The following is a 135,372-nucleotide window of genomic DNA, read 5'->3' as shown; positions in this document are numbered from 1 at the left end:
ATTGAATTTGTAGGAGAATATATGTCAAATATGAAGAGCTTATTGACCCTTAACATTTCTCAAATTTACTGGTATCATTTTTATCATTCTCTTCCTGGAATTGTATACACGTGGCATTTATTGGTATTTATTTTAGTGATGTATTGTCTGGAGTGGTATACATCATCCATGTTTTTTTTTTTTTTTTTTTTTTAAATCAAAGTGGGAGAGAGGGGGAAAAGGGGAAGTGGTATACATGTTATCAATTCTTGCTTCTCCTCACTCATTCTTGATTGATCCGCGCCTACCAAAGTCCATGAGGCCCAGAGTTTTTGTGGGCTTGAGCAGAATCAAGGGCCCTCAATTATGGACCTCAAAGGCCCAGAACGCCTGGACAAAATCAAGCAACATCTCACTGTCTATTGTCTATGGATATAATTCAAAAAAATTTGAGACAAAACAATAATCTCTCTATTCTTGATCCGAAAATAGTGTAATTATGACAACTGTTATAATTGAGGAAAAGTTGAGACAAAACAGTGTCCACCAGTTATCTTTCGTGGTGATGGTTCAGTGGTCTTAAGAAAATCTTCAAAGTAATTAGACATGTATTAAGGTGAGCCTTCAATTCTCAAAGTGAGAATCCTTAATCTTATTAGTATTAGTTTCCTTGAGTCTCATTGATCATTTAATAGGATTGAGTCAAGCTATATCTCAGTTAGACTTGATGGAGGCTCTTCTTGTACAACTCTCAGCAGGAAAATGCAATTATAGTCACACCCAATTAAAATTGCTACAGGTAATCTCTCCCATCTGCACATGAACTCGTGTGAATGGCCTTATCCTTATGAACCAAACCATAATAATGCTAACATTTGTCCATTCGTAGCAGTTGGGAATTTTTTTTTTTGGATTTAGAGCACTCACAACAGTTTTGTAAAAATCTTAAATAACATAATATACTTAGTTTAGGCATGAAATTAAGATATGATTCAATTTAGTAATTTACAATTAGTTTCATGGGGTATAAAAAAGAATTGAGCGGTCTTTGAGGTATACTAAAAATACAATTTAGTCCATATAATTAAATTCCGTTAATTGATTTAACAGATTTCGATAGCGTGAAATGTTACAACTAATAAAATTGTGACATGTATTCTGTTGAAAATAAATTTACACTACAGATCCATCAAATTTTGGGACCAATGGCCAAGGATAGGCCCATGAAGATATTAATTAAGTAAGCAAGCTCTATTTAATTAATAGAAAATATTCCAATTGAGACAATAGTGGAGTAAAGAAGCCATATTCAAAGTCTACAGGAGAATAGGAGCTCAATTCCAACTCAAAATCACAAGAATCCCAGCTTATCTCTACATGATAGCTATCCAGCTCTATCTCCCGCTATTGAATTATATTTGAAATCTGGACTTCTAAACCAACTCAAATAAGGAAAACTAGTGCAAATCTATTTCAACCCTCAACTCTATAAATAGGCCCTACACAATATACATAAACATATTCTCTCATCTATAGACTCTCTCTATTACATCAGAAATTACATATTAGAGCTCACAGATCTTGAAGGCCCCGAAAAAAGTACATTTAACATATTCTATTAAGAAAGTACCATAATTTATCTTGTTTTGCTTCAACTTTTTCTCAATTATAACAAAGATATTTGCCAAGTTTTTGTTCTCTCAGTACAATCTGTAAGCAGGTGGGATCCACATCCTTGTATCTTTTTCTTTTTTTAATTCTGCCTTTTGCTTTAGAAAAAGAAAGTATAACGAGAGAACCATTATTGCAGGTGACAGGCGTCGTCTGCTCATCATCTCTATTGCGTGGTTTCCAATGACGGACGACTCCTCTGCAGTGCGCTACAACGGTCTTCAGGGAAAAGTAGCCATAGTAACCGGCGGTGCAAGTGGCATCGGCGAGGCCACGGCGCGCCTTTTTGCCCAACACGGCACACGCATGGTCGTGATCGCCGATATCCAAGACCAACTGGGTCAACAAGTAGCAACATCCATCGGCATAGACAAGTGCAACTACATCCACTGTGATGTTGCTGACGAACACCAAGTCAAATCCATGGTGGAATCAACCGTCCAGAAACACGGCCAGCTCGACATCATGTTCAGCAACGCTGGGATTCTAAGTCCCTCCGATCAGATTGTCCACGAGCTTGACTTTTCGCAGTTTGACCGGCTGTTTGCAATCAACGTGCGTGGCATGGCCCTGTGCGTGAAACACGCGGCGCGTGCGATGGTCGAAGGGCGCGTGAGGGGGAGCATCGTGTGCACGGGGAGCGTGGCCGCTAGCCACGGCGGGAAGATGCGAACCGATTACTGCATGTCGAAGCACGCAGTGCTGGGCCTGGTTCGATCGGCTAGCGTGCAGCTTGGGGTGCACGGGATTAGAGTGAACTGCGTGTCACCGAATGCCCTGGCGACGCCGTTGACGACCCACAAGCTAGGGAAGAGCGTGGAGGAGATTGAGAAGGTGTATGAGACATTCGCGAGGCTGAAAGGGTCTGTGCTGAACGTTAAGGATGTGGCGGATGCTGTGCTCTTCCTTGCTTGTAATGAGTTTGTGTCTGGACATGATCTGTTGGTGGATGGTAGCTTCGCGGGGTAGCACTTGATTGCAGCAAATTGTAAATTTTTCAAAAAAGTATTGAATACAATTCTACCCGTATAATAACACAAACAAGGATAGGCTACTTTCCGTCCAAATGAACCGAAGAGAAGCCCGGGCCAAAAAATAAATGAGTATAAGAAAGTGAAAATACTTATAATTGTTGAACATCATTGTTACATTTGAAATTGAAAAATGATCCGTATCAATATTTCTTTTATATCATCTTGTAAATTTAATAGGTTAACCATAAAATTTGGAATTTATCATTGACTTATGTGGAGCTCACATAAATTCACAAATCTTAAAGAATCAATTGTTTGAGTTTGAGTTTGCAATTTAAAAATAGGTATTTAAAAACGTGATTTTTAAAAATGTACTTAAGCGTTTGGAAAAATTACACTTTAACTTTTAAAATCATAATTTAGTCTTTAAAATTGTGTTTTTTCACGTCCCAATTTTTTTTAAAATGCAATCTTAAAGAATCAATTGTTAACAATTTGGTTTAAATCACACTTTTTGTTTACAAAATCGCAATCTCAAACGTACCATTAGTCACCACATGTACAGCCGAGTGGTAAAAAAAGAAGTCTCTCTCATCTCTCGTCTTTTTGCCTTTTATTGAAAACTTTGTTAGGAATATGTAAAAAAGGTAAAGGTAAGTAGAGAACTTGTATTTGTAAAAAAATAATATTTTAATGGTATAAGAAAAAAATAAGGGAAGCTATTATATAATATATTTGGATAGGAAAGCAAAAATAATAATAATAAAAGAAACAAAATGTAAAATCAGTTCTTATGATTTACCCGATTTGCAATTACCTCCATGTGGTATTACAATGAACTTAAAAGTTTCTGAAGTATGCTAAAAATAAAATTTAGTCCCTACGACCAAATTCCGTCCACTGATTCCGATTGCGTAAAACGTTAAAACCAATAAAATTGTGATATGTATTCTATTAAGTAATTAGTAGATGAAATTTGACTGTAAGGAGTAAATTTTTTTTTTTTTTTTTTTTTTGGCAAACCTTAAGAATGTCTAAGTTCATTTTAATATCACATGAACCTAATTATAAATAAGGTAAATCGCGTAACTAATTTTTCCTTTTTCTCTTGAAAAAAAAAAAAGGTGTTTGAGTGATGGATTTGTGAGCATTCTATGTCTTTGGATATACACGTTGAGCAATAAATTGAAGGCATGAAGCCATGAACACAACTCAAACTCACTTTATCCAATTCTCCTACTAGAAATTTTCAAAGCGTCTTTAATGAATAGTTTAATCGGCTTTAAATCACGCCTTATGAAGTAGAGGTCAATAATTCCAAAAAACAAAAGCAAAGTAGATGCTAGCTATCTTTTAGGTTAACCAATCCCCCTTCTCTTTAGGCCACGAAGAAATCACTTCCTTTAATTTTAGCAAGATAAACTTAAAAAGGGGACAAATATACTTCATTTGAATTACTACTATATTTTTATTATATTTCTAAACTTTAAAAATCAACATTATAGCCTTTAGGGTCGGAATCACCCTTTGGCTTAGGGGATCCCTAGTACCCCAAAATCTTAAAAAAGCCTCCAAATTTGTTATGAGATGAACCCTCAAAATTAATTTATAACTCCCACTTTTTCCTTTTTGTTTTACCCCTCACTTATTATAGTTCCGCTACTATCAAGTCTATCCTTGCGTGTTAGATTAGACATTTTTTAGTTTTGTTCAAACGGTTAATTTTACTTACTCTAAAGATATTTTGAGAAGAAAAAATATTTAACATGCTGCAGTGATAGTATGACCTCAATGTCGCTTCTTAAAATTTGCAGGCGTAACGGTAATCATAAAATTTGAAGGCGTAGCGGTAATCATAACCTTTAAGTTTTCCCTTGTCAGTTGTTGAGGCATCAATTTACTCGACACTAATTCGTTTGCTGTATAAAGCTATTGCGATTCTCCCTAAATCCACTCAAGTTCCCTCCATCCAATTCTTCAGTACCTCAGCTCACCTGTTTGTAAAAATGTCGCAAAAACTGAAACTTTTGTTAGTTGTTACTCTGTTCCACAGCCATGTCGCCTATGCTTCTGACCCAGATCCAGTCCAAGACTTCTGCATAGCATTGAAAGACTCTGCAAGCGGAAACCCGTCATGCAAGAACCCATCAACTGTCACGGTGGAAGATTTCACTTTCAAGGGCATAAAATTTCCCGGAAACTACAACCGAACAGGCATTTCAATTATGCTGGTGAACTCAAATGTCTTTCCAGGTTTAAACACGCTTGGCATGTCATTTGTGCGAGCAGACTTGGCTGTTGGCGGCGTCAACGTGCCGCATTGCCATCCGCGAGCGACCGAGACTTTATTTGTGATGGAGGGAAGAATTTATGCGGGATTTGTCGATACGAATAACAAGGTTTATGCAAAAGTGATGGAGAAAGGAGAGGTTATAGTTTTCCCAAGAGGTCTTGCACACTTCCAAATGAATGTTGGAAATACACCGGCGAGTTTTGTGGGGAGTTTCAACAGCCAAAACCCGGGATCGCAGAGAATCCCAGCTGCAATTTTTGGATCTGGAATCGAAGAAGCGCTTTTGGAGAAGGCTTTTGGATTGGATGCTAACGAGATCGCTAAGTTGAGGAAGAGATTTCTAATTCCCCTCTGATCGTGTCCCAAGTGTTTGATAAACACTTCAAAAGTGCACCGTGTTTTATAGGCTATTTAAGTTAGATTGCATAAAGTTATGCTTAAAAGTAATAAAGGCATCTATTGATGACTCATGAAAATAAAATTCCAATAAAACTTGGGTTGATCAAAAAAACCTCTGAGCTGCATAAAATGGTTTTTCATTTATTTTTTTTTAGATTTTGAATTTCTCATTCTTGGTGATGGTTCAGTGGTGATGGTTCAGTGTCCACCAGTTATCATTAGTGGTGGTTAAGTGGTGTCAAGAAAATCTCCAAAGTAATTAGGCATGTATTAAGGTGAGACTTCAATTCTCAAAATGAGAATCCTTAATCTTATTAATATTAGTCTCCTTGAGTCTTACTGATTATTTGATAGGGCTGAGTCATGCTATATCTCAGTCGGACTTGAGAGAGACTCTTCCTGTGTAGCTCCCAGCAGGCAAATACTATTATAATCACACCCAATTAAAATTGTTACAATTAATCTATCGCATCTGCACATGAACTCGTGTGAATGGCCTTGTCCTTATGAACCAAACCATAATAATGCTAAAATTTGTCCATTTGTAGCAGTTGGGAGTTTTTTTTTTTTGGATTTAGAGCACTCACAACAGTTTTGTAAAAATCTTGAAAAACATAATATATTTAGTTTAGGCATGAAATTAAGATATGATTCAGTTCAGTAATTTGCAATTAGTTTCATGCGGTATTAAAAAGAATTGAGTGGTCTCTGAGGTATACTAAAAATACAATTTAGTCCATACAACTAAATTCCGTTAATTGATTTAACAGATTTCGATAGCGTGAAACGTTACAACTAATAAAATTGTAACATATATTCGGTTGGGAATAAATTTACACCACGTGCTCACCAAATTTTGGGCCCAATGGCTAAGGATAGGCCCACGAAAATATTAATGAAATAAGCAAGTTCTATTTAATTAATAGAAGATATTCCAATTGGTACAATATTAGAGTAAAAAAGCCCTATTCAAAGTCTACAGGAGAATATGAGCTCAATTCCAACTCAAGCTCTCAAGAATCCCAACTTATCTTTACACGATAATTATTTAAAATTATCTGTAGAGGATAGCTATTCAGCTCTATCTCCACATGATAGTTATTGAATTATATTTGGAATTTGGACTCTCAAATCAACTCAAATAAAAAGAACTAGTTCAAATCTATTTCAACCTTCAAGTCTATAAATAGGCTCTTACACAAAATAAGAAACATATTCTCTCAACTATAGACTCTCTCTACTACATCAAAAATTTCAAATTAAACGAAATATGTTAAATTAGTAGACATAATTTATCTATAAGGAGCAAAAAGATTTTGCACACAGTTTTGTCACTACTTTTTCTCAATTATAACGCCAAGTCTTTGCTCTCTCAGTACCATCTGTCAGCAGGTGGGATCCACATCCAAGTATCTTTTTCTTTTTTTAATTCTGCTATTTGCTTTAGAAAAAGAAGGAAAAACGAGAGAAACATTATTGCAGGTGACAGGCGTCGTCTGCTCATCATCTCTTTTGTGTGGTTTCCATTTTCCAATGACGGACTCCGCCTCTGCAGTGCGCTACAACGGTCTTCAGGGAAAAGTAGCCATAGTAACCGGCGGTGCAAGCGGCATCGGCGAGGCCACGGCGCGCCTTTTTGCCCAACACGGCACACGCATGGTCGTGATCGCCGATATCCAAGACCAACTGGGTCAACAAGTAGCAACATCCATCGGCATAGACAAGTGCAACTACATCCACTGTGATGTTGCTGACGAACACCAAGTCAAATCCATGGTGGAATCAACCGTCCAGAAACACGGCCAGCTCGACATCATGTTCAGCAACGCTGGGATTCTAAGTCCCTCCGATCAGATCGTCCACGAGCTTGACTTTTCGCAGTTTGACCGGCTGTTTGCAATCAACGTGCGTGGCATGGCCTTGTGCGTGAAACACGCGGCGCGTGCGATGGTCGAAGGGCGCGTGAGGGGGAGCATCGTGTGCACGGGGAGTGTGGCCGCTAGCCACGGCGGGAAGAAACGAACCGATTACTGCATGTCGAAGCACGCAGTGCTGGGCCTGGTTCGATCGGCGAGCGTGCAGCTTGGGGAGCACGGGATTAGAGTGAACTGCGTGTCACCGAATGCGCTGGCGACGCCGTTGACGATCCACTCCCTAGGGAAGAGCGTGGAGGAGATTGAGAAGGCGTATGAGACATACGCGAGGCTGAAAGGGTCTGTGCTGAACGTTAAGGATGTGGCGGATGCTGTGCTCTTCCTTGCTTGTAATGAGTTTGTGTCTGGACATGATCTGTTGGTGGATGGTAGCTTCGCGGGGTAGTACTTGATTGCAGCAAATTGTAAATTTTTCAAAAAAGTATTGAATACAATTCTACCCTTATAATAACACGTATAATTGTTGAACTTCATTGTTGAAAATTTGAAATTGAAAAATGATTAGTATCAATAATTTGTTTATATTTTTTTTATATCATCTTGTAAATTTAATATGTTAATCATAAAATTTGTGAAATTTATCATTAACTTACGTGGAGTTCACATAAGTCCACAAATCTTAAAAAATCAATTGTTTGAGTTTGAGTTTGCAATTTATATTTGTTTGAGTTTGCAATTTAAAAATAGCAATTTAAAAATGTGATTTTAAAAATGCACTTAAGGGTAGTTTAACCTTTAAAATTATAATTTAGTCTTTAAAATTGTGTTTTTTCAGGTCGCAATTTTTTAAAAACGCAATCTTAAAGAATCAATTGTTTACGATTTGGTTTAAATCACGCTTTTTGTTTTACAAAATCGCAATCTCAAACGTACTCTTAGTCACCACAGCCGAGTGGTAAAAAAAAAAGTTCTCTTTGTCTTTATTTTAACACAATATTTTCCTCATCTCTCTCATCTCTTGTCTTTTTGCCTTCTATTGAAAACTTTGAGTATTCTCAGCAGACTCCCTTATAGGGAGTTTGTTTTCTAAGTTTAGGGAGTATGTATAAAAAATCACAAAAAATCCCACAGCAGACTTCCTAAATGAACCCTAAATATTAAGATTGCTACAGTGAAACCCAATGTTTTGGGTTCCACTATTGCAATCCTTATGATTATTAAAATAAAATAAAAAATGATTCTCTCTCTTTTCTCCTCTCATGTCTCATAATTCTCTCTCATCTCTCTCCTCTCATATATAATATAATTAAAAAAACAAATATTTTAATGATATATGGAATGCTTAAGGAAATCTATTGTGGTGTATTTTGACATAAGGAAGCAAAAAGTAGTTTGAATCCTTAAATGTAGGAAAAATGACAAGGAAGCTAATATGAATGCTCTTAGGAATATGTAAAAAAGGTAAAGGTAGGTAGAGAACTTGTATTTTCTAAATAAATAATATTTTAATGGCATAAGAAAAAATAAGGGAAGCTATTGTATAATATATTTGGATAGGAAAGCAATAATAATAATAATAAAAAGAAACAAAATGTAAAATCAATTCTTATGATTTACTTGATTTGCAATTACCTCCGTGTGGTATCACAATGAACTTAAAAGTTCCTGAGGTATGCTAAAAATACAATTTAGTCCTTACGACCAAATTCCGTCCACTGATTCTGATAGCGCGAAACGTTAGAACCAATAAAATTGTGACATGCGTTCTATTAAGTAACTGTCACACTAACAAAAATTGTTAAATTAGTAGATGCAATTTACTGTAAGGAGTAATTTTTTTTGGGGGGGAAAACCTTAAGAATCTCTAAGTTCATTTTAATATCACGTGAACCTAATTGTAAATAAGGTAAATCACGTAACTATTTTTTTCCTTTTTCTCTTGAAAAAAGAGAAGGTGTTTGAGTGATGGATTTGTTAGCATTCTATGTCTTTGGATATACACGTTGAGCAATAAATTGAAGGCATGAAGCCATGAACACAACTCAAACTCACTCTATCCAATTCTCCTACTTGAAATTTTCAAAGCGTCTTTAATGGGTAGTTTAATAGCTTTAAATCACGCCTTATTATGAAGTAGAGGCTAATAGTTCCAAAAAACAAAAGCAAAGTAGATGCTATCTTTTAGGTTAACCAATTCTCTCTCTTTAGGCCACGAAGAAATCACTTCCTTTAATTATAGCAAGATAAACTTAAAAAAGGGACAAATATACTTCATTTGAATTACTACTATATTTTTATTATATTTCTAAACTTTAAAAATTAACATTATAGCCTTTAGGGTCGGTCGGAATCACCCTTTGGGTTAGGGGATCCCTAGTACCCCAAAATCTTAAAAAAGCCTCTAAATTTGTTATGAGATGAACCCTCAAAATTAATTTATCACTCCCACTTTTTCCTTTTTGTTTTACCCCTCACTTATTATAGTTCCGCTACTATCAAGTCTATCATTGCATGTTAAATTAGACACTTTTTAGTTTTGTTCAAATGGTTAATTTTAGTAACTCTAAAGATATTTTGAGAAGAAAAATATTTAACATGCTGCAGTGATGAGTAATACTAGGTACCATCTTTTTATCCTCCTAAAATTTTCATAAAAATGATGTGCCTTTTAAAATTACCTTTGTATTTTATATAAATTATAATTGAATTTTGGTCCAATAATGATTTTGAAAGCTACATCTAACTTTAGGAGGATTTTAGGAGAATAAAAAGATAGTACTTACCATTACTCTACAGTGATAATATGACCTCAATGTCGTTTCTTAAAATTTGAAGGCGTAGCGGTAATCATAAAATTGGAAGGCGTGGCGGTAATCATAACCTTTAAGTTTTCCTTTGTCAGTTGTTGAGGCATCAATTTGCTCGACACTAATTCGTTTGCTGTATAAAGCTATTGCAATTCTCCCTAAATCCACTCAAGTTCCCTGCATCCAATTCTTCAGTACCTCATCTCACCTGTTTGTAAAAATGTCGCAGAAACTGAAACTTTTGTTAGTTGTTACTCTGTTCCACAGCCATGTCGCCTATACTTCTGACCCAGATCCAGTCCAAGACTTCTGCATAGCCTTGAAAGGCTCTGCAAGCGGAAACCCGTCATGCAAGAACCCATCAACTGTCACGGTGGAAGATTTCACTTTCAAGGGCATAAAATTTCCCGGAAACTACAACCGAACAGGCATTTCAATTATGCTGGTGAACTCAAATGTCTTTCCAGGTTTAAACACGCTTGGCATGTCATTTGTGCGAGCAGACTTGGCTGTTGGCGGCGTCAACGTGCCGCATTGCCATCCGAGAGCGACCGAGACTTTATTTGTGATGGAGGGAAGGATTTATGCGGGATTTGTCGATACGAATAACAAGGTTTATGCAAAAGTGATGGAGAAAGGAGAGGTTATAGTTTTCCCAAGAGGTCTTGCACACTTCCAAATGAATGTTGGAAATACACCGGCGAGTTTTGTGGGGAGTTTCAACAGCCAAAACCCGGGATCGCAGAGAATCCCAGCTGCAATTTTTGGATCTGGAATCGAAGAAGCGCTTTTGGAGAAGGCTTTTGGATTGGATGCTAACGAGATCGCTAAGTTGAGGAAGAGATTTCAAATTCCCCTCTGATCGTGTCCCAAGTGTTTGATAAACACTTCAAAAGTGCACCGTGTTTTATAGGCTATTTAAGTTAGATTGCATAAAGTTATGCTTAAAAGTAATAAAGGCATCTATTGATGACTCATGAAAATAAAATTCCAATAAAACTTGGGTTGATCAAAATAACCTCTGAGCTGCATAAAATGGTTTTTCATTTATTTATTTTTTTAGATTTTGAATTTCTCATTCTTGCACATGTCTTTTTTCATAGTGCATTTTCCGTCACCCATATTCAGAGGTCGTCAGAATTCACCATTGAATGCTGCCAGCGACCGGATTTCGTCAGAATATGCTACAGGAGTTTGCCAGAAGCCTACCGGGCCCCGGAATTCACTAGTTGTTGCCCATCATCGTTGATTTTCTATACGAGTCAAATGCCCTAAACCATTTTTAATTAAAATTAATTTTTTGAAAACTAGTTTAGATGAACTACTTTCCAACCAAAAAAAATATTTTACGTTGAAACAAACTCGTTTGTCTAAGTCAACAATACTTAATTTCAAAATGATTCCCCAGGCTCCCCTCCCCCTCATCAATTTTGGTTTCACCTCAAAATTCAACGCATGTATATGGAATTAGGATTTTTTCTAGTTTATTTATCCAATTAATTATATTGAAGGGATATTTTTGTCCTCTTAAAAAGTGAAAAGACAAAAATACTATTCTAATATAACTAACGGGATACGCTTTAGCAGGGACGGAAACAGAAGTTTGAGAGAGGGGGAACGAAAATAAAAAATAAAAAAAAATTAAGGAGAAGGAAACTAATTTTTAAGGGTCTACATCCTAAGAAATTTTTTTTAGATAGATGTTTAAATTTTTGGGGGACTTAAACCCTCAATCTTGTGCTAGGTTTGCCTCGGAAAGAAATTTGGTTCATGCGGAATAGGAGAGAGAAGAAATAGAAGGTTTTTTATTTTATTTTTTGTTTTTAACTATAAAACTTGTACGGTATAAAAAATAAGCTTTTCCTCTTGACTAGACATAGCCTTTAAGTTGCACATTTCTTACAAGACGTGCAGCTTGTGCAGTGTGAAAAATGTGCAGTTACTTTTCATATTTGAGTTTTCAATATATTTTTATTTTCGAAAACTTTACGTTGAACTTCTAAACTTTTACTTATTTTGACAAATTTTTTTAAACTTTTTAAACTTTTAAAACTCTTATTTTAGACCTTTGAATTCTGATTTGCTCTCACTTAGAACCCCTCTGTTAGTTTTCAACATTAAACTCAAACGGTTTATATTTTTATACCCATTATACCCTCACCTAGCCCACTTGAAATTTCAAAAACACCCAAAACTACAGCACCCACCCCCAACTCAAAACAACACCATTTTGGGCATCTATTCTTTTCTTTTCTTTTCTTTTTTTTTTAAAAGAAAAAAGAAAAGGCAAAATATATATATAAAAAAAAATCAGGGTGGTTGGAGCCAACCCCATGGCCGGTCTAGGGGTGGTTCAACAACCCCCATGGCCAAGCCACTCCTAAAAGGCCAAAAAAGGAAAGAAGAAGAAGAAAAAAAATAACGAACGGAATGGGTTTTGGGCTTTTGGGGGTGGCCGGACCACCCCCAAGGGCTTGGAATGGTTTTGGCCACCCCCATACCGGCCGTAGGGGGTGGCCGAAGCCACCCCCATGCCCTTGGGGGTGGTTTGGCCACCCCCAAAAGCCCAAAAGCCCATTCCGTATTTTGTTTTTGTTTTGGCCTTTTGGGGGTGGCCGGACCACCCCCTTGGCCATGGGGGTGGCTCCAGCCACCTCTTGGCCAAAAGTGCGGTGGTCGGACCACAATATTTTTGGCCAAGAGGGTGGTTGGAGCCACCCTGATTTTTATTTTATTTTATTTTTTAAAAAAACAATTTTAAATTTTTTTTTTTAAAAAATATTTTTCCATTTTTTTAAAGATAATTTTAATGCCAAAAATGGTGTCGTTTTGGGCTGGAGTGCTGTAGTTTTGGGGCCCAAAATGGTGTAATTTTTGGGTGAGGGTATAATGGGCATAAAAATTCATTCCGTTTCAGTTGACGTTGAAAAGTAACAGAGGCGTCCAAAGTGATAGAAATTGAAAGTTCAGGGTCCAAAATGAGAGTTTGAGGATAGGAAAGATTTATCGAAATGGGTGTTAAAGTCGGGGATCCAATTTGAAGTTTATTTTTTTTTTTTTGAACTTTTTTTGTACATGTAAATGCAACATTCATTTCCTTTGAGGGGGCGAAAAAGTAATTTAGAGAGACAAAAAGTGAACTATGAGGAGGTAATAAAGGACTTAATAATATTTTTGAAAGAGTTTTAAAAAATTTTGGGAGAACACTCGTCCTGCCAACCTTATACGTGAATCCGTCCCTGCTCTCTCGTTCATTTGAATTGGAGAGGATCTTCATGTATATGGCTATGACACAGAAAACATAATTATAACTTATACATGGTCTCCAGAACATCGATGATCAGAAATTTTTGTCCCTGGTTGGAAAGAAAATAAAGGAAAAGCTACAGTACTAACTAATCACACCTTGAGACACTATGATTTTAGAGTGAGTCATGGCTCTCAAAAAGCTATGCTCAAAATCATTTCTCCTGCGGTAGTTGTAAATTGTAAAGGACCATTTGGAACATGCGCATGCAGGTTCTAAGCCATAATGACTGGCCATCATTCTCGTATGCACTATGATTGGTGAAGCAAAACCTATCTAACATGTATGGAACTGGGGATATGGTAATTTGTTATTTAAATCGCTAGTAATTTAGACCATAAAAGTGAGAGAATCTTTATAAGGTTTATTTATCTAAATAAGTGAGCGGACAACCCAAAATTTGTTTGGGCAAGTAGGCTCCATATTGATTCTTACGTCTCTGTCTGAGTCTCTTTTGGGGATTTGGTTAGGGTTGAAGGGTCTCGAGACGGTTAAGTCTCTATGTGCTTATTTTGTTTTGGTGCTTAAACTGCTTTTAGTTGTCTTCATTGAGAGCACCGGGTCATTTTATAACCAATTTTCTACTTCTTACTTGTATTTCTCGCATTATAATTATTATTTTTTGGTTTGTTGTTGGAGAGTCCACCCTATTTTTAGTATTCTAATTTTTGTAACCTTTTCGTTATTTGCTATAGAAGAAAACAAAAATAAAAAATCATATGAATTGCTAGCAATCGGGGAGCAAAATTGCTGAGAATCCTTTTATATATATAGCAACCATTGAAAAAGTAATCACAAACAACATGACTAATTCTATATATATATATATATATATATATATATATTCCCCTATTACTACTTTTTGTGTCCTGTTAGCCTGTTAGGTATCCTATGCTTCAAAATATCCTCCTTCAGTCCTCAATTACCTTTAAGAAAAACACTTCATACTGTCTTCTTTTTTCTTTCTTACCTCCTTCTTTTTTCCTTTTTATTTATTATTTTTTTTACATAGAAGTGCATAAAAGTTGGCAATAAGCAAGGACGAAACTACATAGAGCAAAGAGGCCCTCCTAAGTTTTCAATTTTTCTTTTATTTAACTTAAATATATATGAAAATTTAGGCTGAATTAAGTTTGATCCTTATCAAAATGAAGTTTAACCCCATATTCTTACTTTTAACCCTTCAAATAAAAGATCCTGGTTCCATCTCCGGCAATAAGGTTCCAACCTTTAGTTGAGGTCACATGTAGGGTGTGTATACATATTTAGAGTCTGTTTGGGTGTGTGTTTGAGAGACTTAAAAGTGCGTTTAACACTCAAAAAGTTTGTTTAAAGAAAAAAGTAATTGTTTGGTAAAAAAATTGAAAGCGCTTTTAAATGTCTAAAAAACACAAAAATGAGCAAAACACACTTATGGGAAAAACTTAAAAATGAAGCTTTTGCAATTTTTTTTTTTTTTTCTTTACTTCAAAATTATATTTCTCAAACATAATCTCAAACGCTCTTATAGATTGGCTATAGACTAACTTTTGGTATTTTAATATGGGAGTTAGAGTCACATTAATGGAGACAAATATAGCATTATCCATCTCACAACACCATCACACAACATCACATAGAGTAGAATGATTAAAACTTGACCTAATTTCTCACACAAAAGTATATCATTCTTTGAGCAAGGCACTCAGCATCTCATTCCAGAGATCAGGGACCCCAGGGAGGCACCAATGGCTGCAGTCAGAGGAAAAGTCCTTTGGATGCTGCTTCTCTTTTTGGTCCATTGCCCTTCTGTACACAGAAGGATGCCCATCTCTTCGAAGAGCAGTCATGGTGGTAATATCTTGCAGATACACTGGAAATCTCATCCTTCTCAACACCCCTTGCAACACAAGCAATTGTTCTGGAACATGTTGGTGGCTAAAGAAAGCCAGAGGCTGGTGTTGGTTATAGCATTTCCATCCATTTTCTCTGCCAAAAAAATAATAATAATAAAAAAATTAATTAATATCTAATTTAAAGGATATAATTCTAGAAAAAAGAAAAAAAAAAAAAAGAAAAAAGATAAGAAATTGTACCTGTTATGTCGAGGTGACATGCTGCGGAAAATGACTTGGGTTTTGCGAGGGTCTACATTTAAATCAACCCATTTAGCCCATGTTGTGAGTCCTTTCTCGTATGCAACCATTGGATTCATGCTTTTATATATACTATTTCCCTCCATTAGATAGTCCCACCTAAAATTATTTACAGCCCTGAGTTAGAATTAATCATGAATTCTTATGGCTACAAAAATTATATATATATGAAGTGCTGGACAATAACTATTGCAAAGATGAAATACCGTTGAATTTAATCAACATTCAGAAGGCCTCTCATAAAAGGAATTAAGCCACATTCTCAATAATTTATATGATTAATTACTGAGGCTCAGAAAAACAAAAGGAAAGAAAAAGAAACAATTAATTTTGTTAAACATATTCGCCTATCCATTTAGGAACCATATAGTCGACAAAAAGATTAAACTTTTTATATATGCTACAAAGTGAAATATAGAAAATGCAAAAAAAATTTCTTTCCATATTTCCTCTAGATTGAGATTCACAGCAATTAGCTAGCGACATTGTTAGGTAATTGAGAGAGTTCATACGGGATCTAGTTGCCCTGGTGATCGGACAACCTAAAATTTGGGCAACTATCGTGAGAGACCCACGTAAAACTTAGCTGCTCAAATAAATTTAGAATTGTTTGTCCACCTATCCGAACAACTGATTAGTTCCACATGAGGCTGTCAGCAATTTAGACAACTAATTACTGTGAATCTTAATTCATTTCAACTTGTAGCCTACTAAACAAATTTTGGATTGCCGGACCGGAAAAGAATTAAATGAAGAGATAGAGAAAAGGAAAGAATATAATTAATGCAAAAAAAAGACTTACGAACTCCATTGATCAGAATGAGTCCACCAGTGGGCAGAATCAAACACAAGGATGTCAACACCTCTCCAATACTTTGCATTCTCTTCGATCTGATCCAAATGCAGGATTCTCTTGTTGTCATCTCCTTTCTTCAACTCCACAAGAAGTGGTGCCCAAGAAAACTCTATTGATGTCTCGAAATCCTGCATGTACATGCACAATTAACTATTTAAATTAATTCATTTGAGGCTTCTACTAAAAAAAATTAAGTAAAATATATTTTAATTAATTAAATTACCATAGCATGGAAGGCCATGGAAACACCATTATAGGTCACCCTCTTTCGAGCTGTTGGAATGACTCCTTGCACTAAGCAGACAAGAGACTCCCATTGATTCCTCATTATAGAATCGCCTACAAGCATTATTCTTTTCCTTCTCATCCTTCCAAGAAAACCCAATGCATCAAACCTGTACAACGGAGGGAGAAGCACGATAATTATCACTTATCTCAAAAATTTGAGTTTATAAAAAATTGTTAATTTAATTATTCAATCAATTTTAATTAATATTTTAACACTTCTTCTCACTTAACGTGTGAACTCAAAATCCTCATTAATAAGTGATGTCAAATACGTGGAATGTTTAATTAAAATAGGATGTGAATGACAAAAACAAAGTTTGAGCTTAGGACTTTTGTTCCGATACAATGTTAAATTAGCAATTGTCTATCCCCATTTTTTTTTTTTTTTTTTTATAAAGGAAATCTTGATAAATTTCATTAAAACATCAAGGAGAAATATCTTGATTAACAAGTACAATATTGTTAATAAAAATAGGAAAATCCTCCGTCCAAACTTTTTCTAAAGACCGATGAATAGCCGCCTTTGCTAATCTGTACCGGCCAACATCCTAGCTACGTAATTAGAAAATAATAATAATAATAATAAAAACTTATAAGTTTCAACTAATTAAGCAACATTAATTCCAAAAGAAATTGCAAATTGTAGTGGAAAAAGTATAGAGAAAATGCATGCCTTGGAGAAGAAACACATGATATTATTTTGCATTTACCTTGGAATAGAACAACCTTGAGGCTTCCACTTCCACTTCTCGTAATCAGAATCCGGTCGCCCATTTTTCTGGCAAGTGACGGCTGTGCTAAGATATGGGCAGTTTGAGTCGTAGAGAGGATAAGTTTGATCATAAACCCATTTGCCAACGGAAAAGTCACATCTTGTTCGTGAGTCATGGCGGCTTTCCACCACGATCACTTCGTCGTCTTCCTCGTTCAGCCATGGCTCGGACGATGATCCGCCATGAAAGAAGCATAGTAAGATGGTGAGGAAGAAGATAAAGGAGGCAGCCATTAAAGCCGGCAGTGGGAGAAGCTTCAAAGCTTCAAGTGAGGAAATTAAAGGCATTATATGTTGACTAGATGGGTTCAATTAAGGCATGACTTACGGTGGGGGTGGGCCATACGTCATGTTCTTTACTCATTGCCATTGTTTCTTCTCATTGATGTCTATGATTTCTTTTCATCATGGGAACGAAAAATATATAGTTATAAAAATTACATGCCAACATTTTTTCAGTAACTTTAGTGTTGATGTTTGACAATATTGGTGTAAAATCTATATATTAATATTACTTTGCAGAGTGCTATACCACTACTATACAACTGAATGATGTGCTAGTAAAGGCTTCGTAAAAAGAAACTGCCACGCCATCTGGTTGTATAATAGGCGTACAAAGAGTTTGTTAAATAATATTTTTAAATTATTATTATCATTTTGGTTAATTGTTTGTGTTGAAAGAATATGGTTTTTGAACTTTTTTGAGTAAAACCAATATACAAATAGTTGGAAAATATTTGAAGTACTATAACTTTTACTATAAAATTTTTTACAAACAGACATGTAATTTGTAAAATAATTACGAGTATATAATTAACCAATTAGCCACAATAATTATTTCACTAATTATGAATTGTTATATTAGTTTGTAAAGAATTTTATAATAAAAGTTGTAATACCTCGGAGGTAGAAATCTTCTAAAGTCTAGAACATGAATTTTTATTAGTACATGTGATTTGATCAAAATTCATAAATGAGCTTGATTTCCCACTTCTTTATGTTATTCATGGTGAGGTTTGTCAATTAATGTGATGATTCAAAGTAATTAGGTACAACCACCAGTGTCGGTGGTTCAGTAGTCTTAAGAAAATTTTTGTGAGGATTGGCATGTGTTAGGGTGTAGGTTCGACTGTCCACAATGGAGAATCACTCACACAAGCAGTTCCTGCCGTCTATGCCCATTCGAAGTAGTTCTAGCGGACAAATACTACTATGATCACACCCAAATAGATTAGCCACAGTTGGTTGCCCCTTTGTGCTCTTTTTAATTAGAAAAAAAAAGTAATTAGATACATCATTCATCATTAAATATTGTTGTGTTTTTCTTTCGCATGTTCAGTAAATTCAGCCCACAAACCAACCCATTGTGGTTTGATTCATTGACTTTTGCATCAATTTTTTAGCTTAACTTTGCAACTCAGACCAATTAATTTTTATTAACATCCAGTAATTAAATTTCTCCATATAAGAGGGCCAACACATAGAAATCTTATAATTATTTTAATAATTAGGACTCATGCATCTTGTGCGTAAGAATGGACTGTGAGTGCAAGAAAAATCAAAAGACTTCAAGGTTTCTCCAATTGGTTTTTTGAAAAAAGAAAAGTTTATCAGATCAATATATAATTAATGTTAAAAAAAAATCGGAACCAATATATTGCCATTGTTTCTGCTCATTGATATCTATGATTTCTTTTCATCATTGGAACGACAAATAGTTATACAAATTACATGGCAACATTTTTTTTTTCAGTAATTGAGTGTTGATGTTTTGACAATATTAATTAGTGTAAAGTATATTAGAGTAACCTTATTTAATAAACTACTATACGACGTACTTCTATATAACTGAGATGATTTTACAGTGAACAATTAGTCTTTGAATCAATAAGGGTTTTGTCAAAAAAAAAAAATTAAAAGCTAATTTTTACTGTCACATCATCTTGGTTATATGATAGTCATATAACAGTCTACTAAATTGAGATAATATAATCATGTGATATATTATCCTTTCGATGAAGAGTAATTCTATATGATTCTCATACAATTGGGATGACGTAGCAGTAAAAATTAATATTAATTATATTTTATTTTTTACATTATGATTTAATGGCTAATTTTCATTACCACTTCATTAAATTGAATGACAGTCGTATAATAGTCTACTAAATAGCATTACTCTTTAATGAGTTGTTTGCTTTGAAAGGATATGGTTTTTAAACTTTTTATGATGAAACCAATATTTCGAGTAATTTTAGAAGGCCTACTTGTGTCCTACTTACGTCCTACTAAGATTGATGTGATTATTAAAATCATCATTTAATCAAAATTCAATAATGATCAATTACAAGCTTAATGGTGATTTTAATAGTCACATCATTCTTAGTAGGATACAAGAAAGACACAAGTAAGCCACTTAGAATTCCTCCAATATTTCATATAGTTGGAAAATGTTTGATTTACTACACTTTTATAATAAATAATATTGAATAGTGTGTAATTGACAAATTAGCCACAGTAATTGTGTCCAACTGCAAAAACTAAGTTGGCTAAATAAGTAATTTTATCTTTTCTTTATTAATGTGTCTAGTTGATTTGAAAGAGAAAGAAAAAAAGAGAGAAAGAGGTTGGTTAGTTAGGTGGATAAGATAGAAGCAATGATAACAAAAGAAGCTTTTGAGCCCGAGAGTTACGGCCTTGTATGCCATGAAATGATTTGTGTTTCTTCTTTCAACGGATCAAAAGATTAAAGGGTGATGTTCCAATGGAAGACCCACCATGAGTTATTCTATCTTTCGCTCTTTTAGGTCAAAAAGTTTTACCTAACCGAGGTTTATGATAGTGGAAATTTATTCTAATGAATGATAGCGTAACGGAAATGGTAATTTTTTTTTTTTTTCTTTGGCAATGGTAAAACCTAGGGGTGCTCGTGCGATTTTTATTAACCACTTTGTAACCGCTAATCACCAATCGTATTAACCGCTTTTTAATATATATATATATATATATATAAGTGCAAAACGACATAGTTTTGCACATTTATTATTCATCTCATCCTGATGAGTGATGATTTCATATAACTATGTTTTTTTTTTTTTTTTTTTGTATGATAGTATTTGGGTTTTTTTAGGTACCCTTTACATTTTTTATTTATTTTTTTATAATTTTTTATTTTTTATTTTTTATTTTTTTTATATGAGCTCATTTTAGAATCACAAACTATATGCTTGTTAAATAGTGCATACTTTGATGCCAAAAAGGCACATAAAAGGCCGAAAAGGGCAAAATAAGCCCAAAACTAAAAATTGGACCAAAAGGCAAAGAAAAAGAAAAAAAAAAAACATTTAAAGTGAGCCCAAAAAAAGCCTAATTCTCAAATTCGACCAGACAAGAAAGTCCAAACAAAGCCCAAAAAAGCGGTTAGTAAACAAAGCGGTTAGCCGGATGCAGTTAGCGAAAGTGGTTAGTAAAATGTACTAACTACTTACGCAATTGTTGTTAGCGGTTTTAGCCACTAAACGCTAACTGCAAGTGCATGATCACCCCTAGTAAAACTTTGCTTGTCTATAAAAGCTCAAATATTTTAAAAAATTGGAAAATAGTTTTGGAATGGGCCCAATTCACCCTTTGATAAGTGCATGCGAAGTTTACCGAGCCTTACCAAAAGAGGGTTCTAATTATGGCTCGTTTGGGTATGCGATTTTTTTTGTATTTTTCTAAACTTTTTTCAAAATTCTAAATATGACGGGGAAAAAAAATTGAGATTATGTTTGGGTGGTTTAAATAATATAAATATAATTAAAAAAAGAAGAAAATTTTTTGGGGTAGTTTTGAACCACTCCTAGGGGTGGTTGGCCACCTCGAAACTTATGGGGTGGCTGAGCCACTCATAGCAGCAATTTTGAGGGTGGTTCGACCACCCTCAAAAGAGGTGAGGGTGGCTGAACCACCCCTGAAAAACCACTCGGGGGTGGCGCGGCCACCCCTAAAAGGTGGATCGGCCAGTCTTGAAATTGATGAACCACCCTCGAAAACCAGTCGAGAGTGGCTCAAGGGGTGGATCTGTAGTGACCTAAACAACTAGGCTAAGATAGCTTTGTTAGAGGATTAATTGGACTTCTTTTATTAGAATTTTGGACCCTCTAACCGAACATTTCGTAGTGGGGACCACCCGAACTTTCGCTTGCAGTAGTACACAAATGTTCGTGTGGGGACCAGCCCGAACGTTTGTTGACTTTTTGTTGACCACTAGTTAATGCTCGAGTGTACAACTAGAACCCTAAAATCATTAGGTAAATAGTACACGAACGTTCGGCACAATCCCTACACTGCTGATCTACTCCTGCATAGCTCACAACTTTTCCTACTCTATAAATACCTCATCCCGCGCCTTTCACCAACCCATTCTAGCTCTGAACCCTAGAGAAACCCTGCTTGAATGTTTGGTGAGGATTGTGAGAGGATGAGAGCTTTCTTGAAGGCTTTACTCAAAGAGAGGTAACTTCCTTGCCTTACTTCTTGTTTTATTTAGTTGTTACTCTACTTAGATTTTATGCAATGGTTTAGTTAGAGTTTTGAGGTTATAATGTTCATCTTAAGTTTTTACCTTGATTTATCATGATTTAGTGTTTCCTTATTGTTTAACGTACTTCTTGTTGCATGGTGATGTTGTTTTAGGCTAGGATATGTTAGAAATCATTTTTGTAGCCTTAGAACCAGTTTCGGACTGCTTAAGAGATCGTTGGACCAAATGAAGTTCTACCTAAAACTCTATAGCCGAACGCTCGGCGTCGAGCCCAAACGTTCGCCCATAAGTGTTTTAAGGGATGCATGCCATTTTGCCCTAATGTTCGGACAGTAGCCTCTGTTTTCAAAGTTCTAGGATTTAGGATCGTTTTAGCTTGGACTTAGAACTAATGTTAGGTTTTTCACATATTTGAAAAACTTAGAACCACCGGTGGGATCTTGGGAGGATTTATACGAACAGGGTAAGAACAAACTCACATGATACTAGCCATTATTTTTCCCGCATTACACAATTATTTTGTGTACCAAAGATGCATTTTTACAACTCTCATGAAATACATTTTTCTATGCTATGAACTCTACATTTTGTGAAAATGTGCTACTTAACAAGATAACGAATATGATGAGATTATAGAGCATGCATGCATTTTGTAAAAATTTTTCTTAAGGTCGGGAACATATCTAACATTAGTGAGTATCTTAACAATCCCATCAAACATCCTGACTTTTATGATACCTAGTCCAAGGCCTTACACCCAGCATCATTTCCCATTAGCACTGTACCCGCATTATAGGATTTAAATGTGTCGAACCACTACCTATTTGGACACATATGATATGAACAATCAAAATCCAAAATCCAAGAGTCTATGGCAGAATTTGTACCTGAGGAAATTGAAAGAACATTTGCATTGACCTCACTGTCATCGAACTCGCCATCAGCCACACTGACTGTATGTGTGGAAACTTGTTTCTTTTTATCTTCAAGGTCTTGTTTCATCAGCCTACAAAATTTTTTGTAGTGTCATTTCTTGTGACAATAATAGCACTCCACATGATCTTTTGCATCAGACCGAGATTCTCCTCCCTGTGCCGATTGTGACATAGACTGAGATTGCTTACCTCTATCATTCTTCCTCTTAAACTTATCTCTTTTGCGCTTTGACTCAAACCATGCCACAAGCCCATCAGCCTAATCATTGATAGGTTTCCTTTGAGTCTCATGTGACAAGAGAGATCCTGTCACCTCTTCAAACGCTAGAGTCTCTTTCACATACAATAATGTCGCAACCAGGTGATCATAAGAATGGGGAAGCGATGCCTACAGAAGTATCACTTTATCTTCTCCTCCAATTTTTACTACAAAATTCAACAACTGTGTATTCAACATGTTGAACTTGTTGAAGTGCTTTAACAGATGTGTATTTTCTTCCATCTATAAACCATATAACTGCTTCTTCACGTACAACTTATTTGTCAAATTCTTCACCATATATAAACTCTCCAATTTCTGCCAAATTGATTCTGCCTTTTCTTCATCAATCACATTGTGAATGACTTCATGTGACAAATTAAGACAGATCGCACTGGCAGCCTTTACATCTATCTCTTCCCAAACATCATTGCCAATCTTCTCGGGTTTCTTTGCCTTTTCCCAATCGCCATGTGGATTCTTTGCTGAATCAGCAAATCCTTCATCCTTCTCTACCAAAGAGAGAAATTGTTCTTCTCATTGAACTTCTCCACTTCAAACTTGGTACTCGCCATATTTGTCATCAATTTGATTCTCGAACCCAAGCTCTAATACCTCTTGTTGTGCAAAAACACACGATCACAATTACGGTTAAATAAGGTGAGAATGATCACACACAAAATAACACCAAGATTTAAGTGGTTCTCTCAATGTGAGGTACGCCCATTGGCGGAGGTGACAAAGAAATTTACTATGAATGATGGAATACAAAAATATAGTAGAGAGAAAATTATTCAGACCCAAAACCCCAATAAACGCAAAATCTCACTATCACACAATAGAGATTATTCCCCAAAGAGAGTACAAAGGACAGGAATACAAACTCTTTATCTTTTGCTGGGATAGGATGGCAACTAGTCTCTTTCTCTCTCTCACTATATGGCTGGTCTTTCTTTTTCTCTCTCATTATGCGGCTATTTCACTCTTATTTTCTTTGCTGCCCATACTTCGTATGGCACGACTAAAAACCAAGAAGAACGACTCTCTTTGATTTTCCACGTTGCTCGAAAAACCACAAGAAGTTGCGCTGCGTGCACCAACTTCTAGCAACCCACTCTTTGAAGTGCGGCTCTCAGCTTTGTTGCTTAATTGCTATCTCACTGCTCCATGTTTTGTGCACCCACCAAAAGGCCTAATGCTACAAGCCTTTTATAAGGGTGTAAGTCGGTCAAAATAGTCCAAGAAGACAAGACCGAGTCCAACGCAACTGAGTCATTAGTGGGTGACCTTTAAGATTCCATTGGTAAATTGAATATGGCCAAATGTGGTTGAGATTGAATCAAAGTAATCATAGAAATTAACACTTTTATTAGATATAGCATTACTAATAAAGAAAACTTTGTCCTTTAGTTTCTGCTCGTCTTGTATTATTTATAAAGAAAAAAATAATTAAAGAAAAATTGATGTTTGGGTTTTGAATATATATGATTGAAGATTTTGTTGGTTGGTTGTGATTTCTCCAAATTGGTTGTTTTATTATGAATAATAAAGTCCTAAATTACAAAATGAAGGATCTCCTAACCAAGTTGGAAATTTTGTTCCACCATACCACTTAATCCTAAGCTCTTTTAGCTTTCACGAAAAAAAAAAAAAATAATAAAAATTATGGAATAAACTTTTTTTAAAATTATGTTTTTACCCCTCCTTCCCCCCAAAAAGGTTTTTGTTTTAGTTTTCCTCCCTGGCTGATATTCTGGTTTAGCCCCTGAAGTAGGGTAAAATGATAAAATCTATGTAAATGTTTAGGAGCATAATTCATGTTATGCATGGGTTTTGTACTTAGCTCACCTCACAATAAGTTAAGATTCTGTTCGGATGAGGGCATGTGGCCCTTTAAACCCAACTACAGTGGGGGCCCTTCTGGCCTGAAAAGCCTATTTGGCAATCAAGAACCTGCATTAGGCTTTAGGCCCCGATCCAAGGTGGCGATCGAGTATGTTTTTAGCCAACAATTTGCAGATAGATTGCGAAACACAACACAAAAATGGTCACCAACTTTCCTTTTTATTCCAACCAATTGGTTTTTTTTCGTTGGCAAATATCGACGACCAAAACGGATGTTTCGTCTGCAAAGTTTCATCTCCATGCAAGGCCATCTGGAAGGGAAGCAAGGTCATCTGGACGCTCGAAGAAAGTAATTTTTTCCGAGAGCCTCATTTGCATCTTTGTCTGCAAGCTGTTTGGACGAGATAGAAAAACAAGAAAACCCGAGAGCTTCATCTGCAATCTCTTTTGATCCTCGTCCGGATGCGCCGCATCAAAAGATCAAAGTATGCGATGAAGACTCAAGCTTTACCCTTGCACCGTCCGGATGGCCAATGTCTCTGTCCGGACGGCCATGTGAAAAACTGAGATTAACTCGTGTTTTGCGTGCTCCGTCTGGATGTTGCGTACCTGTTACTTTTTTAAATGAATGTAAACTATGTCCTAGGTTTAGGGATTAAGGGGCTATTATAAATATATCTCTATAGAAAGAGAGAGGTACAATTTTTCACTCTAGAGAGTTCGTGAGAGGCTGTGCTTAGAAATAAAAATTGTTGTGAGCCTGGTTGTTCCTCTTAGAGGATCTTGTTAGTTTGATTGTGTGCTTCAATTGAGAAGTCTATTGGAAGGATTCGGTAAAGGAGAATCACGTTGAAGAAGATTGTGAGCGAGGAGACGAGTTGGAGGCTTGTCGATCTTTCGGAGTCAAGGTCTTGCATCGGGTTTTAAGTGTTCCTAGTGTCTGTAATCTTTGAACATCTTTTGATAGTGATTTTCTGGATTTGGCTGCCCCAGAGAGTTTTTACTTTTAGATCGATTTCTAAAAGGTTTTCTCTTCATCACCCAAATCCTTGTGTTTGATTTTACATATTTTGGTGATTGAATTGTTTATTGTTTCATAAGATTATTTTCGCATAAACTGTGATAAACAAGTTTTTGGAGTCGTTATACGTTTTTCAATTGTATCAGAGCAGGTTCACTTTGTGAAGGACTAAATTTCTGAGTGTGATCCTTGTTTCTTGCTTAAGATGTCTCAAACCCTTAACACTGTGCCTAATTTTGATGGATCAAAATATGGTTATTGGAAGTCTCGTACGAGATTTTTCTTAAAATCTATAGACATTTGGTCTGTCATTGAATTTATATTTAATGCTCCAGCTAAGCCGACAACTGAATGGTCTAATGTTGAAAAATAAACTTGTATGGCGAATGACAAAGCTATGAATGCCTATGCTTCGTAATTTCAAAAAACTAAGTTCTCTAAAATTTCAAATTGTGACAGTGCCAAAGATGCATGAGAGATCTTAGAAACTAATTATGAGGAACTAATCTTGTTAAAGTTTCAAAACTTCAAATATTAGTTTTTGAGTTTGAGGATATTAGAATGTTAGAGGATGAGACATTCAATGAGTTTTTTGGTAAATTTAGTGAAATTAGAAATTCCATGATAAATCTAGGAAAGAAAGTTTCTGACACTAAGCTGATTAGAAAGGTTATGAGATTTGTAACGACTCAGGAAAAATGCTAGCCACATCTATGCTATCACCCCGATTCCAGATTCCCACACCTACATATATAGATGTCACAAAGGTTTGGGAATAAGTCCAATGTGAAGGACCTCAGAGAATCATAAGTATTTACTAAGTGGCATCAGAGTTTGGGTACCAGGTGTGATTAGACTGTGCTTGAGGTGATGCAAAATAAATGAAGGCTGGCAGTAGGAGGGTAGGATTTGCTAGCTGGTAGGAATTGTCAAAGCGGTAGTAGCATGTGAGAGCAATATGACCCGGTTTGTTGCAAATTTGGCACACCGTGCGAGAAGGGTTGGGTGATGAAGTCGAATTTCGACCACGCCCTCTGCCTCTATAATTTTTGGAACTACTGTTGGTTGAAAAATTGTCTCTACCTGATTGATTGAAAGAAAGCGACCACCATGACCTGACTGATTGAAAGAAGAGCGACCACCACTTTAACCATATAGGCTAGACCCTTTCAGAATAGGAGGAATGGCTGTTTTCCACAAGAGATAATTGTCTTGTGTGAGCTTGTGAGGAAACGATTGATTGAGAGGACTCAGTGAAGCAGCTACGTTTTGATTGGAGTTTGGATTAAAGGAATTTGAGTTGGTATTGGTTGAGGAAGAAGCCATGGGTAACCAAAAAAAACTGACGTTAGTCACCAAAGGCTCTAATACCAAATTAGAGAAACTTAGATGATTGGGCTGTGTTGCCTTATCTCAATAGAGTAAAGGCTATATATATATATATATAAGAGTTTGTTTGCAACTAAATCTTATATGTACAATATATTACATTAATACATTTGAAACGCCTGTCATTAATTCTTAATTTTTGGACTTGAGTAACGTGCCTCATTTATCTCTTTGCATTGACACATGACTTTTGGACTTGCTATTTGAGTAACTCACGTCTGTTGAATGAGTAACGCAAGTCATTATGGTAGACCTGACGTTTAATGGGAATGAGTTATAGTTGGAATCTGATGCTTAGAGATTATCCTTAACAAATTGAAAAATAAAAAAATTGACTTTGTTTAATTAACTGTTTGGTGATGTTGCTATTGAATTTTGGATTTGGTTTTAACTGTTTGGTTTCCAACATTTTGAGCGTTGGTCATAAACCAATTTTCAAGGCTTCTAGCTTTTCTTCAGATATGGAAATAATGTCACCTAACATCACATCTATATAATAGAAGTTCATCAAAGTGCACTAAGATGAGAGGAGAAGATATATTTTTTTATATACACTTTTCTATTAAAAAACCAGCCTCATATACTAAGTGCAAGGTCTACCTATTGTCCTCTCCAAGCCATTCGGGCCTTTTTGGCAATTTAATCAAACAATTGTGTTTTCTCTTTGCGGTTTTTCATCAATTAGGTCAAAGGTTGTTCATTTAATTTTCATATTTAAAAGTACGTCTTTAACAAAAATTGACGCTATAATCTAATTTTCGGAGATTGCGTATCAAAGAATCCAATCGCACCGAATTAAATACTATATGAGGCACAAATCAACTATTAAGGACAACACTTTTACGTGATTTTATAGCATTGTGAGATATTTTATTTCTCTATCTTTTAATTGTATTCTGTTTATCTTAATTTCTTTTTTCTTTTTGGATTAATATTATTTAGTATTGACAAGAATTTTTGTACAATCCAAATAATTTTACAACATGTTGCAGATGATAAACTGTTAATTTTGATGGTGAAATGATAAATGACTTGTTTTAAACTTGGGCAAAACCTAAGGACTTTATTCTTGAAATTGAAAACCAAAGACTAAATACAATTAAGATGAAAACCTAAGGACTAAATATGATTTTCCCATTTTTTTTTCTTTTTCTTTTTCTCTAAAAAAAAAAAAAAAAAAAAAAAACCAATCTCCTTTCCACATTACCAAACAACTTTCTTCACTTTTTTCTCATAAAAAATTCGAAACTTCTTTCACATTTATATCACATCAATTAATTCTTACTTTTCTCTCAAAACAAGTCAATTTTTTTATTTTTTTTAAATTTTTTTATTACCAAACAACTTTCTTTACTTTTCTCTTACAAAAAATTCAAAACTTCTTTGACATTTATATCATAAGAATCAATTCTTAATTTTCTCTTAAAAAAAAAAGTCAATTATTTTTATTTTTTTATTACTAAAGAACTTTCTTCACTTTTTTTTTTTTTTTTTTTAACACAAAAAATTTATATCTTTTTTACACTTATATCACATCAATCAATTCTTTTTACTATTCCCAAAATAAAAAATGAAAATGATTTGCCAAACACACTAAATTCAATTTATTACTTATTTTAGTTTTCTTAACTTAGAAACTAAAATCCCATTTGGCAAATATATTTGAAGTAAAAAAATGCTCCCTTTTGGTAAAGAGTTTTTGTTGTGGGTTTTTTTATGAATAGTTAAACTTAAAAAATTTTCAATTTAGTGTATCAAACTTTAAAAAGTTTGCAATGTCACCTATACCGTTAGGGTTTTAGGTTAGATCATTCGAAGTGTGTGTGAAATGTCCCTTCTACCCCTGTTTTTTTTTTTTTTTTTTAAATATATTTATTTTTTAAATAATTTAATTTGAATACACTAAATTGAGAGTTTTTTAAGTTAAGAAAAATAATTGCAAAAACGCTGAAAGTCCAACGAGTTTAAGTGGTTTTTCTTTTTCTTTTTTTATTTTTTTTATTTTTTTTAATTTTTTTAATTTTTTTATTTTTTTATAGATAAAACAGAGGAGATTAAAAATAAAGAATTACTGTATAGATTTGGTAAGAAGAAGAAAAATTCTTGTATGCCCAAGACAAGAAAAAGAGAACCTCATCACAAGTTCCTCGATCTTTTTCTTTCATTTTGGCGAATTACATGCTAATATAGTTAAAGTGGTACCAAAAAAAAAAAAAAAAAAACAAAGACTTAAACCCAAAGGGGCCGGGTTGGCTCAAGTGGTAAGGATTTTGGTCTTGATGGCATTCTATTGGGCAAAGTTGTAGTAATACCCGATTCGTGTAGAGGGAACGCTTTACACAGATCCGAGGTTTACCCAACAGGAATTAATATACGACATGGCCTATCTTAAAAGAGTTCATTTGTTATAAAATAAAATAAAATAAAAGTGGTACCAAAAACAACACCTTTAGCATTTCCAGCCTTAAAAGAGCAACAATATAGGATGAGGCATATGATATATAATTATGAAAAGCAACTATTTGGTCTTCCCCATCTGATAGCGTCTATTATTTATAATTTCAGCATCAATTCAAGAGCTTTGTAACAATATTCTGGGTTTTTATGATTTTTAATGGGATGCCATAATATATCTAATGTCCCAGCTGGGTCTCGGTGGTGACCTGGCCAGGTCCCGGTGGTTTTTAGAGTAATCATATATTTCATTACGTACAGAACAGCTAGATATGATTCATTAAATTGGTAATCACTTATTCTTTGTAGTAAGTTGTATAAACAACTCAAATTCTTAATCCATGAACTCAAGGACTTTCTCACCGATTTATGTTCTTCAGTGTCTGGGCTTCACAAGAAGGGAAGTCAATAATCCTTTATGATTAAAATGGTTATTATAATTCGAAAAAGCATAAAGATGACAATAATTGCCATTTTTTTTTTCTTGTACAAGCAAAAAAGAGTATAATGAGATGAATACACAACATATTAGCTTCAAATATTTTAATGTGAACCTATGCTTCACAAGCTATCCTCGAAACTAGGTAGCTCTATTTAAGTTTTAACACGAAAAACTATCATAAATAATAAAACAAAATAAAGGACATGTAATGCAAGAACAAAGAGTTAATTAGTTTTTTAGATTTATTTAAGTTTCAGTGATATTTAGGTTTTATATTTTAAGAGTTAAGTGTATTTTGTAATTCAATAATGAGCTTGGCCCAGAGTCAGTCAAAATAAGATTACAGTTAATTTATAATTTAATAATGGGCTTAGCCCAAAAGTCATTCAAAATAGGGTTAGGGTTTTGTTAGTTGATTTAAGTAAATTCTTGTACTCCTATGGAGGCAAATGATGATTAATGAAAAATATGTTTTTCTTGGAGGCATTATTATTCTCTTCTTCTTGGTGGTGAGATTCTACAAAAACTACTTTATTGACCGGTGGGACTTTGATCAATATGGTTTTATTTTATTTTTTTGTTATTTTTTTATCTATATTATGTTGTGATGGAATTTTTTTCATCCTCTAGCTTTGTGGTGGGGCCCACATGGTAGAATTTGAAAAAGAATTCGTGTATTAGTAGAATATAAAAGAGAGAAGGAGACTCAAATCAATAGGATTTTCTTCCTTCACTATAAAAGAGAGCCAACGCGCAACACAAAAGAGACAATTATATTATGGGGGAAGTCTTGACGCCGCACAGAGCACAGGGAGCTGTGGGGGAGTTTTTCAGAAGCGCCGTCTTGGGAGCAGCTCGGCAGACTGGTTTGGTTTTTCAGTTTCTTTTCTTTCGGTTGTTTAGGTTTAATGTTTAGCACTTTGAAATTTATTTCTATAATTATGATTGAAAAAGATTTTAGCTAGGGTTAGGGGTGAAGACTAGTATTTTTATTATGTGTTCTTGAAACTATTTGTTGTTATTTGTAGATAAATGATGGAATTTTTGGGATGCTTTTTAATTTGAGAAAAATTGAATGTCACAAGTTTATTTTGATTCATTATGATTTTTGTTTATTTCAAATGCATGTAAGAAATTCTATTTATGGCCCTATGTCACATTTATTATAATTATAATTATTTATGATAAATAATTATAATAAATACATTTATTATAATTATAAGTATTGTAATTATTTATAATTATGGTGTTCAAATTATTTATTCTATATAAATGATTCATGCGAAAAACATTATAATATTTAATATTATTATGATTTTATTCCTTGATGGGAGGAGAAAAATTAGCTAATCAATAAAGATTGAGAGTCCCTAACCTACCTATAACTTATAGGCATAGGTGAGACTAACTTCTCTCTAAATTTCTGGTTTTCAGACTCTCTGATTGTTGCAGAAATGTTTTCTTCACTTTACTTGAGCAAAGCAATGGTCGGAAGTATTTATATAATCAATTCATTCCGCTGCTATTTAATTAGTGTTAATTAGCATTTGATTATTTTCTTACTTTCTTGTGGTATTAGAGCCATCTCTAGGCTGTATTTGCTCAATCTTGCATTGATTATATGTTGACTATTGATATATTTGTTTATGTGATTATTTAAACAAAATGAAAGATATGGGTAAAACAAGGCATGCAATTCTAACATTGTCTGAGAGTTTTATTTTTGAATAGTTTTGCAAATACTGTCTTGTTTTAGATTCAAACAACACTTTTGTCTCACTGAGAATCCATTTGGACCAAACCACCATGAGATCCATATTAGGTGCCGCCTGAGAGACAGTCCTCCGTGGATGGCCGAGTTATGGCTGCCGGTTGTGCACCGGTCTTCCCCCCACTTGCAGCGGCATTGGCTGCATAAAGTGAGCAACGGCCCGCATGTGACTCAAGGGCCACGGCTTCCTGTCGGTCGGCGTTGTCTGGGGCCGCTGTGCGGTGGCCTTGCATGGCTGCCGCATAAAGCAAGCGGTGGCCCATCACCGCAGCCTGTGGAGGATAGCAGTGGTAGCCCAAATAGGGCTGCCTGTGGGCTGGACGGAATGCCGCCCTCTGGCCGATCACCACGACCGTTTGCCCATTGGGCGGTGGCCTGGCGTGGTAAGGTGAGAGGCGACGGTGGCAGCGCATGGGGAAGGGGAAGGGGTGGCGGCTAGGGTTTAGGATTTTTCTGGGTTGGGAGTTAAGGTTTTCAGGTACAATTTTCAAACCCAGATAGGAACCAGGTCTAATGTTTTGGGCCTTTGGGTACGGGTTTATTTTTTAACCCAAGCCTGATCCAGTTTAAAAAAATGTTGGGTCATTAAGTGGGCTGACCCAGAAGCCCAACCCGTTTCAAGTAGCCCATCCGGATTAAAAATAAAATAAAAAAATTTTGGGCTCATGTGGCTTTAGAACCTGGGTTTTCCAAGTATAAAGGGCCTAAGGCCTCTTTATACGACCATTAGGCCATGCAATTTAATATGTTCTCGTATCACAATTTTAAGTCTCTTGTGATTTAAATTGTTAAGTATTAAAATTATTGTTTCTTTAATGCATGAACTTAGGAATATATTTATTCTTTTAATTTATATTGATTTAAATATAAATTGGTTGATGCCTAGACCTGAGAATAATTAACTAAGTCACATATGTTGGTGAATGTGGCATAGTTAATTATTCTCAGGAAACAGAAAAACGAAGAATTTATAGTATGCAATGATAATGTAAGCAATATAATAATCAAATGCTAATTTAACACTAATTCAATAGCAGCAGAATAATTGATTATATAAATACTTATGGCCATTGCTTTGCTCAAGCGAAGTGAAGAAAACTTTTTTGCAACAATGAAAGAGCTTGAAAACCAGAAATTTAGAGAGAAGTTCTTCTTACCTATGCCTACCAGTGCTAATAGATGATTACACATAGCTCTATTTATAGTTAGGTCAGGGATTCTCAATCTTTATTAGTTAGCTGATTTTTCTCCTCCCATCAAGGAATAAAATCAGAATAAATTAAATACAATTTCAGTTTCACATGAATAATTTATATGGATAAATAATTTGAACACCATAATTATAAATAGTTACAGTTATGGTGAAATCGTAATTGCATTTATTTATAATTAGAATACACCATAATTACAATTATTAAATAATTACCGTTACAGTGAAACTATAACTGTATTTATTTGTAATTATAATAAATGTGACATAGGGTCATAAATAGAATTTCTTATATTCTCTCACTTGGCCCTTATGACACATATAATTCCTTATGATATTCGGTTCTACAATATGTCCATTACTTTACTTATTCCAATCATTCATGGAATCTTCCCAGTCACACAAGGAATATTACACATGAATCCTAGCGGTAAAACCTTTATGTAATAAGCAACCCCTTTCATGCATTACATATATAATATTCCCTAAATGAGTACTATATGGGCAATCAAACTTTATGAATAAACTTCCCATAAGTTATTCGGGTCCTACTTTAATATTATTCCCATGGATAAGGTAATAAACGTGCACAAAACTTTATAACAATAATTTGATGCCTATAGACTTATTAGAAAGAACTAAGTACAAAATGAATCAATGATCCCCATATGCTCCACATGACTTTTAAACAACTTTACCAGTAAACCTTTAGTCATAGGATCCGCAATTATCAATTCGATACTGATATGCTCAATGAACACTTCATTCATTTTGATGTTCTCTCTCACACAAAGGTACTTGATGTCGATATGCTTACTTCTGCTTCCACTTTTATTATTCTTAGAGAAGAAAATGGTAGCACGATTATCGCAGAAGATCTTGATTGGTCTTGCTATAGAATCGACAATTTTGTGACCACCAACAAAATTTCTCAACCATAGTGCCTATGTAGTGGCTTCATAACATGAAATAAATTCTGCCTCCATTGTAGATGTAGCAATTATAGTTTGCTTGTTGCTTCTTCAAGCTATAGCACCTCCAGCAAGAAGAAAGATATACCCTGAAGTAGACTTCCTGCTATCTACACATCCAACAAAATTTGAATATGAATATCCAATCACCTCCAAATGGTCAGTGTGTCTGTATGTCAAACTGTAGTCCTTGGTTCCTTACAAATACCTTATAACTTTCTTTATAGCTTTTCAGTGTTCCAATCTTGGGGTGATTTGATATCGACCTAGCATTCCAACTGCCATTGCAATGCTAGGTCTAGTGTAGACCCTTGCATACAATAGGCTGCCGACTGCTGACGCATATAGAATATTTTTCATCTACTCTTGTTCTAATGCATTTCGGGGGCATTGATCATTACTGAATTTATCCCCCTCAATGATAGGTGCTACAAAAACCGAACAGTTCTTCAGTTTGAATCTCTTTAAAACTTTTTCAATGTAGGCCTTCCTTTTGAGACAGTTTTAATATTCTTTGTTTTCCTTTATCTGTGAATCTCTATGCCAATGACATAAGAGGCTTCACCCAAATCCTTCATTTTAAAATTTTGAGAGAGGAACTATTTAGTCTCGTGTAGCAAACCTAAATCATTACTTGCAAGCAAAATATCATCTATATACAAGACTAGAAAGATTGCTTTACTCCCACTGACCTTAAAGTATATATATTGATCAACAAAGTTTTCAATAAAACCATATGAGGTAATAACCTTGTGAAATTTGATATTCCATTGACGGAAGGCTTGTTTCAGCCCATAAATAGATTTATTTAGTTTGCAAACTTTCTGAGTGTTATCATCAAAACCTTCAGGTTGTTTCATGTAAACCTCCTCTTAAAGATTGACATTTAGAAATGCTGTTTTTACATCCATTTGATGTAACTCTAGATCAAAATGAGCGGCTAATGCCATGATTATCTTAAATGAATCATTCTTTGATACTGGAGAGAAGGTTTCATGATAATCAATGCCTTCTTTTTGCGTAAAACCCTTGGCCACCAGTCTAACATTATATCTTTTAACATTACTGAAAGCATCCTTCTTAGTTTTGTAAACCTATTTCTAGCCTACGGCTATAGCTCCCTTCAATAAGTCAACAAGATCCTAGACTTGATTTTTAGCTGTGGATTTTAGGGGCGAAAAGACAGTTACGGTTAGCGGTTAGTGGCTAAAATCATTAACCGTAACTGCAACCGCAAGGCGGTTAACCGCTGGTTAGTGGTTATTAAATAAATAACCCCCTTCGTTAACCGCTTTTACAAGTTAGGCCTTTTGGGCAAATTTTGAGGTTTGGGCTTTTTTTGGGCTCACTTTAATCGTTTTTTTTTTGTTTCTTTTTTTTTTGGCATTTTCAGGGCCATTTTAGCATCAAAATTTGCTATACACCTTAACTTGGGCAAAATTAGTATAAAAGGAGCCCATATTCAAAAATCTAAAATATTTGACCACAAATTTACATTAGTTTACATTTACTTGTATTAAATAAAGGTTCTTAAATGCATTTCATAACTTGCTGAGAATCAACATTTACTAATGTTTTAAACAAGGAATTAAAAACAACATATAAATAACATTTCCAAAATCCTTGTAGGTCACCTTCTACACAACATATAATACAAATAAAATTACAACAATTCTTGTAAATCATCATTTTACTTGTACACAACATTCAAATAAAGCACATCAAAAAATTCACAATCAAAGATAATAACCATAATCCACAAACACACATTTAGTATATAAATCAATAAACTCACATTCAGCTTATAAATGAAAATTCAATCAACCAAAGAAACCCAACACAAATATAATCATATTCATTTCTACTTCTATCTCCATTTGGTCTCATTTCCACTCTAAGTGGATTAAAGCCATGAAAATTCATGTCAGTGCCCACCTATGTGCAGAAATGGGAAAACATTAGTAGCTAGCATAAATAAGATAACCTTAATTACCATGACAATTCAAAAAATGATAACCTTCATTACTAACAAACCTCTAGGTAAAAGATGAATCAACACTTGAACTTAAATGTTGAATTACATCTATGAATAAATAACTAGAATAAATTAATAAATAATGAAAACTAAGTGAAGTTGCAAATAAGTAATTTATAAACATTTACCTAGCTCATCAAAGCCTGCCAAAAACTCCTCCAACTCCTCATTGCTTAGGCGGTCCTTTATCTAGTTTTGCTTGCAAATCAAGGTCCTAACGGTAAGTTGAGACAATGAATTCCTAAAGGAATCCAATACACGCCCATCGATGCTAAATGCGGACTCAGAAGTAACAGTGGAAAGAGGGATGACTAATACATCATGAGCTATCTCTAGAAGGATAGGGTATTTGGGCGCATTAACCTTCGAGTAACCTAAAATATTAAAATTTTTTGTTGTTGCTTCATACCCATCCAATGAATATCATCCAACTCCGACCTACACGCTAAATCATTCTCTTCGTCAAAGTGTTGGAAAAACATCTTCCTATATTGGTCCTCTCTATCTTCCGAGACATCACAACCAATATTCAAATTACCACTTGAACTTCCTATATTCACATCAATGGTAAACAACTCTCCCACATTAAACTTATTGTATTGGTTCATCAAACAATTTATGAGGGATTTCACTATGTTCGCTATGTTTTTCACCCATGTAGGCCCATTGCATCTTGTCAACCAAAACATTAACGCCTTCATCTTGGAACACGGGTCAAGCACAAAAGCAACATACATCAAAAAGTTGATGTTATCCATATTCCCCCAATACTGTTCATACTTTTGTTTCATACTAAGACTCATACTCCTCAGGATAGGTTCATAACTAAGACACCCATTACTCAATGTATGTTGAATAATACAAAGTTGCATGAAATATGAATTGGAAGTGAAACAATTGGAACCTGAAAAGTAATAAATAACTAAAATTAATTAATAAATTATGAAAAGTAAAGTGAATTTGAAAATAACTAATAACATTTACTTGATAATGGAAGGAGGAACAAACTGATTATCTTCTTCACCCAGTAGGTCAAAAGCTTTTTCTTATTTTTCAGTGGTACTCAACAATAAGTATGTAGAGTTCCATTTAGTTTGAGCATCTAGACACACCATCTTCGCACAATTAATATTTTTTTTCCTCTATACAACCTTTAAACTTTGCCATCCTCGTTGGCGAAGACCTCACATATTTTACCGCATTCCTTATATTATCTATACCATCCCCCAATTCTTCCAAGCCATCATGTACAACAAGATTTAAAATGTGAGCAGCACATTGCATGTGAATAAATTGAGCTCCCAAAAAAATATAATTTTTATCTTTCAACCTTCTCTTTAAATAATCAATCCCCACACTATTGGCCGATGCATTATCAATTGTAATAGTGTAAACACCACCAATCCCTTACTCTATCAATGACCTCTCCAACATTTTTCCAATAGTGTCACCCTTGTGGTTGGAAATTAGGCAAAACTTGATTATTTTCTTCTACAGTATCTAATCACTATCTATGGAGTGAGCGGTAACATACATGTAGTTCAAATTTTGAAGGGATGTCCATGTATCAGTAGCGATGCAAACCTTTTTGTCCTGCAAAAGGTTCTTCAACGCAAGCTTTTCTTTCTCATACACTTTCATGTAATCTTTTTGTAAAGTAATACGACTTGGTAATTTGAACCTAGGTTCAAGTAAATTTGTCCATTTTTGAAATGAAGGACTCTTCACATGCCTAAAAGGCATCTCACTCTCAATGACATACTCAGCCAACCCATTTCTTAAAATTTCCGGATCATACTTCGTGAATCCCAATTGGTTGCCAGTAGTGCCTTCCACTAATTTCTTAAGTGACACTTGCAATAGAGTTTGGCCTTTGGGTAGTTTTGATTTCAAAAGTGGAGATGTTCGGCAACCACAGGTAAGGTGGGTCATCATGGCTGAATTGCAATTTCTCCTACAGTGACACCCTATCAACCTAGTGCAATAATTACACATAGCTTTAGGGTTGTCTTTGTCAATTGGCTCCACTTTCTTGAAGTGCTCCCACACAATAGATTGATTTGTAGGTGATTTTTTGGTTTGTTGGGAAGATGGGGAGCTTCTAACATTTTTAGAGGTTCCAAGATCTTGCACTTCCATAACAGGGGGAGGGTTACTTGTTGGTGAGATACTTGTATCACTCAAAGTGTCCTTTATCTATTAAAGTGTTATTAGATAGGTAAATTGATATGTCAAAAAAGTGATAAATCGATTGAAGATCTCATAGTATAGTAAGAAATTTGTGCAATAATTACACATAGCTTTAGGGTTGCCTTTCTCAATTGGTTTCACTTTCTTGAAGTGCTCGCACACAATAGATTGATTTGGAGGTGATTTTTTGGTTTGTTGGGAAGATGATGAGCCTCTAACATTTTTGGAGGTTCTAAGAACTTGCACTTCCATAACAGGGGGAGGGCTACTTGTTGGTGAGATACTTGTATCACTCAAAGTGTCCTCCATCTATTAAAGTGTTATTAGATAGGTAAATTGATATGCCAAAAAAGTGATAAATCGATTGAAGATCTCATAGTATGGTAAGAAATTTGTGGATAATTCTTAATGAAGATCTTATATCAATTTCCTTCAAAAGATTTAAGTTGAATCTTTTGAAACAATCAATATATTTCGAATAATGCTTATAAGGATTTCTTGACAAAACATGGCATTTGATATGAGATCTTAATTAAGAATTATCCACAAATTGCTTACTATACTATGAGATCTTCAATCGATTTATCACTTTTTTGACATATCAATTTACCTATCTAATAACACTTTAATAGATGGAGGACACTTTGAGTGATACAAGTATCTCACCAACGAGTAACCCTCCCATGTTATGGAAGTGCAAGAACTTGGAACCTCTGAAAATGTTAGAGGCTCCTCATCTTCCCAAAAAACTAAAAAATCACCTACAAATCAATCTATTGTGTGGGAGCATCTTAAGAAAGTGGAACCAATTGACAAAGACAACCCTAAAAGCTATGTGTAATTATTGCACTAGGTTGATAGGGTGTCACTATAGGAGAAATGGCAATTCAGCCATGATGACCCACCTTACCTATAGTTGTCGAACATCTCTACTTTTGAAATTGAAACTACCCAAAGGCCAAACTCTGTTGCAAGTGTCACTTAAGAAATTGGTGAAAGGCACTATTGGCAACATATTGGGATCCACGAAGTATGATCCAAAAATTTTAAGGAATCGGTTGGCTGATTATGTCATTGAGAGTGAGATGGCTATTGGGCATGTGGAGAGTCCTTCTTTTCGAAAATGGACGAATTTACTTGAACCTATGTTCAGATTACCAACTCGTATTACCTTACAAAAAGATTGCATGAAAGTGTATGAGAAAGAAAAGCTTGCATTGAAGAACCTTTTGCACGGCAAAAGGGTTTGCATCACTACTGATACATGGACATCCCTTCAAAATTTGAACTACATGTGTGTTACCGCTCACTTCATAGATAGTGATTGGATACTGCATAAGAAAATAATCAAGTCTTGCCTAGTTTCCAACCATAAGAGTGACACTATTGGAAAAATGTTAGAGAGTTCATTGATAGAGTGGGGGATTGGTTGTGTTTACACTATTATAGTTGATAATGCCTTGGTCAATGGTGTGGGGATTAATTATTTAAAGAGGAGGTTGAAAGATAAGAATTATATTGTTTTGGGAGCTGAATTTATTCACATGCGGTGTGCTGGTCACATTTTAAATCTTGTTGTACGTGATGGCTTGGAAGAATTGGGGGATCGTATAGATAATATAAGGAATGCGGTAAAATATGTGAGGTCTTCACCGACGATGATGGTAAAGTTTAAAGGTTGTATAGAGCAGGAAATTATTAATTGTGCAAAGATGGTGTGTCTGAATGTTCAAACTAGATGGAACTCTACATGCTTAACATTGAGTACCACTAAGAAATACGAAAAAGCTTTTGACCTACTAGGTGAAGAAGATAATCAGTTTGTTGTTCCTTCCATTATTGATTTGGAAAATGCTAGACTTGTGAGGTTTTTGAAAAATTTTTATGATGCTACATTGAAGTTTTCAGGTAAATGTTTATAAATTAGTTATTTTCAAATTTACTTTACTTTTCATTATTTATTTATTAATTTTAGTTATTTATAACTTTTTAGATCCAAATTGTGTCACTTCCAATTCATATTTCATTCAACATACATTGAGTGATGGGTGTCTTAGTTGTGATCCTATCCTAGGGAGTGTGAGTCTCAGTATGAAACAAAAGTATGAACAGTGTTGAGGGAATATGGATAACATCAACTTTTTTATGTATGTTGCTTTTGTGCTTGACCCGCGCTCCAAGATGAGGGTGTTTTGGTTGACAAGATGCGATGGGCCTACATGAGCGAAAAACATAATGAAATCCCTCCTAAAATGTTTTATGTACCATTGCAATAAGTTTAATGTGGGGAAGTTGTCTACCGTTGATGTGAATATAGGAAGTTCAAATGGTAATTTGAATGTTGGTTGTGAAGTCTCGAAAGATAGCGAGGACCAATATAGGAAGATGTTTTTCCAACACCTTGAGGAAGAGAATGATTTGGCGTGTAAGTCGGAGTTGGATCGGTATTCATTGTATGGGTGTGTAGCAGCAACAAAATATTTTAATATTTTAGGTTGGCGGAAGGTTAATGCGTCCAAATACCCTATCCTCGCAAATATAGCTCGTGATGTATTGGCCATCCCTATTTTCACCGTTGCTTTGAGTCCTCAGTTAGCACTAGTGGTCGTGTGTTCGATTCCTTTACGAGTTCATTATCTCCACTAATCGTTGAGGCCTTGATTTACACACAAAACTGGATAAAGAACTGCCTAAGCAATGAGGAGTTGGAGATGTTTTTGGCAGGCTTTGATGAGCCAGGTAAATGTTTATAAATTACTTATTTGCAACTTCATTTAGTTTTCATTATTTATTAATTTATTCTAGTTATTTGTTCATAGATATGACTCAACATTTAAGTTCAAGTACTGATTCATCTTTTACCTAGAGGTTTGTTAGTAATGAAGGTTATCATTTTTTTGAATTGTCATGGTAATTAAGGTTATCTTATTTATATTAGTTGCTAATGTTTTCCCATTTCAACACACAGGTAGGGACTTATATGAATTTTCTTGGCTTGAATCCGCTTACAGTGGAAATGAGACCACATGGTGATAGAAGTAGAAGTGAATATGTTTATATTTGTGTTGGGTTTCTTTGGTTGATTGAATTTTCATTTATAAGCTGAATGTGAGTTTATAGATTTATAAGATGAATATGTGTTTATGGATTATGGTTATTATCTTCGATTGTGAACTTTTTTATATGCTTTATTTGAATGTTGTGTAGAATTGTTGTAATTTTATTTGTATTATATATTGTATAGAAGGTGAACCTAAAAGGATTTTGGAAATTTTATTTATATGTTGTGTTTAATTCCTTGTTTAAAACATTGGTCAGTGTTGAATCTTAACAAGTTATGAAATGCATTTAAGGAATTTTTTTTTTTTTTCAAAAAAAAAAAAAAATTCAAGTAAATGTAAGCTAATGTAAATTTGTGGTGAAATATTTTATATTTTTCAATACGGGGCTCATTTTATACTAATTCGGCACAATTTAAGGTATATAGCAAATTTTGATGCTAAAACGGCCCTGAAAAGGCAAAAAAAAAAAAAAAAAGAAAGGAAAAAACGATTTAAGTGAGCCCAAAAAAAGCCCAACTCTCAAAATTGGTCCAAAAGGCCCAACTTGTAGAAGCAGTTAGTAGAGGCGGTTATTTATTTAATTACCGCTAACCGGCGGTTAATCACCTAGGTGGTTAGCGGTTGCGGTTAGTACCCCTAGATCTAATATATTTATATTTTTTGGTATGGATATATGTATAATTATAATTTATAACGTATATGGAATTTCATATGATTTAATGATCAATTTATATTATTATTATTATAAAAATATAAAAATATATATTATATAAAAATGGCGGTTAGAGGTTTTTTACTAACTGCTTTTAAGGTGGTTCGCGGTTATGGTTGTTAGTGAGCGCTTAATAACAGCCCGCCTTTTTAGCCCTAATGCATTTCATCTCTTCCTTCATGGCATTTAACCATAATGTGGAGTGATCTCTACTTATGGCTTGTGAAAACGGTTTTGGATCATCCTTAGGCCTAACGTCAAAATCGAAATCATGGAGGTATACAACATAATCATTAGGGATTGCCAGTTTACTTATTCTAGAGGAACTTCTTAATCCTACTTCCTCCACATTTGGAGGGGGTTAAGTACATTCTGAACTTGTTCCTCATGAGTTGGTTATTCTGAAATTGATTGTGGTTCAAGGTAATCAGTTTGGATTTCCTTGAGCATAATCAAACATCTTTTAGATGAAGGAGCTTCAGTCAACTCCTGTGCTTCCTCTAATTCAATCTTTTGAGGATAAGCACTCCCTCTATTTTAGAATCCTCTAGAAGTTTTCCATTTATAGACTCAAAAATTCTAGTACTATGAGAAGGATAGTAAGACCTAAATCCTTTGGAGTTTACTGCATAGCCAATAAAATGACCATTGGTTGTCCTTGGGTCTAATTTCTTCAAATTTGGATGGTAAATCCTCACTTCAACAGGATAACCCCATATGTGTAAGTGATTTAAACTTGGTTTCCATCCATTTCATAATTCAAAAAGGTATCTTAGGGATAGCCTTGGATGGGACTCGGTTTAATACATACACCGCTGATTTTAAGGCTTCACTCCATAAAAATAAAGGTAGCTGAGAATTACTAAGCATGCTATTGACCATGTCCATAAGTGTGCGATTCTTTCTTTCTACTACACAATTTTGTTAAGGTGTGTCAGGCATTGTTGATTGAGCAACAATGCTTTCCTCATCAAGAAATTGCGCAAATAGACCTATCATTTGTCCCTTTTCTGTGTACCTTCCACTTCACCTCTATAAGATCTTACGATCTTGATTTTTTTTTTTTTTTTTCCTTTTGTTTATCTACTTCTACCTTATAGTCTTGAAAACATTTAGTGATTCAGCCTTATCATTTAGAAGATAGAGATACATAACCCGTTTATGGTCATCAATAAAAGATATAAAATATCTTTGACCATTCAGGCAGGGAGTAGGAAAAGGTCCATAGATATCTATGTGTATGATTTCAAGAATCTAATAATTTCTTTTGGCACCTTTAGTGGTCTTCTTGGTTTGCTTTCCCTTAATGCAATCCACACAAGTACCAAAATTAGTAAAGTCAAGAGTTTTTAAAACTCCATCATTTACTAATCTTTTGATTCTCTCTATGGAGATATGTCCCAATCTCCTGTGCCATAACAAATCGTAGTTCTCATCCATTAGGCTCTTCTTTATGCCAACATTAGTATGCAATGATAAAGAGTTGATTTCAAGGTTGGGATCTAGATCAATTTTGAATAAACCATCAACTTTTATTCCACCACCAATAATATTTTCAGATTTATTAATACTAAAGGTAGAATTTATAAATAAAAAACGAAAACTAACAATATCTAATTTAGAAACAGAAACCAAGTTTCTAGAAAAATGTGGAATGAAAAATACGTTATCAAGATCCTAAACATATCCAGATTTTAAAATCAATCTAGAAGTCCCAACTACCTCCATATGCGGAAACAATTTATTTCCTAAGTAGACCCATTGTTCATTGCTTGCTAGTTTCTTTGTGTTGAGAAAACCCTACATCGTGTTAACAAATGGATTGTAGAACCAGAATCAATCCACCATTTATTACTAGGAGCATCAACAAATAAAGATTCATGAAATACTAAAGATATGATATTTCCTTTTTTTCGAAACTTGTTAGATACTTTTGGCACTCTTTCTTCACATGCCCCTTTTTTTTGCAGAAGAAATAAATATCCTTATTGCCATTTTAATTGATTGACAACTTGTTTTCTTTCTTGAAGTGTGGGGCATTATTGCCTTTCTTGGTCTTTCCTTTATCATGAGTAGCCATGTGAACACTTTGTGGCTTCTCATGCTTTAACCTCTCCTGTTCTTGAACACAGATGATTAGAAGTTCATTCACTGATCATTTATCCTTATGTGTGCTATAAGATATTTTAAAAGGAGTATATTCAAAAGGGAGAGAGTTTAATATGAAATGAACCAAAAATGACTCAGAACTATCAACCTCTAGGGACTTCAGTTGAGCAGACATGTCCCTCATTTCCATAATGTGCTCTCGCACACATCTAGAATTGTCGAAGGTTTTACTTGAAAGCTTTTTCATTACGGGGCTGGCTAAGGCCATATTGGAACTCACACATTGTTCCTCAATAGCCTGAATGAATTCTTTTGCCTTATGGCATTCTGAGATAAAACACCTAATGCCCTTAACGACATGAGATTTCATGAACATGAGACTTTAGTGAGTAGATCGCTTCCACCGTTCATGCTTAGCAATCTCTTGTGGCGTACTTATGTCCTTGAGGGCGGGTGGTTCGTCCACACGAAGTGACAAGTCAAGTTCCATACACCCCAAATAGAAAAGCAAATTTTCTTTCCATTCAGAAAAGTTATTTCCATTCAATATTGGAACAATACTTTCAATAACAATGGTAGGAATAGCTGCGATGATCAAGGAAAATAAAAATACTTTAATGCTATGAAATTAACCAATGCTAATTTAATTGTATACCTATGGGCAAAGATTGTATCACACATGAAATTTATTGTTTATTAATAGGACTAATAAATTTAAACAATAATAAATAAAATTTTCCATACCTGTGGGCAGGTATAGGCAATTTTATTTATTAATGTTAAAATTTATTAGTCCTATTAATAAAGAGTAAATTTCATAAATTTATTAGTCCTATTAATAAAGAGTAAATTTCATTCGTGATGCAATCTTTGCCCACAGGTAGGTTAAAATTTATTATTAAATTAGAACTAGTTAATTTAAAATATGGTTAATTTCATAGTATTAAAGTATTTTTATTTTCCTTGATCGTCACAGCTATTCCTACTGCCTTTATTGAAAGTACCGTTCCAATGCTGAATGGAAATAACTTTTCTGAATGGAAAGAAAATTTGCTTTTTTATTTGGAGTGTATGGAACTTGACATGGCGCTTCGTGTGTATGAACCACCCACCCTCATGGACATAAGCACACCACAAGAGATTTCTAAGCATGAACGGTGGGAGCGATCTAATCGCTTAAGTCCCATGTTCATAAAATCTCATGTCGTTAAGGGCATTAGGGGTTCTATCCCAGAATTCCACAAGGCAAAAGAATTCATTTAGGCCGTTGATCAACAATTTGTGAGTTCCAATAAGGCCTTAGCCAGCACCCTAATGAAAAAGCTTTCATGCAAAACCTTCGACAATTCCAGAAGTGTGCGAGAACACATTATGGAAATGAGGGACATGTTTGCTCAACCGAAGTCCCTAGAGGTTGATATATCTGAGTCATTTTTGGTTCATTTCATATTGAACTCTCTCCCTTTTAAATATACTCATTTTAAAATATCTTATAACACATATAAGGATAAATGATCAGTGAATGAACTTCTGACCATGTGTGTTCAAGAAGAGGAGAGGTTAAAGCAAGAGAAGCCACAAAGTGTTCACATGGCTACTCATTATAACGGAAAGACCAAGAGAGGCAAGAATGCCCCACACTTTAAGAAAGAAGACAAGTAGTCAATCAATCAAAATGGAAAAAAGGATAGTTGTTTCTTCTGCAAGAAAAATGGGCCTATGAAGAAAGATTGCCAAAAGTATCTAAGATGGCTCAAAAAGAAAGGTAATATCATATCTTTAGTATGTCGTGAATCTTTTTTTGTTGAGGCTTCTAGTAATACATGGTGGATTGATTCTGGTTCTACAATCCATATTGTTAACACAATGCAGGGTTTTCTCAACACAAGGGAACCAGCTGGCAATGAACAACGGGTCTACCAAGAAAATAAATTGTTTCCACATATGGATGCAGTTGGGACTTTTAGATTGATTTTAAAATATGGATATGTTTTAGATCTTGGTAATGTATTTTTCATTCCGCGTTTTTCTAGAAACTTGATTTCTCTTTCTAAATTGGATATTGTTGGTTTTGGTTTTTTTATTTATAAATTCTACATTTAGTATTTTTAAATGTGAAAATTTTATTGGTGGTGGAATAAAAGTTGATGGTTTATTCAAAATTGATCTAGATCCCAACTTTGAAAACAATTGTTTATCATTGCATACTAATGTTGGCATTAAGAGGAGCCTTATGGATGAGAACTCCACTTTATTATGGCACAGGAGATTGGGACATATCTCCATAGAGAGAATCAAAATATTAGTAAATGATGGAGTTTTAAAAACTATTGACTTGACAAATTTTGGTACTTGTGTGGATTGCATAAAGGGAAAGCAAACTAACAAGACCACTAAAGGTGCCAAAAGGAGTTCTGAGATTCTTGAAATCATACACAGATATGTATGGACCTTTCCATACTCCTTGCTTGAATGGTCAAAGATATTTTATATCTTTAATTGATGACCATACATGGGTTATGTATCTCTATCTTCTAAATGATAAGGCTGAAGCACTAAATGCTTTTAAGACCTACAAGGTAGAGGTAGAGAAACAAAATGAAAAGAAAATCAAGATCGTAAGATCTGATAAAGGTGGAGAGTACTATGAAAGGTACACAAAAAAAGGACAAATGATAGGCCCATTTGCGCAATTTCTTGAAGAGGAAGGCATTTGTTGCTTAATACACAATGCCTGGCACACCACAACAAAACGATGTAGCAAAAAGAAGGAATCGCACACTTATGGACATGGTTAGAAGCATCCTTAAAAAGTGTTGTGTATGAATGGAAACTAAGTTTAAATCACTTACACATATATGGTTGTCCTGCTGAAGTGAGGATTTACAATCCAAATATGAAGAAATTAGACCCAAGGACAACGAGCGGTCATTTTATTGGCAATGTAGTAAACTCGAAAGGATTTAGGTTTTATTGTCGTTGTCGTAGTATAGAATTGTTAAGTCTATAAATGCAAAATTTCTAGAGGATTTTGAACATAGTGGGAGTGCTTATCCTCAAAAGATTGAATTAGAGAAAGCCAAAGAGTTGACTGAAGCTCCTTCATCTAAAGGACGTTTGATTATGCTCAAGGAAATCAAAACTGATTACCTTGAATCACAATCAATTTCAGAACAGCTAACTCATGAGGAACAAGTTCAGAATGAACTTACTCAACCTCCTCCAAATGCGAAGGAAGTTGGATTAAGAAGATCCTCTAGAATAAGTAAACCAGCAATCCCTAGTGATTTTGTTATATACCTCCAAGATTCCGATTTTGATGTTGGGCCTAAGGATGATCCGAAATCGTTTTCACAAGCCATAAGTAGAGATCACTCCACATTCTAGTTAAATGCCATGAAGGAAGAGATGGAATTCATGGCTAAAAATCAAGTCTGGGATCCCGTTGGCTTATCGAAGGGAGCTATAGCCGTAGGCTGCAAATGGGTTTACAAAACTAAGACGGATGCTTCCAGTAATGTTGAACGATATAAATTTAGACTTGTGGCCAAGGGTTTCACATAAAAAGAAGGCATTAATTATCATGCAACTTTCTCTCCAGTATCGAAGAATGATTCATTTAGGATAATCATGCCATTAGTAGCTCATTTTGATCTAGAGCTACATCAAATGGATGTGAAAATAGCATTTCTAAATGGTGATCTTAAAGGGGAGGTTTACATGAAACAACATGAAGGTTTTGATGATAACACTAAAAAAGCTTGCAAACTAAAGAAATCTATTTATGGGCTAAAACAAGCCTCCCACAAATGGTATATCAAATTTCACAAGGTTATTACCTCATATGGTTTTATTGAGAACTTTGTTGACTAATGTATATACCTTAAGATTAGTGGAAGTAAAGTAATCTTTATAGTCTTGTATGTAGATGATATTTTGCTTGCAAATAATGATTTAGGTTTGCCACATAAGGCCAAATCGTTCCTCTCTCAAAATTTTGAAATGAAGGATTTGTGTCATTGTCATAGAGATTCACAAAGACAGAAAGCAAAGAATATTAAAACTTTCTCAAAAGGCCTACATTGAAAACGTTTTAGAGAGATTTAGACTGAAGAACTATTTGGCTTCTGCTGCACCTATCATTAAAGGGGATAAATTCAATAATGATCAATGCCTCCGAAATGCATTGGAATAAGAGTAGTTGAAAAATATTACATACGCATCTGCAGTCGGCAGCCTATTGTGTGGCAGTTGGAATGCTGGGTCAGTATTAAAGCAACCTAGGATTGGAAGATTGGAAAGCTGCAAAGAAAGTCATGCGGTATTTGCAAGGAACCAAGGATTACAGTTTGACATACAGACACACCGACCATTTGGAGGTGGTTGGATATTCAGATTCAAATTTTGTTGGATGTGGAGATAGTAGAAAGTCTACTTTAAGGTATATCTTTTTTCTTGCTGGAAGGGCTATATTCTGGAGAAGCAACAAGCAAACTATAGTTGCTACATTTACAATGGAGGTAGAATTTATTGCGTGCTTTGAAACCACTACACGACACTATGGTTGAGAAACTTTGTTGGTGGTCTCAAAATTGTCGATTATATCGCAAGACCAATAAAAATCTTTTGCGATAATCATGCTGCCTTATTATTCTCTAAGAATAATAAAGTGGAAGCTGAAGTAAGCATATCGACATCAATTGCCTTCATGTGAGAGAGAACATCAAAAGAAATGAAGTGTTCATTGAGCATATCAGTATTGAATTGATTGTTGCAAATCCTATGACTAAAGGTTTACCGATAAAGCTGTTTAAAAGTTATGTGGAGCGTATAGGGCTCATTGATTCATTTTGTACTTCGTTCTTTCTAATAAGTCTATAGACATCAAGTTATTGTTATAAAGTTTTGTGTATATTTATTACCTTATCTGTGAGGATAAAATTAAAGTAGGATCCGAATAATTTATGGTAAGTTTATTCATAAAGTTTGATTGCCCATATAGTACTCATTTAGGGAATATTATATATGTAATGCATGGAATGAACGGCTTATTACATAAAGGTTTTACCTTCATGATTCATGTGTAATATTTCTTGTGTGAGTTGGAGGATTCCATGAATGGTTGGAATAAATAAAGTAATGGTCATATTGTAGAACCGAACATCAGAATGAGTTATGTGTCATAAGGGCCAAGTGAGAGAATGTAAGAAATTTCATTTATGGCCCTATGTCACATTTATTATAATTATAAATAAATACAGTTACAGTTTCACCGTAGCGATACTTATTTAATAATTGTAATTATGGTGTATTATAATTATAAATAAATACATACAATTATGGTTTCACTAATATTAGTTTGATTTTATTCCTTGATGGGATAAGAAAAATCAGTTAACCAAAAAAGATTGAGGGTCCCTGACCTATAGATAGAACCCCGTGTAACCATCTATTGGCACTGGTGGGCATAGGTCAGAAGAACTTCTCTCTAAATTTTTGATTTTCAGACTCTCTGATTGTTGCAAAAAAGTTTTCTTCACTTCACTTGAGCAAAGCAATGGCCGGAGGTATTTATATAATCAATTCATTCCGCTGCTATTTAATTAGTGTTAATTAGCATTTGATTATTTTATTGCCTGCAATGCTTACTTTGTTTGATTTGTTATGATTTGAAAATATATTGAATGCTTAATTTATTCTAACATTATATATTAAAATCAAATTCTCGACAAATCCATATTAAGTCTATTTTATATTTGATGGGTGTTTAATTCTTTTATCTTCTAATTAGGAGAATTGATTTTCTACCTAATTGAATTAATAATATATGTCTCACGAATTCGTAATACACTGCTAGGTGGATCATTGAACCGTACTACTTTTCTCATTACTTTTTACATAGCTCTATTTTACTAGTTTTGTTAATTTAATCACTTCATTGCTTCACTTTTTAAGTGGAAAACAAAAACCAAATATTTTTACTTTTCTGCACAATAATAGGAATTTTACTTTAGTGTTTTACCATTTCGTGATTATCAACTTTGTACTTATCAAAAATTTATTACTTGCTATAGCTTGTACTTGGGTTTGCAATCTTTTTGACGTAGCAAACCCAAGTGGAGGTTATCGCAAGTAATAAATTCTCGGTAAGTATGAAGTCAATCCTCAAGAAGTAGGCACACACTATAAAGTAAAATTCTTATTTCGCCAAAAAAAACAAAAAAAGAAAAAGAAAAATAAAAATAAAAAAGAGTTGATTTTGGTTTTCCACAAAAAAGTTTTTTATTGGAGCAATTGAGTAAAAGGTAAACTAGAATTAAATTAACTAAACTAAATTAATAGAAGTAACACTAGGTAAAAATTAATGAGAAAAGTATTAGGGTTTTAATGATCCACGCAACATTATATTACGTACTCATGAGACATATAATTGTTATGAGTAATTACCTTTTCTTCTCATCAACTATAACGCATTGTCACTTTGCCCTCATGAACTAACAACTCTACTACCTGACCCTATGAGACTATCATTTCTTCCAAAACCCCCATTCTGTCAATTAATCACGTTAAATTAGACGAAATATTTTCTTTTAGATGTTAAATCTCCTTAAAAGACAGAAATACCCTCAAATAAAAAATCAAAACAAAAAAATATAAATATATAAATTAATTTTTTTTAAAAAAAAAACAAAAAAGGGAGGGGGTGGCCAGGTGGCTCGCATGCCACCCCTGAGGTGGGGTGACCGTCGGGCCACCCCCAGATCTAGCTGGGGGTGGCCGTCAGGTGGCCGCGCACTACCACCACCCACCTCTTGGGTGGCTGGGGGTGGTGCATGGCCATCCCCCAGCCAGCTTTGGGGGTGGCCCACGAGCCACCCCAGAGGCGGCTAGGGTGGCTGCGCGCCACCCCATACGCCGACACCCCTAGCAACCTCTGGGGGTGGTTTGCTGGCCACCCCCTCACCCAAATTATTTTTTTAAAAGTTATATTCAAGGTTTTTAACATAGCTGATTGACGGAATGAGAGTTTTTGGAAGAAAATTGTAGTCTTATAGGGTCGGGCAGTAGGATTGTCAGTTCATGGGAGCAAAGTGACAATGCGTTGTAGTTAATGAGGGGGAAAGGTAATTATCCTTAATTATTAACTTAACTAGATAAAAAATCAATTCTCCTAATCGGAAGATAAAAGAATTAAGGACCAATCAAATATAAAATAGATTGAACATAGATTTGTTGAGAATTTGATTTTAATAACAATGTTACAATAAATTAAACATTCAATGTATTTTCGAATCATAATAAATCAAACAAAGTAATCATTTGATATAAACAAAAATCATAATGAATCAAAATAAACTTGTGACATGAAATTATTCTCAAATTACAAAGCATCCCCAAAATTCAATCATTCATCTACAAAGAACAACAAATAGTCTCAAGAACACATAATAAAAATACTAAGCTTTACCCCTAACCCTAACCAAAGATTTAATCACTCATAGTTATGAAAAGAAATTCCATAAATAAAATGCTGAACATTAAACTGCGCTCCAGAAATTCACAAATCGATGCGGCACTGTTGCTTCTCCAGAAAATCCCAATCGGAGCTTTCCTCCTTTGTGTTTGGCAAGCAGGAAAACAACTTCTTTTGCTTTTCATGTGCAATTTTTCTCAATCTTTTCACATGTTAGCACCTTTTCCTCTTCCAATTTTTGTTTGGTTTTTCTTTTATTTATTGGCTTGGCTTGGCTTTTGTCTTATTCTTTTTCAACTCCTACAAAGATGCAATTACTTGCATTATTAGATCTTATTAAACTCAATGTTAGTGATTAAATACTATTGCACAATTAAAAATCAAATGTAAGAATTATAATAAAATAAAGTATGATGATGCTCACTTTAATAGAGAAATTAAGCACTTTTAAGCTATTATGACTACATAATTACTTACACAGAAAAAATAAACAAATTTGAGAAGTTGATCACAATACCTGAAATTAAAAGGAACAAAATTTAAAGACAATTGCCACTCAACTGGATTGACATTTGATTAAAAGAAAACAAAGAAATCATATGTATTGGGATGTCAATAAAATTAATTATGTAAGACGATATTTAAATGGTGCAGTTAGCTGTTTAGAGAAGGCAGCTTTATCTTTTACCGTGGAATATAGTCTTATTGAGGAAGTTTTCCATTGTATCTCTAATATCACTCTATAGAGCATTATGCTTAAGTTGATTTTAATAGTATATCCGCTCTATTTCTTTTTTTTCTTTTTTTCTTTTTTTTTTTTGAAATATGGAACGTTGAGTACACCTTTTCAAACCAATTCTAGTATTGGGATTTCAATAATCCTATGCCAGTCTCCACACCTACCTGTCCTGTTTTTAATAAGTTAGAAAAGAAAAATACAAACTTCCAATCTTATGCTTCTTGTTGTTTTGATTTATAGAAAATATACTCATTTCAAGAAAGAGAATATGGATTTCTACTTTGTCCAACATCAAGTTTTAAAATATCAAAAATTTGAAATTTCAATTATTTTTAAATTTTCCCTGCACCAAGTGGAGCTTAAAGTGAATGCCGAATAGTATCTCTGACATGATGTGCATGTCTACACTAAATCTCCAAGCTATGATTTTTCATCCAAACTTCTCTACCAAACAACACTTAACTAATTTTTTGTAAATCTTTTTATCCTCCAAAAATAGGCAAATCTCTTTTTAAACAGCAATAACTACAAAGTTACAAGTCTATAACTCATGAGTTATACAAAACTAAATATTTTAAGGCTGACAAAACGGGTTCACGTGTCAAGTTCATATCAATTCGATTAACCCGCCAATCTGTTTAGGTCAACCCGAACACGACATGTTTATATAAATGGGTCGAACATGACACGTGTTACCTGTTTAGTAAACATGTTGTGTCAGATTGACACGACCCAACCTAATGCCATGACATGTTTAGTTAATGTGTTGTGTCGGATTGACACGACCCGACCTGGCACAACTGACCCAATAATATAATAAAAGGGAATATATCTTACACTAGATACACTTTGTTTCTCAAAAAGTCCAAGAAAAATCACTAATATAATAAAAGGATTGTAATGAGATGACCAGTATTGCTGAAGCAAAAAAGATATATGTGGTGGGAGCCAAAATCCTGAAAAGTAAAAAAATTTCGTCATCAAGACTTGTGATAAAACTAACCAATATAAGAAGCATAAGTCAGCTTTGCAAATTGAACAAACTAAGAGAGTATGTGAGATTTACCTGAAGCCTGCTCTAAAGCCACCAGTCCAATCTTGTTTGTAACACATTAATCTTCCTCTAAGGTCATTCTTGATTGCCTGAAAGGATACAAATGTCTCCTCCATGGTCCTATCTTTGAAGAATTCAGGCAGTGTGTATTCTTCCTTCTCTAATAGTTTTTAAGAAAAAGAATTGACCAAATCACTCTAAGGGGTCCAGAATAGATAGCCAGCTCTAAATGACCAAATCATTACATGATGTAGATTTTCCTTTACTTCTAGTTAAGATGGTGTGAAGACTCAAAACAAGTGGGATTGATTGAAGAAGAAACTCAAAAATGTCAAGCACTCAGAAGGATTAAACCACATGTGAGCTTTGGGAAAATGCATTCAAGGTTTAGCGAACACGCCAAAGTTCATGATCCAATGCCTTTCAAAGAGCCAAAAAAAAGGCAATAAAGCAGTGTCAACTATGAAACTTCAAACACAAGAAAGCACTTGATAGGTTTTGAAGTGTTTCCTGGTAATCAATGTGTGGGCACAGAGAAGAGCAGAGAAGATCAGCTGCATGTTCCAAGGCAAAGTTCATTTTCTTTGTACCTATCCACTGCTCCAATGGGTGTCTTTCTGTCTCATCTATACCTTCAACTAATGAAACCTAAAATAAGAAAAAATTCAAAGCATCTTTTTTTTGGGGACCTTGTTCTGCCTTGAAAATAGGCTTTCTGAAAATGGTGTCCTTGAGACTTGGCATAGGAGCTTACGCAAATGACAACAAAACAAGTTGACCAACAAATCAATAAAGGTGAAACTAATTTAATGCAGTTTGTGTCTTTGTGATGATCAACAAATCTTATCATGTAGTAACTCTTCATCGTGAGTATATATTGATGAACCGATATAAGTGAGTGTCTCGCTATGCTTTTATTTCAAGCTAAGTAATTAAACGACATTAAGAATTTCTATTTAGAATGTAATTATTCAAGTTTCAGATATTTTGATTGATTATTTGAAAAATAAAGTGAAAGAATTGAACAAAAATGAATACCTGTGCGTCATCCATGTTCCCTATTTCTTCTGTGCTTCATCAAATAGTTTTGTTACCGATGAAGCTCTGAAATTTAATATCCAAGAAGTACTGAGAGAGAAAAATGAAAAAGGTGAAAGTGAGGAAAGTGAATACATTCTAAATTACTATGAAGGGTTAAGACGAAAGTGTGAATTAAATACCCTGAACATGTATGACTCTCTGCTGAAGCAGACCCCGTCAGTATAACCCTGGGATGTGAGCAATTTTGGGACACCCCCGAATTTCCAACCTCCGAGAAGATGTTTGCCTACGCATTCCGTTAGGCAAAGATGACAAATTGGAGCATTCACCAATTTCAAGAAATTGAAGTGACGTGCAATTGTGGATCCACTCTGGTATAGCCGTCAAGCTATCACAATAAGAAATCCTGAGCATTTGTAGAGTGGTAACATGTTGAAGCCCTGACGGGAGAGACACCAATTTAGGAAGATCCGTGAATCTCAGAGAGAGAAGGCTCTTAAGGCCTTGCCATTGCGTCCCACTCTCATCATTAGCTACATCAAGCTCATTGCAAAAAGCAAGTTGCAAGTCTTGAAGAGCAGTGAGATGTCGTATACCTTGGGAGAGAGACTCTAATCTATGGCAGTGCCATATCAATAAGGACTCGAGAGAAGTGAGGCACAGAAGCCACTCCTCGGGCAGGGTTTTTAGTTCCGTAATGGAAATTAGTTTTAGATGCTTCAATTTTGAGAGAGGAGTGGATGACATATTCATCTTCATTGTCTGTTGCAGTGGCTTCAAGCTAGCATTGCATAGGATCAACTTTTCTTCAAGATGTGGAAACATTGGCATGGAAGTCAACATAGGACAACTCCAGATGCGTAATGTTGAAAGACGAAGAAATGAAGAGCATAAATGAGCATTGTCACCTTTGACCTCCACAGAACAATCTCTTCTCTTCCACCACCCTTTAAGATTAGGGCAAGCTTCAAGGTCGATTAGGTTGAGGGATGGAAAAAATGCTACTGGTACCGATGAAGAAGAAGGAAACTCATTGCTATCGCCACTATCTGATATGTATTGCATAGCATCCAACTTTCTGAAAATAAGACACTTAAGAGAAGGTAGTTGACTCAATGGTGGCAAATATTGGCATTTCTTACAATTCAATAATCTAAATTCAACAAGATTTGTGAGCGACAAAAGCCAATTCAATGAAGCTTTTTAAGATTTGTGTGTGGTTGGAAGCCTTCCAATAACATTTCATTGTCAACAACCTCCGAATCATTAACATCTTCTTAAGAACTACTCCAAATTAAATGCAAAGCATGAAGATGTTGTTTACTTCCATGCAAATCCATGCAAATCCCTCTCAGATTGTTTAGTTCATTTAGGTCTTTCAATTCACCAATACCATGTCTGGAGAGATTAGAACCCGAATAGATCTCAAATTTTGATAACGTCAGAAGATTAGTCAGTTTTCCCAATCTACATGGCATAAGTCAAAGCTTTACACTCATCAATCTCAAGATGCCTGAGGTTGACTAATTTGCTAATATCTCTCAGCAATTCTTCAAGACTGAAACAGAAGGATAGCCTTTGCATTTGCAAATTTTGCAACCCGGTTATAGACTCGGGCAACTTCTTGATATCATTTCTAGAAAGATCAAGATATCTTAAATGCTTCAACTTACAGATAGAGCTTGGCACTAAATAAAGCTTTCTTCCATGCAAATCCAACACACGCAAGAAGTTGAAACTTGAAAAAATTGCATCACAATCAAGTTCACCCACAAAAAACTCATCACTAGGGCAAAGAAATGTTCATATCTTACTTGCTTTAGACAATGAAGTTGGAACTTGGAAGAAAAAATTCAGATCATAACCAGTTGATAAATGACGAGCTTTCTCATCAATGTTTTTCTTATTATTTAATTCTAATGTTGTGATCAACAATCCTGCCACTAATTTAGCAAGATCATGCATGAGGTCATGCATTTTGCATTCAATTATGTTACCAAACTCATCTATTTTAGCTTCTTGAAAGAATGATCTCCAAAGTAAATCCACAAAATACTCATGACCAACATCTTCGAAACGTTGGTTTTGATTCAATAACTTGATAAACCCTTGTGCTATCCAGAGATTAATCAATGTTGACTTACAAATTGTGTGATCCTTTGGAAATAAACTACAATAAGCAAAACAATGTTTCAAATGTGATGGAAGCTGATCATAATTCAACTTAAGAGTTGGTAAGATGTCATTTTCCTTTTGAGGTATCCTTGAAAGTTGGTTTTTCTTAAAAGATAGCCACTTTGATTCTGTAGTTTTGAAGTATAGTGAGCATCCCATCCTTCGTAGGGTGAGAGGGACACCTGAACACTTTTCTACAATCTCCTTTCCAATTGTCACAATGCTGGAATTCTCCGGCTCTTGGCCTTTCTCAAATGCCATGTGCTTAAACAATGACCACGACGCGACTTCATCTAAACCCTTTAATTTATCAATGCATCCATTTCAACAGTTTATGGTTTCCTCTTTGTTGCAGATTCTAATATTTTTTCAACAATATTTTTAACATCAAAGATATCAGAGACACAAACCCACATCTTTAGCTGAAAATGCTTTTCAATTTTCTCATCGCCGAATATGAGTTGAGCTAGTGCAGTCTTTCCTAATCCACCAATACCAACAATCGGAAGGATTGAAACATTCTCTCCAGAGTTGGACTCCATTAGACGTTCTATAATTGCCTTCCTAGTTCCTATCACACTCTCTACCAATAACTTTATCCGCAAATACAAAAGAATGAGTGTTATCCCTTTCCCTAGCTATTTCTCCTGCATACTCGTGTAATCTCTGAATCATGGTTTTCCTTTAAGTGAAACTTCCTATCGGCTGCAATGGCATCTAACCTCTCTCAGTCTCTCTAATCGCCTTAATCTTATGGCCCATTTTAAGGTCATAGACAAGCTGGTTTGATTTGGAAAAGAACATGCGTATGCGTAGCTCTTTCTCTCGCAACAGGGCTTCAGTAGACAAATCATCGAACAAGTCATCTGCATCATAAATGGCATCATTTAGTTTGATGAGCCATTCTCCAACAGCGTGGTTTCCAGGCTGCTGCTCCTCCGCATCCAAGAGCACCGCATCCAAGAGCACAGCTTTGATTGTTGAAACCGTGCTCATGAGCTTGCTCAGCTCATCTTTGTCACCCCACAAGAGTTTGATCTCTTGGAAAGCCAAGGAGCCCAAACTCCCAATCATTCCCTCAGCAATCTTGAAGAGAACCCCTTCTGCCATTTCTTAAAAAAAAAAAAAAAAAAAAAAACGGCTCTTGAAGAAGTTCAAAGGGTATAATGAAGATATACACTCTTGTTGTTGTGAGTAGGAAGGACTAGTGGCTGCCTGTATTTCTAACACCGTACTTGCATTTTACAAGTCAAACATATGAAAAGGAAAAGTTCCCTGACTTTTTCTTTGATGTAGCCATGCATGCATGAGCACCCATGTGGCCAAATGAACCTTTTTAATCTTCAATAAATTATGAAAACCAAATTACAATAATCACCCATACATATTTCCTATTTCGGAACGGGATCTCAGGAATTTTGCTTTTTATATTGCTAACAATTTAGATAGTAAATATAAGAAAGTTATTAATATTAGACTTATCTGTCCAAGTAAATGGTAGACGAGACAAATAAACCTCCTAGAAGCTTCAACATATTTACTATCTAAATTGCTAACATTCAAGCAACAAATTACTAAAAATATCTATTTTTCATTCTCATAAACCCTTGCCAAAAAGTAAGGGACACGAATAATAACATAAATCCAAATTATAGGCGATCCCCGCCATGATCCATAATCACCAATGGGAAAGAATATTTTGAAGTCAAATATGTACATGTTGCAATACGTTAATTTCGGCGAAAAGTAAACTGCCATTGCCGTAAAATAACAATTAGATTGCTGTTGCAGTCTCTATTGACTAAAATATAAAAAACCAAATTGCAGAGCTATTTTGTTTTCTATTAAATTTGTAGTAATGATATTCATCGATGCAATATAATATTTCCTAGTCAAATTACTACCACTGGCAAATGCTTTTATTTTTTATTTTTTATTTTTGGCGAAATCTTAGCTGCCCTCAACCTCACACCCACGTTGACCTTGCTAACCTCACCTAGTTTTGATATGGAATAATTAGATTCTTAAGGGTTTTTATTTTATTTTTTATTTTTATTTATTGTTTTATTTTAAATAGAGAAATAATATTTAGTATCTTCTCAGCATTTTCAGTTGAGTTAACATATTGATATATATATATATATATATATTTTTTTCATTTTAATTAAGGGTGGATGAAACAGATTTTTTTTTTTTGACATGTCCACACGCAAGCGAGATGAGATTCAATCCAATGACTGGGCTTCACAAGCCATTCCTCAACCGACTTACCTCGAACAAAACATTTCTCTTTCAAATAAGTCTCTATGTCAACTTATCACCCAATTAATTAATGGTATAACACATCAGACTAATCAATTAATGTTACACAATTCTCGTTTGACATATTATGGGTCAATTGTACGTACCATGTGGCAAAGTTGGCCGACAATTTCTTTTTTTTTTTTTTCTTTTTTTTTTTTAAATTTATTAATATGCCTTTTTTTTTTTAAGTATATTTATAATTTAAAATAATTGTGTCACGTATAGTTGGTACATAATTTGTCAAACGAGTGTCACATGAAATTAATTGATTGGTCTAACGCGACATGTCTTTAATTAATTGAACGATAAAATTACAGAGGAACCTATTTGAAATCATATGAAAACTAAGGTTCTAGTTATCAAAATTAAAAATTGAAGGACTAAATTGAAATCAAATAAAAATTTAGAGACTAAATTTGATTTTTCCAAAAAATATACTTTGCAATATCTCACACTTGACAATAAAATAAAATAATATAAAAAAAAATGCAAGTTAAACTAAAAGTTGTAGGACTCAAGGCCGTTGATCACTTCATTGTCACCTAGTGTGCAATAAATTACGTTATCATCAAACTATCTAGCCATGAGTGCACATTACTACAATTTTTATTCCTATAATTTCACATATAAAAATAAACCAAGCACATGTCCCAAGAGACCTGAATATCTCATTGATAAAAAAAAATTAAAAAATTAAAAAACAAATCTCTGTTTTTAAGATTATTTTGAGCTTATTTATGATTGTGTTGAAAAATAGAGCTTTTAAAGTCAAAAAGAACTTTTTGACTTTAACCAAAAACAAAAAAATAACTAAATAGATACTAAGAAAGACATAAAATTTTCAATTCGCAGGTAAATAAATTATATAGAACTTTTCTGGGTACTTGGTTATGATTCAAAAATTATGCATTCTTACAGTCTGGATTATATATGTAAATAAAAAGAAAAATAAATTAGACTTACAATCTGGATTCCTTTAACTTGTACAGAATGTAAGTACACCTTTTTACTCAAAACTTTCTTTTACTCCTAGGATAAATATCACCAAAACCCTAATCTTCCTCATCATCAGAATCAGGTTCATCATCAAAAATTTCAGGAAATGGATCCTCACCATCCAAATCAAATGCATCGCCCGTAATTTTTGCAGAATTTGACGTTGTAGCCGGAGCAATCATACTGGTGGTATCAAATTCATTGGTTTTAGCCACCAAGACATCCTGCCCAGGTGCAAGTACATTATCTGCATGATCAGATGCATCAATGCCTAAAACAAACCTCCCAGACACAACCTCCTCTGCAGGAACAATGGCACCTTTGGAAGGCACAGGTTCCTGAGCTTGTGCTATGTTTGTTTGGAATTGATCTGCCTCAACCATTATCTCATCATTGTTGCCTCCCCTCCTCATATCTACACGAGCTGCTGCTGGCTCCTGCCCCACTTTCTCTGGAATTCTTGCACTAGATGAACCATCCACATGAAGGTTTTCTCCACTCCTAACTTCTAAAGTTTCAGAAGGCTCTTCATTATACCTCGCATTGTTATGTGGGATGCTGTCTGGAGCCTCAGTTTCTTTGCCATTCTCCAGCCAGCTGTGATACAGGTCATCATCGTCGGAATCATGAATATTGTTTCTTATCCCATGGACGTCACTTGTAAATCGTCCATCGAGCTTCAGAGTACCGGAATACACGTTTTCAGAAAATTTATGGTCAACTCCTTCAGAGGAGTTACCACTAGCAGAGGGGAAATCCGTAAGTGGAAGGGCTCTGGGATGTATAAGGACCTCCAAGGCTAAAAGTGCATGGGCACAGAATTCAGCAAGTTTTGTTCCAGTTTCTTGCCTGCCTGCAGGGCATTTTCATGTGATTATAGCAATGGAGAAAAATCAAATAATTGACGACATATTGTAGCACACCTATAGTATTGTCAAGCTAAAGATGTTTTACTCTTAATAGTGTCGCATCAAATAATGCTTGTGCTCAGCCACTAAGAGGAAAGGACCGGGGAGATGATGGGTAGGAATTGATCTAGCCATTGTGTCTGGGATACGATTATAAAGAGGTGGACAACAAAGAAAAGCAAAAAAGAAAGAAGAGCACCACCAGCTGGTTCTATGTCACTTTTTCTCCATGGCTGCCATGCCGAGAGACAGATTACCAGAGGTAACAGAAAAGAGAGATTGAGAGGGGTAACTGGAGGTCATTGTAGCACGTCTCTGAATGTTTTGTATTTCTTTTTATTTATAGCTATACCAACCCTTTTGAGACGGAATGGTTATTCCTTAAAAGTGAGGAATAGCTCTTACAGGGGAATAGCTGTTCTTTGTAACTAAAACGTCAACAAACAATTGACCCACTACACCAACTAGAATAGCTATTCTATTATGAGATTTATTCTGAGTACAAAACATGCTAAATCTTAATTTGACCATGATAGTTATAAGTTTTAAGCAGACTCACCATGGGATGATTCCTGTAAAATGCTATAGGATAAGCATTTGAACTAGATGAGCGAAAGATATAAAGGCCAATAAACTTGATCACTTTTTTTTTTATTTTTTATAAGTAATGTGGTATAGAAAACGTGCTAAGGGCGCAACCCAAGTACACAAGGAGTATACAAGAGAACGCCTAATGGGGACAAGAGAAGAGAATAAGAAAATCAGCGAAACTAATCACTAAGGGGGTAAGCCAAGCTGCCATTCAAGTGAAAAGAGTAGTAAGAAAAGAGTGCAAGAGATCTTCCAAGCTCCTTTCGGAATTCTCGAAAAATCTCCCATTTTGTTCAGACCATAAGCACCGCAAGATCCAAAGAGGGGCCATTTTTCAAACGACGGCACTTCGAGGACGACCACCCGTCCACCAGCACTGAAACAGATTAACCACCCCACAAGGCATAGCCCAAGCCAAACCGAAACGACTAAAAAAAGCGTTCCATAAAAATTGGGCACACTCGCAGTGGAGTAACAGATGATCAATCGACTCCTCATCCACTTTGCACATCCCACACCTATTGATCACCACCATATTCCTCTTTCTAAGATTGTCCAGCATGAGAATCTTGCCAAAAGCAGCCGACCAAGCGAAAAAAAAAAGCCACCCTCGGAGGGGCTTTAGTACACCAAATGCTCTTCCAAGGAAAGGGGGTGCTGTCTTTAGAAATGAGAATGTTGTAGAATGAACACACGTCAAACTTCCCCTTCCTAGCCGGAATCCACCAGATCTTATCTTCCCCACCTCCCGACTCATGAGCATAAAGAATAAAAGGATTTAAATTGAAGCAGAAGAAAAGGAGGCACAGTAGTACGATGTAACTACCACAGTAGAATTTAGAACTTTATAGTATTATAAACATATGCAAGTGTCTAGACATGAATATCTGTCAATTGCTTGCCCCGACCTCCCTCTTTAAAATTGTTGTGAAGGGTGTTCGCATCTTGATGGAAGTGTAGGCATAATAACAGATATTGTGCCCGGGATTTGGGCTCTTGCTAGAGTGCTCATCCTGTAATTGTGCCATTCCACAAGACCAAGAACATAATTTCTAAATGTCATTCCCCAACCCTTCAATTTGGTATCTTCTCTACAAATACATGTATTTTAATGGTTGAGCTAATTGTTATCTCAACATATTTCTCTTAATTGTCAGTAAACAAAATGTGCGAGCATTATTGTCGTCTGACAGATATCATTATCACGATACCTGTTGGTGAAGATAATTACCTCTCCGGAAAAGTTCAAGGCCCTGGGCTAAATATGGGGGGCGGACACGAACTGAGGAAAGAAGGGATGCCAAAAGTGCTCGTAATGCTGCAAGCTGAAAATCTACCCAAATAGCAGTAGGTTCATTGAACTGGAAAATGCTTTTCTCCTCGCTGACCCATCCCCCTTCTAGAGAATTTGTTGCTGTCATGATCAAAAGAAGATCAACATTTGACTGCCAACGTTCAGATCTCAAAGCACCACCCTGTGAAAAATATAGAACATTTAGCACTCAATAGTATCCATTCAAATCAAGAACACAAAATCCAAGTTGCGTAAGTAAGGAGTTAATATTTCTTCATATTTAGATTAAGAACACAAACAAGCTTGGAAAAAGCACAAAGTTCTTCTGTTAGAATAAATATGAACAATAATTTAGGTCAGGTGCACTAGACATTCTAGCTAAAACAACTAAAAGGTGGACCAGCAATGAATTAATGGAAATTACTGTTCAAATTAATAACTAATAATAGTTTCATTAGAAAGAGTAAACCTAAATATGCAGGCAGTACCCATTGAAGTCCCCAAAAGAATTACAATCTAAGTTTCAATAAAAATCAACAAAGCCTAAAAGGAAGGTCATCAACGTCATCCATTGATGGCCTGAGTGACCAGCCCATCGGGTATCATGGATAGGGGCTACCAAAACCAGTTGAACAAGGAATTTAGCTCAAGAACAAACAACTCAATGCCATTAAACGTGGCATTATTGCTCAGTAATATGTTAAAAGTTCAATGTAAGACCACACTGACAAAGGGAAAATATGGCGTGCTGAGCGCTCCATTCAGTTTGATGGAATAAAATATGAGGACTAAAAAGCATCAACGCCATTGGATGAGACATAAACAGAATATTAATAGACTATACTTCCCAGGAAATACTATTTCATTCTTAAAAAAGATAGCTACATCCAAAAATAAAAAAGGTATCCCGATCTATATTTTGGAATGTGCGTAACTGTTATGAACAAAGTCTCTCCACAAAGTACAAGCTTGATGACTTCCCTTTACCTGTCTTCTAGATCAACAGCAGAAGTCTCCATAATTTTAGAGAAATAAAATCAGATTGGTCAAGTCAGGTTTTAGGACCATTTTTAGCTAGCATAATACCTGCCCTTGGCGCAAAAAAATTTTAGGGCTGAAGTATATTTAATTTTATGCCAAAACGCATGGGACACCCTATATCAATGCATGCCATGAAACATTCGGTTTACTGGTATATCCCTATTAGAAGTCGACTACACATTCAAAAATAGTAAACATGGAGGCATTTTATCATGTCTCATTGACTTAAATCTTTAAATTAGGACGTTCACCTGGATTTCAAAATTTCAATTTCCTAATAACCAAACCCACAATGTCTCCTTATTCTGAGTTTCACTACCAGAAAAATGACACAAAAGAAACTAACAAAGAAGAATGTAATATTTTCAGCATGCAGTGTGGATAGCATCTTGAATGCTCATCCTAAACTGTATAGAAAATCAAAAGACATACAAGAACTTGAATGATGATTTCAACGATGAGACACACTTAATCATGATTATGAAGATAATGATAATCATTAAAAAAAAAAATGATGATGACGACAACCAGTTTTTTGATCTTTTTTAATTTTTTTTTTTTTTTTTTAATAAGTAATAGTCCCTTATTTTCATTAAAAGCGTAAGGCGCCCCTAAGTAGACAGGAAGTATAACAACAATCACCTAACTAGAAAAAGAAAAACGAACAAAAAAATCATCATAGCTAATAATGAACAATTATAACACAATAACAGAGGTCAAGATAATCATTAAGTCACTTCCAACGAGACCCACCAGAGAGGCCATTGTATCTCATTAGAAATTCAATAACTTCTTTTCCTTTAGGTTTATGTGTCACGTGTTTTGTGGAAGGAGGGGGGGAATGCACAAATAGAGAAGTTGAATCCTTTTTTTTTTTTTTAAGATAGGTAATCAAAGAAGCTTTAAAAAAAACGTAAACACCCCCAAGCATACAGGAAGTATAAAAAAAGGACACAAAAAGCAAGAAAAAAAAAAAAAAAACAACAAACAAACAAGAAAAAGCACCCGCGAAAACCCAACGACGCCAAAACACAGGAACTACTAAACAAAGAAACCCGACAAGCCCACAAGGACCTAAAGCCCTCACACCCAAAACCCACAAGAACACTCCGCTACCGCATGTGAGCATTGCCTTTCCCTCGCTGAAAAGACGCTTTTGCATCGCCATAGTTAAGAGAACTTTCTAAATTCAACAGCTCCCTCTTGCTTAGGCCGCACAACCTTTACTTTCCGAATAAAGTTCTCTTTAACGGCATCCAATCGCGCCAAGGTTGGCTCCTCATCTTCATCACAATCGAACACCCAATTGAGGGGGTCGGGGGAAAAAAATCCAAAGGGTAATGGGAATCTTCATACTCCCCGTCCAAAACCTCGTCTCCCTAATCCCACACAACAATCTCCCTAGAGAGCAGCTTTCTTAAGTAAGCCAAGCATTCTCTGGCAGGATTTACATCAAATTTTATCCAGGGAGCAATGGTTGAGAATAGACTTAGGTTCAAATTGTTTTGTCTTTGTGGACCGAGAAGAAAGGGGACTTAGCCAGAAGAGGATTGTAATATGAGAAACGCAAGGAGGTCAACCTCTTTCAAATATACAACATGGATTTTGGCAATGCAATGCAATGCAATGTTGTTGGACTCTCATGTCGATTCAAGATATCAAACTAAAAGAATGATAACATAAAGTATTACAATTATGAAATTTCAATGATTAATTTATTGCCTGTTATAATAAAACATTATTATATGTATTTGGATACACTATGAACTTGTGCACAATAAAATAGACTAGTGTTAGTCCACAATTTTTTTGTTGTAGGCTCAGATTATGGGACTAGCAGGTGGAGATGTCCAACTAATACCTATCCCAGAGACAAGCCTTTCAACAAAATCTTTATACAATAATTTCGTTAAATAAGTCTTTAATTATGAATGAATTAAAACAAGCCTCTTGATTGAATATTTTCGCACAATATTTTCCTCAAATAAATTCCTATTTGAGAATAAATAAAATCTAATTAATATAGTGTCCTGCACGTCTGGTGTTTTCCGGAATGATGGGTCTGCTTAAGCTAGGTCGAAGAAGCTGTTAGATGTCGCCGGTGGTCAGTTCCAGCTATCGCCGAGGCCAGTGTTCTCGCCAGTAGGTTTGGCTTCCCTGAACTCATTGGCAGATCGGGGTCGCCTCCAGAAATCACCTAAGCCCATGATTTTTTTTTTTTTTTTTTTTAATAATCTCAAGTCCAAGGCCAAGGGGGCTTCGAAGAAGGATTCAGCTCTAGGTTTTGTGAGTGATTCGGGTCCTCTTGTCACGAGTATGGGTTTTTCGGCAACAAGGTGGAGCTCCACCTAGCCTAGGTGCAAGCCGGTGGCCTCGCCGAAACCCTATACGGGGTGGCTGTCGCAGTTTTCGACGATGTAGGGGATGGGTTCCTCTCACCCACCTCTGCAGGAGAGATTTTGCTGGATCAGCACTCCGCATAGCAATTAGGCTTTGGTCATCAGCCAGTCGGGAAGCACGCCAGCAGTCCTTCCGCACCTTTCAAGTGATGTCCTGGTTGTTTAGGTCTCCCTTGGGCTAATTTCGGCAATGGAGCCAAATGAGTTGGGGTGTTGGCCTATTAGTATCGTTGGTGACAATACTACAAGGTCTTCTGCAGGGGCTTCTTCCCCTTATGGTGGGGAATAGCAACAAGCGGAGATGGGGATAGAAATTGCTGTGTCTTGCAAATGGACCCTTCTCTAGTTTTGGTGAGGTTGGAGAAGTCCTGTATCGGCCTTTGTGTAGCGATCCCCTATTGTGCTAGGAGATTCAGGTTACTCAAATTGGGCGTTGCATTGTGTGAAGGACTTATGTCCTATTGTGGGGATCTTTTGCGAGGTCGTGAGGAGCAAACTTTGGCTCTTTCGACAACCATTGAAAAAGAAATTCAGCGTGAGGAATTAGCTTCTCTCTCAAATCGTGGTATAAAAGGCTACAAGGCGCTCAACAATTTGGAGAGCTCCATAAACTACAATGCCAAAGGCAATGCAAGCTGTGGAAAAGGCAAGGCACATTAGATTTGTGAGGTGGGGCTTCAACAAGGGTGGGGACATAGGCGAGTGGGTGGGGTTTTACCTTGGCTATAATTATGATAGGGTTAGAAGGTTTCTTAGGGTTGAAGTGAACGGTTGGATCAGCCGGTGGAACCTGCCTTGGGGTTTTGGGGTGTAATGGGGCTGTTTTTTTTTTTTTTTTTTTTGCTTTTTTCAGTTAGGTGTTTCTTTTTATATACTCCTTGTGTACTTAGGGGCGCCTCACCCTTTTAATAAAATTTGTCGATTACTTGTCAAAAAAAAAACTTTTCAGTAATAATGCTCCATACAACAATAGTGAAAAAGGAGAACCTGAAAAGAAAATTATAAGAGAATAGTTGGAGCAATCAAGTGTCATAAGGTCCAAATATACACTAAACACTCCCATTTCAACTTGACAACCTAAAATATGGAAAGAAGTTGTTATCTTGGAAGCAATAAAAAAACTTCATGACCAAAATTGCCTAACCAACATAGCAGGTTCAGGAGTGCAGGCATCAGTCTAAGTCCTAAATTTACTAGTCTTTGTTATAGGTTCATCAGTTAGCATGTAAGCTTAGTAACTAAAAAGAAATATAGTACAAGTTGTTCCAGTACATGTGGGACCAACGTAGCACATTGTCAGTGGTTCCATCGAGAATAAACACAAACCTAGAAGGTGCATCTTGTATAAGTTACAGCAAATTATAAATTTCCTCTCTGTTGTAAGGTATAACAATAAATTACCTCTCTATCTTTTACAAACTGTCATAAACCTCCATATGATTTAAAGTAAAATGGATTCATCATATTTTCCATCCCAATTGAAGAATTCTGCCATGTGATGTGCACATGCCCCATGACATTGAAGTTAGTCCTCAGTTGGCCCTCAAAATGGGGAGGAACAGAGCTATTTTTTTTTTTCAAATCCAAGGACACAGTTATTTTGCTACCTCTTCCTTGAAGCTTTAAGCCCTAATGAGGACCAATTGGTGGCTAAATTTCATGATCAAGTAATGTGGGCATGTCATGTAGGAGAATATAACAATTAGGATAAAGTTTTTCTCTCTTCTCTCTCATCCACCCCCGCCTGAGTGCAGGGGTGTGGGTGGCGCGTGTGACCTGTTTGGGTGTCTAGTTTGTTAGCTGATTGATTAGTGTTATGGCTGATTCGAGGAAGTGGTCTGTGGAGTCCAAGAAGTTTGAGTTATTGATAAAAAGCTCAGGGGTGAGGATTTTTGAAAGAAGCAATAGGATTCAAAAAACCATCTTCTTGAAGAAGGATGAGCTGCTGTGGTTGGGGCGCATTGTGGAGGACTTGGTGGCAGTGGAAACTTCTGAGGTTTTTTGGGACCAATCCAGAGCAGGGTTTCCTCGGATAATTGCGCAAAAATGCTCTAACAGGAACGGACGTTTTCTGACGGTAGAAGAATTTGATGGAAGGCAAAGAAGAGGTTCGATTATTATACCAGAAGGGCGAGCTGGTCAAGGTTGGGAACGTTTCATCTCGGAGGTACGTTTGGCCAAGTCTTCACTGTGCGAGGTCAGGGAGACAACGGTAGACAAGAAGAAGTTTGAGGGGGTGGGAAGGAGGAGTTTCGCGGAAGTGTTGGGGTCGTCGTTGCAACCGGCAGATGACTGTTTTGTTGCTTATTCCGAGCCGATAGCAAGGGTGCCTAGATGGTTGAAGGAGGCTGCTACAGAGAAGGATAATCAACACCATGCCTTCACGGAGCAGGGGGTGGATACGCACAAGGCGAGGATACAGTTGAAGACTGGTGGAGGTTGCGTGGAGGGTCTGATGAAGAACCATTTCTCTGACGCGGAGGGATTGTGCAACCTAAAGGCAGGGGGGTCACGGGGAGTTGTCAATAGGATCCCGGCGAGTAGAAATCAGTCTCCGGTGAGCAGGTTGAACACCTCGACAATGATGGCAGCATCGGAAGTTGGAGTTGATCACGTGAAGGGATGGGAGGGGGTAGGTAGACTCGAAGAGCAGGCCTGTTTTCGTGTGAAGACTGAACTCATTAATGCGAAGGAGTCGTTGAGTAGGTTGAGGGGAGAGGTTGACGTGGGTCTAGAGAGATTTGATTTTTTAATTAAGTTTCTGGAGGAGAGGAGTGGTGGGGCGTGCGTGTGTGGGCTGGCAGGAGGGGTCTCACAAGGGGTGGCCCAGCCCAAGAAGATCAACATGGAGGTTAGGGATTTGGAATGGGAGGATGGGTCTAAGGGGAAAGGCCAATGGCCCAAGAGAAAGTGTAAGGGAAAGAAGAAGGTGGTGGCTGTGTATAGGCGCAGGAGGGTGGGCCTGGGTCTGGGTCAGTCCAGCCCATGTGTGTCTGGTCCAGAAGGGGCAAGACCCAAGGGATCGCCGGAGGGGTTCGATACGACTGGCCTGCAGGAGGGATGCCGAAGGTCTCCGGCAGGCCACCCAGGTGCGTCGACGTCAGCGGCAGCAGGGGCGCTCATAGAAGAGGGATCGCCGGCTACAGTGAGAGCCTCTGGTGACGGTCCCGGTGAGTTTTCTGGCAGTACAGAAGCGTCGATTCTGGCCGGAAATAGCCGCTGCTCGCCGGCGATCGTGATTAAGGACAGGGGGGAGATGTTTCCGTGCCAGACTAAGCCGGAGATGCCGTTGGTGGTTGTCGCTGGTGAGTCAGAGATGGCCGGCGACTTATCCAGTGTTCCGGCAGTCGGGATTTCGGAAGGAGGGGAGCCTCTGTCGAGCCAGACAACGCCGGAGGTGCCAATTTTGGTGGCCGCCGGTGAGGAGCTTGAGTGGGTCGAGTCTGGGGAGTCTTCTGGAGCTGTCGGAGCACTGGAGATGGTGGTTTCGCACCAGAAGATGCCGGTGATGCCAGGTACAGTGTGTGAGGGCAATGAGTTGGTACCTTGGAATGGCGGTGAAGTGTTCCAGGTTGTCGGTCAGGCTAGTGGGGGTTTGGGTCAAGTGCAGCAACTAAGGTATAATGGTGGGCTGCATGTCTGGGACGTTGATCCTTCAAATAATGGACTCCGGTGTGCAGGTTTGGTTGAGTCTCGAGAGGTTGGTCAGGTGGTGGTAGCTAAGAGGTGTGGGGGTGAAATCATGGTCGATGATAGGAGTAAGGAAGATGGGAGGGCAGAGGCGAGTGGAACAGAGGGGCCTTCGCCTTTGAACAGTTATGGCCCTAATTCAGGGGATGCAGCAGGCTATTCCGATTGGGTTATTCAGTGTGCCAATGAGATATATCCGATCGTGGGGATTTCGTTTGCCGGTCATAAGCTGCAGTTGTTAGCATTGTTGACCTCTCTAGAAGAGGAACGTCGAAATAATAGGATGGTAACTACTTCAAACAGCGGCACTAAAGGTAAAAGGGAGATGAGGAATTTGGAGTGTTCGGTGAATTATGATGCCAGAAGTGGGAGCTCGATTCGGGGAAGCAGGAAAGGGAGGGGGAATGTAGGAGTGTTATGAAGATAAGCATAATCTCTTGGAATGTGAGAGGGTTGAATAAGAGGGATAAGCGATTGAGGGTGAGCAATTTGCTTAGGGATTGGAATGCAGATGTTGTTTGCCTTCAAGAAACCAAGATTCAGGCTATGTCTAGAAACATTGTTCGCAGTTTATGGAGGCGAAATCATGTGGATTGGTGCTGTTTGGAGTCTAATGGGGCCTCGGGTGGTATTTTAATCATGTGGGATACTAGGGTGGTGGAGAAGATCGATGTTTGTATAGGGGATTTTACCCTGGCGGTGTCTTTCAGGAACGTGGCAGATCTCTCGGTGTGGGCGTTTGCAGGGGTGTATGGTCCGAATATTGATAGGGATAGAAGGCTCCTTTGGGATGAGTTGGCTGGCGTTCTTAGTTGGTGGAACGTACCTTGGTGTATTGGGGGAGATTTCAATGTCACTCGATTCCCTAGTGAAAGATCTGGTGGAGCTCGTCTGGATTGTGCTATGATGGGTTTCTCAGATTTTATTTCTGAACAAGGGCTTATGGACCTTCCCCTTGTAGGGGGTGTTTGTACTTGGTCGGTCTCTCAAGATCCTCCGCTATGGTCTAGGATTGATCGGTTTCTTGTTTCTCCAGAGTTGGAAGCCGGGTTTCCAGGGGTGAGGCAGAAGAGGCTTCCCCGTCCATGCTCGGATCACTTCCCAATTATGCTTGAGTTGGGGGAGGTTCCTCAGGGGAAAAGGCCATTCAGGTTTGAGAATATGTGGCTTAAGGAGGAAGGGTTTGTTGATTTAGTGAAACAATGGTGGGATTCTTATGAGTTCCAAGGTACGCCGAGCTTTGTTCTCGCTCGCAAACTCAAGGCCTTGAAGCTGAATTTGAAGACTTGGAATGAGGAGGTGTTTGGTAACATTGAGAGGAATAAGCGGACTCTTCTTGAGGATCTTCGGGTGTTTGATGAGCACGAAGAAAGTAGGGCCTTGAACGAGGAGGAGTTAGCGAGGAAGGCCGAGGCTGTTCGAGATTTAGAGAAGTGTACTCTTATGGAGGAGATTAGTTGGAGACAGAAATCTAGGGTGTTTTGGTTAAAGGAAGGGGACAAGTGCACTAAATTCTTTCATTCCATAGCCAACTCTAATAGAAGATATAATTCGATAGAGAATCTTATGATTGGGGATAATCTTTCTTCAAATCAGGATGAGATTAGTGAGCACATTGTTGATTTCTACCAAAAGCTCTTTGCTGAACATCACAATTGGAGGCCTTTGGTAGATGGTATTTCCTTGGATTCCATTTCAGAGGGAGAGGCCAGCTGGTTGGAGAGAGATTTGAAGAGGAAGAGGTTAGAAAGGTCGTGTTTAAGATGAATGGTAACAAGGCATCGGGCCCCGATGGGTTTTCTATGGCGTTCTTCCAAGCTTGTTGGGAGGTGGTGAGGGAGGACATTATGAGGGTTTTCAATGCTTTCCATGCTGGCGGGATGTTTGTTAAGAGCCTCAACGCCTCTTTCATTTCGCTTATTCCGAAGATTCCCGGTGCCATCAACCTTAAAGATTTCCGCCCGATTAGCCTTGTGGGAGGTATGTACAAAATTATTGCCAAGGTTTTAGCAAACAGATTGAAGGTTGTGTTGGACAAGATTATCTCCAAGTCGCAAAATGCTTTCATCAAAGGTCGACAGATTCTAGATCCCATCTTGATTGCTAATGAATGCCTTGGTAGTAGGATGAGATCTGGGGAGCCAGGGGTCATTTGCAAAATGGATTTGGAAAAAGCTTACGATCATGTGAATTGGGGCTTCTTGTTGTACTTGCTAAGGAGGTGCGGTTTTGGAGGGGTTTGGTGTTCTTGGATTCAACATTGCATTTCCTCGGTGCGGTTCTCGATTCTGGTAAATGGGTCTCCTAAAGGTTTTTTCAGTAGCTCCAGGGGTTTGAGACAAGGGGATCCTCTCTCTCCTTTGTTGTTTGTGTTAGTGATGGAGGTCCTGAGTAGGATGATTTCGGCGGCGGTTCATAGGGGGTTGTTAGAAGGTTTCAAAATCGGTACCACAACAGTCTCCCATCTTTTATTTGCCGACGACACCTTGATTTTCTGCAATGCGAGGCCTGCCCAGTTACGGTACTTACGGAGTTTGTTCTTGCTGTTTGAAGCTGCTTCCGGGTTGAAGGTTAATTTGGCTAAATCGATGCTTATTCCGGTGGGGAACGTGGAGCAAGTGGCTTCGTTAGCCGGTATTTTAGGGTGTGAGGCAGCTACTTTGCCAGTGAAGTACCTTGGTCTCCCATTGGGAGGCTCTTGTAAGTCCAAGCATATTTGGGATGGAGTGATCGAGAAGATTGAATATAGGTTGGCCAGCTGGAAAAGGTTGTATTTGTCGAAAGGGGGTAGGGTCACCCTTATTAAAAGCACTCTTGCTAACCTGCCTACTTATTACTTGTCTCTTTTTCCTATTCCGGTGAGTGTTGCTAAGCGCATTGAGAAGCTTCAACGCAATTTCCTTTGGGGAGGGATAGGCGAAGAGTTCAAATACCACTTGGTGAAGTGGTCGCAGGTTTGCACTCCGATCAAGGAGGGAGGGTTGGGGATCAGGAACTTATTGGTCTTCAACCGCGCTCTTTTAGGGAAATGGTTGTGGCGTTATGGGTCGGAAAGAGACGCTTGGTGGAGAGATGTGATAGATGCGAAGTTTGGAAGCTTATGGGGAGGATGGTGTTCGGTTGAGCCTGGGGGCACGTTTGGGGTAGGGTTATGGAAGAATATTAGGAAAGGGTGGGAAACTTTCAAAGGCTTCACAAGATTTGTAGTGGGGGATGGGTCTCGGATTAGCTTTTGGCATGATTGGTGGTGTGGAGATTCTGCTCTCAAGATAGCTTTCCCGATCCTTTATAGTATTGCTTGTGCGAAGGAGGCCTCAGTTGCGGATAACGTGGAGATGCTAGGGGGATCCAACCAGTGGAACGTGAGTTTTTCGAGGGAGGCTCATGATTGGGAGGTGGAGACCTTTGCCTCATTTTTCCAGGTGTTACATTCTACAGGAGTGAGAAGAGGGTCGGAAGATAGATTATGGTGGAACCCTTCCAAAAGAGGTACTTTCAAGGTCAAGTCTCTCTTTCTCTCCTTGGCATGCTCGGAAGGGAGGAGGTTCCCCTGGAAGAGTGTGTGGCGGACTCAGGCTCCTCCAAGGGCAGCTTTTTTTGCATGGTCGGCGGCTTGGGGGAAAATTCTGACCTTAGATAACCTCAGAAAGAGAAAAGTGATTGTGGTAAACAGATGTTGGATGTGTAAGAAGAGTGAGGAGACAGTGGATCATCTTCTTATTCATTGTGAGGTGGCGTCTGCTTTGTGGAGTGCCTTCTTTGGCCGTTTTGGGTTATCATGGGTGATGCCTGGTCGGATTTTCGAGTTGCTAGCCTGTTGGTGGTCTGCAGGAAGGGGGGGGAGTGCTGCAGTCTGGAAGATGGAGCCTACTTGCTTTTTTTGGTGTCTATGGAGAGAGAGAAATAATAGGTGCTTCGAGGATGTGGAGAGGTCTTTCGAGGACTTTTTATCCTATTGTTTCCATACTCTGTATCTTTGGACTGTAGCGTTTGTTTTCCCGGTCTCGATTAGCTATAATGATTTCCTTGTTCGCTTTTCACTTTCTAGTTAGGTGATCCTCCTTGTATACTTCCAGTGTACTTCGGGGCGCCTTACGCTTTTAATAAAGTCTCTTACTTACTTATCAAAAAAAAAAAGACTTTCATCTTACTCCAAACCACAGGGAAATAGTGAATTTCCAAAAGACAATGAGGTAATTTGTAACTACCACTTAACCATAGCAATGTAATTTATAATTTACCCCTTATGTTATATATTTCTACAATGCATTCACAAATTCAGTTGTGATTCAGCTAGTTAACATGTAGTTGAGTTACTTTAAAGTAAAAGCAATCAAATTTTTTTGTGTTCTGATCTTTAGTATAGACCAATAATCTCATTAACATGCTTTACTCAGGCGAGCCTAAAGCTTCCTCCCTGGACCACATGGAGCTTGTTGATTGTTACTAATGGAGATGATCTGTGACTTAGCTTGCGCAGCTCAGCCCATTTGACAGCCCTATGAATTATCATGGCCCTGTACTTAACCTAGGAGGCCCGCTGATCTCCATGAAATTAAGTTTCTTTTGTTAATATTATAGAAGCAAACAGCTAAGAAATATAGGGCTCCTTTGGCAACGCTTTTAAGGGTAGCCTTTTTCTTTTTAGCAAAAAAGCAAAAGTATTAATAAACAACTCAAAACACAAAACATTGAAAAATACTTTCATCTTTGTGTCATATCACAACTAAAAAGTAAAAAGAACTCTCTAAAAAGTTTTTCCAAACAAACCCACACAAGTCTCAAGCTTCTTGCAGCCATATAATATTTAGCAGAATTACAATTAGCATGCATGTAATTGCCAAAAGGATTATGTCAAAGTGAAGACACATGTACTAATTGCAATTTTGTCCAGTGACTAAAAACCTTCCAGCATATACAGAAAAAATGAAACAAAACACCGAACCAACATTGGGGGAATGGCTTCCGTTGGAAGTTCTACATGAAACCCCAATGACTCAATCTGGTATAACACATAGCAAACTTACAAGCAAGACCAAACAGAATTCAAGTATTTGGAGGACTATGAACCATCTGATTAGAAGACTTCTATTTGACACCATCCAAAAATGCATTTTCACCCTCTAAAGCAACAAAGAAAAATCATATGAACCAAGACGCCATCATAATTGTAGGATTTAGCAAGATATACAGGATCCAACTATTGTTGGTCTATTCTCTTTCTCTTGTCAATAACAAAGAAGTTACTGGGACAGTATTTTAAGTGATCAACCTCATGCACTAGATAAAATGTATTCTTCCTCCAAAATTTAACACAAAACATAGTCATCCTTTTACAGTGTCAGTCATCCCTATATTCAGGAATTGACATCTGTTAGTATCTAAATGCATGTTCACAAATATAAGTATACGTAAAGGAAGAAGGGTATGAATCATATAACTCTTCATTTTATATTGTAAACAATGTCGAGTATAACTTACGGAGAACAAAATGCCAAAACAATCTAGTCTTCCCTACCACGTCTATTTCCATCCATCAGGATATGCATAAATATAATTCTGGAAGTCAATGAGAGAATGCATATTTGGTAATTGAGAACTTCATAAAAAAGTAAACAGTTCTCTAAGTCCTAAAAGATCAAGATACAACCAGCTTCTGAAAATAATAAAAGAGAACCCTCCAGGGAAAATTTTGAAAACTGAGAAATAAAAAATTATAACTATTGACTACAATTATGCAGGAGGATAAATTAATTCTAATGCGTAGACAGACACCCTGATACAACATTCTTCATAAATGAAATACACATACCACTGTGAAAAGTGCTTCTAATGCCTCAAGTGCAGCTATCCTCACGGAAATTGGAGATATTGCATGGTTCTTAGGGTCATGCTTCTCCTCAAGATATCCAGTTGTATCAACATGTTTCCTTTTCCTATGTCTTGGCTGCGGCAGCACTTCAGAAGAGGGCTTTGAGTTAGCACTAGAAGATGTGCGACCATTCTCATTACCAATGGTATTCAAATCAACAAATGTATTGTTGATAACTTCCTGAGCAAGACACACAGCCATCCCTGATCATGATATATGACTGTCTGTTAGTTAAACCACAAGATCTAACTTCCAACAAGAATGATAATTTTAGACAAACTATAGCCAGAGAGAGCTTCATGCACAAACAAGAGGTAGCCCAATTTGGTTTTGGTGGAATATAGTGGTGGTGATTAGTGTAGCTTTATTGTCATCCCTGAGCAACAAGAAGGGAAAGGATGGAAAGGTTGTGATCTTGAGCTGTGAAACATGCTAGCTTTCTTCAAGACATCTTTCGGTGCTAGGTGTACATCTAGCAGAGTATTTCACAATGGTGTTCAGATGATCGATATGGGCAGTTCTGTTTCAATGGTAGCGAAGGACTCAGCTGGGGCTGCTGGTGGTAGGTTGGTCGTATGCGGAGGTGCAGGTAGGGCTGGGGACGGTTCCGTCAAGTGCCACCATTGTCCAGGACAATTATGGAATTCTTAGATGGCAAAGTAATGAGGGGTCCGAATGTCAGAGGCAGGAGTACGATAAGGGCATTCTCAAGGAATCCCTTGAATCACGCTGACACCGTTTGTAGCAAAGGTCCTTGAGGGATGATATGGTAGTAAACCCAAATTTTCACACACTATGGACATTGATGATCCTTCTAAAAGAGGAATTGGAATGTTGTATGGCTAAGTTAGAGGAGGGCCAAGGTGTTGTTAGGCCTGAGAGAGCTGCAGGCCATGCGAAGGTAAGTAAGAAAAAAATTTAACTGATTTTTCTTAATGTTTTTGTGCGAAAGAGATTGTCTATAAGAAACAGAAACAATGATTTAGCGATTATATAGAAAGACCTGACCTAGAAGACAAAACCCATACCAAGTTAACATTTATCCAAAGCAATACAAACAAACATACCCAACAGCACGTAAAGACCAAAACAAAAATCTCCCCTCAATAACAGGACCAGACAACCGCTGAAAAAACAGATAAATAAGCCACTTAGCACTCAAATACACTTACACCTCCAAATTTGTACTAACCAACACAGCCAACAAAGTGACCAGGTTATTAACAAAAGCCAATAATTCTTTGTGTGGACAGCAACTCTTGGTAAGATTTTGACTTTGGATAATCTGCGTAAGAGAGGAATTATAGTGGTGAAATGGTATTGTATGTGTAAGCGGAGCGGTGAGTCTTTCAATCATCTCCTCCTTCATTGTGAAGTGGCACGAGCCTTATGAAGTGTGTTATTTATTCTCTTTGATGTCACATGGGTCATGCATAGAAGGGTGGCAGATTTGTTAGCATGCTGGCCGAGTCAGAAAGGTAATCATTCAGTAAAGGGGGTGTAGAGAATAGACCCATTGTGTCTAATGTAGATTGTTTGGAGAGAGTGGAATGCACGATGCTTTGAAGATCAAGACAAGATGCTGGACGAGCTCAAAAAGATATTTTTCAAGACCCTTTTCCATTGGGCGGGGGCATTAATATTTCTCAGTTTTCTACTAGGGTTGCGCCGCTTTGTGCTTTTCAATGAATTACTTATTTATTGAAAAAAATTTAAAAAAAAAAAAAAAAATTAAACCTTGCATCTTTGAGCCACTAATTCCACCCTTCGAAAGATTTTTGATGAATTCAATAGCTAAATGTCAAGAAAAGCCTACTCATGAAACTTATTTAGCTTCCCTCAAATCTACAATGAAACATCTTGTAGTGCTGGATAAGCATAATAATTACATGCATGGGAGAGTTGATTATCTGAGATCTATTGATTAGCTACCGTGAGAATTTTCTGGTTTAAACAGTGTGAAGGTTTTGCTGCTTCGGGAAAGCGAGGTATTAAGCTTGAAGTACTCCACTGTCCTCTTAACAATTTGGGGACAAAGGAAGGTATGCTATTTGTAAGCTAGTCAAAGTCTGTATGAAGTGGTTGATATCAGCTCACATAAATGTTAGGTCTGCTTTTGATCCTAGTTTCCCCAATGAATTGCTTTGTTTTGTTTACAGGCTGTGCAGGTTAGTTCCTTTTGTAGACTTGAGGCTCTATGGTACATACTTGTGGCCTATTTTAATATTGTGTATTTAATCTTAGAATTACCTAGGGCTCTTTTGCAAGGGCATATAAATTATAAAACGGATTACTAAAAGTTCGTGTCAAATCATCTGTATCTATATAATACTGAAATATTTCATCCCATGGGTATAAACCCATTCTATGCTTAAGGATATAAAATATAAGATTAAAAAAAAAAAAAAATTGATAAGTAATCAAAATATCATTAAAAGCCTACGCCCCCAAATACACAGGAAGTATATAAGAGAAGCTACCAAAAAGAAGAAAATTATGATAACTAATCACTAAAGGAGAAACAAAGGCAACTGTCAAAAGATACAATGTGTTGAAAAACTTAATCTCGTCCAAAGTCCTCTCATGTGCTTAAAATTTTTATCATTCATTTCCCTCCATAGACACCACAAAAGGCACGCGCGCATCATCTTCCACACACTAGCACTCCAATTATTGCCAACAATCCACTAACAAGGATATAAAATATAAGATTAACACTATCTAACCACTTTGACAACGACAACGCTCTTTGAAAAAGAGGAAACTTAAAGGATTTATTATGATTTTTATTTTTCTTAGATAAGTAGAAGGTAAATGATTTACTATCACCTACAGACAATATTTCTAAATTTATTGATATGGTACACAATATTAACTTTCAGGTATGGGCACTCCTTTGGCAAAAAGAAAACAGTAATGCTCTGCTGTTGGCAGCTTTGCAGTAACATAAACAATATATATATATATATATATATATATATATATATATATATATTCTTTAAGGAATTACTACATACCAACACCCATGGATATCAGCAATACTCTTGTTATAGAGTAGACCTTTATTCTTAATTCTGGCAATCCACATCTCTTGAAATATGATGTAATCAGACGCACAATAGAAGCAGCATGTGGTAATAGCTGACTGCAAAGGAAAATAATCATGTGCAGAAAGTTAGAAGATATATCAAGAAGAGGTTGAGGAAAAAAAACCCAAAAACCCAAAAACAACCAGGAGAATGTATTAATGTGACAGAATGAGGATTTGAAGCATAACTCTACATTCACTGGTTTAAAAGGATTAGGATTGTTGTGAAGTCTCTATCAAGCCATGGTAAGCCTGACAATATGCAAGTATGAATTTATTTCAAGGACCTCCAGCCCCAAAAAAAAATTTCAGCGGACAAAGAAGTGGATGAAGGTCGCGCGGCCTAGGATTAAGAGCAAAAGGGAGCTGTTAAATTTAGAAAGCTCCATTAACTATGGCATTGCTAGTGTGTCCTCCAGGAGAAGGAAGGGCAAGACTATTGTGTCATAGCCATTTGTGTAGGGCATCGCGTTGGTGTGTTTGTTTGAGGGTTTTTGGGTGGTTTTTTGCGTTTTTCTAGGGGTAGCTTTGATTTATCTGGGGATTGTTTTGAGGGTGTTTGGGTGGGTTTGCTGGGGTTTTTCTTTGGGTTAGCTTTGGCTCCTCTTTGTATACTCCATGTGTAATTAGGGGCGCCACACGCTTTTTTTTCTCTTTAATAAAACTTCTTATTACTTATAAAAAATAAAATTAAAAAATAAAATAAAATAAAAATAAATAAAATAAAAAAGCGGATGAAGAATTGTGACCTTAAAATAGGATAGGCATAAATCTCAAAGAGAAATTATGCCTTCAAGATAAAGGCATTTATAAATTTACAATATTATAGCAATGTCCATCATTAAAAGTGTAAGGTGACCCTATATACACAGAAAGTAAACAAGAGAAGTCACCTAACTAGTAGGGGCAAAATGAACAAGAAAATCATGATAACTAATCACCACAGGAGAAACATAAGCAACTGTCTAAAGATACAAAGTGTTGAAAAGTCAAGACTTCATCTCCTCCAAAGTCCTTTCGCGGTCCTCAAAACTTCTATCATTAATTTCTTTCTATACACACCACAAAAGGCACAAAGGCACCATCTTCCCACCCAAGTTAATAAATGACACATATATGTCCGTATATATATACATGTATATAGTTATATAAAAGACAGGCAAATACTCTAATTTACCTGCGTGCGCCCTTTATAATTGCACTGAGCAGTTCCAAACTATATGAGTGCAAAACTGGAAGTTTTGAACATATGAGCTCTTGCTGCATGGAAGTCATGAAGGGCATTACGGCTTGTGGCAATGATCCATCCACCATCAGCACTCTCTCAATAAGGACTAATACCGCTCGAACAGGGGCGTTTACCTGCTAGCCAAATATCTGAGATATCTTAAAAATTTCGCATCCTCGGTTTTTTAGATTCTCGAAAATAAAGTCAGAACGCATAAACGCTATTAAGAAGTACACTGAATAGATCTGCATTCCTATTTTTCGTTAAAGCATCTCAAAAGAACTAATTATACAATACTACCTGCACAGGGTATGAACTTGTAAGCATCATTGAACAGCACAGCATCAGTGAAGAGACATTGGACATCAGCAATCGCTCAGACCTCCTTGTGGGATAGTCTGAGGCTTCTCCTGACAATGTATGACCTCCTAAGGGAGGTGGGGGATCTTTTCCAGCCGAAACCAATAATCTAACAGCTTCATTCCGTTTACTTTCTGCAACACGTGAAATTTGTCACTTACATGGCTTAAGACCAGAACCAGCACAACCAAGATTTCTTCAACTGTACCTTCTTCTAAACCTTGGAAGGCATCATTCAGGTGACCACTTATTAATAATAAGATCTTCTGCATCATTAAGGACCAGCTTTCTTCATCTCCTCTTGATTTTGGCAGTAATGCCAGGCAATGGGCAAGCCTCTGCTTGTTGAACACCAAAAAGAAATACCTCAGAACAAATTCACATACATCTCATAGTTTGCTTGTTTAGTCAAATACGAGAGACAGATCATACCAAGGAAAAATAACCACTATACCTTCTGCATATCAACACTGCATTTTCCGGACAGAAGTTTTGAAGCAATAGCAGCCTCAGCCTGCAAGAAGTATTTGGTACCCATCATATCATGAATGCATCAACAAGCCAAAACTAATGGCTTTGAAATGAAATAGAAGCCCAGAAAGGAGAAATTTTACGCTTTTTCCACACATAAGCCACAATGAGAGCAGATTACAAGGTTTATCTTCACAATGTCAGTAAATCATCTAAAATTTTGTATTACATGCTTCTAATATGTATTGTTTTAGAATCTATAGCACCAATTCTAACACAGATCAAAAGGGCATTGGTAAATGTGGATGAAGAATCACCATAAAGAGCTGAAACACTACTGAGCACCCGACACATAGCGCTATATTTTCAATGAAGTGAGAGACTTATGTGAAATCACTGGATGCATAGTGTCAAATCTTTTTTTTTTACATTCTCTTGATTAATTATATTCATACAGTGTATCAAATCATATTTTATGAAAATATATTTGAGTATAAAAAATTTGAAAAGAAAAAAAAAGTAATCATATATCATATGTTAAAAATCGCATTCACTTGGAAAAGTAATTTATGACAACTTATATAATCATTTGAATGAAACTCAAGAATCAAATGTTGTCAAAATAAGGTTTTCTTTGGGGTTTATGGTTTACATACTTAAATTTGCAAATTTGACATTTGATTGCAAAATGAAGTGTAAATGAAGCTCAATAACCATATGCAGATATGAGACTTGCATTTCTTTCATTTGAAAGATGATGTAGTTGCACAAGCACTTATAGAACGTGATGTCACTAGTTCAAATATATATTCCACTACCCAACCTACATTTCCTAAGTTCGACTTGAAATGTAAAGTAAAATATTTATAGGAAATATATACAATACTAATACTGATAGAAAGAAGTCTTGGAACAAAAGATGAAAAACTTACACTGTCATAATGACGATGCATGGAAGATGGAAAGTAAGTTATAATAGTGCATAACAATTGAACTGCTCCTTCCTGCACGAACCATGACGGAGATGACAAATGAAACTTGAAGACAGAAAACTAGTCCACATAATGTGTTTTGATAAGACCATCAACGACAAACAATTATAATATATCTTCATGCAATCTGATACAATAAGATTGCCAGAAAATAATTTATTCCCACGCACAGAAATAAGGGGTGGTAAGGTAGAAAATGCATCTCTAACACCAACAGATTTCAAGAAAGAGGTTTATGCTATTAGGATTACACATTTACCTCAGTGTGTGTGTGTGTGTGTGAGTGAATACATGTGTGTGCGTGAATGACAAAGAGAGAGTGAGGAAGAGAGAGTGAGAGAGAGAGCGCATGCGTTAGAATTGTATGTTTATGTTGCAATTTTCTCATGTGAAGCAAGATGCACATGCACAAAATCAAACACAAGTTACTATCAAATTAATGTTATCCATCAAATAATCTTCATCACAAATATAAGTATCATCCAAACAACTCATCAAGATATGGGAATATGGATTTGCAATACTGAGCAAACACAAAAGCTATAAAATGGTTCAATACTACAATAGCCTCTTTAGCCAACTAGTCAATGATTCTATCATATCTATTTTTGCTCACAATCTAGGATGGAACAAAAACAGAAAACTTAAAAAGTATTGTTCAATGACATCCGAAGTGCTTAATGCAATTGTCATATGAAAATTTTTCATTAACTAATTTAAAAGAAGGAAAACTTATAAATGTTCATGGATTTCCTCGAGCAAAGCTTAACGCCTGAAGCAATTTTTATTTTTTTTATAATTAATGAAAAACTTTATTGAAAAAGCATAAGGTGGCCCAAGTACACAGGACATATACACGGGCTCCCACAAGCCCAAAACCCAAAAAGCAGTAACACTCACAACCCAACCAACCTAAAAACACCCACAAACCCAAAATAATTATATCTAAATGTTCTCTAAAATTTATACTTCTTACCCATATAGCCTCTGAACTCTCATCATTTAACAGCTTCAAAACTGGTTGAACAATTTTCCCAGCATGGGAAGTGCCATCCTTCTTTAGATTTGAAAATCCACCCAACCTAATCCAGGAAAGAGAAAAGCTCAACAAGTCATAAAACTCACAATATGACAAATAAATACAAGCTACAAGTATTATACACTGATATCAAATTATAAGTTGTGACTTGGAACAAATGATTCATAAACTAGATGAAGCAAAGTACAACATAGAAGCCATTCATCAGTAACATGCCAGCAGTCTTTGAAAATCATAGGTAGAAGCTACCAGCTGTTTTAATAGAACACTGATAACCACTGTGGGGAACCCCATAGGCCATAAACATTAATTTGAAATTCAAGCGAAATTGAGGAATGTTTTTCAATTACATGCACAATCCAATTTTCCCATCAAAGCAATTAACTCGATTCACTTGACAAGAAATATGACTACTCTGAAATTGGCATCTTATAAGGTAACAATTCTGTGATATATACTTTAAGAAATATTCTTGTTCGTGTGGACATGCTCACAAACACAGAAAATAAATATAACCAGGTCTATGAATTGAAAGGGCCTTTTGGAACAATCCTGGTGCAATATGAAGCTTCATTTCTGGCCAAACGTAAGCCACTAAATCAAATTAAGGCCTATTCCAGAAGATGCAACAAGTTCTTCATGAGCTCCCCAAGTTACCAAGTCTATCATCAAAGAAGGGTAGCTACTCCATAATATCAAGTGAGAGAGACATAGATTATAGTGCTTTTTAGTGTTGAATAAATTTGCAGTTAATCTCTATATTTTCCATTGGATGCATAGGGTTTAATAGCTAATAAATGAGGGTGGGTTTTTGTGTATAAGTTTTTGTATGCACACACATAACTCGCAAAATGTGTGTTTTATCGTCCACCATCATATAAAACTCTTTAAAACGACTGTCACATCACAAGGTGTGTATGTGTGTGTGTGTGTGTGTGTGAGAGAGAGAGAGAGAGAGAGAGAGAGAGGTGCTGGATTATGGATATCAGGATCTGAACTCATACATAATCAATCAATTCCACGCAACTCCAAAATACATATAACACAATTACAATTCAATTTATATATATATATATATATATATATATATATGCAATTTCATTTTATGCCAAAAACAAAGGAAATCTAACCTTGTGAACATATCTGATAGCGAAGCACATGAAGCCACCTTCACAAAATGAGAATCTGCCGGTGACTATTTAAAAAAAAAAAAAAAAAAAACAGCCATGTCAATAGAGGAATTTTAAAAATCTAATTACATTTTAAGCTTTGAAATGCAAACAATATTTTAGGCATATTAACAGACAAGTTACAATCATTAGTTGCACGTTTCTCAGCATATTGTTGCTCTATAAAAGAAATGGTAATTTAAGATTAGCATTGTCTTCATCTTATTTTAAGCTGCAGATATCAGATTATCCATCTCAACAGGTAGGCAGAAAGTTCATTTCCTTATCAGATGTATGATATGTAATACAAATCGTCTTCTTACTCAAAATAGAAACAGGATTGCATTAAGACAATTGTCCCAGATTTTTTTTTTCAAGAAGAGTAGACTGATTTAGTGGTTTGATAAGTGCCAAATATTGCATATTTGGACATTTTATTTACATTAGTTAATCCTTTAGATTTGTCATTATTTAATATTTTGTGTTAGTTTTGTGTTTTTAGTATTTTGTAAGTCGTTGAAGAAAAACTACAGCTTTAAAGGTAAAAATGCAAAGTTTGAAAGAAAACATACTTTAAGAAGACCTAGATGATGTGGTTAAGTTTAACCAAATCCAAGAAAAAGGTTAAATCGGATTAAAGATCATATTGGATTAAATTTCAGATTTGATAAGATTTCGGATTGGATTCAAATTTAGATTCTGTACACGTCTCAGTATTTTGACCATAACTTTCCGCTCAAATATCGGATTGAAGTGATTCAAGCGGCATTGGAAAGCTAACTCAAAATGCTACAATTCGTTATGAAATAGGATTTTCCTAATTCGGACGGTTACTATGCCAAAATCACCTCACAATAAAAGGACACAAATCTGGACAAATCCTATTCCGATTTCAGACTTTTATTTTGACTGGGAGACAGACCTCCGAATTATCTAGGTTTACATGGGCTTCTAGGACTTCCCTAAGCCTATAAATAGACTTCTTTGCATTCAAGAAAAGATAGAGAATTCTATAGACTAGTTTTGGGATACAATTTTGGAGACAGAATGTAATCCACAGCTTTTCTTTTAGTTTAGTTTTTCTTTAGGTTTATGTTTAGGTTTTAGTTTCATAGTCATGTGGAGCTAAATTCTCAACTAAGGTTGAGGATGAAGCCTCACCGATGAAGAACAACATTGCTTTATTGTAAGTTTTTATTATTCCGATTTTATTGATTTATTATTTCAATTGTTTTACTTCTTTTCAATATGTGGCATGATTCTTGGATATCCTGTTGTGATTCAATGATACACTTGATGATTTAGGATAATTTCACATAATTGATTGCTTGGTTTTTAACTCATAAAAATTGGATATCCCTTGTGATTTGTTCTACGAATACATCTGGTGTTTCAATTAAATTTGGATTCCTTTTGTGATTTGGTCAATGAATGGATACATAAGATGGTTTTGATTAATTCTTTGAAGCATAGTAAAACATACATAAGATTTAAATTGTGAGAACTTCGGATTAATATTGATGAATATAAAATATGTTATTATGATTTGGTGAGTGTAGATTCCGCATCTTTAGTACCTTTATCTATTGATTTACTTAGTTTATTTAGTTTATGTTTAGTCTTTTAATTTTCAAAACCAAAATCAAAACCCTTTTGGAACTAGGTTAGGATTTAATTAGTTTAGATATAAATTGCTCTTTCAAGAATACAATTATCTGTGGGATCGACCTCGCACTTGCAATCCATTAACTACAATCGATTCGTACACTTGCGAGTTAAATAAATTTGCACAACATGGTTCATCTAGATATGATATGCAAAATTTACCTAGAACAATGGTTTCCTTTAGAACCCATAAAGAAGAAGGCAAAAGTCATATTCATAATGGCAATTTAATGCAGATCGCATATAATTTACTCTCGAGCATTTCAAGTCCAAGACAAGAACATTATCAATCTCTAGGTTTTGAAATAGTTCATCAACCTTAGGGAAGCCTACTGGCAGGGTAAGACATTATATCGTAGCTAGTTGTCGCATTTAAGCTAATGTAAGTCCCACCCCATACATTGCTTCATAATAAACAAAAATGCAATATGAATAACGAGCTTATGAAAGACAAAGTGCATCCGAATAGAAATGAAAAAGGGCATTTATGCTCTTCATGTCCTTTATATGGAAATAAGAGGCCATGGGGCTTATTCCATTGACTCGTACTCGCCATTTTAGTAAATGATGAGGAGAAGGGTAGTGACATTGTACATTTGTATGGACGCCAGCTTTAGGGAAGATGCTAACTATGGATAACTTAAGAAAGAGACTCATTATAGTGGTGGATTGAAGATCTAGGTGTAAAAAGAGCGGAGAAACCATTGATAATCTTTTGCTCCATTGTGAAGTAACTAGAGACTTAAGGGATTTGATCTTCTGTCTTCTTTTCGGGATAAAGTGGGTCATGCCCCCAACAAGTGGAACAGTTGGCTTGTTGGAAAGATCACTTTGGTATACACTATAATATAGAAGTTTGGAAGATGATTCCTTTATACTTAATGCGGTGTATTTGAAGAGAATGCAATGTCTGAAACTTCAAAGATTGTGTAAGGATAGGAGCAGAACTAAAAGCCACTATGTTCAAATCTCTTTAAGTTTAGATGCCAACCTACAACTATTCTCGTTTTTTAATTGGGTGTTTTTTGTGTATACTTCATGTGTACATGAGTTGTCCACCTCTGCACTTCTTTAAAAGATTAAATTATTCATCAAAAAAAATGGTAGTGACATTGATCCACAAGTAGCTCAGAAAATTTTTAAAATAGCAGTAAGTAGGCTTTTTAATATTTCACAAGTACAATAAACTTGGAGAGCCATAAAACCTTAAGATGAGAATTATAATGCATGACAACTACTAAGCTTTATGTACCTGAATATATGGTAGAAGCTTCTGAAACCAAAGAGTGTATGATGCCAAGAAACGATCTGAGCTGCACTCTTGACAAGTCACCCCCAGTAAGCAGATTCCCGCCCAGCATTTATCTGGCTAGGACAGAATCAAACAATCTAATAAATAAATATTTAAGGAATATTTAGAGTCTTCTAGTAAAACAAAAAACATAGAATTTTTCTTTCTTTTCCCACTCACATGGTACAAACTACTCCTAAAGGTAGAATTTTAAGAAAATAATACTCAAGCCAAAACACATTTTTTGCATTGCTCATTCCAACGACATCGATGTCAAATCCTCCATTCACCACTAAAATCTAACCATATAAGCACTGTTAAAAGGTTGAGAATCCACCAATTAGGTGAATTCTCATATATCCACCAGGTGCAAAGCAAATAATTTGATAAAAACAATTAATTGAATTCACATATTTATTTTCCTTGCTTTCACCTTGAAACTTCTCATAATTTCTCACAGTCCAAACAAGAGATCAATACTAGAAGGTTATCCTCATCAAACATAATTGATTTTCTACATTTTGATCAGATAAATAGTTCCAACTCTATACTTCAAGGAAATACCAGTGACATGGCAAAAACGTTTTAGAGGTTAATTGAGTATATATCGTCAAGGAATGGGTAAAATCCACCCACCCACCTATCCATAACATGAAAAGGAGATCATTTGCCATCCAGTTGGATGCCCACAGAAATCATATCCCTCCAATGCATTCCACATGCCAGCTGAAGTACAAATGTACTCTACAGAAGGAGCCCATCAAAGCAAATTGAAGCCCTAACCACCACCAAGGGCACAGTTTCAGACACATTCAGCTCCAAAACTTAGTGAAATGTCACCACTCAGAGCTACCATTTCTTTTACGCCCCCATTCACAAAAATGTATTCAAATGCAAAATCATTAACCAATTAGTTGACTCTAAATTACTTCTCAAAAAAAAAAAATTTAATTGACTCCAAATTACTTCAAACCGAAAACAAACGTTATGTAACAAACTTAACTTGGATCCTTGTACAATTACAAGACTAATACAATTAATCCTTTACCTCCAACACCACACAAACAGATACTAAATTAACATATTTCCCTCTCTTGTCCACACTTTTCTGAACAAACCCAACAGAACCCATGAATTTAACTTCAATTTCACCACAAGACACTGAAGCAAATAAAAATAAAAAATCTAAACACCCATTTCAACTAATCCTAAAATAAAAGAAAACCAATAAACAAACATATAAACGGAGGTCTATTGATGAGTACCATATTGTGAGAGACGAGCAAGAGCAAGCGCTCGACCCAGGAATCGACCGCGGATTTCCAGTTCTGGATTTTCTTTTGGTCCGTGGATTTTTCGAAGGACCACTCGGCGAGAAGGCCGTGCGTCTTGATCCCCGAAACGACGGTGGAGAGCCCAGCGGGGTCCGGAAACGGGTGCGTATCGTCGGGGACATGCTCTTTGATCAGCGTTCGAAGGAGGCGGGGCTTCAGAGCGACGTCGTACATATTCTTGAAGTGATTGAATGCCGCCATTGGGATGGAATCGGAGCTTGAGCTCTGAGATTGAGATTGAGAGAGAGTAGGGTTTTAAGGTCGTTCTGTTAAACCCCAGATTTGGTAGCCGTTGTTTCTAAAAGCCTAAAAGTATATAGGGTGCAGTAATAAAATAGGGGCGTAAAAAAATACCGAGAGACCGGACCGGAACAAGGAAATATTTTTGAAACCGATTGGAAAAAATGGGTAACCGACGTGCTCGATTTTGGTTGTTTTGGAGTTTTTAAATACCGGATAACTGGGTATATATATAATAATAATAATAATAATAATATATTTTTAATTTTATATGTATATATATATATTTTCGAATTTAGTATATTTATTAATATTTTTTAATTGTTTTTTTTAAATGGGGCACAAAATAGTTAAATTAAGCTCAAAAGTTAGGCCTAAACCCAAAAAAAAAAAAGGCCCAATACCAAAATAAGCTCAAAATGCAAAAAAAAATAATAATAATTAAAAACTGGTTACCCGATTCGGATAACTGGGTACCAACTAGAACCCGCCGATTATTGTATAACCGATTAACCAAGTACCCAATTCCGGTTTCGGTTTTTAAAAATGAAAAACCAGGTACCTCGGTTCCAGTTCCCGGTTTTAGCCCATAACAGGGAAACCGGGACCGGGTTTACACCTCTATAGTAAACTGTAGTACACGTATTCGGTTTACAGACTGACGTGGAAGTGCCACATCACTACCACTAGAGTTTAAATGAAAAAAAAAAAAAAAAAAAAAAACTTTACAAAATCCCCTAGAACTTCTGCATGATTTTTTGAAAGTATTATGAAGTGCAAAAGCTCTCAATTAACGGTATTAAACTTTTAATTTCTTTCAATTATCAACTTTCGTTAAAATTTTTTATTAAATCTTGTCAAAATTTTCAAATGTCTATATGTTTTTATTAAATAAAATAATTGTAAAGATTCAAGCGGTAATTTTTTTATAAAAAACAAAAAAACATCTTTGCAATATTTTTGCAACATCTTTGCAATTTTTTACTTTTTTATAAAAAAAATATTTGTGTTACACAAAAAAATCGCACCAAACTCAATAAGCCCAAGGCCCCATAGTGGGTGATAAAAGCCCAAAATGATATTACAAGCACAGCCCAATACTGAAAGTCTAAGCCCATCGCCATCACTATTCTATGACGGCTCGAGATAACTTACCCCCACCACGTTTGCAGCGGTCATCAAGCCAACAATCTCGGGGTCAAACACACGAATTAATCACATCAATGGTTACCCACACTCTCGGATACTCATTGATTACAGGAACACTTACAAATCACTCTTGGATCGCCATTCATGATAGCCACCGACGTTACGGACCATTCTCTGGGTCGACCTTGATTACAAATATCTTCGGGTCAATTGCTGTGATAGTTATGCGCCATTCTTGGGATTCGCACTAATAACAACAACAGTTTCACAATGACCATAACGGCCAGGGAACAGTAATATTAACTCCTCCGTCCATTACGCCTGGATACCAGATCCTATGCCTGGTCATCATCGTCACATCCAACACTACACCTATAAAAGGGTATGAAAGTCAAAGACATAGGGACATGACTCATTCTCACTAAACATTATACAGAACTCAGAAAATGAGCTAACTTTAGCATCGGAGGAGGATTCGCCGGAACACCCCCAGCGTATTCTCTTAACCCCATTTCTATCTTGCAAATTAAAGGAGTGACATCCAAAGTTGATCTCACCCCTTAGGTCCACCATACCGAAAACTGTACCAACAGTTTGGCGCCATCTATGGGAAACGATATCTTTTTCGTTCTTACAAAATAAAATCTGTGATTATGGTGAACACAAGCTCCAGAAGCCAAGCCCGCCGCAAGGAATCAACAATTCAGGCCAATCAACAACCTCCACCAGCACCACAAACTGGAGGAGATAGGGAGCGCATTGCTGCTCTAGAAACTTAGATGGCGCTCCTCGTTCAACAAAATGAGGAGCTGCGCCTTTGCTTCCCCGCACAATCCCAGTCCGAAGTCAATCGGAATGGACATTCGGAGGAGCAAGGAAACCATAACCACCACTCTGATGGTCGCAGTCATCAGGGTGAAAGTCATCACCGCCATCATGGAAGTGATCAACAAAACAACAACTGGAGGGGAAAACAGCAACCTAGAGTGCAATACTCGGGAAAACGCTTATAGAGGTAAAAACTCCCAAAAAACCACAAAACCTAAAAACGGTCAACCATCGACTGGCCACCAGAATCAGCTGGTAGTTACTTAACAAAGTGAGGTCAACAAAGCCTTGGCGGAGTTGAAAATGCGATGCAAGGCTATGGAATGGAAGGAAAAACATAAGACCGCCATGGTTAGTAAACTTTTTGCAAGGACGGAAATGCCATTCACCAAACAGGTGACTGACCATCCACTCCCCAATAAGTTTAAAGCACCTCAGATCCCGAGCTACAGTGGAATCGGGGACCCAACTGAGCATTTAGAGAATTATCGAATGCACCTGGCGCTCCACGCTACACCTAACGAAATAGCGTGCCGAGCCTTTCCCACGACTCTCTCAAGAAATGCCATAGAATGGTTCCGGAGCTTGATGCCTAACTCCATAAGTACCTTCAAAGATCTCGCACGGATCTTCCTAACTCAACTCTTGGGGTCCCGAGAAAGAAAGTAGCCTTCCGGGTATCTCCTAACACTCCATCAGCGAGAGGGAGAAAGCTTGAAAGAGTTTATGATCCGATTCAATCTGGAAAAATTAAAGGTGGAAGAGCCCACTAATGGTGTTATATTTTCCACCATCTATCAAGGTATCTCTCCCGAAGAGTCGATGATGAGAAAACTTGCACAGAAACAACCCAACAACCTCCAAGAACTGTTAGATAAGGTGGAGGAATTCATCAATGAAGAGGAAACCATGAAAGCAATAAAGTTAGCTCGAAAATTGCCTAAGAAGTTCGAATATAAGAAGAAGAAGGACCACCAAAGGGTTGCCACTCTTCCTCCACATGAGCGTACCAAACTTGAACCCCGCTCTCGCTTGTGTTGTTTCTTTGGTTATGGCGTCACTCAAAAAGGTTATCGCTGCTATGACCCCATTGCCCGACGACTACGGATCTTTCGTCATGTAGAGTTTTGGGAACATAAAATGTTCACTAGTCAAATGTCTTTTCCGCATTCCTCCTCCACATATTCTCCTGTCTTCACTGACCCTTCCATTGTCTTATTTCCTAGATCATCTGCAGATAACTTAAGCTCATTGGACAAACCTTCTACGGCTGCTCCTAATTTGACTACAGATCCTCCTGCTGCATCACACACTCCCGAGCCTTCCCATGAACCTTGTCGCTCCGATAGGATAAGAGCACCACCTACCCATCTCCATGATTATCATTGTTTTTTTGTTCTTGCTACTCTTCACGAACCTCACTCTTATCGTGAGGCTAGTGCTAACCCTTTTTGGTAGAAAGCTATGTGTGATGAACTAGATGCACTTTTTAAAACCCATATACGGAACTTGGTGGATTTGCCTCTTGGGAAGTTTGCAGTGGGATGTAAGTGAGCTTATAAAATTAAGACTCGTGCAGATGGATCTATGGAACGCTATAAGGCTCCTCTTGTTGCGAAAGGCTTTGCTCAAGAGAATGGTATTGACTACAAGGAGACTTTTGCTCCTGTTGCTAGACTAACCTCTATTAGATCCTTACTTGCAGTTGTTGTTGTTCGTCATTGGCAGTTATTTCAGATGGATGTTAAAAACGCATTCCTCAATGGTGATCTTACAGAAGAAGTCTATATGCACCCTCCACCTGGCTATCACCATCTGCCACACAAAGTTTGCAGAATACGTCGAACACTTTATGATCTCAAGCAGGCTCCTCGTGCTTGGTTTGCCAAATTCAGTTCTGTGGTTACTCAACAAGGCTTTGTTTCTAGTTCATATGACTCAGTCCTCTTTCTTCGGACTACTGATATTCATATTATCCTTATTCTTCTCTATGTAGACGATATGATTATTACTAGTGATGACATTTCAGGCATCCGTGCTCTTCAATCCTTCCTTAGCCAAAATTTTGAAATGAAGAACTTGGAGACACTCAGCTACTTCCTTGGTCTTGTGGTTACTTCGAGTAATGATGGTTATTACCTCTCTCAAGCCAAATATGGATATGACCTACTTTCTCCAGTGGGTCTAACAGACAGTAAAATAGTCAGCAGCCCCCTTAAGATCAATGTCAAACTTATAGCCACGGTTGGTGAGCATTTATCAGATGCTACTCTCTATAGGCAGCTAGTAGGCAGTCTCATTTATCTTTCTGTTAAACGGCTTGATATTGCCTATGCTGTTCATTTGGTAAGTCAATTTGTGAGTGCACCTCGATCTACTCATTATGCTGCTGTTCTTCGCATTTTGCGCTATGTCAAGGGTACTATGTTTCTTGGTCTTTACTTCTCTTTTCATTCATCTATTGAGCTCTGGGCCTACTCTGATGCTGATTGGGCTGGTGATCCCATTGATCGTCACTCCACCACTAGATATTGTTTCTTACTTTGAACTTCTATAATTTCATGGCACAGTAAGAAACAATCTGTTGTTGCTTGATCTAGTACTGAAACTGAGTATCGTACTCTTGCTGACACTACATCTGAACTTCTCTAGTTACGATGGCTTCTGTCTGACATGGGTGTTCATCAGTCCACCAGTTCTCCTATCCAATGTGACAATCGAAGTGCTATATAGATTACTCATAATGATGTTTTCCATAAGCGCACAAAACATATCGATATTGATTGTCATTTCATTTGGCATCATCTTCAGCATGGTTTTTGACATCTTCATTCTGTCACCTCTGCAGATCAATTAGCTGACATTTTAACCAAATCTCATCCACCGGGACGACTCAATGATCTTATCTTCAAACTCAAGTTGACTTCACCCCCTAGAGTTTGATGGGGGATGTTAGAATATTATATTTCTGTAATATTTGTGTGACAAAATATGCTCAATATATTACTGAAATATTCTCCACATATATTATTGCAATATTTGATACTGAATTCATTATTGTAAATATGCTGATTTTATGTGATTTTGTAATTATAAATAGGTCATTCTATGTGATATTGTATTCCCTTTCTTTTAGGGCCTTATTTAACTATAAATAGGTCATTCTATTGTACAATTGAACATATATCAGAAACACAAATTTATTCTCTACAATTATCTTGATGTTGTCGTTTTCTACACAGGATATGCGTTTCAATCTTTTTGACTAAGCAATTGAGACTATCGGTTTGTTTGTATAATATAGATGTACGAATAATTATGAATTTAGCTCACAACAGATTTAACTTAGATGGCTTGAAATTCTTCTCATATATGCATGCTTTCCACCATCTGAATGATTAATTGGAACGGTGGAAACTTAATAAAAATTGGCTTATAGACACTGATATACTAAGGTTGGTCCTATAGGGTCTATTGACTTGCACAAACTTATGAAACTTTTATTTGACGAAATTGATAAAACTAACTTCTGCTTTTATAAAACATGGGCATTGCTTCTTACTTTTAACCCCATCCTTTTATCAAAGTAAATTATAATCCAAAGCTTTATTGTTGTTATAAATACAAAGCTTATGGAAAAACTTTCAAAACTCATCTATTTATATATTTGGTTTTCATTTTGCATATTTTTTGCGACTTTGCGATGACTTATTTCCCAAAATTATGATTGACCTCTGTAATAATCAAATTGAAGAAAAACTATTTTCCTAATAATCAATCCCTCTTACAAAATTAACAATTAAATATGTTTCTGATAATTACAAGACTAAACCTTTGATGGAAGACTTAGCTCAACCTTTTTCTTGCTTTATGCTCTTCGAACCTATTTATAGCCGTCTGTAATTCATTTGTACCTCCAACACCTCTCATGGTGTACAAGTACGTACCAAAGACAAATGGCTCCTATATCCTGAAAGCTTAGCCATTCACAATCAAAAACTCAAATCAATTTTTGATTACTCTTCCAAGTCTTATAATCCAAGAGAATATATTGGATTAGTCCTGAAAAACCAAGTAGTATTCAAGATTCAACTTGACCTCCTACAACACTAAGAAATCATTACAAAGTGTAGGTTATTAACTACCAAAATTGCAGAATATTGTTGACATAACTTACCGTCACAAAGGCATCAGAACATAATATATATTATGTTACATATTAAGAGAAACTTGGGTTGTGCTCCCTTGACATTTTTGAAAAACTTAGTTGTTTATCAGAATGGGTTTAGGGTGAAATAACTTGGTCGCGATGGAAAGACGAAGAAATTAATAATCAAATGAGAAAAATAAAATAATAGTGGAATTAAAGTAAAAGAGACACAAATTTTTTTACGTGGTTTAGTCTATGACCTACGTTCACAGATAAAGCACTAAAGACTACATTATGCTTTCATTCAATTGATTTTTTATAATACATGATACTCTTATTTATAGGAGAAACAGGGTAGAATAAGTTTGGTAATCCAATCAAAATAATTTGATTACCATCAAATCTAAAGAGGTTTGATACAGACACAACACAAACCCAACTCATGGCCAACTTCTCTCCTACGTGTAAAAAAATTTGAATTTTAAACCAAACAAATTGTCATTTTTCCCAAATTTTCAGAATCTCAAAATCCTCTCTATCAATTTTTTTTTTTAGGGTAAAATACAGTTTACCCCCCTGAAGTTTCAGGAGTTTTTCAATTTTAACCCCAAAGTTAAAAAATTTGCAATCTACCCCCCTAAAGTTTCAAAAATTGGCAATTTAAACCTTTCGTTAAAAATTTCCGTTAAATTGGACGGAATTTTTTTAAAAAAAGCCTGAGGATAATGATGTAATTTCATAGATTTCCGTCCATTTAGACGGAAAAATTAAACGGAGGGTTTAAATTGCCAATTTTTGAAACTTCAAGGGGGTAGATTGCCAATTTCTGAACTTTGGGGTTAAAATTGAAAAACCCCTAAAATTTCAGGGGGGTAAATTGCATTTTCCCCTTTTTTAAAAAAAAAATGATACGTAGGAGAGAAGTTGGCCATAAATTGAATTTATGTTGTGACCTTAACATTTTCCAAATCTAAATCTAAATACAATCAAATCAATCAGATTTCATTATCATCAAATCTGATTATAGGAGATTACAATTGATTACAATGAAATCAAATCCCCTAATATTCTCTAACAAAAGAAACCAACAAAGCCAAATTTAAAGAAATATGCTAAGCCAAATTTAAAAAATGATAATAATAAAGACTTAGAAACCACATGAGAGATTCTCATTTGAATTCAAGGATACTGTAGCAAAAATGGATTGATGTAAAAAAAAAGTACGAATATATATATATTCAAATGTTTGATATAGAAAATTGAAAAAATTTTGTTTTGTAGTGATTTTTTTTATTTGAATAGTAATAAATAGTGATTGATATGATGTGAAACATAAAAGAATGTTGAAAAAGTGAGATGAATAATAACAAATCAAAATCGTTTGGCAAACAGTACTATCCCAAATATAATTTCCGAAGACTCTGACGATAAATAAAAATAAAAAACCACAAAAGATTTCCTATCTATAAAACACACGAATAGACACCAAAGTGCAAACCCAAAGTAACAACTAGCCAACTAATGATCACAATCATCCAAAGCGCCACATAAACCCATATTGGGTATTCCTAATGAAAAAAAAAACCAAAAAACAGAGAAAAAGTTCCAATAATACTAAAAGAGAGCTCTGGAAAAAGTAAAAAAAAAAAAAAAAAAAACAACAACAATGCTACAAAATAAAGATCACTGAGAGATCATTATTGACATTGTAGACATCTTTTTTGCGTATTTCATGAGCTGAATTGCAAACTAAACGTTTCTTGTTCTTTGAATGATGCTGAAAATGAAAAGAACATGAGTTAGATTACACTGTAAAATGAAGGAGAGATGTACAAGACTGTAACCACAAATACATGCTTAAAGGACATACTCCATCTTCCTCAAGCACCGAACAAAAGCAAATAAAAAGACACGAAAGTGATATACACCTTTAGTAAAGTTATTTTGATAATAAAGTTTGCTAAAAGTTCTTCTGTCATAAGCTTTTGTACAATCAATTTTGCTACAACTTCGTAGTAAGGGATTCATGGCGACAGTTAACTGAAGATCCTGTGACCCTATTTTCAAAAACACTTGTATTAAATACCTAAAGTTACAGACCTGACATTTTCCAAAAAATCAACATCAAAACATTCTCACTTTTATATCACATTATTCACTTTTTTATATCACATCATTTGTTTTTTACTATTATTCAAATAAAAAAATCACTAAAAAACAAAATTTTTCACTTTTCTATACTAATCATTATTTATTTTATTTTATTTATTCAAAATGCATGAATAGTGCCCTGTTGTCTAACAAACAGGGCCTTTGTTCTTTAACAAACGATTTTGATTCCTTCTTGAATTTGGTGTTCCCACAATGTTAGATGTGATCGATGATAGGTCATACCCTTTGATACATCTAAGTAATAAACACTTCACATATGAGTTCACGAACTTCTCAAGACTTAGAATCAAAGTCCAAATAGTCTTTAAGGAGTTATTGTGTAATGCCCCTAAAATTAGCCTTGGCTAACCTAGCAAGGTTGCTGGCAATTACTCTAGTTAAACCAACTTGTGGCTAAATAAAGAATCGCCCCTTTAAGCATTATCAGAGTTAATGCATAGGAAGGTAATATAAATTTGAGAAAACTATTAAATCATGAAATGGACAATTATATTCCTTGAAATCAAGACATGGAGCAACTAACAGTAATACTAAACAAACTGGATAACCTTTAAAGCAAAGTCTGTAGTGGCAACCGTGCCACCCTTGGGATTCTAGCAATAGATTTTCTAGAGAGGTAATAACAGCGTAAGTCTAAAGACTTAGTAAGTAAACCTCACAATTAGGTATAATTGAGCCCATTTAAGCAGAAATAAACCTGAAATTTTAGTAAATATTAAAAGGAGATGTTATCTTCGTTAATACACTATAAAAATATTGTTTGGTTAATAAAAGAGCGGTGTACTTCCAGCGGCAATCACCCAAGTATTTAATTGCAGAAAGACTAGTGCTTTATAGGTCATAACTCTCATGTATGGTCTACCCGAGATATTACCCATTCTCAGCACGGTTAGCGTTGTCCCGATGAACCTGTAATACAATGCCGGTGCCCCAGCCACTGTACTCTACCGTCCATCCATTAATGGCACGACCGAGTCTGATCTCGGGTGGCCCACACCACTAATGATGTCCGTCCTATAGTGATCATCCATTAGGGAATGGCTGCGCCTAGTCACGAAACCATTGGATCCAAAGCCCATATAACAACAAACACATTTGACCATAGAATGAGGTCTATATAGTAAGCCCATGGCCATTATTCCGTACGTATCGGTGCCCATTTCATACAATGCAACTTATCAACTAGTTATTAAAGCAGTTACCAATATCATACTCATGGTCAGTTAACTGACATATCCCACGTTTTTAAGGAAAGAGTTCGTAAGTGTATACCTACCTCGTACGCTCACTTGAATCCTCCGACATTGCTAAATCCTGCTATAACAAAATGCAACATATCGTTATGCACAGTTCTAAAGGACCCTTGCGAATAAGATATCAAGCCTTATCTAACAAAAGGATTGCTAGACTCTAAAATACAAGTGAGTAGGGCTTAAGGGTGGGTGCCTGGCTTTCTAGCCGTACGTCCGAGCTCGATGGCGTACATCCGGTTAGTGAGTTAAGCAATCCGTCAAAAGCTCGAAACGGTGTTTTAAGGTTTCTACAAAATCTTCAAGCTACTATAACTCCTTATAGGCTACTAAATAAACACATGCATCGTAAGAAAACTCAATATAAGAAATCAAAGAAACTTTAAAACTCTTTTGAAAACATTTCTAGGCTTTGTAAGAAAGGGTGCAAGAATGTTAACAGGGTATTTTTTAAACAGATAACAGTAAAGAAGCAACAATAACAACATCAAAACACAGGAATGGGCAAGGGGTTACCTTGGGAAATGGCAAGAACATAAGCTTTCTCCCTTCTCTCTCTCAAATCACAAAACTCACAAAGAACACTCACACAAGAGGTTACACAGAGGGTCTGGGGCGAAGAATGCGTTCAAGGGGCGAGAGAAGTGGGCTATTTATAGGGGAGAAAAGCTGAGGGCGCTGTAGGGTTGTTCTAAAAAGTAGCAAATGTCCAGTACTATTGGGGCGTACATCCGGTACTGTTTATTCAACAATCCAAAAGGTCCATCATACGTACAGTCATTAACCAATGGTCAACCAAAAAATACCGTACGTCCAGTGGTCCCTTGGCGTATGTCCGGTACTAAAGACAAGAGCGTTCGTCCGAAACTACTGGCGTGCGTACGGTCAAGAAGGGTGGGGTCTAGTTTTGCTCTAAGGCTTTAAGTGTGAGGGCTTTGGGTTATGCTGAGATAGCTTAAGGTTTTCTGTTCAGGGCTGATTTAGAAGGCTATTAACTTGTTGAGTAAGGGTTTAAAACTCTTTTTAAAACGATTTAAAAAGTCAGGGTTTTACATATTGTCTTTCCTTAATATACTATATATTTATGAAAAGACAACTCATTGGTCCGTTCAGTGCCTTAGGATCTCAGCACACTACACATCTATCCCAAAGTTATTGCTTCACTTAATCACGGTAGATCACTAAAATTTGATGTGTAATACTCTTACTCAAAATGGAATGCCCAGTTCTATTTACCGACTGCGAACTTTATACATTTAAGGATACAAGGATTATAGATTATGACCTTATGTGATAACCATGTTACTCATACCTATAGCCATATTCAATGTAATCCTAGGACCTTTTACATGCATAACAAATATGATGAACTTGGTAATATGCATGTAAAAGACATTTTATATGCTATATGCTCAAATCATTTTAATTAGTGAATATAACATATATATATTCATTACAAACATTTAAATGTCAATATAGATATAAAATCATTAAGATTCAGGGCACAATCCCAACATATAGCCCTCAAAGTTCAAAGCTATAAAATTATGAATTACAACAACTAATGAATTCAAAGAGTCAATTGAATTACAATATCCAGAGAGTTTAACAAATGAATAGTCCACTTTTAAAATAACAACTTAAAAGAGATTATAAATGCATGGTAAGAAGCTAAATTCAAATACCTATCAGCAGATCATAAGAAAGTGATTCCTATTGTTATTCTGAAAAGAAGAAACCAATCAAAAATAGTATTCTACGGATGAAATAAACATAAAGAAAATAGATTTAAAAATCATAAGAGATAAAATTCTAACGCATAAGAAGCAAAATAAGGTCTAGTTCTCATCCATTTTTCAACCTGATAATCTTGGCTGGACATAGATACATTAAAAAACATGTTTGCTGCCATTGTGTCAAAAGTTTGTTTCCAAAGAACCAATTGCTAGAACCTCCAAGGAAAGCTATCATTCTTCTCTCAAAACTCACCAAATACTCAAGCAGAGTTTTTTTAAGGCTCAGAAGGCACAATGAAGCTTAGAATGGCGTGGGAGAGAGTATTTATAGGTTTAAAAAAACTGAGGACGCTGTTGTGACTATCCTGTAGTGCAGTGAACGTTTGGTGGTCCATGACCTAATGTTTGGTGTATTGTGCACAGTATTTTAGAGTTGCAAGAGTACGTTTGGTCATTACCCAGCGGGTCAAAGGTTGGTCAATGAATGTTCAGTGTGGTCCCCTGCCGAACATTCGGTGTACAGTTTTACCTAGCGGTTTCTTGGTTTAGGTCCGAATGTTTGGTCATAATCGAAAAACTCCAAAAATTTCTCCCATTGGCTTCTAATCAACTGAGAACCCATCTAATCCTCTGACTAAGCTTACCACTGCTTAGTAATTACCCAAGGCAGTACAGCGGGTCACGAAACAATCATTGGATCCAAAGCTCATATAACACACTCGCACACATTTGACCATAGAATAAAGTGTATATAGTAAGCCAATGGCTATTATATCACACGTATCGATATATTATGTCATACGATGCATCTCATTAATCAATTATTACGACAATTATCAAGTTGCGAAAAAGGTACATATGCTCATATCATACGTTGTTCAGTCAACTGACATATAACACGTTTTTCAGGAAAAAAAATTGTAATTATTTACTTACCTTGTACGCTCGCTCGAGTCGTCTGACATTTCGAATTCTTGTTATAATGAAACATGGTTTATCGTTATACACAATCCTAGATGATTTACTAGAGACACATAAGGTCCTAACCAGGAAGAACTAGCTAAAAGATCACAAAAACTCTAATCCTACACACTCTAGGCACTGGCCAAACGCTCTGTCCAAGTAGCGAACGTTTGAGCTTAGGGGTGAACGTTTGGCCAGAAGAGAGAGAACGTTTGGTTAGAGGCCGAAATGCATGCTTCGGCTTCTAACCTCAAGTCATCACGCAACAAACTACATCTTAGACTCCAAATAAGTACATGCAAGCATAGTAAAATATGAAAACTAAGGAAATCAATGAGTGTTTCAAACACCTTTGAAAACCCTTTTCTTTTCGAAGAGAAATGATACACAAACCTAACATGATATCTTTAAAACTTGCAAAAATTATAAAATCAACAGGAATAACTTGAGAGCTAGGTGAATGGACAAGATTTTACATTGAAGATGGCAAACTATCCTAAAACTATCTCTTTCTCTCTCAAGAAAATCTCCTCACTCTGGGTTAGTGTTTATGGTGTAAGGGTAGACATAAGGACAAAGGGGAGGTATATGGGTAGCGAGGCTCAGCAAAGGTGGAGAATAGGTTAAAAATACTTTTCAAACTGTCACTGAACGTTTGGTACTATGGGGTGAGCGTTGTACTATTTCACAGTGGTTTTAGGCTTGGAGATGGAACGTTTGGTTAATACCAGTAGGTCAAAAATTGGTTAACAAACATTCAAGGTGGTCTCCTGCCGAACGTTAGCACTAAGGACATGGTCGAACGTTCGGCGGTCCCTACTAAACATCCAGCCAGAGAGTTATGGTTGGATTTTTAGGGCTAATTTCTAATGAGGGTTTGACGAGGGAATAAGACACTTCTTTGAAGGTTAAAAAAATGGTTTATAAGTTCAAGTGAATTGTCGCTTTTTAATAAATCATTTTTGGTATTTTGGGGCATCATAACTAATCTCATCAAGTTCTCTTGATAATTAATTTTCAGAAACGCATTAAGAATTAATAGTTTTTTGTGTTAACTCACGAAGAACAAAAGTTTAATATTTGAATAGCCAAATAAGAGCTCACACTCTCTTGGTTATTATCAATCATTGGCGATAAGATCTAGATGTCTCATCATCCTAACATCTGTCGTGTTCTTAAAGAAATAAAAACTTGTTCTTTGTGCTCTTGAAGAAAAAAGAATTTGTTCTTCATGTTATTGAGAAACAACATGTTCTTGGAGAAGCAAAAAGAATTTTGCTTAAAGCCACGAGTGACCGTTAATATCCAAGTAAGTGTTAATCGTTATTGCGATTTAATTTAAAATAGCAACTACTCCACACATGTTCTTCATAAAGAGTTCTTGGGCATGAGAATTTGATTATTCTGCGCAAATATTTTGATTTGCAATCCTATTCTCAGCAATATATTAAAGTAAATTTTCATATATACAATTTTTTGAACTGCACATTCTTCGAGGCATTTGTTGATCTCTGATCTGCGTTCTTGCTGCTCTTCGATTGCTGCAAAAGATCTGTCGATATCTATAGTTGGGAAACTCTGATGCCTAAATTAGTTTATTAGAAAAAAACAATGTGATGCACAAAGCACAAGTTTAGAGTCTACTTGAGTCTTGTTTTTTATATATGGTGTAGTGGCGTATTTATATGTACAAGATTTGAGTCAAACTTGAATTAGGTCTCCTCCAATTTATATATATTATTATTGTTTTCTCTAACGTATTTTAGTCTTCGTCTACTCTTGAGACAGTGTAGGTGAAATGTGTGACTACAACGAGTAGACGTGTCGAACTGCAGAGCTTGAGAATGTACGTGGTAGGCGTGCATCTATAATTTAATCATGTGGTATGGATGAGAATTAATATCCAAATCACATTTATTAATTGATTGATGATTGAACCATGCATCTAATATCTATCCTCTAAGTCAAGTTGAGTCAAACATTAATTAGGTCTCCTCCTATTTATATGTATTATTATTGTTTTCTCTAACGTATTTTAGTCTTTGTCTACTCTTGAGACAGGGTAGGTAAAATGTGTGACTACGGTGAGTAGACGTGTAGAACTGTACGTAGAGCTTGAGAATGTACGTGGCAGGCGTGCATCTATAATCCTCTAATTGAAATGGGTAATAGGCTGATTTTTTCTTATTATTCAATCATCAATCAATTAATAAATGTGATATATATATATATATATATATATATATATATACTCTAAGGTGATCAAAAAGGCAAGCTAGCCCAAATACTCCATCCATTTCAACTCCAGGTTCACTCTCATTGGCTTTCTCAATAATATGACAAGTAGTAAAAACTCATTAAATTGCTTCAAAATAGTAGTATCAAGTAACCTGATGATTTTCCTCTCAATATATCACGCAGGGATGTTTATAGTGGCCTTTTTGTTTGTGTTGCTGGCCATGGCGGCTTGGGCATGTCAAGCCATCCGCCCTCCGCCTCCCAAAATCTGTGGCAGCGCTGGCGGCCCGCCTGTGACAGCACCTAGAATAAAGCTCAAGGATGGAAGGCATTTGGCCTACAAGGAGCATGGAGTGTCAAAAGAAGTGGCAACATATAAGATTATCTATATTCATGGCTTCAGAACTTGTAGACACGATGTAGTGATTGCAACAAACCTCCCTACAGTACGTACGCAATTCTTTAACATCTAAATTCTTAATTAATTAATCTTTCAGTTGAATCAATTTAATTATATTATATTATTTCTCAGGAATTTTTCCAAGAGCTAGGACTCTACATTGTGTCCTTTGACAGACCAGGCTACGGAGAAAGCGACCCAAATCCAAAACAAACAGTGAAAAGTTTGGCTTCAGATGTACAAGAGCTTGCTGATCAATTGGACCTCGGAACCAAATTTTACGTAATTGGTAATTCTATTGGTGGCCAGCTGGCTTGGGGCTGCCTCAAGTATATCCCTCATAGGTAAACTCCTAAACTTCAGAATCTATGGGATTTTCCTTTGCAATATATAATAGTTCAATGGACAGAAATTTTTTTTAAATCAGTAAGAGAAAATATCTTTCAACCTGTTTAAAATAGTGACAAATGTTTATAAATATGTAAAATGCACATTAAATTCTTAAGGTCATAAGTAGTAGTTTATTAAGTTAGACTAACGTTTTAAAAGTTTATAAACACTTAACACTATTTTAAATGGGTTGGAAGATATTTCTTTCAGATTGATTTGGAGAAAATTTTTGTCATACTTGAATTCAAGTAAATATGTTTTTGGCTAGAAGTGACGTCCTAGATATGTATATTATTAATTTACTCTTATTACTCCCATAATATTTCTCTCCCCAACAGGTTTATATTGGAAGTAGGCATGATTTAGCAGTGTTTCATTTTTCTTCATGTTTAAAAATAAAATAAAATTGAAAAAAAAAAAAAAATTTCTTTCCTCATAGAACAAGAACCTTTATTTCTTATTTATGTTCTCCAATTAATTGTCTCATATATATATAGGCTTGCTGGAGCAGCACTAGTCTCTCCTATTGTCAACTACTGGTGGCAAGGCTTTCCAACCAACTTGTTAAGAGAGGCATACAAGAGAGAACCGGCTCAGGACCAGTGGGCAATTCGAGTTGCTCACTATATGCCATGGCTAACCTATTGGTGGAACACGCAGAAGTGGTTTCCTGCATCAAGCGCTGTCGCTGGTAACATTAATTCATTATCTCCTCAGGATTTACAAATAATGTCCAAGGTGGTTGGGACAAAAATATCCAAGGTAAATACATATATATATATATATATATATATATAATAAAAATAATGTTAGAAGTCATCTTTTTATCTTTTTAAAGTTGAAGTTGATGTGACTTTTAAATTTTAGATGAGAAAGTTACCCTCATATTAAATTCTGAAATATGACTTATCTTAGATGTTTAGATGAGATAAATAACTAAAATTTTTAAATTTAAAAAGAATTTTAGAAGATATCAATCATATATATTGATTTGCAGTAGTGGTTGTGTGCATGCAGGGTCAGGCAACCCAACAAGGAGTATTTGAGTCGATGCACCGGACATTGATGATTGGACTTGGGAACTGGGAATTCAGTCCAATGGATATTGATAACCCTTTTCGTAATAAGGAAGAAGGCTTCGTCCACGTGTGGCAGGGCGACGAAGATAGGATAACGCCAGTTACGCTACAACGCTATATCACCGACAAACTTCCGTGGATTAAATACCATGAGTTGCCGGGCGCTGGTCATTTCTTTCCATATGCTCCTGGAATGGGTGAACTCATCATAAGGTCACTTTTGTCTAGGGGCAATTAATGGCAACGCACTTTTGATGCTTTTTTTCTTCAGTTTTCTTACTTGGCCTCTTTTTTATTTTTTGGCCTTTTTGATTGTTTATTGCTTTCAAAGTCTTTTGTTTTTTGTTTTTCCTATTTGGTTAAGATATGTTTTTGTAGTGTCGAGTTGCTTCTCGTATTTTTTAGAAATACTTTATTTCAGTTTTTTAAATTAGTAAAGTTAGAAATTACTTTTTTTTTTTTTTTTTAATGAATGAATTTTTTTTTAATAACAATACAGAGAAGACAATGTCTCTTCAGTATAAATCACAAACTCCAAATATCAATCAAGTCCAACCAATGCGTGAACTTGAGAGCTGGAACTAGCTTGGTTAAGAGATTCTTTGGATTTTCCACTGGGGCAATTTTCTTCACGATGATATGACCTTGTGTCACAGCTCCCCAAAGAAAATAATATTTGACATTAATGTGTTTGATCCTCTCATGATATATTTGACTTTTGGTCAAATATATTGGCTTTAGATATCACAAAATACAACAATCACATCCTATTGCAAACCTAAATCACTACCAAACCTCTCAGCCAAATTACTTATTTCATTGCTTCTACAGCTATGATATACTCTACATCTAAGGTGGACAAAGCAATAGTTAACTATAATGTCACTTTCTAGCTAATGCAAGTCCCGAGAGGATGATACATGTAACACCCATGGAAAATAATTAAGAGATTTCAAAATTAAATTAAATTAAATAAGTTGGACAAGTAGGAGTAATAGCCAAAGTGAAAATTTTGGAAAACTTAAGAAAAAGTCATTTTTTAAGTCTTCCGTCTAAATGAGAGTTTCTCCGTGTGATGACCCGCTTAAGAAAAGTCATTTTTTAAGCCGCAACCCCGTCTCTTGGCCAGTCGATTAACTCTAGGTACACTCAGCATGGTAAAAAAAAAAAAAAAAAAAACTAAGATGAAAAGATGGAACCACTTTCTGGAAGAGTTTCTTCAGCGGTTGCGCCTCCATCCTTAGCATCGGTACCGTGCTTCTCTCTTGTTTCTCTTAGGGCCAAAAATACACTCCTCCTTACATGTGCCCTCATTTTACAACACTTTTTTCTCATTTCTTGTACTTCTCTAAGTATATCTTAGGGCAACATGGAGGAGGGTTTGTCATCATTTTCTCAAAATTTCTTATAAACATCATTATTTTCATAATGCTTCTTTTTTTCAAACTTGTAATACATGCAACATAATTTCATAGTATAAACAAAATGATCATTTGTAATTTGAAACAGAATTTCATAAATAGCATGACATGATAATTTTGCTGGAAAGAATAGTAAATTCACTTACCTCTTAACTGCCGCTAAGAATTTCCTCTAACTGCTAACTAATCGCCTGAAGGAAATACAAACACATTACTACCCTCATATATCTCACAGTAAAGCATTTTATTACTACTATGAGTTGGCTTGCTAATCAATTGAGAATGAACTTACTTAGTATGCTTTCCCATAAAATTTTTAAGAATTATTTTATTCCTTAGGATTCATATACATATATTTATATAATATATCTTAATGTATTTTAAATTATTTTGTTTTAAAAAATTACTCTCATTTATTCTATATATATATATATATATATATATATAGCTAAGTATACTTCAAACCTTGTTGTACCTATATATGCACACCGAGGTACTGCATCTGTACATATATGAATACTTCGAATTATCATATATATCTATATATCTTGAAACATTCCGATATACGTGTATTTATAAATACTTCCATCATTATATATATATATACACTTTAAAGTAGTCCTCATGTATATATTTATAAATCCTTCAAAACATTATATATATCTATATATTTTGAAGCAATCCAAATGTACGTATATTAAAAAAAATATTCAGATGTATGTATATTAAAAAAAATACTACAAATCATTTTATATATATATATATATATATATAGATGACAGTAATGATCTACGGCTACCGTGGAAAAGAAGAAAATAACATTAATGGGAGAACCTGTTAAATCGACAACCAAGGGAGCTGGTTTTAAAAATGTAAGTCTGAATACTGATTACTTTATTTTCTCAAAGTACAAGTAGGTGAGATATGTTCTCAAAGTACAAGTGGGTGAGATATGACAATGGCATCACGTGAAGAGTAATAAAAATGTAAGTCTGACACATGCCGATAACTTTATTTTTTCAAAAGTACAAGTAGGTGAGATATAACAATGGCATCACGTGAAGAGTTAAAAACACAATCACCCTTGCTCACTACAAGACAACACGGTAATCAAAGCTACAATACAAACAATAACTTTGACTCTGCTTATTTTTGAATGAGTATATGTAATAATAAAATGACTATTAAGATGGTAGTTGAGTTAGTAAAATTTTTTTTTTTCATTTTAGTGGTCATGTGTTTAAATTCGTTTGCGGTAATAAATACGTGAACTAGATGTTACTATGAAGGAGCTCTACTGGCTCACACTTTGGTAGGGTTATGGTGACGGGCTCGTCTTTCTAGGCAGTAGCTATGGCTCAAACTGGACATTTCATAGCGGATGGGAACCCCGATGATCACTCGCAAGGGAGAAAACTACACTGATCGCCCCTTCTCATCCTATTAATTAAAAAAAAAAAAAAAAAAAAAAAAAAAGTTGTGAGTCCAAGGGTCATTCCTGGCCGACACTCACATTGAGGAGGGGAGAGCACCTAGACATGGTGCAAGTAAAGTACCGAGAGCCGTAGTATGAGAGGATTGGGATCCCGACAATGTTTAAAAATTGTTGGTAACAATTTTGAAATATAGGCCCTTAGATGCATCTAAGGGCTTAATTGCGGGTAACATGTCTTTTGCTTTGACAAAAGATTTCAAAGCAATAGACATGACATTTACTGGTTAGCCGATTGACATTCTGCAGTGTCGTATAGCAGAAGCCATGCCCCTTGTTTCAAGCTGTTCAGCAACAAATGTGAAAAAGAGCGTCTGGCCTTTAAAGCTTGACCTCAATCCTTCTACAAAAAAGGGCTGCTTTTCACGTTTGTTCCTAAACAACCTGAACAAGGAGCATAGAAGGTATTTGGCAAACCCCTTGATTTTATACGGCACTGTACACCTCAAGAAGAGCGCCTCTCCATCATGTACGAATTGTGGCTGAATAGACTGATGCAGTATGTAATTGCCGGTTTGAAAATAAAAAATTTAGATAATTCCTATTTTGCCCCTTCAAAAGGAAGAAATGATGAGACTTTTCTATTTTTCATAAGGGCATAAATATCTTTTAATAAAACCAAAGCTTGTTACATACACGGTTTATCGTGTCTCACTGGAGCATGGTCAGATTTTACTGATAAAAAACAGTACCGTAAAAGTGGGAAAATGTGCTGCAGGTTAACAAACAAGGCCGGTTTCTGTTATACCATACTGCATAATGTCAATCGGATGAGCATAAATACCATGTCTTTTGCCTCTAAGGCTATGTTTGGCAGCCGGTTTTAGGGGTTTAGTTACTGTGCACCTTTGCACTCTTTAAGCCGGCTGTCAGCTTTCTCAATTTTCAAACCGTGAACAGTACCCCCAACTTCCAAATTACGGTTTTATCCTCATCTTTAATTTTTTCTACCTTGCGAATGCCCTTCTCTTCTCCCTCAGACATTCACTCTTCTCCCCTGCTCTCACTTGAACCGAGCTTCGTTCCCAGTTAAGGTTATCTTCAGGAAATTATATTGCATTACAAATCTTCCTTCTCTGTAATCGTATATTCCCGTCAGGAAAAAAGTGGTCATCTCCTTCAACCTTGTTTGGTAACAGGGTTGGAGTTGGCCTAGACACTATTTATCACCATTTTTAAAAAAAAAATTACATCAAAACAATCTAATTTTTTCACTTTTTATTATTATTTAAATAAAAAACTAACTACAAAACAAAATTTTTTTTTCACTTTTTAATATTACTTTGTCATTTTTTTAATACCAAACATTCTTATTTTTTTTCACATCAATCTACATCAACTACAGTATCTAAATCAACATATTTACCAAACACCACCGTAGTTTTACCCTCTCTGCTTTCCATCTCTTCTCCTTCTCCTCTTCCCAAAGTCTAGCTTCTGGTCAGCATATCCATTTCCAGAGGTTTGCTGCCTTTGGCCTCCCCCTCCCTCTCTGGCTCTCTCTATCTCTATCTCATTAGTGTAAACTGTAAAGGATAAAAGAATAATAGTGTGATTTTACTTTTTTTTCTTTCATTTTTTTTTTACTTTTTTTTCTTTCATTTTTTTTTTACATTTTTACCCTTATAATTTTGAACGAAAGAGACTACTGTAGCTCGGATCCAGATCCTCTCTAATTTTAAGTAATTAGAGAATTTTATTTTTCGAGATCATAACTATTCAAAATATCTAAGAGTCTAAATACATTTAAAATTAAAAAATCAAAAACAAACATAACATATTGATTATATCAAATAATAAAAATATTTATTATTTATTTATTAAAAAAAACAAGGGAGTAACCACCCTAGGATGGCAGCTCGCTACCGCCGCGGCCCATCCCATGGCCAAGGTGTTAATATATATATATATATATATATATATATATATATATATCACGTTAGTTTTATTAAGCCAAATGTAAACATTTAACTAAGCATTGATCGAGTCAAGCAAAGTTTGACTAAACATTCTCATTCTTAATTATTTGATACAATAACATTCACTTCATTTTTTTTTTTTTTCAAGAAAAGGAAAACACCACATTTGACAAAAATAAAACCTTTCATGTATGCATAATACCCTCACTTCACCTCAAGTATGAATTACCAATTTTTTCAGTGTTCTGAACTGAAAGACAAAAGAATAATTTCATTTACAAATTTTTTCAAACGCATTGAAGTATCTGATGCAGTTCAGTTTTATTACTAAAACATGATCTTTTGCAATTTATTTTAAACAGAAAAATATTTAGTTTATGATCAAGATTTTTTTAATTATAAATAAGATATTTGTTCATTAATAAAATAATATATATTTTTAAAAATAATTTTAAAAAAAAAAAAATTAAAAGTGGTCAGTCAATTCATTCTCCAATCCAAAATGTGTTGGAGAGATCTGTTCCCTTGTTACCGATGGGGCACCCCATACAAGTCTGATGCGCCACATTTCTCAAAACAATACACAGTGCAGTAGAGACCTCAGCGTCATTTGCCAACATCACTAGAGTGCATGTGTGATGGATTGACCATGTCTTGTCCCGTCACGAAGGTAGTGATGATTATCAAGATTGATTAAAAGCTGACATACTCTTCGAAGATCCCTATCCATCTCTTTTCTCGCGCCATTTCCCATTTTTCTTTCCCACGTACTCTACATATATGATCTCAAGTGGAGGGCACTCTCTCTAGGAGGGAGAGTGGAAGCATAGAGATTTGTTTCTTACGTATTGTCTGTCAAACTGGAAAAATTGCTCTCCTTCGTCCACTTCTGAAGCAACATCTGCAGACTGCAACTACCAGAAGAAGACAGGAGCCCTAGCCGGTAGATCCTAGGAAAATTGAGAGGTTTTCCTTAGAATAGGGGGAGCTTTACTCGCAAAGCTGTTGTATGTTTTTTCTCACCCTCTAAAAAAGCGTCAAAGATCTTGTTTTGCAGTGTATCCAGCATCGGAAATTATGTGTATGTATTCCCAGAGTTACATGTCCATGGGTTGCATTTGATGATAGCCCTTTGGATCGATCCCTCCACTTGAGAGGGAATCCTGATCTTAAAGGAATTTAAGGGTTTAAAATATTTCAATTTACAACTCAAACACAAACTCAACCGCACAGAATTTTATATTAAATTTAAATTAAAAAAATTATTTTAAACAGTTTACCCTGTACATCTATAAGTAAAAGGTAAATTACACGCATACTTTCTCATGTATCACTCTGGCGTAGTTTTTCGACCCAGTGCAATAAGGAGTATTGTTCAATACTCGCAAGCTCTTCATATACGCCGCATAATCCTACACAATTAACATTCTTAATATGTTAATACTAACACAATTACAATTAATAAAACTACACAAAATTATAGTATAACTCATGACCTACCTTGTTCTTCTGGCTATACCATCTATCCAACAAGATCTCCAAGTCGACGGCGTTGTACTCGGAGAGCCTTTCTTGCTCCACTCTCGCTCGTACGGTGACTGGAGTATCGTTTGTCGTAATGGCAAGAACTTTTTTTAACTCGTACCTCAAAGTCCTCAGCTTGGTGCCCATATCTCGGAACGCGTCCTTCTTTACGGCAGCCAAGTTGCACTCGGGCGGGACGAAAAAGTCTACCTGCACAAGTTCAAAATTGATAAATTAAAAAAAATAAAAAATATATATATGTATATGTATATACATATAAACACAAATATATATGTACAACTTAGAGCGTATATATACATACATTAGGAGTGTTTGACATAATAAAATACACATACCATCAAAGCATCCCATATATCCTCCTTGATACGCTCTGGTACCTTCGTCCAGTCGTCTGGCATTCGGACATAATTTTCGCTCCTTATGACCTTACCGGTCATTCGTCTAAACGTCATGGCGCTAAATCCGATAGGCTGCCATGAAGCATTGTACTCAAGTATGATCCTTTTGCCGGTGGGGACCCTCGGCAACTTGTGCGAGTCAAGAATGGTGAATACCTCAATAATTGTGTTTCCATCTGGATCGATACCTAACAGATTAAAAATTACCGATGTAAGTTATTCGAATTGAATATTAACTACAAGTAATTAAGGCTTATATGCATGACATTTGAGCATATACACTTACTTATCGTCTAGACCTATAGAGGGTCTAACCGGCCGGCGGGAGCAGGGTCGCTGGGCTGCGGGTCATCCATGACACCTGTCCCACCAGTCATGTCTTCCGAGGGCTGTGTTTCACTGTCCTTGCCATCTACTTTGTATTTTTTTAGAATGTTTAGAATTTTATGAAGTTGTAGTTGCATTGAAATATAATTGATATCGCATCAATAATAGTAGAAAGTAATGCTTTGATAATCAAAAAACTTTCAAAATACCAAAGAGATAATTTCAAAAACTTTCAAAACATTCAAATTTTCAAAAAAAATTTCGTCTGTACCTGCTATGCTGGTTGTATAGCCACTTTACATGGCCCTGAGAACTCTGCCCTTACTCACTGTACGTCGGCCAGCGAGTTGGATGAAATGATGCATCCGTGTCGTACGGATATGAATCAAGTCGATACCCCGTCTGGGCCATGCCTGCCGGACAGTATGGATTATGGACAGGGATCTCTCCTTCCACATCACTTGGAAGTGCTGGTCGATACCCGTCCTGCTGCCCCATAAGCTGAGCAACTTCTTCTTGCGCGCGATCATCAAGGTGGTATGATGGAGACCCACTACCGCACTGAAGACGAACCCCTTCGTGCTCTTGTCTTTCCCCTACTACTCATGGTAATCTGCGAAAAGCAGCACAGACCCAATTAATTACGTATATAATGTATGAAATATTCACTACCATATGTAAATGACTCACATATTAAAAATAAGATATATACCAAATTTTACCCAATGCACAACTTAATTAATTGTATTGATGTAATGTGTAGTGAACAACTACAAATCAATATATATATAAGCACATTCAACTTTTATTCAGTCACATACGTTTGATTTGGATCTAAGTTGGGTCTGACATATTCGATATAATCCTGCAGATCGTGATCAATATTTTTAGTCAATAGGAGCGGCTCACACTCGTGATAGTTGACACATGCATCCTGAGGCTCTTCACCCTGACCAATGTCGTATACGTTTCTAGGTTTAGTCCTCACATAAAAAATATAAACCTATATATATATATATAGGTTTATATTTTTTATGTGAAAATGTAACTCTCTGATAATTAACTACAGAAAAGAAAATAATTGCAAAAGGGGGTTGAAGTTTTAGCCAATGAAATCTTGTCTTTATGATAATCCAAACAAAAACTTCACCCTGCTCTGCTCGTGAGTGATCCATAGAGAAACACTGAAAGGAGGGTACGTACGTGTATATATGAGCAGGGAAAAAGACACCATCATCAGGTCGAAAAAGAGAAACCTCCCCCCACAGTACACCCTCATTCTTCCACCAACAACGTACATTAAAGAAAAAGACAGGAGAGAAACATGACAAAATCAGACAAAAATTCCCACATAAAAAGAATACCCAAAAAAAAAAAAAATTATTAATTAATGTTTATATATATATTTATATAAACACAAACAAAACATTAATTCAATGATTGCTACAGAAAGTTTCATATATATATATATATATATATATATATGAACAGTACTAACATATTTCTTAGTATTCACTTTCACTCTTTGACGTGACTGTGAACATTATTATTGAATGAAACAACGAAAGAAAAATGCATGTACCATTTCATGGTAATTTTTTTTTACAACATTAAGAAATGAGCACTTAATTAAGAGTATATATATATATATATATACTCTTAATTAAGTGCTCCTTCTTAACTGTTATTAAAACTATATATTCAATTCATCCTAAAAGCTTATTAATCACCTCTTAGTATTTCCAATGAATAAATGGTGAAAGGAGAACAGCAAATAGAGAACGGTGTTCAGATGCCTTTAATTAGGTTATACCCTACATGGCTTGAAAAAACATTGTTGACATCCTAAATTGGGTTGTTCGATGTAAATTTTTTGGTTTCTGTGTTGAATTGTAATTAAGGACATTGTTGACCTGATCTTATTTAGTGGGTTGTTCCACCCCGTCAAAATCTCCATTAATGGCACCTTCTTGTATTGATAGTAGATTTTTATTCCGCGATCGCGTCTGTAATGAAAGTTTAAATGGATTTGAATATTTTATGTGGAAACTATATATATATATATATAACCAGGTCATGCTAGCTAGTTTTGTTCTTCGCTTTTGCTTCCTTCGTTTCTTTCTCTTTCTCTCTCTCTCTCTCTCTCTCTCTCTCTATATATATATATATATATATATATATATATATATATATATATATGGTATGTTTTAATGAAATCTTATTTATAAAACAAAAAACAAAAAAAAATTGTTTTTATCTAAATGTTACTGTAACATTCTTGAAAGTTAGTTTCACATTAGGAAGTTACTCATAAATCGATGCTAGTTAGTCTCACATTAGGAAGTTACTCATAGATTGATGCTAATTAATCTTATATTTGTTATTTACTCTGTGAGATTGAAATTTATACTTAGAAAGCTTCTATTACAACTTTATTAATCATTTTAGTTACTTGAGATCTGTCGAGGAGTGATGTTAACCAAGGCATTAGCAATAAATTCAACCAACTTGAAGAGCTTATAATAATGACATCTCAGTGACTTATAGAGGATAAGTATGAATAATTGGACTTATAACCACCCGACAGTTTTCAATCGAGTTAAATTTCTCATAAACACAGCAGTAAAATGTTCTCTGTCTCACTCAACAATCTATGACTTCTCTTAAACATTCTAAAACATTCTTTCTTCAACTGAGAGCAGCTGCAGACAAAGGAGGTGAATTCTCTCTCTCTTCTCTCTGAAGTCATCCGTTGCAAATTATCATAAATAAAATAAATTTACAAAACATATATTTGCATCCAAATTAATTATGATAAATAAATAAATTTAAAACATATATATATATATATACCCAATCGATGGCAGAGAAGCTGCAGCCGGAGATGGATAAATTGAGGCCGACGAACCGCTGGAGACGAAGACAGCGACAACGAGGATGAACGGCCTCTGGCTGTTAGAGAGAGAGAGAGAGAGCGAGCTGGCCGGAGCGAGTGAGAGAGTGAGTGAGTGAGTGAGTATTGTGAGATGGAGCGGGGGAAATGTGCGGCGACGACAGAGGAATGGGTGGCTGGCGGTGAAAAAATGGTTGAGAAGAGGGAAGAGCTGTGCGAGCTGCGCGCAGGAGGAGGAAGAAAGAAGAGCGAAAAGGAAAGAAAAGGAGCTGGCATGGGGATCCGTGGCCAGATCTAAATTCTTGATGTGTCAACATGTGACACGTCAAGAATTCTTGACGTGCCACAAGTGTCATGTCAAGAATTTCTGACATGTCACATGTAGCACGTCAGAAAAGGGTTGACATCCCACATGTGGCACGTCAGAAAAATGCTGAAGCGCCACATGTGGCACGTCAATAAATTCTGACGTGTCATATGTGGCATGTTGGAAAATGGCTGATTAATTAAACTCGTTACCTAACTTAATTATTACCATTAGCTAGGTTAAAAACACACACACACACACACACACACACACACATATATATATATATATATATATATATATAACCTAGCTAATTAATTATGGTAAGCTATTATAATTACTCTAAGTTAATTATTTAGTTAACTTACCATAATTAGTCCGGTTTTTAATTATAGTAATTACCATAATTAAAACACAGCTAATTCTATATGGTATTATAAGCGTACTTAATTATTTAATTGGTAGTTAAGTTTTATAAAACCTAGCTAGCTAGGTTTGAAGCTCGCTAATTATTTAAACTAACATATATACGTACCCTAGCTATATATATATATATATATATATATATGAAAGGTCTAATTAAACAAGTAGGTTTAATTTCAAAGTAAAAATAATCAATGCATGTGAAGTTTTCGTATACTGTGAAAGGCTTTAATATATATAAATTTGAAGTAGTAAAAAATCAATGCATGTGGAGGAAACAATAAAATTAATTACAATAATCATTATACACATAGCAATTAAATTTTGTTATTAATTATTAATTGTTATGGATAGGAACAATTCAACACACCGGTATGGAGGAAATCTAGATTAAATTTAATGTGCCTTTTAAATGTTTATAAACACTTGACTCTATTTTATATCGGTTGGAAGATATTTAAATATTTGCATGCATGTCCAATTGTTATTAATCGTTAATTTTTGTTATAACTTTTTTCATCAAATTTTTGTTATTAATTGTTACTAATCGTTAATCATTAATTATTTTGTTATTAATTTTTATTAATCGTTAATTTTTAATTTTTATTTTTTAAAAAAACATAATTTTTATTATTATTTTTTAACGTGTGAAAGAATAATTGACGTGTGAAAATGACACGTCAATATTATTGACGTGTTATAGTTTAGCACGTCAGTATATTAAATTATTTAAATATAGTTTTGTAAAAATTTAATTTAATTTAAATTTACCAACATGTCAATATTGACACATTGCTATTTCTTGACGTGTGGAATGTGCCACGTCAGTAAATATTGACGTGGCCCATTCAACACGTCAATAAAATAATTATTGATGTGCCACTTTTACAACGTCAATAACTATTGACGTGGCAAAAGTTGGGTTACTGTTTGCAACGCCAACAACTATCTCTTTTTTTTATAGTGATAGAAGTTGCATATCACAAGTTTTATCAAGATATTAACATAAAATCATTTTAATTAAAGCTTCAATAAATATGCAAAGTATCAAGCTCAACCATATAATAATCAACTAGTATTGGTTCATTTTCATAAATACGCCATTGGTATCATTCTTATGATATGATAAATTTATCATATATCAAATAAGTCTCAATAAGAACATCAATAATCACATATATTTTATTCTGAACCATCATGTCAGAAAAATTTGAAAGCTGAATAATATATATGAAGAATTACAAATACTTTTAAAGTATTTATGCTAATCTAGCATGCCATTGCTAATATAAATGCTAGATGCTATTTCAATTTTGAAATAAAATAATCAGTAGAGGATCATCACTTATCAAATTACAATATTCATGTAATATAAATTTCAATTCAATCAAGGAGCACCTTCATCACTTGATTTTTCTTTTAATAAATGAAATTGTATATCATGTCTTAAAAAAAATTAAGACCTATAAATGAGAGTATAAGAACTCACAATGGAGCCAACAATTTTATTCAAAGATCCTCCAAAATAGATTGTCGCCACCACACACCAACTGGGTGTCGTGAGAACCAATCGACTCAATACGCTCACAAAATCTCTTCATCTTACTATGTGCTTACTTGCAAAAATATTTAGTAAAGTTGTATTCTTGACACACAGTTATCAATTCCTGTGTATTTTTTCTCCATCACAACATGAGTAACCACTCACTTTTTGTTATTATTTCTTGACATAGATATTCTCCAACAAGCTTAGCACAACATAGCGAAAATTGCTAAGTTCTAAAAATTTATAAAAAGCTCAACTTTTTATTGCAAGATTCATGACCCAACAATAAAAAAAATATATTTGAAAAACAAATTAAATAACATAAATTTGACGTCAAATAATCAAAAATTCTTTTAATCAAAATATTTTCACTTTCAATACCTATACATGAAATTAAGCTCTTCTTCTGATAAACAAATCAATTATCATATTTTTTTTTTCACAACAAAATCTTTCTACTCAAGAATTGATTTCATCTTTCTCATATGCGAATTGCATACCGCAAACTCTTATAGTATTTGACTTCTCATAAGTTTAAATACTATTGTCATGATTTTAATTAAAATATTTGTGCAACCAGGGAATCAACATTTAAAATTGTTGGAAATAATTTTGGATAGTGCACAAATTCTCATTAATATAAGATCATTACAATCTAAAAATTAACAATAAAATAAATAAAATACAAGAGATGAAAAGTAGAGTATGGAAAGATCTCACAATGTGTTATAGAATTACGCAAGAACGTTGTCCTTAAAGGTTGATTCGTGCCTCCCGGAGTGTATAACTCGGTGCGATCGGATCCTTTGACATGCAACCTCCTAGGATTAGACTATAGTGTCTACTTTCGTTAAGGACGCACTTCCAAAAACGAAAATTAATAAAACAACCCTTTGATTTGCTTGATAAAAATCCACATAGAGTAAAACATCGAATAAAAGACACTAGGAGGACTTTTATTTTATGAGCAAAACTAGATAAATATGTCACCAAAAATTGGATGTAAATATAAAAGCTGTTTTTTCTCTCTCAAGTAAAACTGACAATAAAACTAACAAAAGTAGTCTTTTATATTGCTACTTTGTTAGAAGGTGTCAACTTAAATTATGGTAAAACTTGAAGAAATGTAATATCAAACGTATTAAACGGTCAAACCATTGAAGACTAAAAACCATTGGATTTGGCTTACATGCTGTTATTTTAATAACATCATATATGTTGTAATTTAATCAACGGTCAATATTGAATTTCTCAAAATCTTTCTTCATTTTCTCTTTCCTATTAAAAAGTTCTAAAAGTAAGTTAACTTTAAGATTCAATCTTTACCGTTGATTAAACTACAATATACATGTTGTTATTAAAATAACAGCATGTAAGCTAGTTCCAAAACCATTAAACTCACCAATGGCCATAAATCTTAGAGAAAACCATTTGGTCAGAAAAGAGAGTTAATGACCAATGGATACAAATGGAAATGTGAAAGTTGATATTTCTTTTCCAGCAATCGAGTCTCCAAGCCACCCAAAGTTATGATAAGTATTTGGGACTTCCAACTCTTGTTGGTAAGTCACGGACGTTGGCTTTTACATGCATTAAGGATAGAGTGTGAAATTGCCTTAACAACTGGAAAACAAAGTTCTTGTCGCAAGCTGGGAAGGAGATCCTAATCAAGGCAGTGGCACAGACAATACCAACATATTGCAGGAGCGTTTTTCAGCTCCCCATTGGTTTGTGCAAGGAAACACAAGGAATGATGCAGCATTTCTGGTGGGGCCATAAGGAGAACACCTCCAGAATACACTGGATGAGTTGGGAAAGAATGGAGGTATCAAAAGCAAATGGCGGTTTGGGTTTTCGTGACTTAGGGGTCTTCAATAAGGCCCTTCTTGCAAAACAAATATGGAGGTTGTTGCAATGTCCGGATTCTTTGGCAAGTAAAATTCTCAGAGCCAAATATTATCCTTCTAGCTCGATTTGGAAGCTAACTTGGGGAATCGTCCATCTTTCGTCTGGAGAAGCCTCATGGCTGCACAACCGATTCTCCAAAATGGCCTGATGTGGAGGATTGGGGAGGGAAACGAAATTCGAGTGTGGGGGGATAGATGGATTCCGAAACCTACTACTTTTATGGTCCAATCACCGCCAACAATTTTGGGGAGGCAAGCTCGGGTATCGGACCTCATTGATTCAGAAACACGACAATGGAAGGCCGAACTTGTGTCATAAATTTTCTTTAAGGAGGAAGCACAGATGATTAAAAGTATTCCAATCAGTACGGTAAAAACCAAAGATAGACTTATTTGGCAATGTACAAAAAATGACACCTTCTTTGTCCGGAGTGCTTACCACCTTGAGATGGAATCAAAGGCAAATAGGCGAAGTGGGGGATCAAAAACAACGAAGAGTTTTGCATGGAACGAATGCTGGAATTTGTCGGTTCCAAATGTGGTCAAGATGTTTCTATGGAGAGCCCTTAATAATCTGCTCCCTACAAAGGTTAATCTATATAAAAAAGGAGTCGTTAAAAGCCCAGTGTGCCCTCTTTGTGAAGCTGAAAATGAGATGGTGGAACATATTTTGTGGAGCTGCCTGTCGACATCAGATGTATGGGGTAGTGGTCCGATAAAATTACAAAAAGCTGATGGAATGAGTGGCAGTTTCTTCGATATTTTTTGGGAATTTGTTGGAGCACTGTGATAGGACTAAAATGGAGTTTTTTGCTGTTACTACCCGACGCATTTGGTTGCAAAGGAATGCTGTGGTACATGGAGATCCTTTCCTCCATCCAAACCAGCTCCTGCGAGAGGCACAATTTGCTTTAGAAGAGCACCATCAGGTGAATGATGGCAACTTAGCGCAAAGGACTCATGACTTGGAACGTGCCATTGCTAAGTGGCAACCCCCACCAACAAACATGGTGAAGATGAACTGGGATGCGGCGGTGAACGTGAAGGAAAAGAGAGTTGGGTTGGGTCTCATTGCAAGGGGCTCGACGGGGAATTTTTTGGCTGCACGCAGTATAACCCATGAAGCTATAACAGATCCCATTACAGCAGAATCCGTGGCTGCTTTGTATGCTGTCCTCTTTAGCAAAGAAATGGGTTTTGGACGTTCTTTTTGAAGGTGATGCCATGCAAGTTATCAAGGCAATTGACTCAAAAGGGCCGTGTTTTAGTAGTTGTGGACAGTTCATAGAAGGTATAAACTTAGAGCTACGTGGTGTAGAGAATGCTAGATTTTTACATGTTTTGAGGGACGCCAATAATGCTACGCATGTGCTTGCAAAATTGGCTACCACCTATGTCATCTTCTCTACTTGGTTGGGGTATACCCCCCCAAGTACTGGTGATATTGTAAGAAGGAAACAATCTCTTCTTCTTGTGTAATCTTCTTGAGATCTTTTTGAATAAATGAATATCTATATATTCCTTCAAAAAAAAAAGAAAAAGAAAAAAAAAACTCATGAAGATGTGATAAATGCAAAAAGGTCATAAAAGATATATATACATTTAAAGCTTATGACCATATGTTGAAGACTCTTCAACGTATGAAATAGTCATTAATAAAATAATTAAAAGCTTGTAAATAAAACTTTAATGATTAAACGGTTAAAACAAAAATAATGGCTTTTGCAAAGTTTTTAATAACAAAACAACTGGAAAAAAAAAAAAAAAAATTGTAACACATATATTACAACAGTAGCGTTACTCAATTTTATGAGATCTAATTTCAGCATTCATTGTGATTAAATAAAATCAGATTTAAATGTTAAATTTGATTTGATTTGATATCCTATACATTTTTTGTATTATCTCCACCTCCATATAAATAAGGACCTATTGTAAATTAATAAATTGAATAAGAGCACAATATAGCCTTTAGAATTTCATCCTAAAACGCAGGTAATAAACCGAATTACATAAAGTTATTGTCTCTTTTATTATTCTACTTTTGATTTTATATTTCCATTGATTATCTTTTCTTTCTAGAATGCATTTCTTTCAAGAATCACTTAATGCATTCTAGAAAGCTTTTGCAAGAGGGCAAGGAGAGCAAGTGAAGGCAAAGGTTATTAGTAAAAGTGTGGAAAGCTCCACCTAGCTATAAACTAGAGTAAATAGGGATACGGCAATAGACGAAGTCAACATGAGAATGGGTATTAGCATTAAAATTAGAGACTATGTAGGCACAATACTAGCAATCTTGAGTTCTTCTTAGCCTCTAATTATGGATCATGTAGTGGCCGAGGCACTAGCAGCACCGACGACAACAGTGTTGACTCAAGAATTGGAGTTGCATATACGGATAGTTCAACCCATAAACGCCAAAGAATGAAAGTGCAGCAAATGGGGTTAGTCGATTGAAGACACAAGAGGTGTTTTCTTTGGATAGTTTTAAAAGTTGGCAAATAAGACACGCTAAAAGAGAAGCAAGCCAGCCAATTCCACAACAATTGAATGAACGATTTTCTTAGTTGTGTACTTGTTTTTGCGATAACATAGTATCAAAACAATCTCTGTTCATCCCTAATTATTTGAATGAAAGTTTTTGGTTGATTTCTTTATTTTTACTACAGAAAATTGGCCCTATACTGACACTTATTTGCTGGCACTTATATTAAAAATATCGAAGCTTGTTTTTGTTACCAACACTACTTTTCCGGCGCATCTTACGCAAGTAGATTAAAAAACAAAAACTATTATTCACGTGATTTATTTTGCAGAGAAGATGGGTTTCTCATGCATATATGTTGTCTCGCTTGATTAGCAAATAAGTTAACTAAGCCAACAATTAATTTTTTTTTTTGACACGTCCATACAAGAGGAGGAGGAGAATTCGAACTAGTGACTTTCACTTTATTAAGGGTGGTCTTAGCCAATTGAACTACCTCTTGGGAATCACTAATTAATAATTGTACAATAAAAGTTGTATCTAAAAAAATATTTAAGGTTCTAACATGGTTTAAGTTAATAAATAGTACCTAACTAAGGCCCCTAATTATGGTAATGGTAATTATGGCTTGAAATTCATTATTCATATTCATGGCAAGTCTCAAAATTCATAAATTTTTTTGAAGTGAAAAGTTTTCAAAGTGCATAAAACTCCAATTATTTGAATTGTGCATAACACATAAAATTACAATATTAATGACTTCTCAACATCCATTTTTTTTTTTTTTTTTCACATCATATTGGATGGGGCTTAGATGCTACCGCATGTATATATGTTGTACAATCAAGCAACATATTCAACATATAATTTCAACATGTACATGGTGCTCAGGAAAAAAACAAAAATTTTTTTACTTGGTAAAATTTGTAAATTTAAAAGAAAAAACAAAATTATCATAAAAAGGTGGAAGTCGAATTGGAACCGAGCCATTACCAGTCACACCCTACCAAGTGGGGTTTAGAGGGCCCTTGCTGGCTTGCATAGGAAGCCTATGCGGTATGGAGAGCATTCCCGCATCCATGACTGGCTTTTACCAAGAGCTGCATGGTTTATGCCAACTCTATACGGGAATGACGATTTCCATACCCGACCCCCAAGCTTCCAAATAGCAAGCCAGGGAGGGTCCTTTAAACCCCACAAGAACCCAATGGTCCAAGCCAATCTCCAAAAACCACCTTTAATGTCCCCACATTGGGTTACAAGCTCGCACTACTGAGCTCGGGAATAAACACTTATTGGTTGTGACTATATGAAGAAAATAATTTTTTCTTAATTATCCGATGTGGGAACATAAAGACTGGTTAAGCTGAAAAAGAAAAGGAAAGAAGAACAAAAAGTTGGGAGTCGACTTGAAGTGGGACAATGGCGGGCATGCCGGATTGCAGTTCGATAGGGCCATCTGATCAAAGCACATAACACTGTGCCATGAGATTGAGAAGTCAACATTTCCATAACACTGCCCTCACGGCTTGGGGGGTTTATTAGGTATAAACACACCCGTGGTAGAACTCCGCTTCCTTTAGTAGGTCTGAAAACTAACCCTTCTAAAACCTCTTTTTTTCTGCTCTAGAATCTCGAATAGATTAAAGAACTTGTTGCTGGAAGATTTACAGATGCAAGAAGGTCATCTCCCTGTTACGTATCTAGGTGTTCCTCTAATCTCGTCTAGGCTTTCTTTTGCAGATTGCACAATGTTGCTAGATAAAATCACTGGATGTATTGCTTCTTGGATTTCAAAGGAGCCTTCTTATGCAGTGAGGTTGCAGCTTCTTTCCTCTATTCTGTATAGTTTGTCGGTGTATTGGACAGGGATTTTTATCCTTCCTAAGAGAGTTATTAAGGTCATTGAACAGAAATTCAATAAATTTTTGTGGAATGGGAAGGATGTTGGGGCTGCAATAGCTACAGTTTCTTGGGTTGAATTGTGTATCCCAAAGAAGGAGGGAGGTTTGGGCTTGAAAAGGTTAGAGGTTTGGAATCAAACTTCTATGTTGCGTCATGTGTGGAGTCTTTTTGCTCGGTTAGGTTCTATTTGGGTGGCTTGGATAAAAACTAACCTCTTGTAAGGTTGGAGCTTTTGGAGTGTGGGTGTTACTCAAAATTGTTCTTGGATTTGGAGGAAAATACTAAATTTAAGGAATATTGCTAAAAGTTTCCTCAAATTTGAGGTTGGGAATGTGGAAAGTATTCATATGTGGATGGATAATTGGCATCCTGATGGAATTTTAATTGATAAGTTTGGGTATAGAGTTGTCTATGATGCTCAAAGTGGGTTGGGGGCCAAATTATCTAGTGTTTTGAAGAATGGGGATTGGTATTTGAGGCTTTGGTGGATATTCAAGCTAGACTTCTGGAGGTTAATAAGGGCTGTTATGATAAACCGGTTTGGACAGGTTCCAAGAAAGGTGTTTATGTGAGTTCGAATACTTGGGGGATTCTTAGAGAGAAACATATTGTGGTTGATTGGTGGAAGCTGGTTTGGTTTCCTTATGCTATTCCTTGGCAGGCTTTTATTTTATGGTTAATTTGATGTTATTGTGGAGACTGCATTGATCGACATGTATGCAAAATGCAAAAAAGTTAACCTCAGTTTTCGAGTGTTTGCTAACACTAGAAAAAACCCAGAAGTCCCTTGGATGTGTTTGGAATTGGCTTGCAAGAAAAGCAATAGAAGTGTTTAAACAAATGCTAATTGAAGCAGTACAACCCAATGATGCAACCTTGAATAGTCTGCTTCCTGCATATGCTATTCTTGCAAATTTACAGCAAGCAACAAATATACACTATTGTTTGGCAAGATCTGGGTTGCTTTCAAGCATCGAAGTTGCTACTGGTTTGATTGACATATACTCAAAATGTGGAAGCTTAGAATCTGCTCACAAAATTTTGGTGGGCAAAGCCTTTCATTTTCCTTTGTTACTATTTATCACAGTTTTCCAAAAAAATCAACATCAAAACACTCGAACCTTTTTTACTTTTTATATTACATCATTCACTTTTTATTATTATTTCAATAAAAAAATCACTACAAAACAAAACTTTTTCATTTTTCCATATCACTTTTTTCCTTTTTTATACTGAACATTCTTATTTTATTATTATTTTTTTCAGATTAATCTACATCAACTACAATGTCTAAATAAAAGGCTTTACCAATATATATATATATATATATATAGATATGGAGCGTAATAATTGCTTGTTATGGCGCATGGTTATGGTGAGATTGCTGTTTCACTTTTCTATCAGATGGCTCAATCTGCGGTGAAACCAAATGAAGTCACTTTCACCTGTGTTTTGCATGCCCAATAATTCAAGAGTATTTGATTAATGTGAATGATTGCTACTGTCTACTCACAATGGAAAGACTTGATTTGATTGAGTAGAAGGACTCTCTTCAACGAGAGTAGGCAATGCCTCCATATATTAGACTTGGTTTGTTGCTGTTTTAGAGAAGTCAATCTATTCATCTTCTTTAGATCTCAGGATCTCTCTCTTTGTAATGGGGTTTGATACATGTTAACTTAGGAGGACATACTCTCACTTAATTATGATCAAACACCATGCTACTTGATTTGAGAATTGAGAGCTCAACATAATCATTTGATTTGATAGGTTTCGGTTTTCTTTTTCTACTTTTTAAATAAATCTATTTCTTTTTCTTTTTAATCATTTAATTTTATTATTGGGTGAATCAATCAATTGAAGAGGTTCTTATTTATTTTTCCATTTTCTGCATTTTTTTTCCACTTATTTTGTTTAGCGTAGAGTATGTTATATACTTGTTAAAATGGGATTTCATACATCATCTACTATTTTCATTCTATTTCCAATATAAGAGGTGAAATGAGTAGATAGAAAGTTGGATGTTTTGTACGAAAACCTGAAACAAGTTAGAATTGTCTCATTCCTATTGCTTTGCAGTTGCTGAAGATGTTTTTGAAAGTTAATGGTGAATTGAATTCTCGAGAATTGGCTTTGTTCATCACAAAATTAAGAAAAAAAGAACACGTAGTAATCGCTTAATTATAAATTGGACAATTTTTATTTTTTATTTTTTAAATTGGGTTGGATAAAATTTTTCCATTCCAATCCTTTCCATTCCAATCCACTAAAACCGGCATGTGTTCAAAATGCATAATGTTGTATAATTAACCAAATTTATAAGACAATTCTAACTTGCATAATATTGTATAACCAAATTTATAAGCTATTCCAAAGTCAATATTAATGCTTAAAACACCAAAAGTAATTTTGGATATTGTTAATAATTTTTTCGTCTCATTTTTCCTTTTTATCTCAAAAAAATCAAAATATTTGTTATAATTTTCTTCAGAAAAAATATAAAATGACTTTTACTTTTATCTCTCATCACAAACCTATTGGAGCTAATTGTATTATTAGCTTTAGGTCCTTATTTGAGCTGATATAAGCTGACTATTGGTTTTGCGCCTTAGTTCTGTATTTATTTATGTGGTTTTATTTTAATAAGACATAGGCCAAGAGATTTATTATCTAAGTGGCTAAAATTACTTGAAGATGAATTGGGCTTAGGAATTAAAGTGCATTGGGCTCAAGCATTTAATTCCTATAAGCTTAAGCAATAACATTGAGCTCAAAGGATTTAATCTTATCAGCTTAAGCAGTAATAAGAGAGTATTGAGCCAGTAGGATAAAACCCAAGCCTAAAGCCTTGGGCTTCTAGGAAGGGATAGGATTGAGTCGATTGACCTAGCCCTAATTAAGCACATGTGGAAATTTATTGATGTTTGCTTTGGCAGGTTAACATGGATGTTTTCATGCAGTTTTTTGAACAACTAAGTGTCTGTTTGGGATTATGATTTCAAAAAGTGTACTTAAAAATACCGATTTTAAAATGTAACGTAATTTTTAAAAAACACGATTAAAGCGTTTAACAAAATCACAGTTTGCCCTTTAAAATCACAATTTTGCTTTTAAAATTTTGTGTTTTCAAGAAATCACCTCCTTACCTGCGATTTCAAATCGCAATTTTTTTAAAATGCAATGCCAAACAATTCATTTTCTGTAATTTCATTTAAAATTGCATTTTTGTCAATAAAATCGCAATGCCAAATATATCCTAAGTTCCTATTTATATGTATAATGTTTTCCTAATAGATGTTTTGTTATTCACAGGACCACCAACGCAACCTCATATGGGTTTAAGATTTCAACCCGGCTGAGACCTTTGTGATGGAACAAGTTGTCATGCAACCCTAGAGACACGGGGCTTGAACGTAGGAAATTGGTGGGTACTTGTTGGCTGTTGCGGGTGTACAACTATTGTAAGTTTTATGTTTTTTATAATAATTGTTAGTAGCGGAGCCAAGATTTTGATTCAAGGGGGCAAAATTAAGAAAAAAAGTTGAACAAAAATTAAATAAAAATATTTATAAAAAATATAACTAATAAAATAAATAAACAATTCAACAAATTTTAATTATTCTTTAAATTATATAAATGTAACTTGTAATTTATTTTTCCCACTTAGCGTTAATTTACTCATTAGAATTAATGAATCATTGTTATTTTCATAATTTTCATTAACTATAATTATATATTTCATGCAATTAAAATATGTAACAAAAAATATATATATTCATCAACAATTAATTTTAAAAAGTAATCTATCTATTAAAATTTACACATATGATTTTATTATTAAATAATAAATTTATAAATAAATCAGTATAAAATTTTAATTTCATATCTTAAATTTTTCAAGAAAAGATAAATGGCAAAAAAGAATGGCATTTTGTTTTATTTTAAGCACCGTCCAACCTCTAAAGAAAAAAAAAAAAAAAAAAAAACAGTTGGCACAATTTTGAAGCAAATTTATAATATATAATTACAGTTTGACAATTTTCTTAAGGCTAAAAATTGCATTGAATTTATCACTATTTCACAAGTATAGTACTAGGGAACAAGAGCTGGGCAATGTTTTTCATATAATGATTACTGATATACACAATTAACAAATGTGGATTTGGCTTGTCCACATTACATTTACTTTAATTGTTCATCAACAATTAATTTCTTACTTGGTTAAATTTGTAAATTTAAAAAAAAAAACAAAATTATCACAAAAAGGTGGAAGTCGAATTGGAACCGAGCCATTACCAAGTAGGGTTTAGAGGGCCCTTGCTGGCTTGCCATAGGAAGCCTATGCGGTATGGAAAGCATTCCCGCATCCATGACTGGCTTTTACCAGAGCTGCATGGTTTGTGCCAAACTCTGTACGGGAATAATGATATGATTTCCATACCCGACCCCCAAGCTTCTTCCAATAGCAAGCCAGGAAGGGCCAACTAAACCCCACAAGAACCCAATGGTCCAAACCAATCTCCAAAAACCACCTTTAATGCCCCCATATTGGGTTACAAGCTTGCACTACCGAGCTCGGCAATGAACACTTATTGGTTACGACTATATGAAGAAAAGATTTTTTTCTTAGTTGTCCAATGTGGGACATAAAGACTGGTTACGCTGAAAAAGAAAAGGAAAGAACAAAAAGTTGGGAGTCGACTTGAAGTCGATGAGGATGGGATGCAATGGCAAGGCCTTAAAAGCCTTCTCTCGCTGGAGTTTACGGATCTTCCAAAATTGGTGTCTCTCCCATTAGGACTTCAACATTGTACTACAAAATCTCGCGATTTCAAATTGTGAAAGCTTGAAAGCTATACCAGAGTGGATCCACAACTGTACATCACTTCAAGTGTTCAAAATTTGGAAATGTTCTAGTTTGTCATCATTGCCCGAAGGAATGCGTAGCCTAATGTCTTGCGAAGGCTAGAAATTCAGGCATGTCCCATCTTATTGCGAAGATGCGAGAGAGAAATTGGTGAGGATTGGCCCAAGATTGCTCACATCCCAGAGCTATACGGGGATCTCGCTCTGCCTCAGCAGAGAGAAAATTCAAACACTCATGCATCTTCGAGTTATTCAGGTAATATTGCTCACCAAATCTTGTCATTTATAGAAATTGAAGTACCCACCATGAGTTTCATCTTCTTCATTTTTCTCTTTCATTATTTCATGGTTGTTAAATTTCTGTTGCAGAAGTAGTAGCAGAACCAGTTGAAGCACAGAAGAAACATAAGATTCAAACCTTATTCAAAAATCTATGCTGAAATGGGGGGTTATTCCTTCTGGTATTAATTACTCTTGAATCATCCACAATATCATATGAAATAGAGATTGTTGAAGACCCTTTGTTTTTGGAGTTAATGGTTAATTACATTGGGATTTAATTTGTATACTTGTTTGTATGTATTTTATTAACTAGTTAAAATAAGAGTAGTTAGTGTTTTCAGTTGTTTATTGCAATTTGGTTACTTAATTTTTTATGTATATTGGTAGCTTTTCTTGGTATTGAAACTAAGATAATGGAGCCTGCATCTAGTCACTACTCTCTCTTTCTTTTAGTTGGTTTATTAGCCTCAAAATATTTTTAGTTTGGACCAGGTTCTAAATTGTTTGACTCATATTTATCCATCCACTATCAAGTATATATATATTGTTATGTGATTATTTTTAATTTTCACAGGACTGAGTTTAATGCTTTAACTAAAATTATGGAGAGCTTTTAAGTTGATTTTGGTTTCCATTGAGCCACATACATGTTCTTGGCTGGGAATTTGAATTAAAAAGTTTTAACGGTGGAATTATCAAATGGTTGTAATTTCATTTATTTAATATGTTAGGTATAGAGGTAGTGCTCGTGTCAAAAAGTCCGAGATTGTCAATCTTGAACTTCTTTGAATGAAAAACAAAAAACTTTCTTTGTAGTGATTGAGTCTATCTTTGGCTGAGTCTTAATACAATCCTTGAAATCTTTTTGTGTGAGCTAGGACTCCTCTAGCTTTGAGCTTAAGTTTCCATGATCACTTCTTCTATTGATGAAATTGCTATTTCTGATTGCCATATTAACATTAATGTCATACAGGACAAAGTACCAGAAGAATGTTGAAGCATACCACAACAAAGGCAGCAGCATGAAGCCAAACATACATGGTCACCTTCAAAGCGGAGGAAGAATAGCACTTATCATACTATCGTGTATGAATTTTAGATCTCAACGATGTTTGCTTATTCCTTATTTACACTTTATTCCAATTAAATATGGCATATATGAATTCTTACTTGTTTGGAGTTAGAGTAACTCAAATATTCGAAGGCTCAGGATGATGGTGATGAGGCCATTGTTACAATCTTTGTAATTTGTCCTTCGAGTTTCCTACACTAAATCCACTCTCAACCCACTGTTTAGGTACATAGCTCACACAATCAAGTTTGTGCACGAGATACACATACAATAAACACAACTGCTCCAATAATAAGAAATACAGAGTGTGATTGAAACAGCAAAGCATGTGACACTAATAAATCACTAGGTGAATCACGTGCACAAATTGGATTAGAAATTTCATTTTTATGTTGGAGAGAAAAGAAGAGAAAAGGCATACTCGAGAGCAAAGAAGAGAAAGACATTAGCATAAAGAGAGAGAAGGGGGATATGAAGATGATAAGCAGCTAAGTATCCATGGTAGGTAGAAGCTTTTCACTTTAAAAAGGTGCCAACATATGATCCACAATAATACACAAAAAAGAAATGCATGTATACTAAGGTTGAATACATAATTACTCCACCCAGGTGAGCTAACTGAACAAACTGGTCAAAACTTCCTCTCTGATACTTTGCATGGTTTCCTAAGGATTGAATTGTTTCCTGGCAAAACAAACTATTGTATTAGATTTTCTCTATCGATAGTTAAAAAGAAAATCAAACTCTAAGACACATAAATTATAAGTTAAACAACGTAATGACTGGTGTGCACTCGAAGGCGGCCTCATAAATTTTGAATAATACCACAATTTCTGCATCATCCACAGCCACTATGGATAAGCCTATGGTGTTGTTAGGAGCTGTTGGTTAGCATTATTGCGTTTGTGATAGGGGATGGTAGAAGGATTCATTTTCAGTACATGTGATATGGGGAGTTGCCTTAGAAGACTTGATTGCCAATTTGGTTTTCAAAGCTAAGGATAAGGATGTTTATGTAACTTCTTATCCAGACTCAGAAGACAGGAGGGTTCAGACACAAAACCCTAGGTATGTTTACACGATCCAAGATTGGGAATTAGAATTCATTGAATCTCTCATTAAATTGTTAGAGCACTCACATCAGCTATCCTAAACTCTCTTGGCTTCCGTAAATTTTGATAAAACCTCCCAAAACATTCCTCCAGCAGCTTCCCTAGACATTCTCTAAACTACCATCTAGCTTCAATGTTTTCCTAAATTTCGATTCGACACTGTAGCTTACCCTATTCATCTTGCCTCCTCTCCTCTTCCTTCTCTCGGCTTCTGAGGTTAGTTTCACATGTGTTTCGTTTAGTTGCTGATTTTAATCAGTATATGGAGCTCACATTTTTCTGATTATATTTGTCTATAAGTTCTCTGTTCCTCAATTAATCAAAGTTCTTACTTGATTCACTTGTGGTTGTAATAAGCCTTTACTGGGATCATTTTTCTTGTTGAAGCGCTTTTTGGTTATTTAGTCTATTTGAATTAGTTGGTGGTCAGTAGCTGCTGTAATCCAGCAACAATTTGTGGGCACCTGAAGATTGGTGTTGGTACTTCCCTGATATTATACTTGTTTGTCTATAATGAGCAACTCTTGATCGCTGCATTAGAATAATGATTCATTTGCTGCATTGCTATTGACTTGCAATCAAATTCAATCTTTGCGCAGAAAGAGTTAATTAAGATCCATCGGCTGGGTTTGTGAGGACCTAGTGTTAGTAAAGCTAGTATCTTGCAGGAAATTGTGACAACAAAAGCTTCTAATGTGGTGAAATTAGGGGTAAGAACCAATCATAGATGACTACTAGTACTAAATTTTGATTAGCTTGGATGGGAAAGTAAAAGCATGAACTCAAGCTGTGTCATTTGTAAAGTAATTTTAATCGGATTTTTTTTGTTTTTTGTTTTTTGCTTCTTCTGTTTCCTTAGCCAACTGAGTGAAACTACCTCAAAAGAATTCTTCTGTTTTGAGACACGATTTTTCTACCGCAAAAGGATTGTTTTTCCCACATGCGACATGGAATGAAAATTTAATGTACCAAACTATGATGATTGTTGGTTTGGTGTGTTTGTTTCAAATTGAAGAATTGCTAATAGCGTGCTTCTGTTTGGTTTTCTGTATAATGCTTTTGAACTTGATTTTGAGCTAAATCCAATGCGCAGAGCTTGAATTAGTTTCATGCTACTGTGTTGTATTGTATTGGTGCTGTTGTTGCTAAACCTGGTGCTTAGTGTCTGATTCGGTTTTGCCTCAAGTAGTTTTTCTTTTTTCTTCTTTCAACGGTTGTTAGTTTAACAACTTGTGGCTAATGGACTCTTGGCTTGTATATAAAGTTCGTGTTTTTCAGTATTAAAATGGTAATTCTATATGCCTTTATGCTGTGTTGAGCTAGTCTAGAGACAAGCACTTTCTATATTTCCAAGAAAAGTTGCTTTCTTTGTATGAACAACTACATTGGATAAGATTATTTTGATAATCTCGTCAATAGGAACATTACCCTAATGAATTGTTGTTGCATGTGCAAACTAGTGGTGAGTCAATGGATCATATGTTGCTTCACTGTTCAGTTGCAAGAGAGTTGTGGTCATTAGTTGAAGTTTTCTCTGTCTGTGTTAAACATGATGTTGTTTGTGCTGCTTTCCAGAACAAGGGTTCAAGTGACAAACGTGGGAGGAGTTTCCAAAAGAGATCTAGTTTGTCATCATTGCCCGAAGGAATGCGAAGCCTAATGTCTTTGCGAAGGCTAGAAATTCAGACATGTCCCATCTTATTGCGAAGATGCGAGAGAGAAATTGGTGAGGATTGGCCCAAGATTGCTCACATCCCAGAGCTATACGGGGATCTCGCTCTGCCTCAGCAGAGAAAAAATTCAAACACCCATGCATCTTCGAGTTATTCAGGTAATATTGCTCACCAAATCTTGTCATTTATAGAAATTGAAGGACCCACCATGAGTTTCATCTTCTTCATTTTTCTCTCTCATTATTTCATGGTTGTTAAATTTCAGTTGCAGAAGTAGTAGCAGAACCAGTTGAAGCACAGAAGAAACATAAGATTCAAACCTTATTCAAAAATCTATGCTGAAATGGGGGGTTATTCCTTCTGGTATTAATTACTCTTGAATCATCCACAATATCATATGAAATAGAGATTGTTGAAGACCCTTTGTTTTTGGAGTTAATGGTTAATTACATTGGGATTTAATTCGTATACTTGTTTGTATGTATTTTATTAACTAGTTAAAATAAGAGTAGTTAGTGCTTTCAGTTGTTTATTGCAATTTGGTTACTTAATTTTTTATGTATATTGGTAGCTTTTCTTGGTATTGAAACTAAGATAATGGAGCCTGCATCTATTCACTACTCTCTCTTTCTTTTAGTTGGTTTATTAGCCTCAAAATATTTTTAGTTTGGACCAGGTTCTAAATTGTTTGACTCAAATTTATCCATCCACTATCAAGTATATATATATATTGTTATGTGATTATTTTTAATTTTCACAGGACTGAGTTTGATGCTTTAACTAAAATTATGGAGAGCTTTTAAGTTGATTTTGGTTTCCATTGAGCCACATACATGTTCTTGGCTGGGAATTTGAATTAAAAAGTTTTAACGGTGGAATTTCAAATGGTTGTAATTTCATTTATTTAATATGTTAGGTATAGAGGTAGTGCTCGTGTCAAAAAGTCCGAGATTGTCAATCTTGAACTTCTTTGAATGAAAAACAAAAAACTTTCTTTGTAGTGATTGAGTCTATCTTTGGCTGAGTCTTAATACAATCCTTGAAATCTTTTTGTGTGAGCTAGGACTCCTCTAGCTTTGAGCTTAAGTTTCCATGATCTCTTCTTCTATTGATGAAATTGCTATTTCTGATTGCCATATTAACATTAATGTCATACAGGACAAACTACCAGAAAAATGTTGAAGCATACCACAACAAAGGCAGCAGCATGAAGCCAAACATACATGGTCACCTTCAAAGTCGAGGAAGAATAGCATGTTGCTTGTTCCTTATTTACACTTTATTCCAATTAAATATGGCATGTATGAATTCTTACTTGTTTGGAGTTAGAGTAACTCAAATATTCGAAGGCTCAGGATGATGGTGATGAGGCCATTGTTACAATCTTTGTAATTTGTCCTTCGAGTTTTCTACACTAAATCCACTCTCAACCCACTGTTTAGGTACATAGCTCACACAATCAAGTTTGTGCACGAGATACACATACAATAAACACAACTGCTCCAATAATAAGAAATACAGAGTGTGATTGAAACAGCAAAGCATGTGACACTAATAAATCACTAGGTGAATCACGTGCACAAATTGGATTAGAAATTTCATTTTTATGTTGGAGAGAAAAGGCATAGTCTATGTTTGAGAGCAAAAATAAACAAAATGTTTACACGAGAGAGAAACCAAATACAGAGTTTCAGAGAACAATTATAAGACCAACTTTAAAAAAGAGACACATCGAATAGGGCCAAAACTAAAACCTAACGCCCTTGATATTCTTTCAAAAGAAGTTAAAAAGTTATGGATGGACTTCGCAAGATGAAATTTGTATGGATGATTGTGGCATTGAATATTACAACTTTGACTTAACTTCTTTTCTTATGTGGTCATTTTTTTAAAACAAAATAAAAAATATAAAAAAAAAAATTATGAAGTAATAACATCGTATGTAGTCTTTTTTTATTTAGTTTCAGAAAAATGTTCATTTTTTTTTTAATTTCTTTTTTTTTATTCTAACTATTGGATTGTATTTGCATTGGATATCAATGTTGTTCGATTAATAATTACATGATGTTGCAATTACATGACCATTTTGTAAAGCAACTTTTTCCCCTAAGGTACTCTGTAAAGCAATATTCATTGTTTCTAATGTTTTTTTTTTTTTTCTTCCTGTCACTAAAAAGATGCATTTACGTACAACTTAAAACACGAAACACACCTCAAAGCACAAAATAAATTTGTATTCTTCCTTTGTTGTTAGAGTATTTTGACAAAACAAATGCTTAACTTTTACAGAGGTATGTGCTAACTTATTATTTAAAAAGAATTTTTTTTACAAAAAAAAAAAATGAATTAAGGTGATCATAAATGTGCCAGGATGGTAGTATATTTACAGGATGGTCATAGACAGAGTTTTTCTTCAAACTGGGTTAGAGGAAATTTTTCCAACTTATTCTATAAAAATAACATGTGTCATTCACATGTGAGAAACACATGCTTTTTTTTTAAATACAATGACAAAATTTGAAGATATTTTATTCAAAAAGCAAGTGTTTCTCACATTAAAAAACTTATATATATCATTACTCTTCTAAATAATAGATACAAACTGCCTAATTTCTTCATAAGTCACAATTTTTATAATAACAAAACTTTTCTTTGGGTGAAAGCTCTTTGTGTGTATATATATATATATATATATATATATATA

General features: G+C 35.6%; 8 protein-coding genes and 2 long non-coding RNA genes across 13 annotated transcripts; 6 read left to right on the top strand and 4 right to left on the bottom strand.

The window, feature by feature from the left end:
- The first annotated feature begins 1,329 nt into the window (after positions 1-1,329).
- On the top strand, positions 1,330-2,732 carry LOC132167309 ((+)-cis,trans-nepetalactol synthase NEPS1-like). The gene is made up of 2 exons (XM_059578235.1): positions 1,330-1,699; positions 1,790-2,732. The coding sequence occupies exon 2, from the start codon at positions 1,834-1,836 to the stop codon at positions 2,617-2,619; it is 786 nt and encodes a 261-aa protein (XP_059434218.1). The 5' UTR covers positions 1,330-1,699; positions 1,790-1,833; the 3' UTR covers positions 2,620-2,732.
- A 1,898-nt stretch (positions 2,733-4,630) lies between these two features.
- LOC132167712 (germin-like protein subfamily 3 member 2) lies at positions 4,631-5,272 on the top strand. Its single transcript, XM_059578762.1, has one exon. The coding sequence runs from the start codon at positions 4,631-4,633 to the stop codon at positions 5,270-5,272; it is 642 nt and encodes a 213-aa protein (XP_059434745.1).
- A 1,267-nt stretch (positions 5,273-6,539) lies between these two features.
- Positions 6,540-7,684, top strand: LOC132167206 ((+)-cis,trans-nepetalactol synthase NEPS1-like). The gene has a single exon (XM_059578115.1). It carries the CDS (start codon positions 6,850-6,852, stop codon positions 7,633-7,635), a length of 786 nt encoding a protein of 261 aa, XP_059434098.1. The 5' UTR covers positions 6,540-6,849; the 3' UTR covers positions 7,636-7,684.
- A 2,533-nt stretch (positions 7,685-10,217) lies between these two features.
- On the top strand, positions 10,218-10,859 carry LOC132167893 (germin-like protein subfamily 3 member 2). Its single transcript, XM_059578966.1, has one exon. The coding sequence runs from the start codon at positions 10,218-10,220 to the stop codon at positions 10,857-10,859; it is 642 nt and encodes a 213-aa protein (XP_059434949.1).
- Positions 10,860-14,809: 3,950 nt separating this feature from the next.
- Positions 14,810-17,619, bottom strand: LOC132164951 (protein trichome birefringence-like 36). The gene is made up of 5 exons (XM_059575473.1): positions 17,294-17,619; positions 16,519-16,690; positions 16,242-16,423; positions 15,380-15,538; positions 14,810-15,272 (listed from the first exon to the last, which is right to left on the bottom strand). The coding sequence occupies exons 1-5, from the start codon at positions 17,587-17,589 to the stop codon at positions 14,969-14,971; spliced, it is 1,113 nt and encodes a 370-aa protein (XP_059431456.1). The 5' UTR covers positions 17,590-17,619; the 3' UTR covers positions 14,810-14,968.
- A 35,726-nt stretch (positions 17,620-53,345) lies between these two features.
- On the bottom strand, positions 53,346-55,737 carry LOC132168033 (uncharacterized). Its single transcript, XR_009438751.1, has 4 exons — positions 54,773-55,737; positions 54,591-54,680; positions 53,565-53,712; positions 53,346-53,454 (listed from the first exon to the last, which is right to left on the bottom strand). It is a non-coding gene; the product is annotated as an uncharacterized LOC132168033 (long non-coding RNA).
- A 323-nt stretch (positions 55,738-56,060) lies between these two features.
- Positions 56,061-57,878, bottom strand: LOC132171138 (putative disease resistance protein RGA4). Its single transcript, XM_059582377.1, has 4 exons — positions 57,491-57,878; positions 57,179-57,351; positions 56,959-57,068; positions 56,061-56,229 (listed from the first exon to the last, which is right to left on the bottom strand). Exons 1-4 carry the CDS (start codon positions 57,876-57,878, stop codon positions 56,061-56,063), a joined length of 840 nt encoding a protein of 279 aa, XP_059438360.1.
- A 2,211-nt stretch (positions 57,879-60,089) lies between these two features.
- On the bottom strand, positions 60,090-88,789 carry LOC132167082 (uncharacterized). Of its 3 annotated transcripts, none has more exons than XM_059577976.1 (13): positions 88,432-88,789; positions 87,128-87,244; positions 84,172-84,236; positions 82,979-83,084; positions 81,943-82,014; positions 80,994-81,053; positions 80,748-80,877; positions 80,480-80,673; positions 80,129-80,316; positions 78,881-79,008; positions 75,804-76,066; positions 62,799-63,042; positions 60,090-60,921 (listed from the first exon to the last, which is right to left on the bottom strand). In XM_059577976.1, the coding sequence occupies exons 1-13, from the start codon at positions 88,699-88,701 to the stop codon at positions 60,125-60,127; spliced, it is 2,634 nt and encodes an 877-aa protein (XP_059433959.1). In that variant the 5' UTR covers positions 88,702-88,789; the 3' UTR covers positions 60,090-60,124. The 3 variants fall into 3 exon arrangements, with proteins under 3 accessions (XP_059433959.1, XP_059433960.1, XP_059433961.1); XM_059577977.1 differs by having other exon boundaries at positions 80,129-80,313; XM_059577978.1 differs by having other exon boundaries at positions 87,128-87,240; positions 88,432-88,514.
- Positions 88,790-103,277: 14,488 nt separating this feature from the next.
- LOC132167078 (uncharacterized) lies at positions 103,278-105,480 on the top strand. Its single transcript, XM_059577974.1, has 4 exons — positions 103,278-103,672; positions 103,759-103,970; positions 104,514-104,778; positions 105,034-105,480. The coding sequence occupies exons 1-4, from the start codon at positions 103,325-103,327 to the stop codon at positions 105,331-105,333; spliced, it is 1,125 nt and encodes a 374-aa protein (XP_059433957.1). The 5' UTR covers positions 103,278-103,324; the 3' UTR covers positions 105,334-105,480.
- A 22,454-nt stretch (positions 105,481-127,934) lies between these two features.
- Positions 127,935-134,232, top strand: LOC132167618 (uncharacterized). Of its 2 annotated transcripts, XR_009438703.1 has the most exons (7): positions 127,935-128,785; positions 128,899-128,990; positions 129,785-129,897; positions 131,595-131,705; positions 132,571-132,826; positions 132,934-133,031; positions 133,827-134,232. It is a non-coding gene; the product is annotated as an uncharacterized LOC132167618 (long non-coding RNA). The 2 variants fall into 2 exon arrangements; XR_009438700.1 differs by lacking the exon at positions 131,595-131,705 and having other exon boundaries at positions 133,827-134,228.
- The last annotated feature ends 1,140 nt before the right edge of the window (positions 134,233-135,372 follow it).

Source organism: Corylus avellana, chromosome ca1 (genome assembly GCF_901000735.1).
Source record: "Corylus avellana chromosome ca1, CavTom2PMs-1.0".
NCBI classification, from domain to species: Eukaryota; Viridiplantae; Streptophyta; class Magnoliopsida; order Fagales; family Betulaceae; genus Corylus; species Corylus avellana.
Note: the sequence above shows the minus strand (reverse complement) of the source record. Positions and strands in the feature narration are given on the sequence as shown.

Excerpts from the sequence above, each read along its gene's own strand:
- LOC132167309 (XM_059578235.1), top strand. The coding sequence starts at position 1,834 with ATGACGGACGACTCCTCTGCAGTGCGCTACAACGGTCTTCAGGGAAAA.
- LOC132167712 (XM_059578762.1), top strand. The coding sequence starts at position 4,631 with ATGTCGCAAAAACTGAAACTTTTGTTAGTTGTTACTCTGTTCCACAGC.
- LOC132167206 (XM_059578115.1), top strand. The coding sequence starts at position 6,850 with ATGACGGACTCCGCCTCTGCAGTGCGCTACAACGGTCTTCAGGGAAAA.
- LOC132167893 (XM_059578966.1), top strand. The coding sequence starts at position 10,218 with ATGTCGCAGAAACTGAAACTTTTGTTAGTTGTTACTCTGTTCCACAGC.
- LOC132164951 (XM_059575473.1), bottom strand. The coding sequence starts at position 17,589 with ATGGCTGCCTCCTTTATCTTCTTCCTCACCATCTTACTATGCTTCTTT. Across the intron at positions 16,424-16,518 it reads CCATGGCCTTCCATGCTATG|GATTTCGAGACATCAATAGA; the intron begins GTAATTTAATTA and ends ATGTACATGCAG. Across the intron at positions 15,539-16,241 it reads CATTCTGATCAATGGAGTTC|GTGGGACTATCTAATGGAGG; the intron begins GTAAGTCTTTTT and ends AAATAATTTTAG.
- LOC132171138 (XM_059582377.1), bottom strand. The coding sequence starts at position 57,878 with ATGGCAGAAGGGGTTCTCTTCAAGATTGCTGAGGGAATGATTGGGAGT. Across the intron at positions 57,352-57,490 it reads GATTAGAGAGACTGAGAGAG|AGAGTGTGATAGGAACTAGG; the intron begins GTTAGATGCCAT and ends AGTTATTGGTAG. Across the intron at positions 56,230-56,958 it reads GGAAAGGAGATTGTAGAAAA|AAATGATATCAAGAAGTTGC; the intron begins GTGTTCAGGTGT and ends TGATCTTTCTAG.
- LOC132167082 (XM_059577976.1), bottom strand. The coding sequence starts at position 88,701 with ATGGCGGCATTCAATCACTTCAAGAATATGTACGACGTCGCTCTGAAG. Across the intron at positions 76,067-78,880 it reads GCTGATATCCATGGGTGTTG|GGATGGCTGTGTGTCTTGCT; the intron begins GTATGTAGTAAT and ends TATCATGATCAG. Across the intron at positions 60,922-62,798 it reads CCTTGAACTTTTCCGGAGAG|GCAGGCAAGAAACTGGAACA; the intron begins GTAATTATCTTC and ends AATGCCCTGCAG.
- LOC132167078 (XM_059577974.1), top strand. The coding sequence starts at position 103,325 with ATGACAAGTAGTAAAAACTCATTAAATTGCTTCAAAATAGTAGTATCA. Across the intron at positions 103,971-104,513 it reads CTCAAGTATATCCCTCATAG|GCTTGCTGGAGCAGCACTAG; the intron begins GTAAACTCCTAA and ends ATATATATATAG. Across the intron at positions 104,779-105,033 it reads TTGGGACAAAAATATCCAAG|GGTCAGGCAACCCAACAAGG; the intron begins GTAAATACATAT and ends GTGTGCATGCAG.